The sequence below is a fragment of the Mauremys reevesii genome, linkage group 4, assembly GCF_016161935.1.
Source record: "Mauremys reevesii isolate NIE-2019 linkage group 4, ASM1616193v1, whole genome shotgun sequence".
NCBI classification, from domain to species: Eukaryota; Metazoa; Chordata; order Testudines; family Geoemydidae; genus Mauremys; species Mauremys reevesii.
In genome coordinates this window covers 18685809-18829987 of record NC_052626.1, presented here as the reverse complement: position 1 = coordinate 18829987, position 144179 = coordinate 18685809, and the positions used below count along the sequence as shown (strand labels likewise).

Sequence of the window (144179 nt, the reverse complement as noted above, 5' to 3'; positions counted from 1 at the left end):
GTCCAGCTAAAAGACATATGGTTAAAGCACAGGAACCACAGTCAAGAGATCTGTGTCCTTTTGCATGCTCTGCATGCTAACACTCATTCTGTGCCTCAGCTTTTCCATGAGCTGTAAAATGCAGATCATGATATTGTAACATGTCTGTCGCTGCCTTGGGCCTTACAGTGGTCTCTGTGTTGCACACTATGGACACTTTAGACTTCACTGCAACAAGATTAGAACCAGAACCAGATCCTCCAAAAGCACATGTCCTTATCAGTGTACCTCTAAAGGAGAATCTCCTTTAGCTGTTAGTTGTATAATGCTGTCCGTACTGGGACTCCTCCTACCTGCTTTTGGGCAAGAATACCATCTTCTGGGCAGCAGGCTTCAGGCTTCATTCAAAATTTTCCATTCTTTGACCAAACTCTGATATTTTTCATTTTTCAGGTTTCACTTTTTCATTTTTCCCTTGACCCCCTGTTCTTCCTCTTTCTTCCTCCTTTCCTACATATTGAGTAGCCAAATGGAAAAGAGGGTGGAAGAGGGAACGAAAGAGTGAAAAAACCTAACCACTGAAAAACTGATTTATTTTCTTTAAAATGTTCACCAAAAAAATTAAATCAATAAAAATATCATTCCCTTTCCAAACCTGAAGAAGGAAAATGATTTCTAATTTCTTGATTTTTTTTTTTATGGAAAACATTTACCATTTTTTCCACCAGCTCTGGTCCCTTGTACCATTTAAACATTCCCTGGTATTTCCCATACAAAGCTCATGCAGCTGGATGCTTCTGTGTACCCATAACCTCAATGTCCCTGTACATTAATGAAAGCATCACTCCCTCTTTGTTGCACTAGGATGTGCTTACAAAGGGGAATAAATAAATAAAATACTATAGAGTTGCTCATTCTGCAGCACCAGCCCCATGTATCAATTTGCACTGATAAGTTAATTTCCATAATTGTTATTCAGGAATAACATAATTTGAGAGGAAAGAGGTCACCATGGTCAGGATGCCCTGAGAGGATTCTGCTTTGCTGAAGTCAACACATTAAAACTCTCTAAAGGATTCTAGAGAATAATGCCCATAACCCAATCATTCGGTTAATGTTATTACTTATTTATTTGCTCTCAATTAGAGACATACGGTGACCTCCAAAATAAGACTTTGCCTTTGATACAAAGCTGCATGACAATCTTCTCACAGCCTGATCTTGCTGCTTTAGCAGTCAATGGCAAAACTTCCAGTGACTTCTATGGGCCCTCAGAAGCATTCTCTATACTATGCTCCTGCTTCTGTACTATGTAAATAAGTTGGATCACAAGAATGGAGAGGAAGTGTTCTGTAAGATGAACTGGGATCCTTTCAGCTCACTTTTGTCTCTCCTGGTGAGATTCTTTCAGCCTAGTTAATTTTGGTTAAGTTAAAGGACTGTCAGAGTACGTCAACACAGCAAGCCCCGCCCCCCGCAGCAGTGAATCTCAGAACCAGGGTCAACTGACTTGATCTCATGGGGCTCAAATTATGGGTCTAAAAATAGCAATTTAGACATTCCCGTTCAGCCTGGAGCCTAGAGTCTGAGAGCCACCCGCATCACTGGGTTTCAGAGCCTGGGCTCCAGCCAGACTCTGGTGTCTACATGGCTATTTTTAGCCCCGCAGTTTGGGCTCCATCTCAGATGCAGCACTGCTAGGACTATACGCTTTTCTTGAGCCAAAGTAGGCAACACAGACATTTTTACAAAAAAGATGGATCTCATGTGGGATTGCAAGTGAAACTTCCATACATCAGACCGTTTGTCATATGCTACATTTTATTTTGTCACTTAAAATTAAATTCATTTTTAATATGTACAGTAGTAAAATCAAATCAGGATTTAATCCATTTTAGAAACATGTTCTATTGCAAGGAGAAATGTGCAGCTTAGACTCCGAACGGATTAGTGCATTTGCAGTAAATATTAATGACATTCCACGTTGGTTTTATTCCCCCCCCTACACACACAGTATTTTATATGAGACATTGACCTTTCTAAAGATGCTGCTCTGATAATCTGATCCTTAGCACAACAGTGAAATATTATTGTAATTATTTGTTTTTATAACTATGATAGACACTGCTGAGACTGTCTTGACTATAACTGGGCCAAGCAGATGTAGCATTGATTGGGTAACTCTGTTATGCCCTATACCAATATTTCTCAACCATTTCAGATTGACAACACCTTCTTAGAAGTCAAAACTTTCCCTGATACCCTTACATTTACTATAAAAGTAAAAAATGTACCAATAATAAACCTATCTAATATATTTGTGGGTTTCAGGAGGATATGACCTTGCAGTGTAAACATATGGGGGAGTGAGATTTTCTTTGCTTTAGTTTATAATGAATTTTTCAGTGCCTCGTGCCCCCTGGATTGCCTTTTGTGAAGCCCCTGGGGCTCCGAACTGTGCTGGTGACAATATAATTTCATGAGAACACCACATCCCATGGTATTTTGGTCAAACAAAAGAAAGTGTAGTGTAATATCTTGATTTTCTCATGCACCAATGGGCCCAAAAGTTTGTGACGTTTAGGTCTGCATCCAGATTCAGGGTTTTTGCTCTGGAGCCGTCTCTAGTTACAAATGAAGCACCATCCAAGCTAAGAAAAAAACATGTTACTAGAACTGGTTTTCACCATGATTAACATTTGTATGAAAAGCATGTTAAAATACAGTCCATGTATCATAGATTATTAGGGATGGAAGGGACCTCAGGAGATGATCTAGTCCAACCCCCTGCTCAAAGGGGGACCAATCCCCAAATGGCCCCCTCAGGAATTGAACTTACAATATTCAGCTTAGCAGACCAATGCTCAGACCACTGAGCTATCCCTCAGTGTGGCTGTAACCTACTATAGATGGGTCCTAAAGGATGTAAGGATAACTCACTATCTGAACACCCAAGTTCCTTGCAGTAAATATAGAGTGTTATAAAATAAAAGGCAAATCAAATGAAAGATTTTCAGTGGAGGTGGAGAAACATGAGTGCACATAATCTTCTCATACAGTGGTATTAATATTTCTTTTCTTTCTTTCTTTCGCTTCATTTTCTGTTCTACTTGTGACATTCCCATTGCTCCTGGGGGTAGTGGTATTTTATAGCAGGGGTGCGGAAAGCCATTGAACAAAACTGTAAACCCTGTATATGATGGAAACCACTTCAAGTCAGAGGGTGTTGCCACGCCCCCAGGACCCATAATTTCAGCACCCCTGCCTGGGGGTAGATCCTCCACTAGTGTGAATTGTTATAGCTTCAGTGACGCCTTAGAAACTGAGGCAATGGAGCTATGACAACATACATGAGTGGAGGATCTGTCCCCAGATGTTTAAAAAGGGGTTCTCCCATCAGTCCAGGGTGATTTTTCAGGAGACTCTCCATTTCATATCCCAGCAAAGACATCTTGGTGTGCAGTAGAGATAGATGAGCTAATTCAGAAAAGAACTGACTCAACTTCACGCTAAACCTGAATCAAACCCAAATCTTTAAAGTGATTAACTCCCACTACTTTCCACCCCCACATTCTCTGTCATACCACTACAGTCCCATCTTGGCTTCAATGGGATTTCACTACTATAACTGAAGGCAGAATTCGGCCTTTTGCATGTAAATTAGATCAGTCCTTTAATTGTTTATGGCAGTAAATATATTTCATATAAAAATATCAGAAAAGAATATTGAGGTGCTGACATTTAAAGGGGTCTTGACCAAGCCTCTCCTCTTTTGTAGGTGCACTTTTCAGCTCACTAAAAGTGATTTAATTTACTAAAAGCACAGTGCAGCTTTAGCTCAAGGTCTTTGTTGCTGGTATTTCTTGCTTATCACAAGTAGTTCACAAGTTCTTGCTCTCCTCAGACAGTATTTAGACAGCCAAACCATACACAGAAGGAGAAATACTGAGGTAAAAGCATTCAACTTGCTATTCAGGGTCTTTTCTGTTGTTGCTACATATGTGTAATTCCCATTAGTAGTTACAGAAGATGTGCACATGTGCATTGATGGTAGAATAGACTCGATTTTTAAAAAAAGAGAATATGAAATTCTTCCTGTTAGAAATCTCTTATCATTAAATATTGCTTTGCTTTCATCTACAATAAGCATAACGAGATAATTCTATTTACCATTCCTCACCAAGAAAAGTAATTAGAATGCAAGGTAATTTCCATAAAATGCATTATGACTTTAATATCAGTAAACTCCACTTAAATATTAAACACAGAGAAAAAATATTAGCTAAATTATCATAGAATAATATGATCAGGTTACTCTAGGAGAAAAAATGATAAATGTGTTTTAATAAACTGTGCAAAATTATATGTATCATATTCTTGCTTCCTGTCAATTTTATTTAGAGTTAAATGCTATTGTGATAATTAGTTGGGTTTTAGAGTGCTCATTAAAAGCTTTTCTAATGATCACATAGAGGAATAAGTAAAATTAATTTCTTTCTTTATACTCAAAGAAATCCATCAAATGAATAAACAAAAAAGCACACTCTGCTGCGCATGCACACACAAACACAAAATATCGTGTGATTTCTTCCCAGCAGATAAGCATTCAGCAAAAGCCCAATATTGTTCCTATGCAAGTCAATTAAATGGAAGCAGGACTGAGTCCTATGTTGGTACTCTTGGCTCACTATTAATTAAAGAGATACTGAGTCAAATCCTCCAGTTCTTATCCAGGCCAAACTTCCATCAAAGACAACTCCATGAAGTCAATGGAACTACACCAATGTAAGTGGGAAGAGAAGCCTTTGTAAGGATCATGAGTCAGAAGGTCTGACTCTTGGAGCTTTGATCAGCCCCACTGTTTGAAGTTAATCACTGGTTAATCGCTCCTGGTGCTGAGGGGTAGTGCTGAGTTTAGCTAAGCAGGGAGACATATGAAAAGTCACTGGTTAGGCAAACTTGAGAGCTACTAACAGAAGAGTTTTGGAGGGAGTTTGGAGAGGGAGTTCCTTCCAGGGTCACTTCTATGTGCGATTTCAAGATGGCCAGTGATGGAACAGTGGTCATGACCTGCAACAGATGTGCCATGTTTTCTTTCCTGCATGAAGCCAGAGGGATATCCAGTGCATGAAGTGCAAGTTGAGGGCTGTGCTGGAGGGAAAGATTCTTGGATTAGAGAGACAAGTAGAGATGCTACTGAGAATCAAAAAAGCTGAGGAGTTCCTCAGTGGGGTTTGGCAAAACACCAATACCCCAGGTTCACGGAAGAAAGGAGCTGGCCATCCAGGAGTCAGAGAGACAGGAAGTCTGAGAGGAAACTTGGCAGTCCATATCCACCAGAGGCAATACATGACATTGGCATTCTTCATGGCTGGAGACAGATGAGAAGAGGACTAGGAGGAAATCCACACAGCTAAAAGTTTCCAATCAATACTGTAGATGATACCTCTCAAGATCCACCTGGTCCAAGGAAAGGGAGAGAGGTATGGGACACACCTTTGGATGGCAGCTCAGCCACCTGTAAGAAAAGTTTGCTTTCCCACTGAGTTCTGCAACTATCTAGGGAAGACAGACAATCCTTGTTGGGGATTCAATACTCAGAAAATCATAAGAACATTCTGCAAGGGACAAGCGGACAGCAGGATGGTGTGCTATCTTCCCAGAGCTAAGACATGAGACATCACACAAGATTACATAGGCTTCTGAAGTCAATGGGCCAGGATCCTTTGGGGATGGTTCATATTGGCAGTAATGACACTGGATCATGGGATATCTCACAGATAATAGATGACTTCAGGGAACTAGGAAGTGTGCAGATGACGTTGAAGTGATGAAGTGAAGGCAGCTATAATATATATAACAAATGGTAGAAAGGGGAAATTGACAGTGATGAATATAAATCAGAAGCTAGGAATTGTGGGAAATTGATAATGGAAGCAAAGGAACACAAGAAGAAATCTATGTCCAGCAGAGTTAAGGGGAATAAGAAGGAGTTTTTTAAAGTATGTTAGGAACAAAAATAATCATAACAATAGTACTGGAAATGGTAGATTTATCAATAATAATGCAGAAAAGGCAGAAGTGTTCAATAATATTTCTGTTCTGTACTTGGGAAAAACTGATTATGTAGTCTCATCATATGATGATGATGATGATGATGCTCTTTCTATTCAATAAGTATCTCAGGATCATGTTATACAGCAGCTACTAAAGTTAGATATTTTAAAATCATCAATACTTCCTTCCAAGAGTTTTAAAAGATCTGGCTGAGGAACTCACTGTACCCTTAATGCTGATTTTCAATAAGTCTTGGTACACTGGGAAACTTCCACAAGACAGGAAAAAAGCTAATTTTGTGCCAGTGTTTAATAAAGGTAAATGGGATGGATAATTACAGGCTTGCCAGTCTAACAATGATCCCAGGCAAGTAATGGAGCAGCTGATACAGGATTTGATTAAGAAATAATTATATAGAGGTAATATAATTAATACCACTCAACATGGGTTTGTGTAACATAGATCCTCTCAAACTAACTTGATATCTTTTTTGATGAGATTACAATCTTGGTTGACAAAGGTAATAGCGTTAATGTAATGTATAATAGCCTTATACTTCTGTAAGGCATTTGACTTGCTACCACATGACATTTTGATTAAAAAACTAACAAGGTAGAAAATTAACATGACACACATTAAGTAAATTAAAAGATGGCTAACTGATAGGTCTCAAAATGTAATTGTAAACAGGGAATCGTCATCAAGTAGGTGTATTTCTATATGGGGTGACGCAGGGATTTATTCTTGGCCCCCATCATATTTACGTGTTTCATCACTAACCTGGAAGAAAACATAAAATCATCACTGAATAAGTTTGCAGATGACACAAAAATTTGGAGAGTGGTAAATAATGATGAGGACAGCTCACTGATATAGAGAGATGTGGATCACTTGGTAAACTGGGTTCAGCCAACCAATATTGGTTTTAATTAAGTACCTATTTAGCTTGTGATATTGTGGAATTTGCACACTCCAAAATATTAGGCTCCACTGCAATTTTGCCAGAGTCCTCGTAACCCCAACAGGGCTGGGCCCAGGCTTCCTGGGGTGCTTGACCCCCAATCTTGCCGTGGTCACTAGGGTGTCCCCACTCTGAGGTGCTCTCTGCACTGGCCGCTTCCCTGACCCACTGATCATTACATACAGTTCAAAGCAAATACAATTTATTAGAGAGCTCTGTACAATGGGGACATCACAACCAGCGTCTCTGGAATGTAAGGACAGTTCACAGTCTGATCCTCACAAGTCACAGGCCTCCTTCCCAGGCCTTGGCTGTGCTGCCGGGATGCTGTGGGTCAGACACTTGCTCTGGTGATGGCCCCGTGCCTTGAGGCTCTAGGTGGCAGGACTCTTCTTTCCAGCATCACCCCTGCCCCATTGGGGTTATGATCCCCCCATTCAAGTTTGTCCTGCAGGAGGTACAACTAGATGATCACCGAGGTCCCTTCTGACCTTGGAATCTATGAATAAGAATTTGGCCTAATATTTTAACATCATATTCATTTTTCTGTATATATTAGACAAAATCCTTCAAAAATATGAGGGCCTAGGTTTTCAGTTACACCAAGGCCCCTTTATATGACTCTGACACCGTAAGAACCCTATACATGGTTCCTCAGTGTAAAAATGGGAATCATATCTTCAGTGTTAACAAATTCCAAGTGATCTTCATACCTTACTGATGTTAAAAATATTTATAAGTTCCAATACTTTTAGTACTTTTAGCCGCAATCAATTTCTATGAGCGAAGCCCACACATGCAAAGCAATTCAAAAACAGAAGCATCAGGCTAAAATCCCATACAGTAGGGTCAGACAACATAGGCAAAATGCATTAGCTATCACACATTACCACACATTTCCTTGCAAACTCTGGGTGCTCTCCTGCAACCCCTTAGTAATGCTAATAGTTGTTTTGAAGTTCAGTAGTCCAACGGACTATTCACATGAGTAAGGACACTAACTTAAGTGAGGGTCTACAGAACTGGGCCTGATCCAATGTCCATCGAAGCCAATGGTACTCTCCCACTGTTTTCAGTGGGTGCTGAATATGTTAAACTCTTTTGGAAACAATGGTAATGACACAGTAATTAAAATATGATCAATAGCAGTTTTACCTGAATAAGAACTGAATAACTAGGCCCTTAAACAACAGGGAGTCAGTCCAGTGGCACCTTAAAGACTAACAGATTTATTTGGGCATAAGCTTTCGTGGGTAAAAAACCTCACTTCTTCAGATGCAAGACTCCATGCATCTGAAGAAATGAGGTGTTTTACCCACAAAAGCTTATGCCCAAATAAATCTGTTAGTCTTTAAGGTGCCATCGGACGCCTTGTTGTTTTTGTGGATACAGACTAACACGGCTATCCGCTGATACTAGGCCCTTAGACCTTATTTCATTAAACTTTTTCCATTTATAATATTGTCACAGTTCATGGAGATTATTGCATATCTAACGTATCCTGTAACCATAATGTTGTTTAGTCTTTGTTATGAACCTTTACATTATTTCTCATTAGAACCCCAGAGAATAGACTCAGTTACAACATTCTCATGATGAATTTCCCTTTAGTTGATATCAAAGTTGTGAAACAGGTAGGATCAGAACTGAAACTAATAACAGTGAAGTTAATCATGTCGCCATAAGTGAAATGCAGTAATAAAAAGTAATTGAGTTTAATACATAATTTAGATCATTACTTGTTAATGCATTCTGCTTAGGTGTTGAAAGAAAATTATTTATCTCATATACAGTTAAGATTTCATTTGTTTTTATAATGGAATGCTTTCCAATTGACTTTAATAAGAACAGTTTGTTAAATCAGATTTTGAATTGGTGCATAGGTTTGAAGTTCATATGGTAATTTTTGACATGATATATGTAGCACATGTATTCTCCTGTTAAAGTGGTTGGATTTATTCTCTCATGAGATTTAATATTCATTGTTGTCTTATATTACAAAAATTAAATTGGTTTTCTCTGATGTCTTGATGGGAGGCAATTTGGCTTATGATTATTTTATTTTATTTTTAAAGCAATTAATAGCTTTACTGGCTTTTTGAGGCACTCTGTTCCTTTGCCTATCCATCATGGGCCTTGTGACAAGATTCTCTGTGAAAAACTTTATATTAAAGATTCTGTCAATGAACGCAGACACCCTTAATTATTTTTGATTTATTTACATTTTCTCTTAATGATTCTCCTGACACAGTGCACTTCAGTAGCAACTGTAGTGACCTGAACAAAGGATTCTTTATGGTGACATTATGCCATGCCATATTGCCAACAGAACAATATGGTCAAATTCCTATTAGTGCATCCATTAAAAATCCCTCTCTATCTCCTTATTTCTTTCTGGGATTCAGTTGAGAACTGCAGAACTCAGCTCAGAAGGGATTTTTTTCTAAAAATGAAAATAGTTTAATTGTCAAAATGAGTATGTTACTTATTGGAGTATGTTTTATGTTGTTTAGGGATTAGGCCATCAATTCAAGAAATCACTTCTGCATTTGCTTAACTTTAAGCACATGGATAAGCCCCATTGCTTTAAGCACCTCATATAAGTTAAGCACATGCTTAAGCAGCCTTCCTGAATGGTGATGGTTTATTGAATTGGCACCTAGAGCACGAATTGAAATTCAGGACTCTTGAGTTCTGTTCCCAGTTTCTGACATTGACATCCACTATGGGCTTGGGTAAATGCCTCTTTATGCCTCAGTTTCTCCACCTGTAAAATGGGTATAATGATACTTACCTATCACACAGGGGCATTATGAGGCATATAGCCAATGTCTGAGAAGAAGTTTGAGATCTTTGGCAGAAGCCTGACAATATAAATGCAAGTCGATATTATCATTACTGTGCATGCATGTCCTTTTCACTATAATGTTTCAAAATGTGATCCACAGGGTGCATTTAAATGCATTTTTATCCATTGCTTTTATTTATGATGACTCTTTTCACACCTGGTAAATTTAAAACAATGAGAGGCTGAATTATCTGCCTTGTGAGCTTCAGTGTTATCAGGTGGAGGGCTTCTATAATTCCTGACAAAGGCTTGACCTGTAAAGGTGTGAACCACAAAATGTCAGCTGCAGCTTGTAACTTTCACTGTGTAAGATTATAACTATTGGACCAACTCTTTATCTTGCCAAAGTCAGTCACAACATTCTTATTAGCTACAATGGGAACCAGATTTTGGACAATTATAAACAAAAATCAGAGTGCTTTGTATGGTCATTATTAATTGTCAGTGACACCAGAGACCACTGCTGGTTTTTCTGATAGCAGGTGATTGAATGCAATCCCAGCAGAAATCTTGAATGAGTGCACATGTACGTTTCTTTTACATTATTCTTTTAGCATCTCTCCATGAGCACTAATTTTGCTATCAGACAATTCTACTAGCCTATTCCACTTTCATTCCTGACTAATTTTTTCAAGTTACTCAAAGCTGACTTCTTCCCTGTCAGTTAGCAGCCATCACTGATTTTGTTGATCTGTTTGCGGTGTCTTTTTGTCTCATTCTGTTGAGATAGCATGTTCAAGAGACTCTCTCATTTTTTTTAAATTAATATGATAAAATCATAGAAATAAGAGCTGGAAAAGAAGTACTAGGTCAATTAAGCCATTGTCCAGTACTGTGTCCAATGTCATATTATATGATTCAAGTAATGGGGTTCCTAAAATAATAACATTGGTCTCACTAATATTCCAGGAAGATATTGACCTATTAATCCAATAGTTTGGTACAGAGCACCTGTGAGGTGCACCAGAACCATTACTGCAGCCCATTGTCTGTAGTAGAAGCAAAACCACCTCTGCACCGCTTCAAGGGGATTTCGGCCCTATGGATTCATGTAGCAATACTAGATACCACAACAATTAGCTGCTTATAAATCCGTTGATCGATAGAGGTGCATCCAGAGGCCACTATCTGGCCCTTCCCTTGATCTGCTGCCTTTCCACAATCCCCAGTTTATCTCTGTATTACCATGGGGAAAGTCACCATGGAGCAAAGCACAGTGGCATGCAGAGAATGCAGTCTCCCTGTCTGTTGTGCCCCTGCTGCTTGCATCCTGTGCATAGAAACCTCAATGGTTCTGCTTTCTTTAGAGACTCCAGCACCTTCCAAGGTTGGGGTTTGTGGGTAGTAGCATTTGTCCTTGGATAAGGAGCTCAGGATTAGGCACGTACTTATTTTTTGTCATTTTAGTCTCCTTAAATGTGCATGTAAAGGATTAAAAAATATTACTAATATCAGTGGATATTAAATATTTATATTCTCATTCAAAAATCTCCTTAAAGGTGGAGTTGGGGATTAATAAACAGATCAGGCCCCTATATCACTGCAAAGGTATTATGCAGCCAGTATAATACAAATAAAACAGAAATGTATCACTTTTCCCTTTTTTTCTATGTGCATTCATTTTAAATTTAAAGTCTTGCAGCATAAAGTCTATAAATACTGAGCTGGATTTCAAAAAAAGAATATCCTTAGAAGTAAGTAATTGATTATCAGCTTATAGTGCACCCCTATTTTTGAAAAGGAAAAAAAGAAAGTTATTTCAGTCTGAAAATAACTTACCTGCAGGTGTGAGGTGATGCTATGCTTTCAAGTTTCCTGGTGACACATTCTGGTGCAGTGTGTGTCACATTGTGTTACCATGTCACATTCCTTCTGATGCGAAGTGACAGATGAAAAACTCAGGATGGGTTCTCCCCATATCCCACTGAGTCTGTGTGGGTGTATGTGCTTGCATAAGAAAGGTTCAGAATGGGTGCTGGCTACCGCCTATATAGGTGAGGGAAAGCTAGATATTTCCTTTAAATCTGTGGGCAGAAGGAAGGATCATTAGACTGTGTCAAGTTTCTAGTTCGAGTGATACTGCACATGTAATCTCATTATCTCTACTGGGGAATTGCAGGAGTACGTGTGTAAAACACGGTTTTATGGATGTAGCTCAGCCAGTAAGTACTAATGGATGGATAATGGCTTTGTTCATTTGTTGTTTTCCTGAGTTGGGGTCAGATCTTCTTCTGGTGTAAACTGGAATAGCTCCACTGAAACACGCCGAGTTACGCCAGCTGAAGATCTGATTTGATCAGTATTTAGACCAATTTTTCATTCACTGGGTAACTTATTACTGTGTTGTCTGAAAGTGTATATGTGCACATGCTAGGAATGTCACAGGAATGCAGAATGTTTGTTTGTGTTCCTCAGAGAAATAGATGGACTGGTTCAAAAAAGTAAGAACCCAGCTCAGAGCTGTTACCCAGTCTCTAGCACAGAACCCTTTTAAAGGTGTTTAGATTCTCAGTTCCCTCCCCACCGCCTTCCATTATTTATCATCCAAATATACGTCACCTTCTGAATTCTGGTCTGGACTAAAGATGCAATTACTCAAGTGTCATGAAAGAGACTGACCATGTGACATTTTCAGCCTGACTGAAAATAGGAAATGCCAGATACAGTAAAAGCTGTTTTATCTGGCATGTTGTGGGGATGGGGGCTGCCAGTTAACTAAGTGGGAGGGAGTTTGGGTGGAGGAGGGGGTGCAGGGCTGGGCGTTGGGGCACAGGAGGGGGTGCAGGGCATGGGCTCTGGGAGGGAGTTTGGGTGCGGGAAAGGGGCTCAGGGCAGGGGGTTGGGGCATGGGAGGGTGCTTGGAGTGCCGGATCTGGGGACCGCTCACCTCAGGTGGCTCCCCACAAGTGGCAACCTGTCCTGGGTGCTCCTAGGCAGAGGCACAGCAGGTGGCTCTGTGCACTGCCCCCACCCCGCCCTGAGCGCTGGTTCCGCAGCGCCCATTGGCTGGGAACCTTAGTCATCTTTTTTCCAAGCTGAAAAGTCCCAGTCTTATTCATCTCTTCTCATATGGAAGCTGTTTCATGGGCGGCAGGTATAAAAGGCCAAGGCAGGCTAAGACTCTGCTGACCTAGGCCATGGCCCTACCGATGTTTCGCCCAGAGGCCCTGCCCTGCCTCCCCCTCTGCCCTGAAGCTGGTGGGGACTCGGCTCCAGCCAGCTGCATGGGGCTGTGTTGGGGCCAGCGGCTCGGCTGGTGCTGGGGGGCCAGCATGGCTGGGATGGACGGGCTGGGGCTCCTCTGGACATGGGGGGCGGTCAACTTGGGGTGCCTCTGGCCGTGGGGGGGAGGGTGTTGTATTCAAGATGTGGGCATACCATGGATTTATATAGAGACATTATGATATTTTCTGTCTTATCTATCCCTTTCCTAATGGTTCCTAACATTCTGTTTGCTTTTTTGACTGCTGCTGCACATTGAATCATAGAATCACAGAAAATTAGAGTTGGAAGGGACCTCAGGAGGTCATCTAGTCCAACCCCCTGCTCAAAGCAGGACCAATCCCAACTAAATCGTCCCAGCCAGGGCTTTGTCAAGCCAAGCCTCAAAAAGCTCTCAGGATGGAGATTCTACCACTTCCCTAGGTAACCAATTCCAGTGCTTCACCACTGTCCTAGTGAAATAGTTTTTCCTAATATCCAACCTAAACTTCCCCCACTGCAACTTGAGACCATTGCTCCTTGTTCTGTCATCTGCCACCACTGAGAACAGCCGAGCTCCATCCTCTTTGGAACCCCCTTTCAGGTAGTTGAAGGCTGCTATCAAATCCCTCCTCACTCTTCTATTCTGCAGACTAAATAATTCCAGTTCCCTCAGCCTCTCCTCATAAGTCATGTGCCCCAGCCTCCTAATCATTTTCGTTGCCCTCCATTGGACTCTCTCCAATTTGTCCACATCCTTTCTGTAGTGTGGGGCCCAAAACTGGACGCAACACTCCAGATGTGGCCTCACCAGTGCAGAATAGAAGGGAATAATCACTTCCCTCAATCTGTTGGCAATGCTCCTACTAATGCAGCCCAATATGCCGTTAGCCTTCTTGGCAACAAGGGCACACTGCTGACTCATGTCCAGCTTCTCGTCCACTGTTATTCCCAGGTTCTTTTCTGCAAAACTGCCGCTTAGCCAGTCGGTCCCCAGCCTGTAGCAGTACATGGGATTCTTCCATCCTAAGTGCAGGACTCTACACTTCTTCTTGTTGAACCTCATCAGATTTCTTTTGGCCCAATCCTCCAATTTGTCAATCCTCCAGTGTATCTACCTCTCCCCTCAGCTTAGTATCATCCGCAAACTTGCTGAGAGTGCAATCCATCCCATCATCCAGATCATTAATAAAGATGTTAAACAAAACTGGCCCCAGGACTGATCCCTGTAGCACTCCCCTTGATACCAGCTGCCAACTATACATCATGCCGTTGATCACTACCAGCTGAGCTCGACAATCTAGCCAGCTTTCTATCCACCTTATAGTCTATACTTTTTTAACTTGCTGGCAAGAATACTGTGGGAGACCATATCAAAAGCTTTGCTAAAGTCAAGATATATCACGTCCACTACTTTCCCCATATCCACAGAGCTAGTTATCTCATCATAGAAGACAATCAGGTTGGTCAGGTATCACTTGTCCTTAGTGAATCCATGTTGACTGTTCCTGATCACCTTCCTCTCCTCCAAGTGCTTCAAAATGGATTCCTTGAGGACCTGCTCCATTATATTTCCAGGGACGAGGTGAGGCTGACTGGTCTGCAGTTCCTGGGATTCTCCTTTTCCCCTTTTTTAAAGATGGGCACTATATTTGCCTTTTTTCCAATTGTCCTGAACCTCCCGAATCATTACAAGTTTTCAAAGATAATGGCCAATGCTCTGCAATCACATCAGCAAACTCCCTCAGCACCCTCAGATGCATTAGATCTGGCCCCATGGACTTGTGCATGTCCTGGTTTTCTAAATACTCCTTAACCTGTTCTTTCACCACTGAGGGCTGCTCACTTCCTTTTCATACTGTGCTGCCCAGTACAGCAGTCTGGGAGCTGACCTTGTCTGTGAAGACCAAGGAAAAAAAAGCATTGAGTACTTCTGCTTTTTCTACATCATCAGTCACTAGGTTCCCTCCCCCATTCAGTAAGGGTCCCATACTTTCCCTGACCTTGTTCTTGTTGCTAACATACCTGTAGAAACCCCTCTTGTTACCCTTCACGTCCCTTGCTCGCTGCAACTCCAGTTGTGCTTTGCCCTTCCTGATTACATCTCCGCATGCTTGAGCAATATTTTTATATTCCTCCCTAGTCATCTGTCCAAGTTTCCACTTCTTGTAAGCTTCCTTTTTGTGTTTAAGCTCACCTAAGATTTCTCGGTTAAGCCAAACTGGTTGCAAATTTGCTATTCTTTCTGCACATTGTGATGGTTTAAAATATAGGCAGTTCTCCTGGATGCCTTTCACCCTAATATTAGCCTCCCAGGAGATCCTGCCCTTCAGTTCCCTGAGGGAGTCAAAGTCTGCTTTTCTGAAGTCCAGGGTCCATATTCTGCTGCTCTCCTTTCTTCCTTTTGTCAGGATCCTGAACTCAACCATCTCATGGTCACTGCTGCCCAGGTTGCTACCGACTTCTACTTCCCCTACCAATTCTTCCGTTTGTGAGCAGCAGATCAAGAGGAGCACAGCCCCTAGTCGGTTCCTCCTGCACTTGCACCAGGAAGTTGTCCCCAACACCCTCCAAAAAACTTCTTGCCTTTGGTCCACACTAGTATTGCACAGTCTGGGAATTCAGAGGAGGACAAGTTTTGCTCAGCCCTTGCATGGAGGTGAAAAGCCGAGATATTTCTCAAGCCAGATTAATGAAAGCATTGGTGCAGTTGCCAGCACAGGTGACCGGGTAAGTGGGAATATGGGTTCCACCTCCCCAATTCAAGGGCTGAAGGGAGCTGATTCAGGCCTGGCACAATCTGTCTCAACCTTGTGCCCCATTACAATCGTCCCTAAAGGCTGCCGAAAGTGCATGGAATCACTGAGATCTAGCAACACCTGGGCTACGTTTCAAGACATCCTCCCCCCATATCACACCCCAAATCTGCTCCCAGCCTGCTCTGGATCACCCCGTGCAATGGGGAAGGGGCTGCAGGATAGTGTAGAGCTGTAGGAATCACCAGAGCAATCTCTGTGCCAGTGGGAATCCCCAAGGGAGGGATCTTATACCTGCCCTATGGCTTGTTTGCAGCTGCATATCTGGTATAAGGGGACCACAGGCCCAGGCCAGTGTTGAATCAGGCCGATAATGATCTCAGTCCAGCTGACTACATGTTACTCAAAATAACTTCTTCTAAGGGTGGATGGTGGGAAAGAGCTGAACCATCTGGGGAATGAGATGCCCACAGACATGTTATGGTTTTTAGCAGAGAGAGTCACATCACAGGCCAAACATACCATCAAGCTGTGGTGTTGCTGCGGGTGGTGCTGTTGTTTCCTTTTCGTGCTTTCACTCGTGTGCCTGTTCTATTGGTTTATCACGTTACCTGATATAACGTGATGCCTTCACATTTCTTAAAAAATCCTCGTCCTTTGGATCAATAACAACGGTAGTAGCCAACTGATGGTCTTCGCAGCAGAGCAAATAAGCAAGTGCCAGCAGTTGAAATGTGTCAGTAACAGTGTGGTTCCTGCCAGAGGCAGAAGCTCCTTAGCTAGCTACAAGAGGGGTGGGCATTAATTTTACAAATGGCTCGTAAATCCAAAAGGATTCAAAACAGATACACAAAGCCGGGGCTGTACTTTGGGAATGGGAACATTATGATCGTGCTTCTGGCCCTTCAGAATATTTCTTTTTCAGACATGGGGACTGACTCACTGTCAGCGGTGCAGGGAGATGGAAATGACACGTCCCCTGTGCCAATGATCCTCCTGAATTCACCCTGAGGTAAGGCAAATGGCCTTTGCACTAACACCTTCCCTCAGTGCGTCTGCTACAGAAGGCTTTCATTTGCAGGAGGAGTTTCAAAGGAGTGCGGGTTGCACTGCTTCCACATAGGCCTCTTTGGCCATCTCCTCTTGAGGCTGCACTGACCCGAGACACTCCCAACCCCATCGGAGTGGGAGGGAGGCTGTGATCCCTTCCAGATGCTGCAGTCTCATCCTTTGGTGGACTTTCCATTCCCAGGGCCTTGCAAAGGTGTTTATGCTGACACAATCCAGCCTGGATTTGGCAACAAAGTTAGGCTGCAATTTCATGGTCTGAAGCCTCATTTCTTATCAGTTCAGGTATTTTGTATACCCCCCCCCCTCAAATCATAGCAAGACTGTCTGAAAAAGGGATGGGTGGGATTATGTTTACATGTATTTCAATGCAAGTGTATGAATGGGCTACATTAAAGATGGATCAGTTCACAATATGTCTATTTTGGTACATTTTCACATAACCTTTGGTTTTCAAGCCACCCTCTTTTTTGATTCTTTACACACTATGATCCCTTGCTTGATTACTGTGTTGGTGATGGAGGGAACACAGTCACTTCTATTGTTAACAAGCTCTGTGGTATGAAACTGGATTTGTCTCTGGGGATGTGTGTCAGCTGCACTGCAGCGTATCTATGATGTTACCTGATGTGGCTGACTGGGGGGGCGGGGGTGTGTGGAAATCCTGTTTGAAATAATCCTTGCAGATCTAATACACAGCTGGGAATGTTTCTGATCCAAAAGAAGCCAAATCTTAAATGTCTTGGAAGAAATCCTTAAAAATCAGATCAGTGGAGAGGAAGAGCTTGATGAGAGACAACCTGCTGTGCCGCTCGGAAGGCATTCTAGAACCAAGTCAATCAAATATCTTCTGCTCATCTACATATACCATGTGACTAACTGAACACCAGCCGAGGTGATGGTTCTAAGAGGATGAATACTGCATTCCTGGGAGGAGTGATTATCTCGGAGGGGTGACAGGTTACATACTGGAAGAAAAACAATTAGCACAGCAGTGAGGAAGCCGATGGAAGACAGATGGAAATGGCAATGTTAGAGTCTTTTAAACTCAGTGTGATGCATCAGAGATTAAACCCTTTATACAACAGGCCTGAAGGAAGCTGACTGAAATATTTTCATAAATGATAGATATTGTTAGTGATTATACTATTTGTCATATAATGGATTCAGACACTCGGTGATGGCATCTTGACTTGTGATGCTGTAAATTCATAGCTTACCTGCTTTGATTATTTTAGTGGTGCTTTTCTTGTTATCATAGCAAAGTGTCTTCTATTAAGAGCATAAAACAGCATATTAAATATAAAAATTCTGAGGTTAACAATTCAGCAGTAAAAATTCTCTCTGACTCAGCTGGGCTAGGCTGCAGTTCAGAAACATTTGCTTCACAAATGCAGTTTGAAATGTATTGTTTTTTAATTAAATATCAGTTTGAAGTTCTAAGAAAAAATTAATAAGCAAAAGTTGTATTTACACAACTGAAATAATGACTTACATTATAATACAACGTAAATATTTCACATTGCTAGGTTGCCCCAACTTGACATGACTCCATTTACCGATTACACACAGAAAACTACATCAAAAGGACTTTATTAAGGTTGCAAATAAAGCACTCAAAAGGTTAAGAAATAGATTTAAGGTGACCCGTGTGACCTGAATTCAGCCATCTTGTGCATATGCATCATGATAGAGTCTTTAGTTACATGACCGCATATTTTTAAAACATAAATTAGTTTCTATGATGTGCATGTCTTTACCTTTCTCAGTATGTAGCCATTTGCTAGTCCAAGATTTTGGACATGCTAGAATAATAGTCATAATGGCCTAAGTTTTCAAAACTGACCAGTGATTTGGGGTGCTTCTGTTTCGTTTCTGAATGCCAATTCAAGACTCTTGATTTTTTAGCTTTTTTTCTTTTTTAAAAAAGCCTTGAAGAATCTGGGAACCCCAACATTCAGTCACCTAAACCCAATAGTCACTTTTGAAAATGTACACCCTGTCGGCTAAGTATATGTCACAGCCGTAAGGAGGTGTCACCTGCTGTGACTGTACCCCTTCACAGGCTCCTATAGCTGACACCTTTAACTATCTTAATGGCGTAAACATTTTAGCAGCCAACAAGGTGCATTTTCTAAAACATCAGCTTTTCAAAATTATGGAAATGAAATCCACAAAATGTTCATGGAATGTTACTAATCGCTTTAATGCACTTTAGCATAGTAACTATTCTCCATTGTAACAATAAGAAAAGAAATTGTTTACAAATTGTACATTGAAATTTAAGTTACTAGTAGTAGCAACAGGTTTATAGTGACAAGTCACTTTAGATTGGAGTTTAATTTATGAAGATTGTTTTACCTGAGGCTATGGTAATCTATGCCTTTGGAGTAATTCACACTCTGCCTCATTTCTAATGCAGTCAAAGACTGTCGTATTTCACTATGACAATGTAATCACAGATCCACATTAAAAAGTCATTATTGTTTAGAATCCAGCTTGGTTTGAAAAACACTTACTATAAAATTCAACAGCCTTTGTAAATTACCCAAAGGTTTACTCAAGAATACAAGGTGCAGTGATTTAAATCTGGAATTTACTACTTTATTGATTATATAGGATTTTTAGGTCACTGCATTTACGGGAAATGATTAGTGAGTAATCAAAGTAATAAACTCCCTGATGCTGGTTCATAAATAATTATGAATTGAATTTTCTTTATCAACTATTAGATGTAAACTGCTTTAACTGTAAGAAATCTTTATTAAACTTTTTTTGTCATTTTTTGTAGTGTGGTCTGAAAATCAATAGTGATAATAAAAGAAAGAACCCAAAGCATTATTTCTGATTTTGGGGGGATGGGCATAAAGGACTCCATTAGACACTCCAACTGCACTTTTTGGTTGCCAGCTGACTAGCTAAAAGTTTTGGACTGAATTTTAAACTATGCTGGGCTTTCTTGCAAATTAGACAGCTATTTTGCCAGCACTATTAGAGCATGTAGCCAATAAATAGATAAATTCTGCCTACTTAGCGGTGTTTTAAAACCCAGATTTATATTCTAACAAGCAACTAACCTTTTATACATTACTGTCCATGCAGCAATTATTGAATTCCTACTTATCTTTAAATTGTTAAGAACCTTTTCTTTCCTTTTTCCTCCCTGTGAACTGGAGGTATTTTAACTATGACTATTGAACAAGGATTCAAAAGCACAATAAAAACAAATGATGCAATGAACCAATTAAAACCACTGTATATATTTTTCTTTAATTAGGCATTTATGAGCTGTGAATTGGATCAGATATTCCCAAAGCACATGACATGTGGACATGTAATAGCAGCTTTTGGGATGTTATGTTAGCTTTTTATGCTTGCAAATAGAGTTTTGTAAATTAACTTTAGGAGTAATTTAATTCAGTTTTGTCGGAGTACAGGTAGAAGCAGGAGATGCTCCTTTCAAATTAGGTTTTTTAATATAGTACATTTAGTGACAATCATGATCCGAGGTCAACAGTTTCACATTTTTAAGAAGTGGCTCATGAATATTTTCGGGTCTAGTAAAAGTTAAAGTTAATAGTAAAGAGCTGGTTTACACAGAGATGGGCTCATACTTCCCAAATTAATGCCAGGATCCTTTCCTCTTTTTATTAAAAGTTTTCTCTGCTATACACAGACGCGATGCTTGTGAGTGGGGAAAATTAAACCATGTTGGTGACTGAATACGTGCAAGAACAAATTCTTGCCAGTAAATGAGACCATACAGACAAGTGTTTTTCTTCCTGCCTGAAGCAAATAGCACCATTTAAAAATGATTTTAGACAGCTGACTTTTTTTTAATGCTGTGGCTAAATTGGGCAAAGGAAAATTCTCTATTTAGGATCTTGTTGTTTTCAAGTTGATATATTTCTATCCCAACCATAATGAGAATATCTATAACTGGAGCTGTGATCCAGGCAGCTCTGAATGCTCCCCTGCTCCTACCACCACCTTCAAATGAGCAATCATCAGTACTTTAGAAAGCTGCACTGGGAATTTCACCATGAAAAATAACAGGAATTTTTCCTGAGGGTTCAGCTTTTAGGCACCCAAAGACCTATGGCTCTGCCCTCATGGCTATCACTGTATGACTAGAGCCATTAGCCTGCTCTCAACGAGGCAATGTGTCCTAGTGGATAGGGTAGTAGACTATGGGTATGTCTCTAAGTGAGCTGAGAGGTGTGATTCCCAGCTCGCATAAAGGTACCTGTGCGAGCTGTGCTCAAGCTAGCACATATAAATAGCAGTGTGGCCCCAGGGACACAGGTGGAGGATTAGGCTAGCTGCCCAAGTGTGTACCCTGAGGATCAGGTGGGATTGTACTCTGGGTAACTAGCTCAAGCAGCTGCCCATACCATCGCAGACACACTGCTATTTTTAGGCACTCAAGCAGGGCGAGTGCTGGTACATGTACTCAAACTGGGAACCACACCCCCTCAGCTCAAATACAGACTACCTATGACTTAGGACAGTGTTTCTCAACCTTTTGATACCAGGGATTGGCTTGCTGTCTTCCTAAACTGTGTCAGGGAAATCTCAGGGTAGGTCTACACTATCCGCCGGACCGGCGGGCAGCGATCTAGTCTAGATGTGATAAATTGATCCCCGAGCACTCTCACATCTACTCCTGTACTCCATCTCCACGAGAGGCGCAGGCAGAGTCGACGAGGAAGCAGCAGCAGTCGACTCACCGCAGTGAAGACACCGCAGTGAGTAGGTCTAAGTATGTTGACTTCAACTACGCTATTCACGTAGCTGAAGTTATGTAACTTAAACCAATCTCCCCCTCCCCCCACAAGTATAGACCAGGCCTCAGGGACCAGCACTGGTCCATGGATCTGTCATTAAGAAACACTGACTTAGGAGACCTGGGTTCTAGCCATGTGCCTGCAGTGTGACTTTGGGCAACTCATTTGACCTTCGTTTCCCCTGCAGTGCCTGTCTGATATTTTTTAGAGTGTAAGCTCTTTAAGGCAGAGGATCTCTCTTACTATATATTTGTATGGTGCCTACCTCAGTGAAGCACCACTGTAATATCAATAATAATCATTTGTGAATTAGATTAAATGCATTCAATACGTTAAAGAATATCCTGCATTGAGTTGGTTACAAGTTACTGGAAATTATAGCAATTTAAATTGAATATTGAATAAGTTCTATGTGGATTTGTTCACTGAGGATTATACATAATGTTGTCCAGGCAACACGAGCTGCAACAGAGTCATTGTAGTAGAGATTTCAGTTCACACCAATCACATAGATAGTCTCTGGGGTATTAACATTTACTCTTGGAAAACCAGACAGCTCCTAGACCCTCAAAGCTGAAGTAAATACACTGGCTTTCACCAGCTGGGGATCTGGCCCAGTGTCTTTAAGATGGCTGGTCAATAGCTATGCCTTACATGAGCCAGAAGATGACCTCAACATGTAAGGGTGCTGAGCTTGTTTGGGAACCTGGACCCAGTTTGGATGCTGAGCATTTGAAAATCCAGCTCTGAGCTGTTTTGGCGATCTCCCGTAACTGACAGATCTTAGCCCCCATAACCATACTCTGAAGCTGGAAAATTAAAAAGAAATGGGCAAACATCTGACGCGACCATTCTTACCAGGCAGTAGTAATATTAATAAGGAAAGGCTTTGTTAGGTTTCTTAGACAACGTTGTTTCCTAAGCCCTGATGTGTCTGTACACAGCTTCATTTGAGCATACGCCCATTCTAATCACAATTTATAGGAAAGTTCCATTTATAAAGGGCTAATAAATGAGTAACAGACATTTTAATAAATGGTTCATTGATTGGTGCAGATTGTTCATAGAATCCAACAAGTCAACAGATTGTTTATAATACTGGCTAAAAACTACCTATAACACCTTCTGTAGATGGGCTTATAGATACCATCAGTAGCTACAGGGCTGTTACGTACTTATAACAGCTATAAATCATTTATTAGCCCTTTATAAAATATTTGTAAATGCAACCTTAAGATGAAGGGTGGCCATTGAGTATTAAGTAATGCTTTGAAGTAAATGGATTTATGTTGAATCAGGGACAGGCCTTTGGAAAAGCAATTTTCCTGACTTGAACTTTTAAAGTAATTCTAGTTTGTTGTTCTCTTTTAGGACATGATCCTGCAACTCCCTGGACACTTGAATATTTCTTATAAGAATTCAGAGTGCAGATTTTGAATGTGGGTGAACAGTGCATTAAAAATGTGTACTCCCTTGGGTTAGGTTTCAAGAAGGTAAATAAGCCCCTTGAAGATGTTTGCAATAAAGTAAGGTACCATTTAGTGACACGTTTTCCAACCAGCAGCTCACATAGATGGTGGCTTATTTCCTTATTAGCATAATTAACCAATAGTGCTTTCTTCATGGGTCTCAATTTCTAATTGAGGTACAGCTGTGAAACAAAGTTCTGTCTCCATTAAAGCATGCTGTCTGATTACAAGGGCTTTTATTCCCACAATAATTGCATCTAGGGTAAACACTTAATTGGCAGGAATAATTAACCAAAAAGGGTGACGATTTCTGTATAAATCTATTCATTATTGAGATACTGCTGTGATGGCAATATCTATTCTTAACTAAAACGAACATCTAGAAAATAGGGTGATGGAGCCAGACAGATAATAGCTAGAAGTCCAATATAGATTTTAAATAATACTACAGTTAATAGTAATACTTAGTATTTACATAGTGCTGTGTGTCTTCAAAGTACAGTACAAGTTCATGGACTGCTAACATTTCTCATGTTCTCATCTTAGCAGACATAGAAGTATTAGAAGACTCTCTACCTTATGTTATTCTGTAATTCTTCAGTTAGTGCAAAGATACTGGTTATATGCCTTCCTACCAATGCAAACTCTTAATGAATCCTGAGGTGACTCAGAAGCCCTAAGTTTGCAATTTGCTGCGGGGATGATGGGTGCGGAATAAATAAAAAAAAACCCACAATAATCTATTCTGATGTAAAGACATTGGAAATCAGATTCAAGACCTGGATGGATGGATCACCTCCTGCAATGGTTTGGGATGAGAAGACCAGCTACAGGTTGAAAGGTATTAAACAGCTGGATGGGAATTGAACCTGGTACTTTTGTAGCTAAATGAACCAGTCTTAACTGTTTTATATAAAACAGTGGTTTTTAATCTGTGGTCCGCAGACCCCTACGAGTCCACAAACTATGTCTAACTTTCCAAAGATGTCTGCACCTCCACTTGAAATTTTGTAGAGGTCTGCAAATTTAAAAAAAACTTGAAAACCACTGATCTAAACAACCCCAGTGACTTTGGTGAGAGAGGGATCAGGCCAATTAACCTAGAGGGAGTACAGACACCCCCCGCGTTATGCAAACCCGACTTATGCAAATCCACATTTACGGAAAAAGTTCCATAAGCTACAAATAGGTTGGGGTATTTTTTGCGAAATGGTCGGCTATATGTTTCTGACTTACACAAAATTCGAGTTATGCAAGGCATGCCAGAATGGAACGCTTGTGTAAGTTGGGGAGCATCGGTAATATTTATACACACCTATACATAACCTAGCCACTGGAGGGCGACAATGAGCCACACTGAGGTCTAGTTCTCAGGTCTCCCTTATTTTCTTTTATTCATGCTTTTTTAGCCTTCCCATGCCTTTTATACCCATTTTATAATTTAATTTCCATACTCTTTTTACTGACAAAGGTCTGTATTATGTATTTTACATAACCTGCAGTACATTTAACTGTTTTATAATTGAATTTGTTCGTATTTCATGTAGATTTCCTTCCTTTAAAAACTGCTAATGATAAAAAAAATTAAAATACCTTTGCATATGCTTTTCATTATGTTTTATGGATGCCTGCCTAAGCATAAGGTTACATGCAATGGGTAGGATTAGTTCCAGTGTTCACTCATCCAAATCTCAGGAATTCATAGATGATAGCTTAAATAGTTAGATCAACAGTTTGAGTGTGTATTTTGGAATTAGTCAATGCTCATTTGTATCTTATCTAAAAAAAGCCAGGTGCTCAGTGCAAATTGCCATAGGATTGTTTAATCCCATTGATTTAAATATCCTCTTTTCCTTTCTTCTTCATAAGAGTGGAGGATGAATGAATGCAAACTTGTAGGGATGATGGACACTTACTCAGGACGGAAAGGGTACTTCTATATTGTAGAGTGAGGCATGTTATCACATCTATATCTAAGCACTCTTTTCTAGCCACTGTGATCACTGTTGATCAAACTGCCCCAGCCCATACACTTACCAGTTTCTATCATTATTTTTCTGAAAAATTGAACTAAGGAAAAATCCTTATTTCTGTCCCACTCAAGCAGCCTGACAGGAATCACAACAGCATAAATGAGAGACAGAAAGGACTAGTTAGGTCTTCTCACCCTTTTCTCTCCTAATGCAGGATTGCTTCCAGTGGAATAATCTACGGTTTTTTTTAGCTGAGTTTTAAGTGACCCAAGATGGAGCTGCCCCTTCTTCCTGTAGGAGAGAGAACTTTCTGCAACCATTACCAAAATGCAGCTGCTTCTGGGGTGGAAAATAACAGGCCAGCAGCCATTGAAATGGTCACAGCAACAATACAATGCACTTTAGAGACAAGAAGCAAAGAAGATCATCTCAGTGAATGAAATCAGCAGGCAGAATATAACTATCATTGTTTGGGAACCAGGGGATGCACCCCTCCTCTCGCAGCAAATGCCCTGGGATCTTAAAGACCATAAATGATCAGGCTCCAGGTATTATGTCTCATCCCAAAGACAGTACTACTAGCAGCTGGGGCCACTTAGTAACAAGCTGAGGTGCTCATTCAGTAAAGTTTCAGAGGAGCAAGGTGAGCAATCTGGAATTGGGAATCAGGAGGTCCTGATTTCTAATTCTGCTTCTGACACTGACTGAGTCACTCTGGAAATTTTAGCAAGTCACTTGAGCTCGCTGCTTCAGCTTTCTCATCTGTAAAATGAGGATAATCTACCTACCTCATAGGAGTGTGAAGATTAATTAATGTTCGTAAAGCATTTTGCACATGTAAAATGCTCCATAAATTTTAAGTATTACTGTTACCAAGAAGGACACCTACTTAATTACCAAACCAAAGCCATACATTCTCCTGGATAGTTCCGCACTAAGGCCCGGATCTTGCAAATACTTTGGTACTCGTTGGAAATCTCCATGGTAGTAAGTTACACATATGCAAAAGCACCTAAGTATTGACTAAGGTAGTGAGATCTAATGAGACTGTGGGTCATAGAGCTATAGCTATGATTAGGCATATCACACTACAAAATACTACATATTTTGTCCAGCTTCTAATACCTTTTGATAACAGCTCACTGAAAAACTGGTGGGGGGGAAGGAGGAGGGATTACAACATTTTGTTCTCTGTTTGGTTTATTTTTAATCAATATTTGAAATTTCAAAATTTTGTGAAAATGCCAAAATTTGGAGAAAAAAACCCTGACCAATAATATAGTTGGCCAGAAAAAAGAGAGGAACCCACCCACCTCTTAATGTTTTGTGTGCCTCCACCCCTTCCCCTTAAGAAAATAACTTTGAGGAAACTTTGAAAAACAGTGCATGCATTCCACCACATCCATTTACAAGCAGAATATGGAGTCTGTAGAATATGCTCTACATTTTCACTCCCCATGCTTTCCAGAGTTTAGCTAGTTGTCAAGACAACTAATTACACAAGACCTAATGAAAGATTGTCAGACACATTCAATGCATGTTAGTAAATATAAGATTCTGTGGAGCATTATTATGGCAAACCTTTCTGAGAGGGGCATACACACTGTACCATTTATAAATGGCTGAGAATTCTTTATGCCTATTTTTACTTTTGCTGTCCATTCCAACTATCAGTTAAGCAGTAATGATGTAGGGTGGGGATTAATGGTGAACTGACAGGCATTTGTGCCTGGAGGTACAGCCGAGGGGGCCATTAGTCCCAGCTGGTCATTAATCCCCAAGAATGCCCTGTGCTGAGGTCACTACTGCTATTATAAGATGAAAATGAGAGAAAACATAGGCATATGGATTTTTTTTTAATGGCTGACGTGGTTCAATTGGTATGTACAGAGGGGGCTTCTAGGAATTAATGACCTGCACATTAGCTAGTTGGATTGCTCGAATCATCTGTACATTCCACTGAGAAGGTTACAGCCATGAAAAATACCTATAAACTTTTTCATATTTATCATGAAAAAACCCTATATTCCAACATTGATTTTCAAAATAAGAAACTTCAAGCAGGCAGCCTATAAACTGGCCTTTAATTCATTACCTGAAAAACAGCAACGACCAGGAAAGCAAGATTTGTTTTGGGATTAAGACCTGGGCTCAGGAGAGGTGACTTCAATTTCTCACTCTGCCACTGACTCGCTATGTGACCCTGGGAACTTTGCTTAGTCTCTTTGTGCCACAATCTGTAAAATGGGAACAGTAATGCTCCCTTTCTCCCACCTTTTTGTCACTCTTGTAAGCTGTTGAGGGCAAGGACTTAGACGTATTATGTATTTGTAATCATGAGGCTCCGAACTTGGTTGGGAACCTATATGCTACTACAATACTGGTAATAAAATGCGTGGAATACAAGCCTAACCTCAGAGTCCATTTGAGAATTATTTTCTCTTCAGGGCAGTGATAGGGTTTTTTTTTTTTTCCATCTGTACAGTGCCCCTTGCCACTTGTGTATGCTACCCTACCAAATATTTATTACTATCCTTGCCTACTATCTCATATTTCTATTGCACTCACCAGCTCTGTCCTCATATTCCCTTTTTCTCTCACCTACTGTCACAATAATTTATAGATATTAAAGCCAGAAGGGACCATTAGGATCATCTAATCTGACCTCCTGCCTAACACAAGTGCTAGAATTGTGCTACTCTGGGCCAGGTTCTGATTTCCTCTACAGCAGCGTATATCAGGAGTAATCCTACTGAGTATGCTAGGGTTAGTCTAAGCGCACACAGATCTGAATCTGGCCCTGTCTTTGACCTGTGTATTTATAGTCTCTACATTTTAGCATGTAACGTTGGGCTTTTGTGTAAATGCAAATAAAAGTGCATGACAATCCATCATTATTTTGATGGCAGTCTTTTGGATGTCTGGAGTCAAAGACCCTGATTCAGCAAAGCACATAAGCGTGTGCCTAAGTCCATCCCTTTTCTGCAAAGTACTTAAAATTCAACACGTTCTTTTCCCCACTGAAGTCAATGCAATTTACTATGCTGTACGAAGTAGAGAAAGACTTAAGTGCTTTGCAGAATCAGGACCAGAGGGAACCCCAAGTGCACGAGTGTTGGTTCAGCTCAAGGTCACTGCATGGATTTGCACCAAAAACATATCCAATCATTCAATAACAGTTACTTGTACCATAAAGGACCATCATACATATCTATCCACTTTTCTTTGGAATCAGCTATATCCACAGCTATTCTGACCTGCAAACTAATCACATTTCCATGTGCATGCTTGTTATAGCTCTGTTTTGTTTTTTAAACTTTTGTGTCTGTATTTTATTCTTTTGAGACAAGGCCCCTCAAGGAATCTGACTCAAATATCTTCTTGAGCTGCCATCTGCAGACTAAATAAAAAGAACTGGATCGCTCCTATCTAGTTAGCACCTGAATACTAAGAATAATGAAGTTGTATGTGTTGAAAGGTCCTTCATTTACATGGCAAGCGCTGCTTTGTATGTGTCAGGGAAAACAGACTAGGAAATTGCTTTTGTCAGGTTTGCAGTGGCCTTGATTTTTGACATGAAGTAGTGTAACATTGAACAGTATAGCTGGCTTCCCATTGGGTAAGCAAAAAGGCTGACTTCAAGATAAACATTGTGGGTTACTAGAAGTGGAGCTGTCAATTGTACAGGTAATTCTGAACATGAAATGTGTGTGTGGAGGGGCATATTTTTCACTTAGGTTGCCCTCTTCAAAAGGGTAAGGGCATTCCCATTCAATAACTTATTATATTTAGATGTCCATAAATCACGCTCTTTGCAAGGCAGTCATACCTCCTGGTAACTCAGGGAATTCCATTAGAGAATAGCAGGCTGATGGATATTTTCCCCGTATCCACAGGTAGATGGAGTTACTGGATCATTTAAAATGTTCGTCTAATCAGAAGTGCCACACTATGAGAATATCTAATTTTCTTCCTTTTAAAGAAAAATTAAGATCTCTACTAAAAGCAGCAAAGAGTCCTGTGGCACCTTATAGACTTACAGACGTATTGGAGCATGAGCTTTCGTGGGCGAATACCCACTTCGTTGGATGCATCCAACGAAGTGGGTATTCACCCACGAAAGCTCGTGCTCCAATACGTCTGTTAGTCTATAAGGTGCCACAGGACTCTTTGCTGCTTTTACATATCCAGATTAACATGGCTACCCCTCTGATACTTGATCTCTACTAAATATCCAGTTAGGTAGAAGGACTTGTTACCAGCTCAACCTTTGCAATTTGTATGGGTAGATGGATTTGCAGATGCTCTAGCAATCTCCACTCAAGCATTCATCATAACATCCTATTTCCAATGATCCACATCCTCTGCAATACAGTTCTGTATTTTGATATTGCATCTCTTGTTTCATTAACTATTGTTATTACTACATTAATGCCTACAGGTCCTAACTGAGATTGGGGCCCCGTTGTGTAAAGCACTGTACAAAGGCACCGTATGAGACAATCCCTGCCCTAAAGGGTTTATAATCCAAGGTCAGGAATATACTACAGAATTCTGCAGGCTCAGCTACATTGGTCATTGGTATGAGGAGGTGATCCCTGATCAACATAGAATCATAGACTATCAGGGTTGGAAGGGACCTCAAGAGGTCATCTAGTCCAACCCTGCTCAAAGCAGGACCAATCCCCAGCTAAATCATCCCAGCCGGGGCTTTGTCAAGCCTGACCTTAAAAACCTCTAAGGAAGGAGATTCCACCACCTCCCTAGGTAACCCATTCCAGTGCTTCACCACCCTCCTAGTGAAAAAGTTTTTCCTAATATCCAACCTAAACCTCCCCCACTGCAACTTGTCAACATATCTGTGCCAGGAGAAGTCCTTGGTGTAGACGTAGCTATATCAGTAAAGCTGCACTTTCATCAGTGTAGAGACCTGCCCCAGGTTACACAGCCAATCTTTGGCAGAGCAGGGAATTCAACCAGGACTCCCGACTCCCACTCTTGTGCACACAAGACAAAGTGGAGATTCATCACATGACTATCACATGATCAAAAACATATATTTTCCTTCCATTCACTGTATATTTACTACCGTGGATCTATATTTTCTGGGTCAGTTGTTTTCAACCACCAATTAAAAAAAACGGTTTTTAATACAAACACTTCTTTCTTTGAAACGTTATGAACATCTGGTGCACTGGGGATTGTTACAGTTATAACAACATCTTTCCTGCTCATCCTCAAATAAACAACATGCTTTTTAATCTGGGGCACTCATTCAATGACCCTCTGTCACTGACCAAATGAATCGTGGGAACTGAGCTGTTGAGCAAGGGTTGGCACATACAGAAACAAGGATTTGATCAGAAATTCAGATTTTTTTAGCCAGTGGCAAGAGAAAATAGCAGAAAACCTACCAGGATGCTCCTCATTTCTGGCCTAATTCACAAAGATTACTTGCCATAAGGTACCACTTGAGAAATGTACAAGAAAAGCACACTGCTATGATGGGAAATGTAAAGCAGCTGACTCCTTTATGTGGCAGTAAACTGAGGTAATCTATCCCTGTCCACTAATGTTTATAAACATATTGTAAACAAGCATAAATGAACAGCTCATCTCTCTAAGGAGAACAGATGCATCCTTAATACTGATTAAGTGTTTTGTTCTGCCTGAATGTCTGGCAGAGGTTTATGCTCCTAACCAGGGCGGGGGGAGACAGTGGAATGACAGTCTCAGATTCTCCTGGCTCTTTAACTGCTTTGGGGGACTCAGTAGGCAGGATAGCATGTATAATTCCACTGATGATCGCTCTCCACACTACAACATGACCTGGGATTCATGGCAAATGGCAGGTTTTTAAACCTGCTACCCAAGTTTCCTTGTTGCCCTGAAAGTCAGAGCGAAAGTTTAAACGCGAGTCAGTCAGCTCTGCCGGTTGCTCAGAGAATGCAGTCTAGTACTGATACCATGCAAACTTCATCACAGCTAGAGTATCTGAATGCTGACTCGCTGCAGCAGTAAGAATCACAAATACAGCACATTCACACATGCTTTGCTTGTCAAAAAGTTGCATATCATTTCCCTGCGCTCGGAATTCTAAGTATCAGGGGGGTAACTGTGTTAGTCTGTATCCACAAAAACAACGAGGAGTCCAATGGCACCGTAAGAACAACAGATTTATTTGGCCATAAGCTTTCATGGGTAAAAAACCCACTTCTTCAGATGCCTGGAGTGAAAATTACAGATACAGGCATAAATATATATTGGCAGATGAAGAGAAGGGAGTTACCTAACTAGTGGAGAACCAATGTTGAAGGTCAATTTAGTCAGGGTGGATGTAGGGTGGATGTAGTCCACTCTCAATAATTGATGAGGAGGTGTCATTACCCAGAGAGGAAAAATTGCTTTTGTAGTGAGGCAGCCACTCCCAGTCCCTATTCAAGCCCAAATTGATGGTGTTAAGTTTGCAAATGAATTGTAGTTCAGCAGTTTCTCTTTAAAGTCTGTTTTGAAGTTTTTTGGTTGAAGTATGGCTACTTTTAAATCTGTTATTGAGTGTCCAGGGAGATTAAAGTGTTCTCTTACTGGCTTTTGTATGTTGACATTCCTGATGTCTGATTTGTGTCCATTTATCTTTTTATGAAGAGACTGTCCAGTTTGGCCAACATACATGGCAGAGGGGCATTGCTGGCACATGATGGCATATAACACATTAGTATATGTGCAAGTGAATGAATCTCTGATGGTGTGGCTGATGTAGTTGGGTCCTATGATGGTGTCGCTAGAGTAGATATGGGGACAGAGTAGGCAATAGGGTTTGTTACAGGGATTGGTTCCTGGGTTAGAGTTTCTGTGATGTGGTGTGTAGTTGCTGATGAGTATTTGCTTCAGGTTTGGGGGCTGTCTGTAAGTGAGGATTGGCCTGCCTTCCAAGGCGTGTGAGAGTGGGGGATCGTTTTCCAGGATAGGGTGTAGATTGTTGATGATGTGCTGGAGAGGTTTTAGCTGGGGACGGTACGTGATGGCCAGTGGTGTTCTCTTATTTTCCTAGTTGGGCCTGCCTGTAGTAGGTGATTGCCACTAGTAAGGTAACTCTCTTCTCTTCATGTGCCAATATATATTTATGCCTGTATCTATAATTTTCACTCCGTGTATCTGAAGAACTGGTTTTTTTTACCCATGAAAGCTTATGCCCAAATAAATCTGTTAGTCTTTAAGGTGCCATTGGACTCCTCATTGTTTTTAGGAATTCTAAAAATTCCTAGATGTATCATCTACTTGATTTTTTAAAAATGACTCCAGTTTTGTAGGCAGCATTTTGCACCCCCTAATTACTTACAGCCACAAATGAAAGGACACAGACATCTAAGAAACTGATCTGCATGCTTGGTCAGGTGGTTAGATGTCTAAATGCTACCAGTTGGCTATGTGATTGCGCAGAGGTAGAAAATTATGGGCATTGTTATATGCAGGGGCAAAATTGGTGGCTGCTTCTGAACATCAAGTCACTTCTGCTATTGATACAGTGTCTAAAGCGCATGACTCTTGTCATGAAGGTAAAATGATTTTTGCAGTTGCTGCTGTTTACTTGTGTTACTCATTTTAACCTATGCTTAGACTATCTCACAATTCACCAGCAACAACTGACCATTATCCACCAGGCTGAATAATACTCACTGATACACGTATAATAGAGCTAAAGACATGTATAATTTCTACCGAGGCTTTGTGCTTTTGTCATTATATTTACCATCATTGATTATGCTAGTGCTGGCTTCCTTTGCGAAGAGATACCTTTCAGCCGTAATGTGTTGTACGTTTGCTGTTGACTGGATAAATACAAACATATCTGAACAAAAGCCTGTGAAACCCATTCATTCATTCAACTGTTGTTCACCTGAGTGTGATTAGCTTCATCTTCATTGCATCCCCAGTACAGTAGCTGTGCTGAACTGCAAGAGAGAGGGAAACTTATTTAAAACAGGAGCCAGACTGCGTATTTTCTCTTTGTGCATATAAACCAATCAAAGCTAGACAACATGAAGATATTTATTACAGGGTGATAGCATGTAGAGCCACTTTTTCAGTGTTTACAGAGTCCTACAAAATAACCGTGCAATGATTTCTATGGTTAACATACTGCCACCTATACTGTGATATATATTATGCCACTCTGTGGGAGAGAGATGCCCCAAGATAGACACATTTCTATCCTGAGCAAAAAAGTTATCTCATTGTAATTCTTAAATTTTCTGCCCTGTTTCAGTAACTCCTACTCAATGTCTTATGACTAAAATCAGGGGCAAATGTTGGATATTTTTTATATTTTATTTACCCTACTCCACAAACAAGTCCATTGAGGTCACAGGGACTCTTGTCACAGAGTCACGGGACTTGTCATGAGTCAGGGTATAGGAACCTGACTCTTAGACAGTGAAATCTTTGGAGCAGGAACCACATTTTTCTAAATAACCCAGCACACAATCGGGTGCTGTGAAGAAGATATTCCTAATATGATAAAATCCTGTATTGCTAGGATTCTTTTAAGTTTAATATAAAGGAAATGAGAAAAATGCGTAGTACAAAACAATCTGTTTAGAAAAATCAATTAAGGATATACTAAAAAAGTTCAGTAAAGTTGACATTTAGGAAAGATTTCTCTCATTAACACAGAGGTTTTAGTGCACTCCTTATAGACATCTCAATATGTTGCCCATGTCATACACTCTATTGCCTGTGAAGACTAACAGCCAATATTAATTAACTTGTTCACCCCACCTCTAATTACTAACACTGAGTAAAATCTGCAGTGTGTTGAGTGTTTTCTAATTCAGCAATTAAATCAATAGATATATTTCCTTTCCCTGGATCCTTCCCAGTCTTTAAAAAAATTATTATTGATGATTCACATTTTCATTTGAAGAAAGGAATGATGGAAAGTGACACCTGGTCCCTCAAGGAGAGGTGAGGTGGATACATAGCCCAGGAAAAGCATTAGTGAGATATTTGTGTGCCTGATTTGCAGTCAGCATGTTACTCCATTTGTGACTTCATAGCCAAGACTTTCTTCCCTCAGGCCAGCATTATTTGGAAATGAAAAGGGAGAACTCCTACAGACAAAGATAATCTATATCTGAAGAATCCCTGCACGCCAGTATTGACAGAACAAATAGGCACATGCTGAATGAGGTACAGGCAGGTCATGTGTGAGTTGATCTATGGAACTGCCTTACCGTATCAAAACAGCTGGTGTGCAGCAGGTGATATTGACTTGTCTTTAGGTCTGGCACAGTATTGTTCATGGACCAGCACTGCATATATCAGTTATCATTTGCATTCCTCTCTATGTTTACATTGCAAGAGGAGAACTATTTTTAGCTCTTTTCTAACTGAACATGGACCCATATCCAAGGCAAAACGTGACCAAATTATTGTTAAAGGGGATATGAAACCAGGAGTGATTTTAAGGCTAAGATCTGAAAAGGCAGCTGGGACTTAGGCACACAGCTTCTGTTAAATTTAAATGGGAGTTGGGCATCTAACTGCCCTAAGCTTTAATGTTAATCCCAGCCTAACCCAGGCTTTCCTGTGTGGCCAGCAGGTCCAGCTACGGGCTGTGGGAGCATGTCATTGGGCATATATACCCCATGCTGGCCCAAAACAAAGGGGTTAATGCAGGTACAGCTGGCCAATTCTGATTGGCAGCCTCACAGCAGCTGGGGGAATGAAAGAGAAGGGAAGCAGAAGCGTGGGGCAGCTGCCAGAGGAGCAAGCAGGCTGGAGAAGGGAGCTCCTGCCAGCAAGCTGCTGAAAAGCCCCACAGAGACATCCTGAAAAGAGACGACTGGACCAACAGGCTGAAAGGCCTACAGAAACCAGGGGAGGTAGGAACTTATAGGGCCCTTGACTGACAGTTTGCCCTTGGAAGCAGCAAAGAATCCTGTGGCACCTTATAGACTAACAGATGTTTTGCAGCATGAGCTTTCGTGGGTGAATACCCACTTCTTCGGATGCAAGCAGTGCTTGCATCCGAAGAAGTGGGTATTCACCCACGAAAGCTCATGCTGCAAAACATCTGTTAGTCTATAAGGTGCCACAGGATTCTTTGCTGCTTCTACAGAACCAGACTAAAACGGCTACCCCTCTGATAGTTTGCCCTTGGCTATCTAACAGTGAAGGCAGCCATATTTGACCAGCTGCAGTTAAGCAAAGAGACCTACCGTTGCCACTTCAGAGAGGAACGATTTAACTCGTCCATCTGGTACCAGAACCTGGCAGAGAGGCTCAAGGATGTCAGCTGGAAGTGGATGAGGCATGAAGCCATGACAAGCAGGCAAATAACTGGCATGGTTGTTCTCGAGCAAATCCTCTGGACCTGCCCTGCTGCCATGCAGGAATTGATACTGAGACACTGACCAGAGGCTCTGGAAGAAGCAGTGAGGCTAGCCAAAAAATATTTTGAGGCTGAAGCCCCACTCAGATGGTCTGGGAAGACAGAGCTTGCCTCTTCTATGTTGATAAGGGCTGACTGAAAAGGGAATGGCCATTCTGAGGCCACAAGATGGGGACCAGTCTCACTCCTGACAAATAAGATTTCACGCCAAAGGTTGGCCCCAGCTTACTCCCCATCCCATTCTCCAAAGGCCAGAACTTTGTACACCATTCCAGGCCAAAGCCCCGAGTATCCTGCCATTACAAGGTTCACCAGGGAGGGTGGTCTGTTTGTAGTGTGGACAGGAGGGACATATTAAAAAAGATTGCCTGACCATGGAACATAATTATGGGGACAGCTCAAACCTCCCCAGCTTCGACCAAATGCCAGGGAGCCCAAAATTCACCACCATGGTGTTCCTCAATGACCTAGAGGTGCAAGCCCTGGTGGATTCAAGTTGCAAACAGTCCATAGTGAGACAAGACCTGCTGAGGGAGGCTGAGGTCCACTTGGAAGTCATTGTGTCCCTAACATGCCTCCATGGGGAAGTGAGGGACTATCCCTGTACTAAGGTCCATCTAATGGCAGGAGGCCAAACAGGTGACCTCACAGTAGGTCTAGCGTGTAAACTGCTATCCCCAGTTTTGTTGGGATGGGACGGGACAGGCTCCACTTTAAGACACGGCTAAAACCCCATTGAGAAATTGAATGGAGATGACTAGACAAGCCAAATAGAACCCAGGCAACCTCTTTCCCTGTGAGGATGAAGACTTCTTTCTCCCCCAGATGAAAGCCCAGTGGATCAGGTGCGAGAAATGTGCTGCCAGATGTGAGGGGCAGGACTTACATAAAAGAGGTTGTGGCTGTTGTCCTAGAGCTCTGAACCCCAAACAAGACATGTGTGGAGGCTATTGGGCTCATCTAACTTGTGGGTTGAACAACAAAGGGAGCCTGTCCCGTCCCATCCCAACATGACTTACAAGGAGAGGCTGAGGGAACTGAGATTGTTTAGCCTGCAGAAGAGAAGAATGAGGGGGGATTTGATAGCTGCTTTCAACTACCTGAAAGGGGGTTACAAAGAGGATGGATCTAGACTGTTCTCAGTGGTAGAAGATGACAGAACAAGGAGTAATGGTCTCAAGTTGCAGAGAGGGAGGTTTAGGTTGGACATTAGGAAAAACTTTTTCACTAGTAGGGTGGTGAAACACTGGAATGGGTTACCTAGGGAGGTGGTGGAATCTCCTTCCTTAGAGGTTTTTAAGGTCAGGCTTGACAAAGCCCTGGCTGGGATGATTTAGTTGGGTTTGGTCCTGCTTTGAGCAGGGGGTTGGACTAGATGACCTCCTGAGGTCCCTTCCAACCCTGAGATTCTATGATTCCTTATAGAGCATCTATTAAGAAGGCATAGCTCTCATAGATGAGGAAGTGGTCAGGCCTGAACTTGCCACCTGTCTGCCTTGTTCTAGTGTTGAGACACCTACTCTATCATCTGGCACAAGGTACCTTGGAGGGGGAACAATATATACAACTCCTTGTACTGCATGTATTCAGACAGGAAATACTCAAGCTAGCTCATGAGGTACCAATGGTAGGCCACCTGGGATGAAGAAAACCCTCACCCATCTGTTACCTTGCTTCTTTTGGCTAGGAATTCACAAAGAAATAAAAGATTATTGTGCTGCCTGCCCTGACTGCCAATTGGTATCCCTAAATGGTATGACCAGCTCCATTGGTTCCCCTTCCACTCACAGAAATCCCATTTGAGTGGATAGGAGTAGACCTCGTAGGACCCACAGACAAGAGTTCTGCCGGCTACCAGTACATACTGGTTGTCATTGACTACGCCACCTGCTACTCTGAAGCAGTTCCCCTATGAACCACCATGGCCCTGGTAATAGCAACAGAATAGCCAAGAATATGATGGCAAGGAGCAGCAGATATTATATTTAAGCTATAAATTACTCCCCCGAGAGAAAACATACGCAATAATTGAAAAGGAGTGCCTTGTGGTGAAATGGTCTATCGAGACACTTAGATATTATCTACTAGACAACCACTTTACATTGGTGACTGACCACGCCCCAAAAAAACAGCTGAACCACAAGAAAGAAACAAATGCATGAGTAACGAGGTGGTAATGCCGCCTATAACCATACTCCTTCTCAGTAGAACACCACCCTGGCTGCCAAAATAAGAATTTGGATTTCTTCTCCAGAGAAGGAAGGAGCACTGCTTCTGCAGAGAACACTCTTGTTTCTGTCCAAAGGGGTGGGGGTCTGTCATGGGGTGTATATACCCCATGCTAGCCCAGCAACCAATGACTTAATGCAGATACTGCCAGCCAATGCTGATTGGCAGCCTCATAGCTGCTGGGAGAATAAAAGAGCTGGGAAGCGGAGGGTTAGGGTGGCTGCCAGAGGAGCAAGCAGGCTGGAGAAGGAAGTTAATGCCAGCAAGCTGCCAAGAAGTCATTCAGAGACAGCACCCTGAGAAGGGATGACTGAACCAACAGGCTGAAAGGCCATACAGAAACCAGGGGAGGCAGAAAGGAGCTCAGGGCACAGCCAGGGTCATTGAGTCCTGATTCCGCCTGCCTAGCTTAAAGGCCCTGAGCTGGAACCCAGGGAAGTGGGTGGGCCTGGGTTCCTCTACCAACCCCCTGACAGACTTAAGAATAGAGGGGGTTTTTAGACCCCCGCCCCTCACCGGGCACCATGAACTGACTGACAGCTCTGCCAGACAGAGCGAATTTAGGTGCAATGATCCTCCTGGCTAGAGGGGGTGCTGTTGCACCAACGCACCCACACACAGGGCAGAATAATTCAGGGAGAATACAAAGCATAGAAGAGGAGCAATGGTGGCTGTGAAACTGGTAAACCCTTGCGCTCTTACAGCTGTGATTAAAGAGATCAGTGGCTCCTTGAAAGCCACCTGCTTTCCTTCCTGCTCCTCCAGTGGCCCCTAATATAGCTCCCATCTAAGGACAACACAGCAGGCTCTGGTAGTGACCTAACAGCCATGGGCTCTGCTTCCATAACACTCAGCTTGCCACAAGCACATGTGTGATCTGACCCCATGGTGCTAGCTATGGGCAAACTGCATTCCAAACAGCATGTATCTTTCTCGTGGGTGGGGGAACAGTGAGGGTGGGCCTGGAGGGGAATGGGAGCAAAAGGAACGACCTAGAAATATTAAGCCTGATTGCAGGAGATGGGTAGTGGCAAATATCCTGCTGCTTCAGGGCTTGATGCAGCTCCTACTGAAATCAACAAGTCTCTCCATTGACTTCAGCTGGAGCAAGATTTGGCCTTAAGGAGGGATGGGAGGGGAAATCATGGGATTGTATCAGGGAGCATGTAAGAGTTCCTGTGAGTGTTCTACACAGGACCCACAGTGTCTCAATTAATTAGCATCAGACAGTTTAAGACCAGGAGTGACCACCAGATTGTCTAGTCTGACTTCCTGTCTATTACAGGCCACTAAACACCCCCAATCACCCCACACCAGGCCCAACAACCAGTTTGATGAAAGCATTAAGAGTCCTCAGGACACAACATTATTGTGTGCCACAAACAGGGAACAGGAGGGACCAAGGTGCGCACCAATGTCTGAGGCAGGGAATTGATTAAATGAGATATACCCATCCCAGACGATCCTGGCAAACCACTCGCATCCAATGCTCATCAGGAAAGTGAAATAATTAAATAAAAACTGATTTGTAGTTATTATTTTGTGGATTACTCAGGCATTACCAAGCAGAATTTGGGTCTCTGGGTTAGTCATTATCATTATTAACTACTACTATGTGCACTGCACAGTCATTATTGAAAACAAAATTTGGCCCTATATGTTTCAACTGGGGAAGTTAATCCATCTGAGCTGATTCCAAATGCTTCTGACTTACATGCAGGAGGGATAAGTGGCCCCTGGAAGTTTGGTTCAGGTTCCATGGGGGGATGCCTAAGATGCCAGTGGGATCAGTTCCTCTGCTGCCACAATGCATCTCTGTGGAAACTCACCCTCCTTTTTCCTGCTCATGATTCTTTTTCATTTAAAGCCAGAGACATTTGGGTCCGTGTAGAGCAATTGTCCAAAATAGGACTTCCCCTCCCCCTGGACTGGACCAAATCGGACATCTAATTTCATGTGTCCACTCAGCCTTGACATGCAGGTGAGGCTGTCAGTTATAATCAAGGGGAAAGGCATTTCACAATGAATACTAAAAGCATGTGAAATGGTGCCTCAAATTTCTTGCAGCCTTTTTATTGTGTCTAAACTGAGATCTTTTGTGAAGTCCAAGGCATGTGCTTATAACACATCTTTGTGCTAGAGAAAGCACTGCCTGTTGCAGAGCACTAAAGGAATGTGTCATATTGTCATGCTGCAAGGGTCATTTTCCCATTGTGCCTGTAATCTGCAGAGTCTGAGTAAGAGGACAAGAGAGACCCTGAAATTGCACAAAAATGTCTCCAGATTTCTATGATATACACATCTGGAATCAATTGCTACATTAATTAGTATATTGATTTTTTTCCCCTCTGGCTACTCTCCCACTTAACTATTTGTTCAGCTTGATTTGTGTTATCTATTGCCAGGGAGAGGTTTGGCTTTAAGCTGCTACTAGACTATTAAGAAAATGAGAAATAGACAGGAGGCTTTCTGCCATCACTTACCAGATTATTACACACTCACAATAAACATATCTCCCTGGAGGCTGGACACAACATTTGTTCCTATGTAAAAGAAACAAAAATGCATGTTGTTTGTCTTAGATTGAATGCTCAGTTGGCCTGAAGAAGTGTTGCCCACAGAACACTTGTAGTGAGAGGAAAAAGAGGCAATGGAGGGATTATCGCTACAGTACTTTATTCAGATTTGCTGTCAATAAAAATGCTGTTAGCTTTAGCCACCTCTTGTTGCACATGCATTGCACACAGTCTTTCTGGGCCAGGTCCTTAGCCTCCTTGGCCACTCACTTTCATGGAGCTCCGTCGATTTACACTAGGTGAGATCTGCCCCTCAGACTACATCCTGTGACCTTGGAGTGTTTGAGCACGTCCTGTCTGTGGCCATGTTTGCTGTTTCTCAATCTTGTTTTTTCCTGTCAGTTCTCTTGACGACTTCTAAAAATGCAGCCCATGTCCGCCGGCCATGTTTTTCCTTCAAAAAATTGTATATACCCCCTGCCATTTCTTTTTGATCAGTTCTTATTTAGTCCCTGCTGTGGAGTCTATGTGTAAGAGACAATTACTATAAAAGATCTCACCATGCAAGTTTCTATTCACCGTACAATACCCTATGTATGACAGGTTGTGGGGCATCTCACTCATGTTAAACTGTGGATTACCCACTACTGTTACTTAATGCATATGTAATGAAGGAAAAAAATCAGGAATGAATAATGGTTATAGCTGATTTGACCTTACTTTATACAATGTGAGGCCGTTTCTGGCAATAGTGATCTCACTGCAGCTTTAATGACCTCATCTAATTATTGCTAACTCAAAGACCTTTAGTGCTTTAATGCGAGTCAGAGAATGCACACCAGCAGACTAATGAACTCATCACATTGTGCTAGTCTTCAACCAGAAACAGAGATTCATTTGGAAAATTGGAAAAAAAATACATTATGGAGAGGAAGCCTGAGATTATTTAACATTTATTTCCCTGAGTTGAAAGAGGAAACGATAATGCCATTGCTAGAGAAAAAATGAGATGAAAGTAATATTATTGATTGCCATAAACTGTTCTCTTGAGTGAAAGGAATGGAAAAGGAAGGAGCTGTTTCTCTTGAGTGAAACACAGAGAGGCACATTGACTTTTATTTATTTTTGACAGATATAGCTCATCTAGATTAGCCCATGATCATTCGAAAATACATAATATAAGAATCATCAAACTCAGCATCTACTATGGTATTCGTCAAAATATTAAGGATGGGGAAGGATCTATTGATTTCTCAACAAAAGTTATGCAGAATGTTAGCGTGTCTAGCAAATACTTTTATTCTGCTGTTTGCTCTCATTAGTACTTGATCTGTTAATGAACCTGCCTTTGTCCAATTTGTTTAAAAATTAGAAATCTATATTTCCCAGACGCAAAGGGACAAGGTTGTTATATTCTGTTAAACTCCAAATCAATATCTCACCCAAAAATATAAATGCAGAACGTGATAGCATAACACTGTAAACTTTAACAGCAGGGCATCTGTTGCATATTAATTAGTCTTCAAAGTGTGCCTGGAAATGTCATGACCACAAGATTCCTCGTGAACTGTCTCTTACTTCCTGCTTCTGATCAAGCCAGGAATATTAGGAGAATGGCCTTCTGTATAATATAATAGCACTTCTGCTCCCAGTTCTAGGTGGTGACCTGGAAGAACAGAGCTGTGTGCAAATGAAAAATACAGGAAAGGGGACACGGGGGGAATGTTTTCCAAACTTTTACAAACCTTCTGCTCAATTTTGATGTGTGCTTTAGGTAAAGGCTATCTTTAGAGCTGATTGGAAATTCTCAGACTAAATGTTTTTCTGTTGGAGAATGCCAATTGATCAAAATCAAATGTGCTGCTGAGATTGCTTGATTACTATGAAGCTGCGATGGAAGACAAGCAGGGTTTTGATGAAAATGGGTGACAGGGGATGGACCACTTGATGATCACCTGTTCTGTTCATTCCCTCTGGGGCCCCTGGCATTGGCCACTATCAGAAGATAGGATACTGGGCTAGATGGACCTTTGGTCTGACCCAGTATGGCTGCTCTTATGTAACTTGGACAGGTTTCCTGTCAGTTTACTTGCCCAGCTTCTCAACAGACTTAACTGCCAGACTCCTGGTTCTTTCAGCAGTCTGCCTGGCAGGCTGGTGTGGGGACAAGAGGAGGGAACTAAGAACCTGGAAGACCTGGCTTCCAAACTGTGAGGTTCCTGGGTCAGCCGAGGCTTCCAGGCTCCCAAATTCTCTTCAGCCCATGCAGCAGGACAATGGGGAGCCTGGAAGGCCTGGGAATCATGGCTCCTCAGCTCATGGCTCCTAAGTAGTGCAGGTTCCCAGGGCTTCCCAGGTCTGTAGCTCCAGGACAGCCTACCAGGAGGACTGTGTCAGAGTCCTTTCATGGAGAATTCTATTCCCTTTCATGGAGAATTTTAACAATTTTTTTTCCATTCAGAACAAAACAAAATGTCTAAATATTGAAATCTTCCATGAAATGGAATTACCTTTCTCCATACAGCTAAAGTTATTTTCCCTCAATCCTTTACACTGATGCAATTCTGTGGAATTAAGTTAAATTCATAGAGTTCTAGGTCTTCCAGTTACTAGAGAGGACCAGGAGTATTGTATGGAGGATATAATAAAGTGAGTGTCTTGTGGTAAGAGATCATGCTCTAGTTCTCTTCATAAGCTGGTGCTGCTTGTGTCTTTTCTGCTACTGCAACTTATTTGACTGGTATTATGCTTCTCAAGGCCATATCCCACTTGCCTTACCACCAACTCCAGGAATTCTTTATGTGAGTAAGACAAACAGGAATTGGCCCATTCCTGCCATTACACCATTGTGCATTCAAGTAAATTATGAAAAAGCAGATGCTTTTAGGGAGCTGCATTTGATAGCTCCATTGCAAGAGACAACACAAACAATAGGGAATTCGTTTTCTTCTATTTTGCTGTCTTCCTGTTTCTCTCTCACATCCCGACTTTTCTTCATATTTGTGTTCATGTCTCCTTTATTTTCTCTCTGGCAATAATGACTTGCTAGTACTTATGATCAAAGGACGATTCTGTTCGTCAGCTGGGTCTGGTTGTACTATAAAAATTATTATGCTGGTCCTCTTGGTTTTATTTCTTTAAAGAAGGAAATTAGGTTCCGAGTTCAACAGTTTTATAAGGATCATTTTCATTCTGGCCGACTCAGTTCAGAACTGGAACTAAGTTTATGAGATATGGTGCATCATGAGGTTACAATAAGGAAAAGGTTGAGAAACACTGTGTGAGACCTACTCTACATATACTAGGCATAAATGTGAAGATTGCCATATGTAGTAGGTCATAAAACCAGGTGCTATGCTTGTGCACACTCAATGACAGCCTGGGTCAGAGCCAAACCAGAGTCTCAGCTGTTCCTTTAATTCACACCTGGTTTACACTGGCAGCAATGTGTACGGTACATGTAGCTACAAGAGGCAGTGAAGGCTCTGGTAGTAGGTGAGGCAATGGGGAAAAGCTCTGGCAGCTGCTTGCAGCAAGGAAAGGCTCCCAGCAACAGGGAGGCAGTGGGACAATACACTGCTAAAAATATCTCGGCTGTGTAGACAGCCATGTTGGGTATATATGCTAAGGTCCTTGTGAGCCTTTACTCTGCTCACCTAAGCAGTGCCTGACTGTCTACACTACTATTTGTATCCAGGCTGGGGAGGCAAGTAGTGTATAAACTGTACACACTGCCATAAGAATAGAGATGGTCTAAGGCACAGCCAAGCTTTGGGAATGATGCAGGACCATGCCAGGCATTTTCAAACTCTTAGGCTAGAGCTATACTACAGAGTTCGGCTGACATAAAGCAGCTTATATTGACCTACATCTGTAAGTGTCTATACTACAGCATTGCTCCTGCCAATGTAAGTCCCCCACTACACCAACCTAATAATTCCACCTCCATGAGAAGCGTAGTGCTTAGGTCGATGTAGTTAGGGTGACGCAATGTCTGTGCAAACGCTGCATTACTTACTTTGTCTGTCAGCACCATGCGCAGCTCCCATCGGGGAGCCTGGCTGCCTGGTGCTGAGAGCCAGGGGCGGCTCTAGGCATTTTGCCGCCCCAAGCACGGCAGGCAGGCTGCCTTCGGCGGCTTGCCTGTGCAGGGTCCGCTGGTCCCGCGCCTGCGGGAGGTCCGCTGAAGCCGCGGGACCAGCGGACCCTCCACAGGCAAGCCGCCGAAGGCAGCCTTCCTGCCGCCCTCGCAGCAACCGGCAGAGCGCCCCCAGTGGCTTGCCACCCCAAGCATGCACTTGGCGTGCTGGTGCCTGGAGCCGCCCTTGCTGAGAGCCCAGGCTGTCAGTTTGGTGTGGAGCTGACAGCCGCAAGGAGCTGAGAGCTCAGGATCTTAGCCTCCAACACCCCCACACTTAAGTCGGTGCAAGAGCTCCTGGTGAGGACGCGCACCACTGGCAGAAGGAAGGTAGTGTGGACATGAAAAAATGCAGTAATTATTGAGGTGGCAGTAAGTCAACCTAACATAAGTTGATTTAATTGTGTAGTGTAGACAAGGGCTTAGTGTGTTTTATACCAAGGGTTCTCAACCTTTTTCTTTCTGCGGCTGCTGCCCAACCAACATACTATAAAAACTCCACGGCCCACCTGTGCCACAATAACTGGTTTTCAGCATATAAAAGCTAGGGCCAGCATTGGGGGTAGCAAGCAAGGCACTTGCATGGGGCCCCATGCCACAGGGTCTCCCATAAAGCTACATTGCTCAGGTTTTGACTTCAACCCCGGGAGGCGGGGCTCAGGGCCCTGGGCTTCGGCCCCATGAAGTGGGGCTTTGGCTTTCTGCCTGTTTAATACTGGCCCTGTTTGGCAGCCCCCCTGAAACCTGCCCGAGGTCCCCCTAGGAGGCCTGGTCCCCTGGTTGAGAACCACTGTTTTATACAACTTTACAGGTGAGATGTTCAAAAGCACTCAGTGTTGGCTTAACCCTGGTCTCACTGAAGTCAATGTTAAAGCTCTCATTGATATTAATAGGAGCAGAGGAGGCCAGCTCTGTCTGGAAGTTAGAAGCCTAAATACCTTTGAGGATCTGGGCCTGAGTGGTTTGGAAAATCCCACTCTGCATGTGCAAAGCACTTTGCACACATTACTTAAGTCTTGCAAGCCCCGGGTTTACAAAGAAGCTGTGCAGATTAACATTGCTTTTCATTATAAAAATAATTACCAAATGAACTGTAAAAGGTAGCTCTCAGTTTGTACAATAGCTCAGCCTTGAATTGGTTCTGCCTAGTCCATGGAACACAATTGGAATGTGGTCAGCATGACAGTTCTTGTATTGCATCACCAGCTATTGTCAGCTAAATTACCTCTTCGTTGCCAGGCTCCAACTGCCAATGCAGTGCTTCAAGGAATGCCACATCAGTTCCGAATACTTGAAGATTTGGAGCAAGGCAATGAATACACGCTTGTAAAGCAGAAACACTGGAAATGCATTAGGTAGGGAACATCTAACTTAACTGGATTCCTAACCAGTCCCTTCCTTTAGTCTTAACATCAGAGATCGGGATCATCATTTTGTGCAGGACAGTAACTGCTCACGCAGCCAGGTAGTTAAATGTGCAATTATTCATTTTTTTCATGAAAATCTAAATCTTGAATAAGTGATCTTCGTGTCATTCATGTGTGACTTTTGCTGAGATGAGATGGTTAAACCAATGGCAATCTCAACTTCTTATAGTTACAGAAGCAAGACAAATATGGGTACTGCTATCGAAGACATTTACCTTCAGATGCTTGTTTTCCATAAATGTGTGATATGGGGCAATAAAGAGCCTAATCTGTAGCTGGTCTAAGTTGCTATAGCTCCACTGAAGACATGAGCACTGTGCTGGTTTACATCACCTGACCGTCTGGCCCTTAAAATCAATTACAGAAAGATATTTGGCTTGGATGGATAGGGGAAGGAGGCAATTATCCACATTTCTCAGCAATTCTAAGAAAGAGTTTTTTCTTCTCTTTTTCAAAACTTAGAGATTTACATGAACTAATTAAAGGTAATCATTGGCACTGCTTACAGTTTAGACAGACAATTAAACAGCAAATTAATCAGATTTGGAATATAATCCCCAAACAATCTGCACTGTTAATTGTTCTTAAAACACTGGCCAAAATCAAAAGGTGAACCTCGGGAATATACAAAATTCCTTCTTTCCTCCACCCAAAGCAAAAATTAACAAAATGAGGACAAGACCTAAAATAGCTTTTTAGTTGAATGATTTGGGACAAAATTTGAGTTACAAACTAAAATTTCTTTTGGGAGAGGGTCACCAATTCCACACACACACACATACACCCCCCCCACACACCCCATGTTCACATATCCAGACATTTCTTATGGGATTATTAAGGATAAGGGAAGAAAAAGGACAATAAGATTGAATTTGAATCACCAAACTATTGCCATTTATATCCTCTCTTTTGCCATTCCAGAAGCAAAACTGGATCGGATCAATGCAATCCATCAGACAAGTCAAACGCACCTCGGTGATTCATTTTGGGCCCCTAAAATGACTTGGTATGGACTGGAAAGTCCTCTCTTGAAGTCAATGGAAAGATCATTGTCTTCAGTGGGCTTTTGATAAGGTCCACAATCTTCCTAGCTAGAGAAGCTTAGACTGCACCAGGTCCAGTGGTTAGGATGCTAGCCTAGGACTCAGAAGGCCAAGTTTGATTCCCTGCTCCACCACAGACGACCTGTGTGACCTTTGGTAAGGCATTTAGTCTCTGTGCCTCAGTTCTTCATCTGTATAATGGGGATAATAGCACTTCCCTACCTCGCGGGGTTGAGGATAAATATATTGAAAATTGTAGTCTGTGGGACATCATGACAATGGGGAGTCATATAAATGCTTAAATTATATCATTATTTTATCGAGTCATTTACCTTTTCTCTTTGTCAAAAATGGCTACATTGACCAATTTGTTACCCTTCCCTTACTACTTGTTGTACTGCATAAAAGGCAACAGCTTAGGAAAGAATTAAGTGAACCATCAGCCCCTTCCAAAACTTCCGGTCCTCAACTGAAATCCACCTTCAAACTCTTCCTGAGGAAGGACACCTTTAACGATAGCCTGGAGCTTTCTCCAGCAGACTCCCTGTCTCCTTCTACAGCAACCTACTTAAAGTGGCATTTTGATATAATGAGGAACACCTTAAATAGCTACAGCAATTAATTCAATTTCCCAAACATACTAATACGAACACTAAGTGACAGCATAAGAGCTCTTTAGTGTTTGGTTTCTTTTTAGGAAAAGTCTTTGGCGCGAGAGATCTCTCTGTGTCTTAGAAAAAAAGGAGCAGAAGGAGGTAGTACACTTCAAACATCCTGTGTCGTGATCAAAGGGAGTAAAACTCAACACTCTTCTCCACCTTTAAACGTAGTTCTCAAGGATATAGGTGTTAGCTGCCCTATTCCATCTGCCAGCTGTGACTCTGAGCAGAGTAAGAAAAGCACTTCAGATCTGCAGGTTCAATAACCACTTTCCGTTTTTTAATGAACCACTGGAGATGAACTGTGATCAGTTATTGCATAGCATGATTTGGGTTTCTCTACAAAGTACTAATTTTTATAGCTCAGCTACTCTACACCGCTACAATTACACAGCTTAAGATACTATTCACAAATGTTGCACAGTGTATACAGGAGGTGATTACTAAATAAATAGATTGAGATTATATTTTCTACCAGTCAATAATTCAAATGGAAAGTGATCATAGGAATTTGTATGTTTTGTATAAACTCAGTTATCTAAAAACCCGCACATGGGGAAAGAGTGTTTAGCTTCACTCTTAAATATTCTGATACTCTGGTTCCCGCTAACCATTTCCACAGCTGTAGGGCAGGTGCATTATCTGTGGTCAGACACAAAATAGTAATAGGTGGGATTTTAAAAAATGCCTACGTGATTTAGGTGCACAATACCCATTGAAAGTCAAGTATTATGATTATTAATGGTATGATTACACACATTTATGAGGTGACTATCACCAGGGCATCTGGGCATAGTTTCCCTGATTTGAATTAAGAGCAAATTATATGTGTATAGTGGGGCAAATTCTTTGCTGGTGTAAATTGGCACCACATTGATGTCAATGGCGTTTCACCACTTTATGCCATCAGAGAGTTTGGCCCATATAGCCTAAAATCCTTTACTCTCCTAAGTCATGCCATTGCCTTCAGGGACCATAATATAAACCCAAAGTAACATGGATTGCAGGTTAATTCCAGCCATGCTGAAATGTATCATACACTAGAAGGGTCAAGGATGTCTCCTCAGTAGAAATGCTGCTCACACCACTTGTTGCAGTGCAATAGTTGATGCTGCTGTTATCTCATCTTTCAGGTATGCAACTTTTTAGGGCAATGTGGAAAAAGTCTTGCTCTCCCTCATATTTTGTGTTGACCACAGCATATCAAAGTCAGGCTTCTTATTCCCATTTAAGTGACTATAGGGGTCTCCAGGGCAGGGTGAAACAAAGGATGAACAGCTTTATATAGAATATCAAAGTCTAAAGAACAATGGGAAATGTTAAAACAAAACTAAACAGGAACACTAGTTACCTAAAAAAACCTAAAGGAAAAGACATGAAAACAAATAGTAAATATATGCAAAATTGTCCTTACAAAATAAGGGAGGAAATGAGCTTAGCATCTGTTTCAGGCCAATCTAGTTCTTCAGACTCTTATACTAATCATGGCTCTTCCATCCTGATCATGTATTTTGGAAAACACCATCTTCACTGGGCTTTTGTATTACTGATGAACAGGGCCCTGACGGTTTTCACACTCATATTAGATCTCACACTGGCTTTACACTCTAGAGAAACTCCATTGACTTTAATGGAGTTTCTCCTGATTTACCCTGGTATGAGTGAGAACAGAGTAAAATCCTAGAACTCCATTCTTCCTTCCAAGATGCTTCCAGGTTCCTATATACAACCCCAGCATGAAGAAACTTGCACAAATACAGACGGATATCATCTTCCTTTCCAAATGTAAACGGATGGACATCATACCTAATGGACTAAAGGTAAAAAATCCACTGCTATCTACATACTACACAGACCACAGTGAGAGATTATGCCATACTCTATCTAAGAAACTGAGGAACCACCTGATCAGCATACTATACAGCAAACAGGAAAACATCAAAAAAGAGCTCTCCAACCTAGAGACTCTCATCAATAACCAAACTTCCATACAAACGGACTTCACTAAAATAAGACAGGAGATCTACATTACCCACTTCACCTCTCTAAAAAGGAAAAAGGACTGTAAGCTGTCTAAACTCCTACCTGCCACATGGGGCCACAACCGTGATACCCCTAACCCACCCAGCAATATCGTCAATCTATCCAGCCACACACTCAGCCCAGAAGAACAGTCTGTCCTATCTCGGGGACTCTCTTTCTGCCCTGCCACCCCCACCAACATGATACAGTTCTGCGGCGATCTGGAAGCCTACTTTCGCCGGCTCCGACTCAAAGAATACTTCCAGGACAACACTGAACAGCGCACTGATACACAGTTACCCTCCCACCAACAGCACAAGAAGAAGAACTCCACATGGACTCCTCCTGAGGGTCGAAATGACAGTTTGGACCTATACATTGAATGCTTCCGCCGACGTGCACAGGCAGAAATTGTGGAAAAACAACATCGCTTGCCTCACAACCTAAGTCGTGCAGAACGCAATGCCATCCACAGCCTCAGAAACCATCCTGACATTATAATCAAAGAGGCTGATAAAGGAGGTGCTGTTGTCATCATGAACAGGTCTGACTACCAAAAGGAGGCCATCAGACAACTCTCCAATACCAAATTTTACAAGCTACTTCCCTCAGATCCCACTGAGGAATACACTAAGAAACTGCACCATCTACTCAGGACACTCCCTACACTAACACCGAACAAATCAACATACCCTTAGAACCTCGACCAGGGTTATTCTATCTACTACCTAAGATCCACAAACCTGGTAATCCTGGACGCCCATCATCTCTGGCATTGGAACTCTCACTGAAGGACTGTCTGGATATGTGGACTCCCTACTCAGACCCTATGTTACCAGCACTCCCAGCTATCTCCGTGACACCACTGATTTCCTGAGGAAACTACAATGCATTGGTGACCTTCCAGAGAACACCATCCTAGCCACCATGGATGTAGAGGCTCTCTACACAAACATCCCACACCCTGATGGAATACAAGCTGTCAGGAACAGTATCCCTGATGATGCCACAGCACAACTGGTTGCTGAGCTCTGTGCCTTTATCCTCACACACAACTATTTCAAATTTAATGACAATATATATCTCCAGATCAGTGGCACCGCTATGGGCACCCGCATGGCCCCACAATATGCCAATATTTTTATGGCTGACCTGGAACAACGCTTCCTCAGCTCCTGTCCACTCACGCCCCTTCTCTACCTACGCTACATTGATGACATCTTCATCATCTGGACCCATGGGAAGGAGACTCTAGAAAAATTCCACCATGATTTCAACAGCTTCCACCCCTCCATCAACCTCAGCCTGGACCTATCTACACGGGAGGTCCACTTCCTAGACACCACGGTGCAAATAAGTGGTGGTCACATTAACACCACCCTATACCGAAAACCTACCGACCGCTATGCCTACCTTCATGCCTCCAGCTTCCATCCCGGGCACACCACAAGATCCATTGTCTACAGCCAAGCACTGAGGTACAACCGTATCTGCTCTAACCCGCAGACAGAGACCAACACTTAGAAAATCTCCACCAAGCATTCTCAAGACTACAGTACCCACATGAGGAAATAAGGAAACAGATCAACAGAGCCAGATGTGTACCCAGAAGCCTCCTACTGCAAGACAAGCCCAAGAAAGAAACCAACAGGACTCCACTGGCCATCACATACAGTCCCCAGCTCAAACCCCTCCACCGCATCATCAGGGATCTACAACCCATCCTGGACAATGATCCCACACTTTCACAGGCCTTGGGTGGCAGGCCAGTCCTCGCCCACAGACAACCTGCCAACCTGAAGCATATTCTCACCAGCAACTGCACACCGCACCATAGTAACTCTAGCTCAGGAACCAACCCATGCAACAAACCTCGATGCCAACTCTGCCCACATATCTACACCAGCAACACCATCACAGGACCTAACCAGATCAGCCACACCATCACCGGTTCATTCACCTGCACGTCCACCAATGTAATATATGCCATCATATGCCAGCAATGCCCCTCTGCTATGTACATCGGCCAAACTGGACAGTCTCTAAGGAAAAGGATAAATGGACACAAATCAGACATTAGGAATGGCAATATACAAAAACCTGTAGGAGAACACTTCAACCTCCCTGGCCACACAATAGCAGATTTTAAGGTGGCCATCCTCCAGCAAAAAAACTTTAGGACCAGACTCCAGAGAGAAACTGCTGAGCTCCAATTCATTTGCAAATTTAACACCATCAGTTTAGGACTAAACAAAGACTGTGAATGGCTTGCCAATTACAGAACCAGTTTCTCCTCCCTTGGTTTTCACACCTCAGCTGCTGGAACAGGGCCCCATCCTCCCTGATTGATCTAACCTCGTTATCTCTAGCCTGCTTCTTGCTTGCTTATATATACACACCTGCCCCTGGAAATTTCCACTGCTTGCATCCGAAGAAGTGGGTATTCACCCACGAAAGCTCATGCTGCAAAACATCTGTTAGTCTATAAGGTGCCACAGGATTCTTTGCTGCTTCACCACAATAGTGTCTTGTCTTGAACTGGCTTTTTAAATAGATTCACCATAGATAGAGTCATGTCTTCTCTCTATCAGTTTAAATCCCAAGAGAATTTGGGTCTAAAAGTCAAACCCGTGTCTTGGTGGGTTACTTACCCAGACAATCTATCAAAGTTATCTTTTGGAATGTCCCAGGTCATTCGTCTTCCATCACGTATTCAGAATGATAAGGCTGATTCTGGGGTAACGTGACCATATATTAAAATAGAGCATATATTAAAACTGTATAATCATTAAGTCATTTCTAAAGAATAATAAAATATCAGATCATTACAAAGTCGTAAAAATGTAATAAAAGTATGTTCTTAGGAAGATTTAAAAGGTAATTGTGGTCTTTAATGTTGTAATAATTACACAATGAAAATTACAAAATCACATGAGTAATTAAAGCAAAGGATCTCCAACCACGACAATCTTTTAGGTTTTCAAAGCTCTAGATTCCCCAATTAAACGTACAGTATATCCATATACGGCTAGCATTCATAGGTCAATTTACTATTCACTGGTCAGGCCAGGCTTCGTTTTGATCTCGGTAAGTATCAGTGCAAATCAGATTGTGAAGTCTCACAAGTTTAATTGTAAGGGATACTTTCTGAGTTGCCAACTTTGTTTGGAGCCCCCAGAAACTCGATCAACTGCTTGTACTAAAGGCTGGCCTTCTCTTCACATTTCAATGTCCTGCTGATCATAGGCACCAACTTTTCCCTGTGCTGGTGGGTGCTCAACCCTCCCACCTCCTGCCCCGCCCCAACTCCACCCCTGCCCCACCTCCTCCCACCCCTGCCCCGCCTCCATTCCAACCCTTTCCCCAAAGTCCTCGCCCCAACTCTGCCCCCTCCCTGCCCCATTGGACTCCTTACCCAAATCCCCACCCTGCCCCGCCTCTTCCTCAAGTGTGCCGTGTTCCCCACCTCCCCTGTCTCTCCCAGCACTTGCCGCCATGAAACAGCTGTCACCACTGAGAACAGCCTAGCTCCATCCTCTATGGAACCCCCTTCAGGTAGTTGAAGGCTGCTATCAAATCCCTCCTCACCCTTCTCTTCTGCAGACTAAATAAGCCCAGTTCCCTCAGCCTCTTCTCGTAAGTCATGTGCCCCAGCCTCCTAATCATTTTCGTTGCCCTCCACTGGACTCTCTCCAATTTGTCCACATCCTTTCTGTAATGGGGGGCCCAAAACTGGATGCAATTCTCCAGATACGGCCTCACCAGTGCCGAATAGAGGGGAATAATCACTTCCCTCGATCTGCTGGCAACACTCCTACTAATGCAGCCCAATATGCATTAGCCTTCTTGAAAACAAAGGCACCCTGTTGACTCATATCCAGATTCTCTTCCACTGTAAGTCCCAGGTTCCTTTCTGCAGAACTGCCGCTTAGCCAGTCGGTCCCCAGCCTGTAGCAGTGCATGGGATTCTTCCTTCCTAAGTGCAGGATTCTGCACATGTCCTTGTTGAACCTCATCAGATTTTTTTTGGCCCAATCCTCCAATTTGTCTAAGTCACTCTGGATCCTATCCCTATCCTCCGGCATATCTACCTCTCCCCTCAGTTTAGTGTCATCTGCAAATCCATCCCATCATCCAGATCATTAATGAAGATGTTGAACAAAACCGGCCTCAGGACCGACCCTTGGGGCAATCCACTTGATACCAGCTGACAACTAGACATTGAGCTGTTGATCACTACCCATTAAGCCCGATGATCTAGCCAGTTTTCTATCCACCGTATAGTCCATTCATCCAATCCATACTTTTTTAACTTGCTGGCAAGAATACTGTGAGAGACCATATCAAAAGCTTAGCTAAAGTCAAGATATATCACATCCACCACTTTCCTCATATCAGCAGAGCCAGTTATCTCATAGAAGGCAATCAGGTCGGTCAGGCATGTCTTGGTCTTGGTGAAGCCATGTTGACTGTTCCTGATCACCCTCCTTTCCTCCAAGTGCTTCAAAATGGATTCCAAAACGGACCCGCTCCATGATTCTTCCAGGGACTGAGATGAGGCTGAACTGTCTGTAGTTCCCTGGATCTTCCTTCTTCCCTTTTTTAAAGATGGGCACTACATTAGCCTTTTTCCAATCATCCGGGATCTCCCCCGATTGCTGCGAGTTTTAATGGCACTGCCCTACCTGCCAGGGGCATTGTGAAGAGAAATACTTTAGAGATTATAAGGTTCTCAGAAACTCTGGTGATGTGGGACAGATATAGATAGTTTTCATTTGTAGGAATGAATCCTGTCGCTTTTATAGTGCATTTTGGATGCTTTTGGGTATCCACTAAGAAGGGAATTCAAACACGGAAGACGAAGGGATAAAAATGTACTACAGGTCCTTCTCCCCAGCTTCAGTGACCCACATCAATAGACTGGAGTTTATTTTGAAGCTGAAGGGAGGATGTGAAGACACTTCCTGACCAGTTTGACCTAAGTTTGCAATATTGTATGTATCAAACAATACAATTATTGTGAGCTGTCTGGCCCGCTCCACAGAGATTTTCATTAACCAGTTTTCTTTTTACTCCAAGTAATACTTTTGAGGGAAAGAGCCTCTGTTTTATCCCTTGTAGTGCCAAGATGAAGAGTATTATATTTTTTCAGTATTCCAAGAGCCACTGTATGCCATCTATCTGAATGGCTTTCTGATTGTAGGTGAGGAAAAGAACAAGAATGAACAAAGGTAAGACCCCCTCCCCACCCCAAGAGAGCTCACTATGCATGTCTCCTCTGTGCAGGCTGCTGAATACTGCAGTTAACTTTAAAAACTAAAGGTGTGGTACACAGAAAGTATAGGCAGCACAGATTCAGAGATACAAATACTACCGATAGTGAGCATCATTCTGCTTAGCCCAATTTCTAATAAACTCTGGGGTGGATTATATAGCTCACTAGACAGGAGTTGCATTATTACATCTACCTCCACTGTCACCACTGCTTTCATTCACTAAGACTGGACCGCTTGCTGTGCCTATCTTCCTCATCCTGAAGAACAATATTGGCATTATCTGTTATTAAAAGGTGAGAGAGATGTGGAACTGTCAGTTCAAAGAATGGAAGGAGTCTGAATTTCTGAAATAGAATGGAGCTGAGTATATAAAATCCATCTTCCCTTGTAGGCGTGCCATTGCTACTTCCTCTCCACTTCTGTGTGTGAGGCAACTCCATTGTCTTCCCCACACAAACTTTCCAGTAGCCGATCACAGGCCAGGCCCACAGTAAAACCAATCCTCACCACCAGCCACTAGGGGTATAGCCACACTACCCACCTGATTGGTGGGTAGCGATCAATGTATCGGGGATCGATTTATCATGTCTCGTCTAGATGCGATAAATCGATCCCCGAACATGCTCCCGTCGACTCCGGAACTCCACCAGGGTGAGAGGCGGAAGCGGAGTCGACAGGGGAGCTGCGGCCGTTGATCCTGCACCGTGAGGATGGGAGATAAGTCGAAATAAGATACGCCGACTTCAGCTACTCTATTCCCATAGCTGAAGTTGCGTATCTTACATCAACCTCCCCCAACCCCCCCCAGTGTAGACCAGGCCTAGGAGAAATTTCACACAGTGCAAAGTAGATCCCCAAACCCTGCCTTCTGAGTACAAGCCCTAATATGCAGTTAAATTAAATTTTAACCTGAGATTTGGTATGATAACAACACAGATGACCCACATCACTCCTGAATATTATAGGCACCAGCTCCAGACTTTCTAGCATTTATTTAGGCAAAAAATTGTTATTCAAAATATGAGCTGCAGAAATATATATCATGCTTTAAAAAAAATAATCGGAGACACTTGACAGCACACATCCCTAGCTACAGAAATCCAGCATGATGCAGAATGTAGAGGGGAAGTGGGACTTTTAAATTTAAATTGACCAATTTTGTCAATGAATCAATATCTCCAGAATGAGGACAGAGTGCAGATGAAAGCAGTTTTAAGACTTATTTAAGGCTGTAAGAGCCTATTTGTTTGCACCTATTTCACATGGCTTCCCTTTAATATTTCATCTATATTCATTTTTATAGCTTTCCAAATTGTAAGTGTCACCTATTACAGGAAAAAGAAAAAAAAACATTAAAGGAACAGTGAGGACATGAGTTAAATCCACAAAAGCCAAGAACTTCCAAGATCAGGGTGAAACCATGTGTCAATATTCTTCTCTATAATGATTCAGGGGACTTAAGAGATACCAGGCTAAACTCAATGATAAAACATCCATTGACTTCAGAGAGGCAGGATCAGGTACATAAGGTGTACCCTTTCACAGGAGCTTTAATTATTTATTTGGCAGGCCAAACTACAACGTTCTTATCAATGATGTTCAAGGCAAGAAGACCTCCAGGAAGTTGAGTCATTTTGCAATCCTCAACAATGTGTGTCATGATTTGTGGCTGCCCATACTGACATAATGGATTGTCTTTAAGACCTTGTCTACACTACCGGGAAAAGTCGATCTAAGCTATGCAATTTGAATTACATAACTCAAGTTGAAGTAGCTTAGATCTATTTACTGCAGTGTCCAGACTATGCGATGTTGATGGGAGACGCTCTCCCATTGACTCCCCTTACTCTTCTTGATTCGGGTAGAGTACAGGAGTCAACGGGAGAGTGATCTGCGGTCGATTTAGCAGGTCTTCACTAAACCCACTAAATCGACCACTGATGCATCAATTGCCACGCATCCATCCCCGGTAAGTGTAGACAAGCCCTAAAATGCCACTGAAATTCTGCTGCAGCACAAATTCCATGTCCTGTATGAAACCAGTTTACAAAGCTTCATTGCCTTCATGGTAAATCAAACCCACGTTGAGCCTGAGTGGAGTCCAAGACAAGATAATTATTTATCACTTCCTCTGTTGACCATGAAGCCCACTGCATGTCCTCTACCATAAATCCCTCACCCAGTAAACTTAGCCACATTGAGCGACGTGAGGGCAGATGACCATGTGGTGGATTAAACAAGTCTTTAATTAATGGTAGAGGTGGCATATCACATAATTTCATCACGAGCTTTGCTGCGCTTTCCTCTCTGCAAACACTGGTTGGAGCAATATTGCAAAGAACCAATAACCATAATAGAGGAGTACATTTAAGTGTGCCTGAAATAATATGCATGGTGGAATTAAGTTGTACATTGAACATCTTTGTGTGAATGCCAATCCATTGTCCCCCAGGGAGCTTCAATGCCTAGGCACAATGATTTGGAGATGAGGATGGGTGGGAAGGCAACATAGCTTTTTGCAATACTGTCTCTTTGATCAAGAGTATTAGAAAAAAAGGCAAAGGAAATATCTCATGAGCTGTTCCTTACTAACTGATAGATTCATAAGACCTAGACACCCTGTGTTTTTGAGTTTGCTGTTTTGGAGAAGCAACCATGCAGGCAGGTGGGAGGCAGGGGAGGATCAGCAATGAGAGTAGCTAGCAGGTGTCAGGAGGACCCTGAGGACTGCTTGGTTAACTGACTCCCACTTAGCAGGTGCAGCTGAACTAGCCAGCCTCTGAGAGGAGCTGCGTGCCAGCTGTGCACAGTGAAGGAGAAGCATGCTGTCTGGTGGGGAGTGAAGCCCGTGGGGAAGAGCTAACGAGCCAGCCAAGGCGAAGTGGCTGTGTGAAGACAAAGGATTACTGTGTTGTGAGAGTGCTGTAAGCTTTTGGTCTCCAACTGCTCCTAACATGCCACTTTAGTGCTGTATCTGAACTAACAGGATAAAGATATTAGGTGTGAGGAGGTGGGTGAAACATTTCAGGGCCTATGTGCACTTGGTGGGTTGATCGGGCCCTACTCATGGAGGCCTATAAAAGATGTCAAAGAATCATAGAAATGTAGGGGTGTCAAGAAGTCATCTAGTCCAGCCCCCTGCACTGAGGCAGGACCAAGTAAACCTAGACCATACCTGACAGTTGTTTGACTAACCTGTTCTTTAAAATCTCTAATGCAGGGATTCCACACCCTCCCTTGGAAGCCTGTTCCAGTGCTTAACTATTCTTATAGTTAGAAAGATTTTCCTAATATCTAATCTAAATCTCCCTTGCTGCAGATTAACCCAATTACTTCTTGTTTTGTCAGTGGAAATTAGGGTTGCCAACTTTCTATTCACACAAAACCGAACATACTTGCCCTACCCCTGCCCTGCCCCGCCTCTCCTCTGATGCCCCGCCCAGGCCCCGCCCCATCTCCGAGGCCCTACCTCTGCTCACTCCATTCTCCTCTCCCCCCGTAGCTCACTCTCCCCACCCTCACTCACTTGCTCATTTTCACTGGGCTGGCTCAGGGGAGGGGTGAGGGCTCCGGCTGGAGGTGTGGGTTCTGGGGTGGGGCCAGAAATGAGATGTTCAGGGTGCAGGAGAGGGCTCTGGGATGGGGCAGGGGGTTGAGGTGCAGGGGAGATGAGGGCTCTGGCTGGGAGTGCAGACTCTGAAGTGGGGCTGGGGTTGAGGGGTATCCTATAGTGTGGCATGCAGCATTGGATACAGTACTGCATCTGAGGCCTCACCAGTTCTGAGAATAGTAGGTCAATTACCCACCATGTTTTATATATGATATTCCTATTAATACACCCCAGAATGATGTTAGCCTTTTTCTCGATTGCATCACATTACTGACTCATGTTCAGTTTGTGATCCACCCTAACCCCCAGATCCTTTTCAGCAGTATTACCATCTAGCCAGTTATTCCCTATTTTGTATTTGTGCATGTGATTTTTTTCCTTCTTAAGTGTAATATTTTTCACTCATCTTTATTGAATTTCTTCTTGATGATTTCAAACCAATTCTCTAATTTGTCAAGGTCATTTGAAGGATAGGATTAGAATTCAAAGTGCTTGCAATCCCTCCCAGCTTGGTGTCATGTGCAAATTTTGTAAGCATACTCTCCACTCCATTTTCCAAGTTATTAATGAAGATATTGGATAGTAACAAGATCCAGGACTGCCCTGTGCAGGACTCCACTAGATATGCTCTCCCAGTTTGACCGTTAGCCACTGATAACTATTCTTAGAGTACAGTCTTTCAATCAGTTGTGCACCCACCTTATGCTAAATTCATCTAGATTACATTTCCCTAGTTTCTTTATGAGAATGTCATGTGGGACTGCGTCAAAAACTTTACCACAATCAAGATATATCATATCTGCTGTTTCTCCCTCTATCCACTAGGCCAGTAACTCAGTCAAAGAAGGAAATTAAGTTGGTCAGAATGACTTATTCTTGATAAATCCATGTTAGCTACTACTTGTTATCTTATTATCAGCTAGGTGCTTGCAAATTGATTGTTTAGTAATTTGTTCCAGTACCTTTCCATGTATTGAAATTAGGCTGTTTGAGCTGTAGTTCCCTGGGTTCCTCTTTGTCCCCTTTTAAAGATAGGTCCTAGGTTTGCCCTTCTCTAGTCTTCTACGACTTCACCTGGCTTCTATGAGATCTAAGATTGCTTCAGCTACTTCCTTAAGTACCCTGGAGTGCATTTCATCAAGCCCTCCTGACTTGAATAGATCTAAGTTATCTGAATATTCTTTAACATGTTCTTTCTTTATTTTGGCTTGTGTTCCTTCCTTCTTGTTATTAATATTTACCTTGTTAGTGAAAACTGAAGAAAAATAGGAATTAAACACCTCAGCATTCTTGATATTGTACTATTCTCTTGTACTCATCCTTGGCAATTTGTCTATATTTCCACTTTCTGTAGGATTCCTTTTTCATTTTCAGATTATTAAAGAGCTTGTGATGAAGAACTTCTGATTCTTCCTGTCTGTCCTTTGCATCAGGATCATTTGCTGTTGTGCCTTTAATATTGTCTTTCTGAGAAACTGCCAGCTATCCTGAACTCCTTTTTCCTCTTAGATTTGCCCTACCAGTTCGAGTTTGTTAACGTTTGCTCTTTTTAAGTCAATTGTCCCAATTCTGTTGTTCTCCCCCATTTTTAACCTTAGAATCATGAAATCTCTCATTTCATGATCCCTTTCACCCAAATTACCTTCAATCTTCAGATTCATTACCAGTTCCTCTCCACTGATCAGAATCAACTCTAAAATGGCTGCCCCCCTGGTTACTTCTTTCAACTGAAACAAAAAGTTGTGCCCAATACATTTGAAGATCTTATTGGAAATTTTGTGTTAACCCTCTCGCTGCTCTGATGACCCTATTATAATTTTGTAACATAGTTACCTGCAAGCTTTTGTCACCTGCCCCCTTTGAATCTAGTTTAAAGTCCTCACTAGGTTGGTGAGTCAGTGTGCAAAGATTCATGATTCAAAGATTCCCAGGCCAGAAGGGAGCATTGTGGTCATTTAGTCTGTCCTCCCGAATAACAGAGGCCATAGAACTTCCCTGAAATACTTCCTAGATGCTCTTTTCCTTCTTGGTCAGGTGGATCCCATTTCAACCCAGTAATCCTCCTTCCCAGAAGCCAAGGAAGCCAAAACCCACCAATTGACACCATCTGCAAAGCCACGCATTCATCTCCAGGATGTACATGTCCCTGTCTTGGCCATTACCCTCAACCAAGAGGATGGACAAGAACACACCCGATGGCCCCAGATCCTTTACCCTCACTCCCAGAGCCCTGTAGTCACTGCTGATTTGTTTGGAGTAATAATCAAGCCTAATGGTACTTTCAGTTCAGAGCCAGAACAAGATGGGATTTCTTTGACTCAATGTGAAGCAATACAACTGTACTACAAAGTCCCCATTACTCTACCACAATCTGGAGACTAAGGCTACATTTTCAAAAGTGGCCACTGATTTTGGGAGCCCAACATGAGATATCTTGGGCCTGATTTTCAGACATTTTGGGCATCCACAGCTCTAGTTGAAGTAAAAGGATGATGCAAGTGCTCTGTATCCCTGAAAATCAAGTCCAAAAATTATCAAATTGGGCATCCAAGATCATTGGCCACTTTTGAAAATATAGGCCTTAATCCTTAGGAAACTGGATGTCGGCCAATTCTGAGGTGGGTGTCTCCTGGAGACTGGTTATTGCAAAGGTTTTGGTGAAGCTCTTTCTTTCAGAGGAGATTCTGGCTTAGGGATATCCGTTTGCCATGAGTACTGAGTGGCCTTATCTCCCCACCTCTGGGAAACAGCCCCTTTTTCATCATCTGGACACTTCAATGAGAGTCAGCTTTCCCAGTTGCCAGGTCCCACCCCATTCCACACCTCAAGAGTCAGTATGGAAATATTACATATGTTTACAGCAGAGGTGGGGTGAACAGGTGTAGCCCAAACTAGCTTTAGCTGAGGAGCCAGGCAACTGGTTATTACATGCAGGTAGGGAGAATGAAGCTTTCTGCCTGTCTGGAGTAAGGGGTTCTATTTCAGCAGAGCATAGCAGGGTTAGAAAGATGCGAGAAAGCTGAGGAAGGATTGATTTTGTAGAGGGAAGGGGAAAAAAGGACACCGTGCTACAGTGAAGCTGTGGGCCACGTGCTGAGCGTAAGCAAGTGGAAATATTCAGGATTCATCTTTTGTACTTTGGTCCAATTTGCTGAGGGCTGAGCATTCTCATCCTAAGAGTTAAGGGATTAGTTCCTGCAGAAATGGGATATGGAGCCTCACCCCAACAGGTCTAACTCAAATGCGGCCTAAGTGTCTAGTACTCCAAAGCTACCACTCCATGTCCAACTGGGGCCTATGTGAAATGAGTGAGAGATCCAAATCCGCCTCTCAGAGGACAAGTGTTTCCCAACAGACATGGGAAGGGCAGCATGGGACATTTTACATTGCTTGGTACCAAGGCATGGTACACACTCAGAGAGGGTGGAGAGGTGATTTCCACCAGAAAATCAGCTGTATGTCTTGTGTCTCTTGTGTCAGAGTGTAATTGGAATGAGGTGTGAAAGCAGACATAAGGGGTCAAATTAAAAAAAAAACGGTTGTGATTTCAGATAATTTAAAAGATATTCTTTATTTCATGGTCACTTCTTCTTACTTTTGTTCATCTCTCCATATTCGTGAGTTGAAAGGCAAGGAAAATAATTCCCTCAGAAATGGTATCAGACTGAATACTTTTTGGACTGCTTTGTGTCCTTTCATCTAATCAGACTGCTTTACTTCACAAAATACTTGGGCTACAAAAGATGCAGCTTCTTACGATTATAGAATCCTTCTCTAATCTCCCAATCAGACTTTCATTACCTTGCATTAAAAACTATCAGAAATCCCACAACAGGAAAGAAATCCAGCTGTTGTTCTGCCTGACGCATTTGCTCTCCTGTCAAACAGTGTGAGGGGGGGAGGGGGAAATGTAGATTCAATCTGAAGATATGTAAACCATTGAACTTTATCCCTTATTATACTTAAAATGAGGATCCTATTGATTTTGTAACTGTATCAAATGGAACTTTAATAGAACTTGTCTAGACAGCATGGTCTAGTGGATGGGGCACTGGAAGAGGAATCAGGACATAATAATAGGAGATATACCAATCTCCTAGAACTGGAAGGGACTTTGAAAGGTCATCAAGCCCAGCCCCCTGCCTTCACTAGCAGGACCCAGTACTGATTTTTGCCCCAGATCCCTAAATGTTCCTCTCAAGGATTGAATTCACAACCCTGGATTTAGCAGGCCAATGCTCAAACCACTGAGCTATCCCTCTGGATTCTACTCCTAGCTGAGCCACTGAACTGCTCTATGACCTTGCATAAGCCCTCCACCTCTGTTTCCCCTCCCATCCTTTATCTGTCCTGTCTATGATTCTCTAAGTTCTATGGAGCAGGACTATATCTTGTCATGTGCTTAGCACATCAGCCCCACATCTCAGCTGGGGTTTCTAAGTGCTACTGTAATACATAGATTCATCATCATAAATAATGTTAAGTGGTAACATTTCAGAATCCCAGTTCATTTTTTCAACATAGAAATATTTTAGATGCTTATCATTATGAGTACTGCATCCTCTAGTTCCAGGGTGAAAGCATATATTGTCAACAGCTCAAACAGTATTTGCCATAAGTTGGATCAAATGTATGACATTTTTGGCACAGTGAAAACCATGTGGCAAAGATGTATCTATTTTTTTTAAATGATTGAAGGTGTTAATCCTCCTAATGCATGTAAAGACATGATTGATCAAAACCAGAGCCAAGCTAGTCTCTGCTCCTTGTACCATATATGTCAGTCACCAGAGGGAACCAGACTCAGCAATGAGGGAAATAAGGCAAGGAGAGGGACCAAATTATTTTATGTTCCTCCTACTTTGTCACCATCTCTCACGCTTGCACCCAGCTGTCTCAGAACTGTCTGACACTTCTGGACACCTGCCTACTATTTTATTCTCTCAAACAATTCAAAGGGAAAATAAAAGAAACTCGTAATGTCCCTGGGGGGGTTATTGTAGTAAAATGTATACCTCTAGACGGGGGGGCAGGGGAAGATAGTTGCCTCACTCCAACATAGCCATCATCCCAGAACTGGATTTTCTTTCCCCTTTGGGCCAACATTTTCCTGTGGTCGTCCCCAAAGAGATTTATTCTTCGTAGTGTGTTTATAAAAGTGTAAATAGGGAAGAACATGCATCTTGTGCTCGGCCATTAAGGTGCACGTGTCTCTCTATGTTGCAGGCTACATGGTTATACAGGTGTAACTGAGGGCATTATTCAAAGGCAACAGGTCTGTCTGGGCAATTCAGTTCACAGAACCCCTCTCACCGGTGAGAAGAAGAGCCCAACTTGATTGTCAGTGGCTGAGTTGTGGTGGAAGGGCTGGCTCTTTTAGATAAACTATCTGTTCAGCTGTAAAGGACTTAGTCATGAGTAGCCTTGGGGGTAAAGATGCAGGACGTGTCCCCTTACTCCCATGGCTACCCAGATCCCAGGCCATGCACAGGGGAGAGCAGTTGACACTAAGCTGCCACTCCCCCTTCCCACACTGGACAGTGGGGAGTAGATGGAGCCTTGGCTCCACTCCCGCATCACACCAGCTAAAACACTTGAGCCAGTGCAGAGTGGGAAGTTAGCTGCATCAAGAAAATGGTGTGTGCAGTTTACTCTCTCTGTGTAGGAAAGGGAGAGTCTGACTCTCAAATCAGCCCCAGTTTTGCTCCTGAACCAGTGCAGCTACATGCTGCCAATTACTCAGGCAAAGTGTCAATTCAACTCAAATTGATCAACTCATCTACCATGAATCTAAGCTGTGAATCAGGGGAATTTTCTGCGGAGCACGTGAGATGGTGGTGGGTGCAGACACACCTACTAGTCCAAAAAGAAAAAAAGTCAGGATATGTTTCCATTTGTCCAGAATCTACCTGTCTGCTGTCAGAGATACTGATAAGAGGCCAATTTCAGAATGAGAAAGCAGCTGATTTCCACCTGTCCTAGATCAGATTTAGTTCCATAGGGAAATAAACTAGATTAATGTTGCTATAGAGGAGGAAATCAAAGGTTTATGTTGTATAAGACCTTTCAGTAACACCGTTACATTCATACCTCATGTCATCCTTTTATAACCCCCTCTTAGCTATGAATGGCAGCAACAATGTTCAACGAAAATTGGATAGGGCTCTCTATTGACCCAGAAGAAAAATAAAATACACCAAATGTTCATTTCTGATAACTTAGCATTGCTTTAGTCAATGCCTTACTGACAATCTAATAACCATGAACACATACATAAGCAGTATTTCCAGTCCCAACCCATGAAATTAAGTAATAATTCCAAGCATAAAAAGTTGTTTCATGTTCCCCACCCACTTGGAATACTAAAGTTAAATTCATATATATATATAGATATAGATATAGATATAGATATATACACACACACACACACACACACTTACTTACTCCATAATTGAGATTAATCTTAGCCTTTCATCTATATGTGTGTATGTGTGCGTGTGTGTGTGTGTGTTAGATTATGCCAGCCCACCCCCATGGCTGCAATTTTATATAGGGTGGGGGAGTTTATTTTAATTTGTAATATTTAATGCACAGTGTGAGTTTAGAAGAGAATACTCCAGGCGTCAAAGAGACGTATGGTACAAAACAAAAGAAAATGTTTCTATGACTGTTTTAAATCTCTTTGAGAAACGATGAATTGAAAGGTACCGTATACCTAGTGCTGATATAGATTACCAACAAAGAGCTGACTCCATTAGGTCACCAATTACATCAAGGCAACAGAAATGGCTATTTAAGCTTCAGTTACAACTTCACAGCTTGAGCCATCTCAACATCATTTATTTACTATAATACAGTTCTCAATCAAATACCTTTTACTGGTTATATAGCTCTGCATATGACTCCCCTGCATACCATTCTGTTGAATGGTCTGGAAAGACCTAACAAATAGCTAAGGGTCAGTCATGTGCTTCTGCCCTGGGAGACAGTGATTTAAAAGCTCAATATAGCAGTTTGGTTCCTCTACTTGGACTGTAATTTTAACACTAGATGACATAACAATGCAGGGAATGAGTTTTTAAAATGGAATGAAAAATCATTTCTCAACACTTTTTAATTCACCTTTCTTAATGCGCGCACTTAGGAATTTCGGTTTGCTGGCAAAATGCTAAGGACCAGACCCTCAGCCTCATTTAAATCAGCATATCTGTTTTGAAGCTGATGAACTATATCAATTTACACAGGGCTGCTGGAACAATTTGTATAGTGGGGGTGCTGACAGCCACTGAACCAAACTGAAAACCCTGGATATCATTGGAGACCACTTCAAGCCAGGGGGTGCGGTAGCATCCCCAGCACTCCTAGTTCCAGCTCCTATGAATTTACCCCAGCTGAAGATCTGGCCTTAGCATTTTGCCATAAAACATGTTTCGATTAAAAGTCCCTCTTCATTTTCTTCCCTCAAATGTCTCAAATGTCCCTGATGTAAGAATGTCCGGGATTTCAGAAGCTTGAATTTTACATTTTTTTATTCCTGAACTGATACAAGTAGTGCCCTGCTAGGGAATATTTTTGATTCTCCACTTGCACATTGGTTTTTGGTTAAGCTCTATCCTCAGTACTGCATCATTTCTAGCCCAGGAAATGAAAGAAATTAATATAACTGGATTTATGTGGCACTGTATGTCCCCACTAGATTGGTTAATACTGAAAGGGCAAAAGCATCCTCCAGAGTCAATTCTGAGCTGGGGCCCTAAGCCCACAGGAAAATACGATCATACAGACATGCCTAGGTCAAAGGTCCAGTCGAGCACCCTCTTTTGGTCAGTCATCAGATTGCTCTGATCCCATGTGTTTTAAACCAGTGGAGTCTGAGCAGAGCCCATGCATAGTCCCAGTCTTGGGGTCCATCGGCAAACTCTCAGGGTGCAGATCTTCTGTCTACCACCTACTCCTGAGATCTGCAACCACCTAGCCCCCAGCGCAGCCCCTAGAACTAGTGCTGATTCCTCAGACCATAGCTTATAAACACACCATCTCTCAGAACTCCCACCATGGTGTGTTCTGGGGTTAGTTTACTTCTTCAGCGGTCACATGGTAGGTATAATGCTTAACACTCACAGACAGACCTTGCGCAAGATTCTAAGCCACCATTGTAATGCACTTAACAGGTAAAGCACAGAGAAAACAACAAACATCCTGAATACAATGCTCCTCAGTCCAGCTGTCTCCTCTCTTGGGAGACGTTGGAGGACCATATGAGCTCAGGTAAGCAGGGTTCCCTCCTGCCTTAACAGGCTGCTGCAGCAGCTTCTTTCTACTTGCCCTGGAGAAAATGTCCAAAAACCCAAAATAGATCAATTTCTGCCCTTTTATAACCTTCCTTTCCCTTTGTCGGGGAACTCCTGAGTCAGTCACTTCAGGTGATCCCAGACTCCCGCCAGGTGACTTTATTTCCAGATGACCTCTCCGCTGACAAACCAATAGTTCTGGGTGGGAGTGAATCTATTGCTTACGGGGGTTTGTATTTGAATAGGGGACTATCCCAAGTTAATAATCCCCTATTGGTAGCCCTGCATCACAATACCTTGGAATTTCAGTCCAAAATGGAAGCAAAGAGACAGCAGAGACTTGTGATGGGTCTGCAAAGCAGGAGACTACAACTCCTATTGCACTTCCCTTTTCCCTACCCAGATAAGTGGAAAGGTCCTGAACTAGGTGGTGGCCGGTCTCTGTTTGGGGAGTGGGAACCACATGGCAGCTGGGAGCTGGAGAGAAGCCCAAGCAACTGTGGACAGAGCCTTATGTGGCTCAAGCTGAGAGTGCTGGACATTACAGCTGTATTCAGATCTGTGTTGGACTTATGGGAGAGCAGCAGCAGCTGGGCAGGGAACCAGTGCAGAGTGGCCCAGTGAGAGACACTATCTGAGCCTGGCTTGGAAACCCACAAATGCTTATGTGCTTGAATGCAGACTGGACTGCAGAGGGCACTAGGCCTGAAGAACCCTGATTCTCAGTTGGACTGCCTAGAGACACACAGAAAAACCAGCTCACTTTGAACAGTAACTGTTTACACCTCTGTACTTAAAACCTTTCCCTTAGCCATGTGTCTGAGTGGTTACTGGGACCCATCAGGGCTAGCACCTACAAGGCCTAGCTGCTGAAGCACCTGCACCTTGGCAGGGGGTTAGACTAGATGACCCATGTGGTCTCTTCTAACCTTATGATTCTATGATTCTACAGTGATTGTCTCCAAGATGCAGTTCACCTGGCACACGACTGGCCTCCTAGGGGTTTGGGTTACAGAGTAACCCCACTAATTACAGAAGACAACTAGCTCCCACATTCAAAATAGAGTTTGCGGTCTGATCAGTCTCACAGAATTCATATATTATATGGAGAGATTCCCCAAATCATCACAGCTAGTTCTTTCCTGCAGAAGCTGTTTAACTGACAAGTCCCACAGCGAAAAGCTGTCTAGGATTATTTACTGAAGAAGTGGGGTTTAGTCGTCTTTACTATGCCCAGGGACTTAAAAGTTGCATTTTGTAGGCTTTATTTATTATAGTATTCATGAGCCTGCAGACTGACAGCCGACCACCAATTAAACCAGAAACATCAGCGCCTCCCACATGCCAAAGCATGTTACATCATGCGAGTGCCAAAAGGTGAACAGGCAAATAAATACAGACCTGGATGTGTCTGTTCCAAAAGACAGAATCTGTGAAAAAGACGGTGAGGCAGTTTCAAGAGAATTCTATCTAGGTCAGGAAGGTTGTAATAAGGATTTTTAAATATTTGCTGTAAAAAGGTATCTCTACAGAAAAGTTATGTTAGCTGGGGACTAGGATTATACCTGGTACCGCTTACAGAACTGACTGAAACTATCCCTTTATGGGTCCCCATTTTTGTTCTGTTTTTTGGCTAAACCCAAGATTTACTAGGAATTTTCCTTATTTGGCTCATGTCAACCTCTTATAATTTAATCCAGCAAAAATGATGATGTTTTGTTCTCTCCCTATGTGAATGGAGAAACTATAGTCAGGATGGGCAGGGTTGGTGTCCCTAACCTCTGTTTGCCAGAAGATGGGAGTGGGCAACAGGGAATGGATCACTTGATGATTATCTGTTCTGTTCATTCCCTCTGGGGCACCTGGCACTGGCCACTATCGGAAGACAGGATACTGGGCTAGATGGACCTTTGTTCTGACCCAGGTATGGCCGTTCTTATGTTCTTACATAATCAACTGAAAAAATCCTTTAACCATTAAATTCATTGGCACCACTTCCATTGACTGGAATGGTACAGAATCGGGCCCGGGATATTTCTCTGAATTGACCAAATGTTTCCAACCATCTCTACTTAAGGGCATCCATAGCCATTCCATAGGTCTCAAGTCCACTTGTGGACATGCCAAACAATGAAGACGGTTGTTTTAATACCACTCCTACAGCTGCAGTCTCCATGAGCCTGAGAAGAGAGCATCACAGGCAAAGCTGGCCAGAAAATGTCAACACCTCCCACTCCCCCTGATTTAAATGCTAAATGGAAATATACATTTTTAACATTTTGTCTCAAATTTCATTTTTGTCTGCTTTGTAGTCAGTTCTAGGTTTGAGGAAAAGTCATGCAGTGAAATGACAAAGACACTTGTTTATTTCAGAGTTCACTGAGGGCAGAGATTCTGAAGGGACCCATTTCTCTGTACAGAGGTGCTCCCTACCAGCCTGACCTAATTATGGTCAGGCCTATGCAGTACTGGGCTTGAAGGTGTAGGTGCCCCAGAGCTAATCCATATTTTGAAGTGAGGAGCCCCGTATGAGATCATTGTTTCCGCCAGTGGTCCTGTGCAGATCCGAGTCATTCTGTGTCTTTTGCTAAGTACATTGCAGTCCTGTAGCTGCAGGCCTGCAGTGATTAGAGAGTGGAGAGGCTACAGAGGAAAGCAGAGGTGCTTGTGGAGGCTCAGTCAGTTCCCCTCAAACGTTAGCTAGTAGAGGATGGAGAAGCCACAGGGGTCTCTTCTAAACCTCACTTCTGCCTGTGATTATCTTGGGAAAGGAAAGTGATATCTGCTGGCCCAGTGGCGCCCATTCCCAGCTGAGAGCTTGGTTTTGTATAGGGCTGGATGGAAATTTTCCATGTAAACAGTTTTCAGTGGAAAAAATGGTTTTCCAAAGTGTCTGCTTTCTGTAGAAAATTTCAGCTCTCTCTCAGAAATCCCAAAACCTGAAAAAAATGATGCCTTTCCAACCCAAAAAAGTGGGGCTTTTTTTGCTGAAAATGTTCTGGTTTGGGTTTTTCTGTGCAGTCAAACATTCTCTGCAGGATATTTCTATAATTTTTTTTTATTTGTGTCCAAATTTTCCATAGAAAACCCGCCTCAAATATTTTCTGACCAGCTTTGGTTTTGTAGCCATCAGCTGGCTCTGGTTCCCCAGGCTGAGGAGATCTTGGTGAGATCTGCGCCTAGAGATGTTGGGGAAGGCACTACATCTCCTCTCTATCACTCTCTCACAACCATACAGGGGCTGAGGAGAGAGGAGAGAGAGTCTAGGAGTTCAGCTTTTGGGTACAGGTTGTGTGGCCACAAAGTAACTCTGCAGCTTCTATATCCCTCCTCAGGATTCAGTTAGTCCTCTGTGGCTATGGTCATGGTCATGGTCCATGCCTGCTGCTGAGCACCTGGTACAGGAAATGATCTGGAAATGCCTGGTGCTGCTACCTTCTACAACCCTACTGCATTCTCTATTATATTCAGTGACTACAGGACTGTTCCAAAGACCACTGAAGTCCTTTTCATTAAGTTTTGGGTTAGCCCCTGAGCTGGCTTTTTAGGAACTGTGACAATATAGTGGCAATGTCTTAAATCTGTTGTTGTTGTTGTTGTTTTACACAGTCTTCCATGTCAATTGCGCCCGTATGGCCCTATCACCTATTCTCTTCCATGTGCTTCCCAATGTTCTCACTTCCATGTAGAGCTTCCCCAGGCTCTGGAACAACCTGGCTGCCATACCAGCATGCATATTCCCAGTAATCCTAAATGGTTCGTTCCACAGACACACTGCCTTGTACATGCAGGATTTGTGGTCATATCTCCTAATACCCATAGAAACTTTAAATCAATGTATGTAAACCTAGTTTGCCCTGATCACCATTGAGGACTACAGATCAACGTAATTGTAACCCTTCTGCCCATCTGAGTTGGCAGTATCAAGGGCCGGGTTCAGTATCTAGGGGTTACGTTTCAAAAACACAATGCAAAACCGGCTCGAGCCCCCACTCAGTGACCTGGGATAATTACATACCACCCCCCGGGTGCCTCTAAGAGGCAACACTTCCCCTCTCGCAAGCACGGAGTCTGAGTGTAGCAAAATCCTTTTAATAAAGGAGGGAAACAATGCGGCATTATGTTGGGGAAACAGCACAAGCAGGATTCATAACACAAACCATGAGCAAAAGACTCACCCCAAGTAAGTTTGACAGTGTCCTTTTCCCCTCAGGGTCTTAAGTCCAGCAACCCAAAAAATCACCCAAATTCCCAAAAGTCCAACACCCCAAAAGTCTCTGTCCCTGCTCAGTGCAGCCCCAGAGTTCAAAAGTTTATCTGCAGAGTTTTACCTCCCAGCCAGGGTGGAAATGGGGGGGGCAAGGGTGTTAAGGGGCACCTTACATGGTCCGAGGCTGAGTGCCCCACCTCTCCGTGGGGTTCTTCTGCATCCTTCACCACGAGCCACTCTGCCAGCCACTTTGCTCCACCAGCCGCCCCATGAGCTGCTCCAGCTGTTTTGCGAACTGCTCTGCCAGCCGCTCCACTCCACCAGCCATCCTGTGGGCCACTTCAGCCATTCCATGAACATGCTCCACTCTGCCAGCTGCTCTGCTCTGCTCCACTCCACTCACCATCCCACAAACTGCTCTGCTTCACCAGCCACTCAGCAATATATCTTCAGCGCTCCCCCACCCAAAAGCACTCAGCACTTTCAGTTCTTAGTAATTTTAGCTCTTTAGTGATTTCAGCTTGTAGTACATAAGAACATAAGAACATAAGAACATAAGGTCCATCTAGCCCAGTATCTGTCTACCGACAGTGGCCAATGCCAGGTGCCCCTGAGGGAGTGAAACTAACAGGCAATGATCAAGTGATCTCTCTCCTGCCATCCATCTCCATCCTCTGACGAACAGAGGCTAGGGACACCATTCTTACCCATCCTGGCTAATAGCCATTTATGGACTTAGCACCATGAATTTATCCAGTCCAAACATTGTTATAGTCCTGCCTATTAATTTCATTTGGTGACCCTAGTTCTTGTATTATGGGAATAAAGTAAACTTTTTTTTATCCACTTTTTCTCAACATCTCATGATTTTATATATACCTATCATGTCCCCCCCTTAGTCTCTTTTTTTCCAAACTGAAGTCTAGCCCCTTTTTATCTTTCCTCATATGGGACCCTCTCTAAACCCCTAATCATTTTAGTTGCTCTTTTCTGAACCTTTTCTAGTGCTAGAATATCTTTTATTTATATAAGGGCAATAATATATTCTCAGTCTTATTCTCTATCCCCTTTTTAATTATTCCTAACATCCTGTTTGCTTTACTCCAAGATCTTTATCATGTTGTATGTATAGTTGGGTTATTTTTTCCAATGTGTGCATTTTTTACATTTATCCACATTAAATTTCATTTGCCATTTTGTTGCCCAATCACTTAGTTTTGTGAGATCTTTTGAAGTTCTTCACAATCTGCTTTAGTCTTAACTATCTTGAGTAGTTTAGTGTCATCTGCAAACTTTGCCACCTCACTGTTTTTTCTCCAGATCATTTATGAATAAATTGAATAGGATTGGTCCTGAGAATTTACCATTAATTCCTACCCTTTGTTCCCTGTCCTTTAACCAGTTCTCAATCCATGAAAGGACCTTCGGACCTTGTCAAGGACAGGTTACAAACCTTGGTTAATAGTTCTCCTCTAGTGACACTTCTCTGTGACAGTTCCTCAGATTTGTCACATCATAAACTCCTCTTTGGCTTTAGTAGGGGAGCCTCAGTGCTGGTACACTATTAGCCCCCAGTGAATTCAGCTCAGCAGCCTCTAACTAGACTCCTAATAGAATCAAAATTAGCTCTGATATTCTACAGTGGGGAGAGGAGGAGGTGCAATTGGTGTTTCAGGCCCTCAAAAGAGGCCAATACCATCATATACACATACCCATCCCCAACCTCTGTCAATCACTGTGTTTTGGAACCCATGTCCCTTGTCTGGCAAGTGCTACTTAGTTGATGGCGAGTCCCTCTGTCATAAAACAGTTCCATTGTCCTTGAGTCACATAATCAGGGTAACAACACTTTATGCTTCCTGCCCCAATAACAGAGATGCTGGGGATCCCACAGCAGCCAAAGTGACCATTTAGGCTGTTGTGGGCTCATGCTAGGTGGGGTGGGTGTGCCTATGCAAATAAGATCAGCCTCTGAAGTTCTTTTCCACAACTCGTCACAATTCACCACCAGATGTCAGGGTAGAGATCATCCTGACTCTGCTTACATCATGTTTACATTATTTATATAAAACCCAATATACAAGACCTCTATGGTGCTTACATATGGTTTCATTCATTTTAATAAAGTGTCTCTCTTATGTGTTTTATTCCATCAGCTTTTGTAAACTTCTTATTCAAAACAATCACTGGCACAAGGATATTGTGTTATCCAAGTCTAGGTCAAGCAAGACTTACTTGATCTCATCCTATTTCCATAATAATCTCTGTCATTTCTAAAAGAATAAGAAGGTAAGGGCACTTTTATTGCTGCAATAAAAACAGCAAAGTGATCTTCTGATGGCACTTAATTAGATTCATTTTATCTTCTTTGACTGAGCATGACATACTGTAACCCTTATTTATGAAGTAAAAATGAATGTCTTATGGTTCCTAACACAATTGGAGAAGAAATTACCATGGTATTCAGCTTAATCTGTGTTTGTATCTGACATAAATGATCTTAAGATAAATTACAGGAAATTATTTTCTACTCCTGGTAACCATAACAACAGATGAGAATTGGTCTAGTTCAACTTACTGACTGTTCCTGGACTCTTTAATATGTAATAGAAGTTATAAGACAAAAGCAATCCACAGGCTTGCCTTTTGTTTATGCAGGAACAATCACTGAGGCACTGAAAGATAATTTTAGGTTAAAGTTAAGCTTCAGTCTTCCAGCTCTTCGTCACACACAGGGCAGAATATATTGCTTTTCCAAACCAAGATGGCTTAAGGAGCACACAATGGATCTACCACAAAAGAGGACACATGGCAGGCATGAAAAACAATGACACCTGCTTGAATTATGGGAAGCAAGAAAAGATTATCTTTTTTTTAGACAATGAAGGAACATGATAGGAGTGTTCTGGGTGAGCAGAGAAGATCAGTTTTGTGGGATTTTAGGAAATATCACAGATCTGAGCAATCCACACAAGCACATTGCTTAAAGCAGAACATTAATATAGGACGATGAACACATCAGCATAGCAATCAGATGCTAAAGGGAGGGTTCTGAAGAACGGGGAGCTTTTACTAAATTGAACAAAGCAAGATAGGGCTCTGGAATAGATGAGCTTGGAAATCTAAGGTGAAAGATGGGGACTTTGACTAGACTTCGGACTTGTTTTTTGTATTGAATAGGTTGTTCGGGATCAAGTACCTGGAAGCTCCCTGGAGGATGAGAATGGAACTTCTCCAGAATATATTGGACAGTTATGTTCATAGGACAACACTGTCAAAGCCTCTGTTGTGAATCACTTTTTGCTTCCAATTGCAGTCCTAAGTGCTGTTAATAAGGAAGGCGAGCTCTGGTCACTGTTCTGAATTGGGTGCAAGTTCACAAACTTGTACCATATAATTTTAACCTGTTTTTCTCTTATCCAAATTTCGCCTTCCAGAATGTTAGAAAAAAAAATTATATATCTGTATTCCTACTGGTCAGATCCTAGGGTCTGGCCAAGCTGTGCTCAGTGCAGGATGTGGAAAAATGTGTCTCTAAGCTACATTTCTGCTCTTCTGATCTTTCAACTGGTCAGGGTTTGGAACCTGGAGCAACTAAGAGTAGCTAAACGCTTCACTGAATTATGTTGGAAGCAATATTCCCCTATGGACCTTTCTGTTAACTGGGACTGCTGGAGCACAAGGCATCATAGCCTATTCCTAACATGCTCCCTGCAACAACTGTAAGCCAGCATATGATTCTCCCACATTCGAGCAGCATAATGTGACCTTAGATAGTCAAGGATCAGACCACAATTCAGCACCACTGGGCTAGCCGAACAGATGCAGCAATCAGAAACATGGACCCAGCAATCAGGCAGGAGCAGAAGTCAGTGGCAATTTTGGGGAGAAGAGGGACTGAAGGCAGCAGCCAACTGGGCAGTGCTGATCAATATGCCCACATGGACATGGCTTGGGTGCAGTAGTTTGGGTGGCAACATAAAATTTGGAAAAGCAGCCATGTAGGCAGACAGGGAAGAGGCAACACCAAGATGACAGAACGGATCCTAAGTCAGAACTAACTGGCTGCCTGGCATGTGTTTAGGAGGTTTAAATATGCTGGCAATCTGGGAAAGGAGCTGCAGCTGCATGCCAGCCAGGGGCGGCTCTATGTATTTTGCCGCCCCAAGCATGGCAGTCAGGCGGCTTTCAGCGGCATGCCTGCGGGAGGTCTGCTGGTAATGCGGATTCGGTGGCATGCTTGCGGGAAGTCCGCCGGTCCCACGCCTTCAAAGGCAGGCGACCGGCAGGCTGCCCCCCGCAGCTTGCTGCCCCAGGCACACGCTTGGTGAGCTGGTGCCTGGAGCCTCCCCTGGTGCCAGCCATGCATAGACATAGTGGAGAAGAGAAAGAATGAAGAAACAGCCCTGTGAGTAATAAGAGTTGGGTCATGGTGGAACCACAAAAACAGTAGAGGAGGGACAGATCTGTTAAAAGCCTTGCAGATGGATTGTTGCAACACTTTGACCTCTCAGCCATTACTAATACCTCACTTGGCACCACCATACAAAAGGATTAAGAATATGGGACAGATTGTGCAAAATTGTAATGCCTATGGACATGTATTGAGTTGACCCAACTGTAGCAACAGTAAATTGATAATAACTAAACCGTCTAATACATCAAGTAGGCAGGAGCAGGACAGCTCATGAGTTGTCACTGCCATAGTGCAAGACAGGACAGACAAACAGCCACAGACCAGGGTTGGCAGGGACTGTACAAAGCCCAATATTTGCTCCAGACTTTAGAATAGAAAATGGGAGCCTAGCTTCTGACACAAGCAACAGAACAGCAAGAATGGATCAAGAATACATCGGCACGGCAAGCAGAGAGCATTTGGATTTAGGATGGCATGACATCATATAATTGGATGGTAGAGGACAAACAGCATTGGGTGTGTAAGTCAAACTTTCTCATGTGTACTACTACTATACTGGAAAAGGCAAAACTCAGTAATCATGGGCCATGCAAATCAGACCAGCCTGTTGAAGTCAATGATTTATACCAGCTGAGGATCTGACTCATGATTATTGAAGTTAATGGAACTAAGTCAATTTACATTCACCAAAGACTGGTGCTTTATGTTTGTTTCTTTTCTTTCCAAAGACCTTACAATAGATAATAATAAAAAGGGATGATTTCACCATAGAGTCATTATTCTCCTCAGGGAAAATTCCATAGTAACCGGCTAACTATAATGGCTCTTCATTTGACTTCGAAAGTACACCTTTCATCTTAAAAGTATATAAAGATAAGTGCATAGAATCTGAGAGCTGTGTAGAGAATGAAAGTTCTGGTTCATGAAGGGTTCTGAGATTTCAAAATTGGGCTTTGGTCCAAACTGGAGCAAAAGCAAAAAAAAAATTGGGAAGAATAAATATATATATAATGTCAGGTTGATTAAAATGTTTCCACATGTGACTTTTTAAAATGTTGTATTATATTACCATATATGTATTCAAAGTTCAAAATGAGATAATACTCAAAATGAAATAGATAATACTTAGTCCTGCCATGAGTGCAGGGGACTGGACTAGATGACCTCTCAACGTCCCTTCCAGTTCTATGAGTCTATGAAATGAAAAAAAAAATCAAAACTTTTTTCCATTTTTCTTCAAAAAAAAAATCCATCAAAATCAAGCCAATTCTGTGAACCATTTCAGTCTCAATAGCACCACATATTCTCAATGGAATACGGTTCTGTCAAAGTTTCTCTGACCAGCTTGACTGAGTAGTTCTAATCCTTGTAGTCCAAACAAACAGAAGAATGCAGTCGGCACATGCAATTATCTCTGAAGCAACAAATGGAAAATCATTGCTATGAGAAAGAAAGCAGCCCTATTTTAAGCTAATTTCAACATAATAGCGACTTCCTTTTCCGTCTTGTGCAGTTCCTCTGCATAATTTCAGAAACCACAAATGTTAAGTGATTTTATCCAATAGACCAGATGTACTCCTTATGCCTGTCAACAGACAGAAGATTTGAGGGGCTTTAGTATTAATGTATGATCCAAATTGCCCCTCCCACCATGGTGTATGGAGGGGGCTGGGGATTTTCCCCCCAGCATGTTCAGAAACAACCAGTCTGAGCCTAGATCTTTCATAAATAAACAAGACCAACAGTAATATCCTACTTAAAAAATTAAGGAAGAAAATTCCTGATGATGGCAATGCCGTTTCATGATTTATAAGAACAGTTGCATTCCGCCCTAATTTCCCAAGTGAATAGCAGCTGCTCTTCGGTAAAAAGCTGTTATCATTTTATCTGTTTTACAATATGTCATGTATATTTTGCCAATCACATTTTGGCTCTCATTGCAGTGTCTGCTGTAATACAACTGTAGGCTTGTTTAATCAGCTCAGCATAATCTTTGTGCTTTTGACACTAAACACACACACACACACACACACACACAATTCAGTTGTCCAGGCTGTTTCCTTTTCCCTCGTAAAATAGAGACATACCATTCCATCCCTTTTTGAAGCAGAACTAGTCACTGAACCCCATTGTTTGGTTTAAAATGGATAGCACAATATGGTCTGTAGTTTTTACCTGGCACATCAACTCTTCATTACAAAAATGGTTTGAATTGGTGTTGCTTCACATTTGTTTTAAAATAGGTTATTAAAAGTCAGACATAGCAAGATGCTTGCAGTTGTTGTGTAATTCAAACCTTCAAATCAAAAAGCTTCTTACAACTTTGTACTTGGCCAAATAAAGACTTTCATCTTCACAGGTTTAGCAATTTATTCCCAAAAAGCTCATCCATCAATCTGTAGATTTATTTCCCTTGAAAATGTCTGCTCTTCGCTCTTTCTGTCATAAGCACCTCTTATTTTCAAGGCTTCTGACACCAATTTACATGAAAATTCCTATTTCCAATATCTATTCACAAAGAGAAACATCCAGACTGAATTGAGTTGACTCTGTTGTACAGCTTTGTTATAGAGAACTGGTGACAGGTTTGTGTCTTTTCGGCATTTCATTTTCTGTTGTTACATTGTTGCCCTTGTCATTTGTTCCTTAGCGAAAATGGCCATGCGGGTACATGATCAACACCTGTGACCTGCACATAACAATTCCGAGCCCGTGTCAAGGAAAGACAATCCTTCACATTTTGGGGGGGGGATGGGGGAAACACCATATGCACAGTGCTTTTCATTAAAACAAATCCAGAAACCAAGACTTACACTAGACACCATCTCATGTTCCATTGTATCAATGTCAACAGTTCTGCCCCAAACCTCTTATTAATGCCACAAAGGGTGACCCTTTCCGGCTACTTCAAGCATGGAGCTAAAGTGAGGAGCCTAACAGTGAACCACATACGAAGGGTTTCTGAACTAATCTTTCAGAGTGATGGAGACTAAAAAAGAAGAAGCCTTTACTGCCAGAGTGAGCCAAGAAGGATGATGCTGTGTAGCCCACTAGTGAGTGAGTGTTATAGGTCCCTCTCTGTAGCCAATCCACAGAGGGCAGGAATTTCTTTAAGCCAAGGCTCTAGAACCTTGGCTATTCAGTTCAAATGATAAACTTCGTACTTTTATCCCCATAAAAAAGTCAGTGAAAATTTTTACAAAAATTTTAAAAAGCTAAAAATGGATCTGTTTCGAATGCTGCAAAATAGAAACAACTTCATATTTTCTTTTTTTGATTACAGCTACAAAATAACAATTAATAATTAGAAGCTTATGACATTTCTCTTTTTGATTGTTCTGTTTATTCAGACTTTTTTTCTGTGAGAAGCCTGCATGATAGTAGTTTAAAAAAGGCTGTCCGCCCAACTCACCAAAGGAGAAAGGAAATGGGGAGGCCAAAAGAAACACTTTAAAGATGCCCTCAAGATAAACATCAAGAGATGTCACACACTGGGAGACAGTAGCCCAGGACAGGGATAACTGGCAAAGACTTGTCAGAGAGAGAACGACCATTTTTGAGGAAAATTGCCTAGCCTGGTCGCAGAAAAACGCCAGAAAAGACAGACGACTGTCATGCAGCAATCATGGCCCAACCCTGCCTTCCAACACAGCCTGCCACATCTGCCAACGAGCCTGTGGCTCAAGGATCGGACTCCTCAGTCATCAAAAGGACCCATAAAAAATAAACAGCTGTGAAAGAGATCATCCTCGACCTTGAGGGATCGCCAACAAATTATTCAGACTTTAAGCCAATAAAGGACCTCACAAGATTCATAGCTATCTACCTTCTAATATTAGGACTCATCCCTATGGTACAGAATGCCTTATACTGTGTGGAGCTTCAGTTATCAATATGGCACATTGGGGAAGAGAATCAGATTGTGTGTGTGTGTCTGTGTGTGTGTGTGCGTGTGAGCAGTTTACAATGGAAAGGCTGTGGACCAAATACTCCACTGGTGTAAAAACGGGTGGACATCCATTGATTTCATTGGAGTTTCATCCATTTACATCAGAAGAGAATTGGCCCGCTATTGGAAAACTTTCCTCTTTTGTCTCATAGACATTTGTTCCAATACCACCAGGAAATGCTTTCATCTTCCAATGCATGATAATTATAGTACATCAAGGGGCCAGGAAGGCACTGAACTACACCTTACTTGTCAATGGCTTTTGATATTTTAATGCAGTGTGTTCTGCTATTGCTTCTATTGGCTTTTTTGATTTTCATCTTTGCACTCCAAGTGTTGTTATCCCCTGTAAAGCACAAGCAAGCCATGCTATTTATATGTATGGCAAAGAACTCTGCCTTACCAATCCCTCTTTTCCTTGCCCTTCAAAAAGAAATCCGAGGGACCATATAGGTCAAACTGACCCTTTCATCTAACTCACACAAGCCTTTGAAGAATGTCAGTGTTTTATGTTTTGTGTTTCCTAACTGTTTCATTTTTAAATCCATCTGCAATACCAAGTTGCTGTCAATAATCAGTAAGTTCTTGGTTGAATTCCTTCTAGTAGCATGAAGTCTGGTAGTTCCATAAATGATTTTCAAAAGAAGAAATCTTAATGATTTACAGTTTAAATGAGATCTTGTTAATATATTCTATTTTTTGTATCACTGATCATTAGCAAATAATTATTCCTTGCCTAAATAATCAAGTCTCTATTATTATCATTAGGTCCCAGTTGCAGTAGGTGCTAGAATGTGTCAGGGTTGCATTGTGCTAGGCCCTGATCATACATACAACAAAAAGATGGTCCCTGACCCAAAGAACTTATCATTTTTGGCCCTGATCCAGCAATGGATAGCACACAGACGAACTGCTGAGCTCTCATGCTTGACTTCAAGTCTCTGTATAAGCACAGCAGTCTGCCCCTCATGCCGTCAGATGATGGATCAGGACCAAAATATATGACAAGAGACAACAGATTTATACAACTAGCAGACAGGGATGCACCAGGTAGCAACGATATGATTATGGTTAGCAAAGGAAGCAGAGTCTTGAGGAGGGTTACGGAGTATCAGCTCTAAACTGTTCTGAGCCACTCCGCCATATCATTTCTTAGCCCAGCTGCAAGAAAATAGCACAAGAGCCAATCTGACTCATCTGCTCATCTTGTCCCAAGAAGACTGCGATTATTTAATTAATGGGCAAAGTAAGGATGTTGCCTGGTGTCTAAGTAAACAATAAAATCAAACAGCTTCCTGGTTTATTGGTCTGTAGGGTTATTATAAGCAGTAGAACAACTAGCCGGGTGGCTTGTACATATTGATTCCCTGCCAGTGTGTAAAAGTGCAGATCTAGACACCAGTGTAATAAATCTAGGTACCAGAGTGACACAAATCTTTGTTCTTGAGCTATGTGGCAGGTAGTGCAGATGGGAGATGAAAAAAGATAAACCAAGATCAATAAATCTTTTTTATCAACGTGTTTGTGGGACACATGATCACTCAAGGGAAAAAAAATTAGCCAACTCTAGGAAAGTCCAATTAAAAGATTTTCTTACCTCCACCGCTGTAATATTTCTCACTGTACAGCAAGGTCGTGCATTTGTTTAGCATCCTAAACAGGTAGGATCCACAGGAAAGTTCCAAGGTGTTTTCATGGAACCAGTGGGGAAAATGCTTAAATCCATCACTTGCTACAAGACCTTCTTCCTAGTAAATCTCATAATTAGAACTATCTGACACACTGGTATGGCCCCATTACCATAGTATCTGAGCATGTCACAATCTTCTATGTATTTATCCTCATAATGAGGTTGGGCAGTGCAATTATTCTCATTGTACAGATGGGAAACTGTGACACAGAAGATTAAGGCTATGTCTATGGTACCCATTGTTCAGTCTACGGGGTGGGAATAAAAATGCGCACCAAAGTGCTGCACTTTAACTCACCCATGTGTATGCCGTGAGTGGGAACTAAAAGGTTCCTCATTAACATAGTCCTGTTTGAAGACGACACTAACATGAACTAGGAATCTTTTAGTTCACACCCACATAGGGGAGTTACAGCCCAGCACTTTGATGAGCACTGGTCCCAGAGGCCAAACTGGGAGGCGTTGTAGACAAGCCCAAGTGACTTGACACAGAGCACATCTGTTTAGAAGAGGGGCTCAAATGCAGGTCTCCCAGGTCCTATACGAGTGCCCCAATTGTTAGACCATCCTTCATCTCTTCCTTGACTTTGAGTGTGAGTGATTATAGGAACAGAGATGATAGGAGCAGGGAGAGGAGAGATCACAGAAGTCTACTGTTGTAGACAGAAAGGTGAGACTTATTTAGAGAGGGGAGTAAATTATAATTTAATTATAATGTTATGTATCTGAATTGATAAATTGTATCGATAAATGATGTCAACCAGGTAATAATGCAAATGGAAGGCATTTTGGCTTCTCAGTCATGGCCAGCATTAAAGGGGGGAGGAGGGGACAAGAAAATCAATTTAAGCTCCAGCTCCGACTGCAAGTAAAAATTTGGATCAGTTAGCAAGCCAGGCAGCTTTGGTTCTCGCATCACTGCTTAGACTGCTAGCTATTTCTGAACCAACTGGAATTGCTGTTGCACCATATTAGCTGCTCAGGATGGATGGAGCCAGCTGGTTTCTAATTATAAAACATCATTTCTTAGAGGAACAGTTAGATGTCTCCCTCTCAACCAACAAAACACCTGTCCAGACCACTGTTGTTTTGTACAATTTTTGTTCAGACTTGTGTGTATGTGTGTGATTGAGTGTATCAGAGGCCAACAATATGTGAGTGGTTGTGTCTCTGTGTGTAACAATATATAATATTCTAGGCCTGAGTCTCCTTTCACTTACACTGATCTTGCACTGGTACAACCCCAAAGATCAGGAAGGCACAGACAGTTGACGCACTGTTGTCATCTCTTTTAGCCATAGTGTGTCCTCAAGGATTGCACTCATACTTGTACCTAAATCTAGCAAGGCTTATATTCCCTCCATCCACTACAGAACCTTCGGGCCAGTTCTGGATGCAGTGTGCTGTTCCAGAGGTGCAAAGCAACTGCATAGCAGGCTTAACTGGCTTTTTCAGGATTACCCCAATGTACAGAAATACTCAGGTGCCCCTTCCCTCAGGCAGAAGTCCTGGCCAGGGGAAATACCATGTTCCTATGTCCAATGATTCTTAGTAACTAGAATGGCTCCATGGAGGTCTTTAGCAGCTGGCATAAGCAACTCTGAAGCTGCTTTGACTTTAATTCTGGACAAGATGGGAATAGGTGGGACACATTAAGGGAGCTCAACGACCCTCTTTGCACTCTCACTGCTTCTAAGCTGAGGGTCGGGATCTCTGTCTTTAAATAACCCTGTCAAGGCTGATTCCCCACTCTGTCACTTTGAGTGCAGAAGGTGGGGGCCCGCAAGAATTCTAAAAATTAATACTGATCACTCCGGGCTTGTATTAAACTCCCAAGGTCACAGCTTCTCTCTGACCTTGGATGGGCAGACACTGCCACCACCCAAGTGCAAGAAAAAAAAACCCTTTTGAGAACCCAGGAAGGAGTACTTGGGAATTTCTTCCTGTGGGGTACCCTCAAGTCCTTTCACCCCTGCTCCGGGGAAGAGCTGAGAAAGAAAACAAAGGAAAACAGCTATTGTCACCAGCTAATTAAACAACATGCACAAACTTCTTAGGATACCAAAAATCCAATTCTGTTCTTAAAAAAGGTAAATTTTATTAAAAACAAAAAGAAAGAAAAAACATCTGGAACTTAGGATTTTGCTAGGTTTAAAAAACCCACTTACAAAAATAAAACATCAAGAATAACTTTCTTGAGGTCCAGCTTAAAGGTTACAAGCAAACCAAAAGCATTTGGGGTTAGCCCAGAAGAGTTGACAAGCCAATAAGAAATAAAAGAAAAAACCCTAATCACATCTTCCTAGACATTTCCTGATCTACTTACATATCTGGGGTTTCAAATGAGGAGTTTTAGGTACGATCTGATGATTTCAATATCTGACAAAAAGCTTTTTACAGCAATGTCTTGACCCTGTCTCTGCTCTGTCCTCTCTCACTCTGGAGAACAACAGACAGACAGACAAAGGGAATTTTTTTCCCCAATTTTAAAAAGTTCTAGCCCTCCCATTGGCTCTCTTGGTCAGGTGCCCACTCACTTCCCTTTACTTATGCAGGGAGACTTTTTAACCCTTTACAGGTAAAGCAAGTAGAGAACAGCTACCAAGAGGGGTTCTATAGCTAACTGGCTAGCTGGGTGTTCACAAAAAGGAATTCCCCCCCCAATTTATTACAAACCCCATAATGTGGCATTCATTAGCCACAGGGTCCCCGCCAGGACTCTGTATTCACTAATAGTAAACAAGGTCCATCTTCCCTGTGTACCTTAAAGAACCTCCAAAGGAACATTATATCCCATCAAGTGCTCTTATTTCTGAGCAAAGTCTCTTCCCTTTGTGTATATTCGGTGCAACACAATGGGCCTTGGCTTGTCCATCTAGTGGAATAGCATCTGGAAAGTCTGAGCTAGGATGATCAACTCTCCATTACAGAGCTGCTGAGTTTGAGCCAATGCAAAATGATCTCTAAGTGGATTTTGTAGTATATTTTCCCCCACTTTGGACAATTTACATCTTCATCCCTGTCTAATTTTCCTTGCAAAATAATCCTTCACTTCCCCCTCAAATTGCATTTCTTGAAAATAGTAATGCATTTGGAATCTGCTTTATGCATATCATGCCTTCCTCATTTCATTCTTCCTCCAACAATCAGCCAATTTAATAGGCTTATAGATTATGTTTGAGCCCTTTCAAAAAAGAGGTTTATGCTCCTAATTTCCTTTAATAGTCAATTTTCATTCAATTTTTCCTGTTTTCTTCACTCTCTGCAGACTGTAATTTAAGAGTTCATTTATATTCAGATTTTCCTTGTAAGATAAGTTTATTTTGGGGGGAAAAAACAAAACTCTTTTAACTTCTTTCCATTAAGAGAACAAGAGCATAAATGATTTTTAAAATGTTCTGTTTCTTGCTGGCGCCGCACTTAAATGGAAAAATGTCACTCTCTTCCATTATGTTCGTGATTTTTAAAAGGGGGGTAAAAAAATTGTACCTGCAAAGAGCAATCAGCCATCTCTTATTGCAAGAGAAAAGGCGTCATTAAAAATAAAAGGGAGAGACAAGTACATATTTAAATGAATGATCTGATGGGAGGATACATGAGAATGATTTGTGTGTCTTGAAGCTCTGCTGTCACTTACGTTACACTTGATGAGCACTTAATGAATGTTCATAGTAAAATTTCTTGTATTTATTTTGCCTGAAGGCTACAGCCACTTTTAGGGGACAGAGTTTAACGGACTTTTTTTGACTCAGTAGATACAGCGATACATATAGATCCTTTCTAAATGCATTACTGTAATTATAGATCCTTTTGCCATTTTTTTTCATGAATGTGTGTTAAGGTAAATATTATTTCCAAGAGGAGATGTGTGTGGTGCACAGATTTTTAAAATTGACATTTAACCATGCTGTACTGTGTTTTAGTTGCTAAATAATCTTATTCTCATTATCTATGATTTAGCATTTGTACAATGCAGAGTACCATGGGTGATTGGTCATTACTTTAAAGCAATTAACTCTTGCATTTAACAATTATCTTATATCTATTCAATATTTGCAGTAAAAAGAAAACAGAGCCTGTGTAAATTGCATCCTACTGCCGTCTTGTCTGCTGCCTGCAATCCCAACCCCCATCTTCCAAAATAGAGACACCACATCCCACGTCCTCTCACAACAGGCTGCTCCACACAGTGGGGAGGCATCCTCAGGTAAGCCTGCAGAGAACCCCAGAGAGGTTCCAGCTAACTCAGTCTCTGTGCATGCCTAATGCAGCTCCACCACAGAGGGAGTAGAGCACTGTGGGGCAAATCTTTGGAACCAGACTGTCCAGGCCCTGCCCCTTCCCACCTTCTGCAAGCTGCCATGCAAGTAGCTTCTGTAGAGTGCAGCACAGCACTGTGCTGGAAAGTGCCCCACCCTGGGTAGGTCTCTGGAAACCAGCCCTTACCATTGGCAAAGCAGAATTACACCACTTCTACTGTCTAGGAGACCCTCTAAAGCCACTGAGGTCATGGCTGCTTGCTGCTTACATGGAGCTCGCCTGATGATGATGTAGCATGTCATAATGGTAGCATGAGTTCGGGATAACTGAAGCTGTCAATCTCATGCTGGTCATCCCAGCGGAGTGCCAATAAAACTTCCATATTACCCCACTGACTTAGTGGGGGGAGAGATAGCTCAGTGGTTTGAGATTTGGCCTGATAAACCTAGGGTTATAAATTCAATCTTTGAGGGGGCCATTTAGGGATCTGGGGCAAAAATCTGTCAGTGATGGTACTTGGTCCTGCTGTGAAGGCAAGGGACTAGACTCAATGACCTTTCAAGGTCCCTTCTAGTTCTATAAGATAGGTATATCTCCATATAATAAAAATAATAACTTTAAGCACATGCCTAAGTCCCATTAAAGATAATCAGGAGTTCTTCCTGATTTTCTCCATTGTAAGTGAAAGGAGAATTAGGCTCATAATGCATCCGACGAAGTGGGTATTCACCCACGAAAGCTCATGCTCCAATACATCTGTTAGTCTATAAGGTGCCACAGGACTCTTTGGTGCTTTTACAGATCCAGACTAACACGGCTACCCCTCTGATACTAGGCTCATAGTGTGCAGTGTCACACAAGTACCTCCCAACATACTCCAGTCACTCCTAATCCTATCATATGTAAGTCTAATATCATGAATACAATAGTCTCTGCTCAGTTAATTTGGGCATTGCACTTCTTATCATCTTTGATCAATTCACCTAGATTTGGGACCCAGTCAAGTTGAAGGATGCGGTCCACTAAATCCCATCCCAACTACAATGTTAATGGAGCCTATGCAAAAATTACTAAAATGGGCGGCTTTTTGGTTAATATAATTAATTTTCAATCATCATCATCTCCTTTTATAGATCACTTCCCACCCATAGATCTCGAACCACTCTACAATGGAAGGTAAGTATCATAATCCCCGTTTTCCAGATAGGAAAACTGGGACATATAATTCAATCACTGGCAAAAGAGGTGAAGTGACTTGCACAGAGCAGTGCACTATCCACTAGACAATATTGCATTCCCAAAATGTCTAATGAGGAGCCTTTGGGACAGGGTAAAGCAGGTCCTTCCTTAGTTATAAAAATTCTAACTCAAAAAACAAATAGAGAAAACAAGTCATTTCCAGGCAACGTGTTCCTGTCAATGACAAGGCTTTTCCAAGCACAGTGTGACCTCATTGATGTGTATTATTTCCTCCAGGATGTAAAAGAAAGCAAATAAATAAAAAATGCCACCAGTCTTCTGAGGGATCACCTTTTCATCTGTCACCTTTTCCCCTTTACATAGCGTCAGGCCACCACAGGCAGAAGCAGCAGCAGAGTTTTGTTTTGGAGAGTTCTTACCAATCAGTTGATAAAACATAGATTTTATTTCAAACACTGAGTGCAGCTTTTAAATACAACTTGTTTCTTCTGATTACAACTTGCACAGTCCCAGATGGTGCCCTGTATATTTTCATATTACTTAAAATGCTAATGTATTCCAGCTTCTTCAGATGTTGGCGCTGGCATGGCGAGCACCTTAAATGAGAGTGTGAATAAAAGAAAAAAATCTTGAGCTGGAATCTGGATATTGTGCCCCATGCTGTCATTAAAACCCCCAGAGTAAGAAAGAAAATGGAAGTTTAACATCACATGGTTCAAGGCCCCTCTCTAGCAAGCTATCATTTAACCTCAGGTTATCTTGATAGTCACATGCTGAAGGGAACACTTAGTGTATGTCACTGTGTGAGAACAGCTAAACAAGAAAAAAAATAGAGAGAAAGGAGCCAAGAAAGAGAGAAAAATATAAACAATTTTCACATCTAGACTTTCACATTTATACTTGAAATTAGATGAAGGTTTCTAACTATCAGAGGAGTGAAGTTCTGGAACAGCCTTCCAAGGGGAGTAGTGGGGGCAAAAGACATATCTGGCTTCAAGACTAAGCTTACCGCGCTGGGTGGTTCGGTGATCGAGATTCGTTCGAGTTCTATCTCTACTCTGCGACGCGCGCGACGAAGGCGAAGCTCCGATTCGAACTCCGCAACTCACTCCTCGCTGGCTGGAGAGGAGTCGACCGGAGAGGAGGAGCGGGTTCGGTTCGCGGCGTCTGGGGACGAGTTCGTAGTTTAAACAGTTCGTTCAGCCACAGCGCTATTCACGTCCTGCTGAATTTGGCATTCTCTAGTTCCCCCATTCTTAGTGTAGACCAGGCCTAAGATAAGTTTATGGAGGGGAGGTATAATGGGATAGCCTAATTTTGGCAATTAATTCATCTTTGACTACTAGCGGTAAATATGCCCAATGGCTTGTGATGCGATGTTAGATGGAGTGGGATCTGAGTTACTACAGAGAATTCTTTCCTGGGTGTCTGGCTGGTGAGTCTTGCTCACACGCTCAGGGTTTAGCTCATCACCATATTTGGGGCCGGAAAGGAATTTTCCTTCAGGGCAGATTGGCAGAAGCCCTGGGGGTTTTTTGCCTTCCTCTGCAGCGTGGGGCACGGGTCACTTGCTGGAAGGTTCTCTGCACCTTGAAGTTTTTAAATCATGATTTGAGGACTTCAATGGCTCAGACATGGGTTTGATACAGGAGTGGGTGGGTGAGATTCTGTGGCCTGCATTGTGCAGGAGGTCAGACTAGATGATCATAATGGTCCCTTCTGACCTTAAAGTCTATAATTCGATGATCTCTATAAAGAAAGGGTGATTTTGTAACAGACTGGCCTGTGTTGATATGTTTGTTCACAAGATTCAGTGTTCAGAGAGGTATTACAAGTGAGACACTAGCTACAGGTAAACCTGCAAATAGCCAGGTACCTCTGATCATGAGAATAGCTGTTTTATCCAAGCATCATGCAAAATACTAATTATCCGCCAGAGGATGTGGGGGCAGAAGGGACCTCCTATCCCTAACCATGCAGGTGCAGAATTGCTGAAAACACTTCCATCATTTGATTTATTTCTCTCTGTTTATCTACCTCATCCCTAGACTTCACTCATTCATATAGCACTGGAATGTCTCAGACAGAAGCTGCATTTCAGCAGTGGTCAGCAAATTAGTATTTTTAGCACTGAAATTTCATTTCTAGAAGCAAACAACGAAGGGTGAGGGAAACTATGGTGGTGAGTGGTTTACAAACTTAGATAGACAGACAGATAGGCAGATAGAGAGTAGATTCAATGCCTATTTATGACTCACCAGGTGAGCTTAGTAGCCTGCGAACTGTTAATGTGACAGTTTGGCAGTTAGTGACCAAATTGAATTCCTGCTATAAGGCCCCTCTTACCTTATGGACAATATATTCAGTACTTGGGTTCACAACAGTGTCATTGAATGAAGAGAAAAGTTGGAGAAGAACATTTAGGGCAACATTTTGGTATCCTTGTGTATGTGGAGCAGAACCTTACTGCACAAGCAGTCCCATGGAAATCAAATCAAACGTATTCTCTTTAACCTGGCCCTTTAAAATCCCCCCTCTACCGCAGGAAAGGAAATGACTTTTTTTAAAACAGGAACTCAGTGCTATGCAGTGGAATTCACCCTGCAGGGCAAGAAAGCCATTGCAGGACCCAGGAGTCATTTTTAAAGGGCCAGAACTGCAAACTGGCTCACCAGCTTTCACAGAGAAAACAAACAATAATGGAGTGGGCTTCTGAAGCTCACTTTATGAAACCCCTCATCCATGAATAATTGGAACTAAAATAAGTCTTTGGGACATTCACTGGGTGGAATGGGGGTTAAAGGATGAGTGTCAAGCTGGTAAAGAACAAATTTCACTTGCAAAATCTGCTTTGTTCCCTTCATACAGCATTTTATTTCTGAGGTTGAATTCAGTGATTTCATTCTGCTCTGCTTAGAATTCTGGGAGAAAATTTACACATGGACACATGGAACCATAATCTTCTAAGGTGCTGTCACATCATGATAGTATCTTCAAACTATGTTTGACAGGATAGAGAAGACAGTGTAATGGACAGGCAGGACATGGTAAATACCTGATCTGTAAAGAACGACAATATTATCAAATCAACTTTAAAAAGGTAATTATTTACTGTGTATTTTATAGTCTTCCAGGAATAACAGCTAGACACTTCGCTTCACACAGTGCTATAATATTTCACCTATCAAGGACAAGATGCTGGGTATTTACAGACTGTAATGAGACTGTCCACTGTTTGATGTTACCATAAATAAACAGGTAAAACTGCTGAGTTTCATGAAATTCAGCCTGATGGCCTAGAAGAAGTTATTTTAGTAGAAAAGAATGACATGTGTAATCATATGTACAAAGGCAGCTCTACCTACACACACATGCACAGGGCCTTGTGCACAGCTCGTTCTTTTCCAAGTTAGTCCTTCCCACAAAGTAGATCAAAAATTCTTTTCCTTGAAGGGATTGTCTAAACGTAGAGATGGATTACGCTATACCTACCCCCATATTCTTTTGCTGTTGCTCCTACTTATTTGTCACATGCAGGCACATTTCAAGACACTATGTTGTGCTCATTAAATGAAAAAAGGAGAGACACAGGGTGGGTGAGGTAATATCTTTTATTGGATCGACTTCTGTTGGTGAGAGAGCCGAGCTTTTGAGCTTACACAGAGCTCTTCTTCGGGTCTTCAGCTCTGTGTCTCTCCACAAACCGAAGTTGGTCCAATAAAAGATATTACCTTGGACACCTTGTCTCTCTAATATCCTGGGGCCAGCACAGCTACAACAACCCTGCAGATATATAAAAAAGCAGCCTTTTTCCCCCCTCAGGGATACGTGGGCACCTGGGTTCAACAGCTGAAGAGCAGATACCTGCATTCCAAATGAAAATGAAATCTCAAACCAAGCCATCTTTAAGGATCACAATGTTAAGGTATCTTTTTCCTTATTTTTTTTCATTTTCTCTTTCTGATCCTGGCTAAGCAGGGAAGTGGAGGAGCTGAAACGCCACAAGAAAAGCCCAGTCTCATAACGTTTCTAGCCTTATATTGCAATCTCCAGAGATTCTGGATAAAACGATGACATTTCCAGATGCTTATCTTCTGGACTTCTTGTGATTCACCTGTCACTACCTATTGCTAGAGATCAGCCAAAATCCCAAGTCTGAAAATCCCCAAGGTTTGAGAAAGACTGAATCCAAATAAAGGATCCAGACCCAAATGCTCAAAACTCTATTCAGTACTTGCATGACCTCTCCACCTAGTAGTGAGAGAAGGGAATCTATCCCCATGTGAAATTCCATCTACCATGGAGATGCACCTGATGTTATTTAAAACATGCCTCTGACCACACTTACACAGTGAAGGTAAATCACTATCTATGCATTGGTTATTTGCCAGATGATCCATTCATAAAAAAGTACAAGTTGCCAACTCCTTTTATTAAACATTGAAGGGAGAGACTTAGTCTCTATCTCTCCATCTTTTCAAAGCTAATATTTTTGCATGTGTCAGTCTAAAAGAAGCTCGCAATCTTGTATTTTTGGAATGTCAACATGACTATTCACTGGAAATAACTATATTTTCCAAACAGAGCCCATACCACCTAGAAAACTGAAAACTACTAGTTGAGACGGGCACACTCAGTGAACACTGAAACAAACTTGAAAAATTAAGGACCCAACAGCCCCTCGTGCGTTACATAATTTATGAACAGCCCCTGACTTTGCAGTGTCAGGAGTGCTGATTGGCTTACATTGTGATGTCATTCTTCCTAACAGTCTCACCTCCTGGAGATTATTTCAGTGTTTCATGGATTGTGAAGATCAGAAACATTTACTGCACAGATATGTTTGTAGAAGATTACAATTTAGAGACACTCTCTCATAAGAGACAGCATTATGAACATAGGAATTTGGAGATGTGCCCTGGAGGAAGGGGTTGAGAGCACCGCATGGTTGTATGCAGCAGTTCACCAGAGACGCTCTCCAGTTTGTTTTATTAAAGTTTTATTCCTTTCTCGTTCACTGGTTTGTTATTTAACGAACCCCAAGATCGTTCCATTTACAGGAACTGGTAGAGACAAACTGGAGATTTTTCAAATCCTGTCCATTTCTAGCCACAATCTTGTGAACCTCCCTTAAGTGATTATAGAAGAATAACCCCACTAAACAAATACATTTACTGTGCAATTCCATCTACTACAGATTTTCAGAGTATGTCTCCCTACCAGCATCCATTAGCTCTAAACAAGGCCATAACATCTTTATGTTCTCTATAAAGCTGTTTACAGTTCCTACAGTTTTCCTCCACAGTCATGCCCTTCCTCCTTGCTACATCAAAGCCTTCTTAAAAGATCTTTTTCTTCCTTTAGTGAAGCCTGCTGTGCACTTGTGGTCTTGTAAATGACACTACTGATCTCGCCACAGAAACTTCTGACAATGTGCTTGAAATATCTGCCTAATGTTATGCACGGGCTTGCATCCAAGCTTAATAGCATTCCAATTTAAAATCCCCATGAACATGTTTACTTATCTCTAGTCTGCAGGGCAACATAATGCACCTTTGGAGAAATCTGTTGATTAAAAAGAGGTTTTCCTTTCTTACTGAGCCTTCTTAACAGGACTTTCCAAGTGTTACCGATCCTGGTGGTGCTTCCATATCATAGTCTCCTAGCTTCTGTGATTTTTCCCTGAGCTCACGGGGAATGAATTTCTAAACCTTGCTGACCTGTGATTGCCATAACTTTCTGCATCACGCCAACATCAAACAAAGAAATGTGCATACTCTACAATATGAACCTCTAGGGACAGACTGCATAAACTCTCATGCAAATCACTGAGCAGAGGTTTGATTTTTTTTTTTTTTTTTGCCAGCTACAGAAACCATCTGCTTGGTTTTTTTTTTTTTACTGTTTTTTTTTAAAGTCTTGTCTAAAAAGATATTGAATAGCTCACGAAAAACTTCAGAAATCACCATTGGCAGAGCAGGTTTCTCGTGCCCATCCTGCTAATTGTCAATACAATTCTCTAGGAAATGAGCCAAAATCAAACCCCAGCATCTCCTAAAAATCTATTCTCCTTCAAATGCCTGGCTTCAGATCTGTGCATTTCTTGCATTCCCCACACTGCTGTGTCCCCTTTTCGCTACCCCAACTGTGTTGTGTTACCCTGAGATTCCCCAGAGTTTGTTGCAATAGTAGCTGCTATATAGTACACCGTGCAGCCTGACATGATTTAGGTTGCCTAAGAACTGCCCTAGCCCCAAAAGGTGAATTTCTCCACAGCACCGAAAGTATCCTGCTAGTGTCATGCCCTGCTCCTAGGAAGGCTGTCAGCCATCAGACCTGGGACCACTGCATCTTAAAGCATGAGCCTCTACTGCCTGAGCTACAAGACACAGCTCTACTACCAGGCTCATCCACCTCATGCATTTGATGAAGTGGGTATTCACCCACGAAAGCTCATGCTCCAATACGTCTGTTAGTCTATAAGGTGCCACAGGACTCTTTGCTGCTTTTACAGATCCAGACTAACACGGTTACCCCTCTGATACTTGCCACCTCTGTATGTGGCCCACGCACCAGCAGAGGAGGGCAGAGCGGGTGTGGGTTGCACTGACCCATTGGCTGGTTAAATGAATTATACGCTGGCACATCTAGCAACGTAGAAGTCCATACAAACCCGTCTTGTCTTCTCTTGATAAATGCAATGTACATCCCTACCAGGAACATGAGACCTGAAATAAATACCAACTCAAGGGCAATGAAGTGAATGTAGCTGAATCTCTGGGAATGACTCACTAAGAGGCCTTTCCCATGAAAATGTGTGCTTTCCTTTAAGTGAGGAATGGGGCTGGCAGTACTAAATGCACCAACTGTGGCCTGGAATTTTTGCAAGCCACACAGCAGGCATCCATCAAACTCATACCAAGAGATGCATCTGGCTCTGAACCTAATGTGCCAAGTTCTGTGTTCCCTGTCAACCGTCCTCGTTTGATGGAAGATGCTGGCAGGTGAACATGTCACTAGTACAACAGTAACAGTAGCATGGGCAAAGTTATATCAACATCCCTGCTTGGTCTCCAACGAGGCTCCTGTCCCACTGTTTTTGCTACCTAGAGGAAGCATTTCTAAATTTGATACAGGGGGGATATATACCACACATCGACCCGGAGTGAAGATTATCAAGCGAAGGCTTAAATCATCATCACCCAGCAGAACCTACTTCTTAAAATTGGCATGCAGTCCAATGTGAATTTTGCCTGAGCAATGACTGAGTGACCACTGCTATCAGAAGAGAGCAGCAGCAGATAAACTCACCTTCTGTTTCAGGAATAGACACCAGATTTAGAGTCAGACTACACATGTAATGTATAAAATTAAAGTAACTATAACCAAAAGGAAAAATGGGGCACACACCACTACCAGGTAACCATTATCAGCTTTGAGATCTGAGGGTGAATGTCCCTGTAAATGGCCAGTGCTAATGCTGATGTGTTTGCCTTTGCTGATGCTGATTCACTTATTAGGATTGAATTATTCCTATGCTTTACTTGATGTTTGCAAAGACCGAATGGAAATTCACACCTTTCCCAGTGCTGCTCAGATGTCGGTAAAGAATGTGGGAGTTCTCATTAGTTAACTATCAGAGAAATGATCTGTCTTAGTGTAACACCAACAGACTCCAGTCATCAGTGGTAGCGATCGATTTTTCAGGGATCGATATATCGCGTCTCATCTAGACGCGATATATCGATCCCCGAACGCGCTTCTATGGATTCCGGAACTCCACCGCCCCGAACGGCGGTGGCGGCGTCGATATGGAGAGCCCCGGACATCGATCCCGCGCCGTGAGGACGGGTAAGTTATCGATATAAGATACTTCGACTTCAGCTACGTTATTCACGTAGCTGAAGTTGTGTATCTTATATCGATTTTTCCCCTTAGTGTAGACCAGCCCAGAGAAATGATCTGTCTTAGTGTAACACCAACAGACTCCAGTCATCAGTGGGTGGGATCAAACCTGGGGCCTCTGGAGCTTAAAGCATGAGCTTCTACTGCGTGAGCTAAAAGCCAACTAGCTTGTGCATCCCATGAAAGGACCAAGGACAATCACAGTCCCTTCCCTCAGTGGCATACAGGGATCCTTCTTCTGAGCATCCCTGGGGTGCAAATTGCTCAATGGGCATGAGGAGAGGCAGCATCAGGGTCCCATCCCCTGTGTACATTGGCCCGTCGAGCAAAATTTCTGCTTATAACTGAAGGCCACTGTGCTGTGCTATAGCAGCTAACCAGGGATAATTAAGAATGTCAGTTGTCTGGCCTTTTGTGGGTAGTGAGCTGGGCATGCTTCACAAATTAGCTCTGTAGATGTGCTAGTAAGTAACTCCATGATGCAATCCACATTTGTGATGCATCCTCATATCCAGGTAGCCTGATGCATTTTCTATTCAACACACCATTTCAATCAACATTCTTCAGTAGAGGCATTGGGCCAACTTACCGCCTGCTACCCTAGCCTCTCTCACTAGGAATCCAAAAAGACCTAACACAGACGAACTGGGGCAGTTTTACTGCCCCAGGAATGATGGGCTGGGAATGGTAGAGCAGCAGACCAGGGATACAACACAACCCCTTCAATGACAGGAACTCCACTCCATGGCATCTCTCTCTGCAATAGTACAATGGGCATTCGGGGCACAACACAAGTGAGCTACAGGATACATAGGAGTGTAGCAAGCTGCTTTGCAGCTGTCTGGATCCACACCTGCATACGCCCCCCAACACAATGTATGAGGCACATTGAGGCGCTAGCTGCTGCTACAGCTAATGAATTGTTATAATGGAACCAAAGTAGTGAGGCAGCCACTCCACACCAACTCACAGAGCTGTGAATGGGGCGGAGATACCTGTGCAAAGCTTATTGACTCAGGCCCTGCCCGGCATGGGCATTTGACCCTCTGACATCCGAGTTCCAGGGTCACCTTCCATGTAACAGCCGGACCAGATGTGTGAACAGTTTGAACGAACACATAAATACCTTCCATCTCTGAGTCCATCCGGCTTTGATAACTGGAAATGGAAATTGCAGAATGAGAAATTGACTTCTTCTGTGCTTTTGCCGCATATAAAGAAAAGACATCACTGAAAACGTTTGTGAAGGGCTCCCTCATCCCACCAAAACCAAAGGAAACAAGCTTTCCCAGGCACTAGGTAACTTTTTTTTTTCATAAATGAAGGGCTAGCTGCAGATAAGTGAAGATTAAAGTTGCCAGACTGATAGAGAACTACACATCACTCACATGGCAAATACAGCATGAAAATCCCCTTCATTCTCTCTCCTTATTAAACACTATCATTTAATTTAGAACTCAAATAAATATATTAATAAGGAATGTATAATTTTAATGCCATCTCTGCAATCACCCATAGATTGATTCTACCTTGAGCTCATTGTATTATTGCTAATGACTGAGAGCTTGCGCCACATTTTATCAACCAAAGTCTGTCTCAGAGAACTTTCTAATTAGTGCTACTAATCACTTATTCCTTCTCAGGGAGACTAATGCATTATTACACAGACTTGTGAAATACGTCTAACAACACATACGTCTTGTTAAAATGACACTCAGGAGATACCATTCCCAACATCCATCAATGACTCTTAATCTATCAAATGGAAATATTGCTTAAATACTGCTACCACAGTCAGATGGGTTCAGGCATCTTCTCCAAGCTCTGCTAGGCACAATGTCACCAAGCTTTGGCATGCAGCCAACTCTCTTACATCATCTAGCAATTAATGTACCCTCACTTGAATAACAAGAAGTTAGAAAGGCAGTGGAAAGTAGCAACAGAGTGGGACAACTGATTAAATTAGCTGCAGGAAATCTATTTTGTAATAAAACTGTTCATAAAAGCAAAATGTCATTTAAAGGCACAATTTCCATGGGGAATAAGTTTTTATGTCTGTGTGCCTCTCTAAGACTTGAAGACTTTTTGTTTTTAATACTTTTTTCATTTAAATGAGTTTATAGAAGTCTAAAATATACAAAGACATACCAAGACCACAGGGAAACTCGTTATATGTTGTGCGTGTCTGGGGGTTTTTGGTTTTTGTTTGTTGGGTTGTTTTTTTTCTCCAAGATGCTGAAGTAATTTCTTTGTGAGAAATATTTAGATCAGAGGAATATAGATAATTAACAATCCACATAAAAGAATTAGCCAATTTTCATGTTAAGTGGAAAAACAAGGATCAAATTTTAAACTGCTAGGGAATGCTGATGGAACCTGATATAAAAAGGAATGTAACTGGTTATTTTCCTTTTTTCTTCCATGTTTGAACACATAACTAGCTATAAATTCTACTTTACTCTCTCTCTCTCTCTCTCTCTCAACCCCCAAGTTAATTAGATACACTTACAAAGTTTTTCCTTCTAAAGTAATTTACAAGGAAATGCAATTCTTATTATATCAAAATCTGATGATAAATGCTTTCATTTTTTACAAAACATGCTTTGAAATCAAAGTGATGTATGAAAGGAAGTGAAGACAACAAATAAACACACTGAAGTGCTTTGGACACACTAGACTGTACTTGAAGAGTTTGAAAGGGAGAATATGCTGTTGTGAAGCAGATGGGTTCAGATCATAAGAGAAAGCTGAAAATACTGGGTTTTTTTAAGGCAAGAATTCCCAGAGATTCCTGCTGGATTGAACTCAGCCTGTGACCTTTTTTTTTTTTTTTTTTTAGTTTAATCATCATACTTGTTCAGTGCTATTTCCTGAACCTTTAAATGCAAAAAAGATTATGCAAATTAGTCAGCTAATCCAGGAAACAAAAACGTTGCTGTAACTTCTGTTCTTTTAACTAATCCGCTGTTCTTTATCACAAATAAGTGTTATACAAATACAAGAGTGAGTGGTGTACATTTGCAGACTACCATTACCAAGAAGCTGCATTGGTCCAACACATCTCCTTGCGATAAGTATAAATAAATACATAGTGGTGCCTACTCACTGTTAATAGCTCTCACGAGCAGGTGTAAGACCCACAAACTAAGGACAATTTTGGTTTCTATGGCCCACAAAAATGAAACGTAGCAACTTCCATCTTACAAAACTCTTCCAGCTGTCTGAATTCATGGATGAGAAACATCTTCTCAGAAAATATAAATGGCTTAAATAGGTTCCTCAGAGCCGTAATGATCCCTTCTGACCTTAAAATCTATGAATCTATGCAAAAAGAAGGGTCATTTGTTTTTAACTAATCTGCTTTTATGTTTTCTAACCACAAACTCCACAGTTTCTGTTTACAGTAGTTATTGCGAAATGTTTTTGGCAAAAAGAAAATGAAGAATAAGCCACAGAAACTCAGAAAACCAATATAAGTTGTGAATATAAAAAATGAGTAAGACAAAGTGATCTCTTTCTCAAAGGACATGCAGACTTACAACTGGGCTAGATCTGCAGCTGACTGTGACCCTCCTGCATTCCAAATGAGAAAATCCATCTAGAGCTGACAGAGAATATGATGCCAGTAGGATGAGAACAGTAACTCACAAGTGTTCCAGTAATTTCCATTATTTCCAAATTTTCATGAAATTGACTCAAATGTTATTGATAAAAATCATATACAAATGCATCATACACAACCATTCTGTGAAATTCTTGTCAGATGGAACTTTGCCAACCTGTAATGTAACTCCTAATCTGAACGCCTCACTCAGATATCTAAAGGAAGTGATAGCAGCTAAAATTCTCATAGATTATGTTAACTAAGAGAACAGTTACACCAATCAGTACTGAGAAATAAAGAAACATTCTCTACATAATCTAATGGGATTTCAAACTTTGGTTTGATTGTCTTGTAAAGCCAACAGGGATCTCTTGCTCATCCATAATAAAGTTGGCCTGATATCCAGTTGATCCATACCCCTCAAAGTGTTTGGCCACGTATGTGCTCGAGTATAGAGCGGAAAGTGTTCATTAGTTACTCCTGTTACAAACACTGTAGATTAGATTAGATAAAATAAAATAAAATTCAGGTCAAAGTTTTCTCTGACGCTCCAGTTGGCTCCTGTAATTTGATGGATGATATCTTCACAGAACATTCTATGGTTTGCATTAGTTTGACCAGATAAACTTCCCCCATGGTCACTGGTTCGGAAATAGTATTTTAAACCCTTATAAACAGTTCCAGATGCAGGGCTAGATCGACAGCAGCAGCCAAGCTCTGTTTGGCACACCTGCGGCGGGAAATGTGGTTCTAAGCCACTTCTTCTGAGGCTGACCAGAAGCCAAACTAGGATTTGGCATAACCTACAATAGTTACTCAAGTCATGCATTTGGGACTGCTTGGCTAGCAGAGATGGTCTGGCTATCCCCCTGCCACTCCCACCATGCCCCCCCCACTTACCCCTTCCTGTCCAACATGCCCCCTACATGGAAGCAAGAAATGGGGGTGGAATAGAACTAGCTATGCTGGCTACATGCCACTTTGACATTCCCCTCCACCAGTGGAATCCAGCACTGTGCCTTCAGGACAGCTTGCGTGTTTCATTGTGGTGCCTGTGGGTATGTCTGTACTGCAGCTGGGAACATGCCTCCTAGAGAGACATGCTAGCTCCACTCCAACTAGGGCACTAAAAACAGCAGTGCAGATATTGCAACACAAGTGGCAGCTCAGGCTAGCCATCCAAGCTCAGAGCCAGGGGGTCAGGCAGGCTTGTACTTGGGCAGCCCAGCCTGCAATGTCCATGCCGCGACTTTTAGCGCAGTAGCTCAAGCAGAGCTAGCAGGTGTCTGTCTACTCAGGCTGGGAAGCATGCTCCCAGGTGCAAGGTAGACACACCCTGAAAGGCTAAATACTTGACCCATTAAATTTATGCAAACAATCAAGGCTACAATTCTATAACGGTGTACGCTGTATATGCATTTAAAAAATAAACCAAGGAAAATGAACATACATGTGTGGGTATAGACAGTCATGCACAGAATTAGACATGCGTGATTGTGCAAGAACGAGTTGTGTCTCCTTACTTAAGGTTGAAGCTAGCTAGACTGATTCAGTTTAAAACAGAGGCATTTCCAGTATGTGCAACTGTTTCAGCACTGTGAAAAGCTGAATGGAGTGTAAATGCAGCTACAGTAAGATTATAATCAAGAAAGAGCCATTTTAAATGGAAATCAGTGTGGGCATGTTCTAACATGGCAAGGTAAATTCAGACAAGCGAAAACATCAGTAAGCCCTTTCTTCTTCTTCTTCATATCAGATATGTGTGTAAAACAAATCACGAGATCCAGGATTCACTTATTTTAACTGCTCTAAGGCTTTGGGTTGGGGCGGTGGGTGGGGAAGAGCATTAGAAGGATCAGAAGGTACCAAACTGGGACCATAGGAACAAATGGTTTCAGAGGAACACAACAGCAAATCCTTCAGGGCCTTAAAAAGGGAAATTGATGAGATGAATGCACAACCACCACAAGACCACGGTGGATAATACAATTACTTTCTGCAAACAAGTGTCAAACGAGTGTAAAGCGAGAAGAGAATCATTCTCCCCCATTCTTGTCTGAGTCATTGAGCTGTGCTGGCAGTGATTCAGTCTGCTCCTCTTCTTCACTTTCGTCACCCTCAGCTGTGGTGAACGGTGACCCTGCTTCTTGCTCTTCTTCTAGTCAAGCAAACAAGCAACAGCTCAGTGATACACAGAAGAATCTGGTTGGTTGCATTTCTTCTCAGAACCAGATACCAGGCTACACTGAGAAGAAACCTGCATTTCATTCCTGAAATATACAATTAACATTGAATTTAAATGTTCATCGATGGGCTTAATTTGGTTTGACTTTCCCATGGGGCCATTCTTGTCTAGGCTGGGCCTTGAAGGGGTCAACCACAAGGCCATCATTTTGATTTCAGATGGCTTCACATCAGGATAGATTTCACTAGCACTTTCGCCGTGGGTGGGCACCCTATTTGTTGGCCTACTCTCTATCTGGAAAGCCATAAATGCTGAGCCCCTGTACACATGACAGAGGAACTTCTCTCCATCCCTCTCCCATGTCCAAGGCTGGCCATCCACTCACTTTGATCTAAACTGGGTTTGTCCTGTGGGGCTGGGCCGTACCATTTACTACAATGCTGCTCCTTTTTGCTCTTTGATTGTGAAATATATGCTGGGGATGAGGGGTTATCAATTAACCCTTGTGCACTCTTCCTGCCAACCGCTGGGAATTACTGGGGACTTGTCCCCTGAAAGCCTCACCTTTTAGCATGAGTTTTGGGCCACAGACATTGTACGTACTCTGATAAAATTTACTGGGGCAGGACCAGGGGATTCCTTTATAACAGTACAGCACAGGAGGCCAGTATAGGCCATGCCCCTTTTCCATATATCTCGTAACGACTACCTAGTTGCCTAAGGGCATTCAATGGATAGTGGTTATGCATTATTAAAGTTGCAGCTAACATAAGGGTTTTGTCTGCCCTTATCTAGCTGTGCTCATACTAAACAGCCACATTCCTTGGCTCAATCTCCCAAAATTAACCATGCTCATTAAAATTGATTTGAATGTATATAAAATATCTGAAAATAGTTCTTTAGAGGAAGCTTTAAAAGGCTGTTGTGAAATATACAAGCATCATCTAAATCACTGACCTTAATACACAAAGGCCCAGATTTTCAGACATATGTGGTGCAAAAAGGCACCACACATAGTTTTCATATGTAATAATTGTAATTGCATGAGCAATCATGGCAATTGAGCACTCATCATTCTGAAAATCTAGGCTCCATTTTATTTATTTAGGATTATTTAATGTACAAAGTAACTCCGTTCAAATCACCAAAACAGTTCAAACCAATATGCAGAGCAGTGTAATATAGCCTAATGCTTTCCAAATAGGGAAGGTTTGACTAAGGTTGGAGAGAATGGATGTCAAAAAATGTTCTCTTGGCTTTTGAAAAGGACAGTGTTAAGCAATAATACAATCAATTGAATAACATCCATAACCTGATATGTCAGTATTTTCCAAACTCACTATATGATTATTAAACACTTTGCAAATTAAACCACCTGAGCAGAGATGCACATGAATTGTCCATCATGTCTATGAATGACTGACATTTTTTCTTGCAATGTTGTAGCCATGTTGGTCCCAGGATATTAGAGACACAAGGTAGGTGAAGTAATATTTTTTACTGGACCAACTTCTAAAGAAGACAAGCTCTGTGTAGCCTGTAAGCTTGTCTCTTTCACCCATAGAAGTTGGTCCAATGAAAGATATCACGTCACTCATCTTGTCTGAAATTTTTGCCCAGATATCTGCTCTTGTGTTTATCGAAGGAAAATACTTAGGATAACATTTTCAAAGGAGGGTGCAACAAGTGAAATGGAGAAATGCATCCAGCAGAGCATTTGTAGATCTCTGTGTAACCTCCCCAAGTCAGCTAGTACCAACATGTGAACAATACCGTGAATGTGGAGGGGTGAACTTGCCTTAGCATAGAGTCTTATTGTATCCCAGTAATTGTCCCTGCACTGTGAGAAATGCAGTTTCAGGCAGCGGACACCTAAAAGTAGTCATTACTTTAGAACGAAATTCTGTTCTTTCTCCTCATGCAGATTTCAATGGGACAGTTCGTGGAGCAACTTTCTGATGCTGCAATTTGGCCCAGGACTGATGACTTCAATGGAATTATACCAATTCTCACCACCAGAGAGTTTAGTCTAATTTGAAGAAGGGTGGCAGAATGTGACCCATAGTGAGAATCTTGACAACAACGCAACTAGTATTGAAATGCAAGAGTTATATTATGTGCTAACCTAAACTCATACAACTCCAACTCTGCTGGGGGCCCAGAGCCAGTTGGGAAAGGGCTGGGCTTCTGGTCACATATACAGACACGTACTTGTGTGTGAAATTATCTCATCTGTGCATTCAAATACCAATCTGAGTGTGCAAATGTGGGGTTTGGTGGTTCATACACTATGTACCACATCCCCATTATATCCTCTGCAAATTTGGCCCTTTGAAAACACCCATTAGTGTGTTTTGCTCAGGAATATGGTGATGCCATATTAGATTAGACAAATTAGATTCCAGTCCACACCTGAAGTTATACTTGGGAATATGCGATCTAGTCAATTTTGTAATACTACCACCATGTGATAAAGGCTTTGCCATATAATTTAACCTAAGTGCTATATATGTCATCAACTATGTGGTAAATATGCCTATTTTTCCTCACGAAAATTCAGAAGAGAGAGGTTGCTGTCTAGTACATTTCATTATTTATTGTGTCAATTCAGTGCAATTCAATATATTGTGTTAATTTCCTTTTCCTATTTTTTAAAGAAGTAATCTGTCACTGAGGTTGTAACAGCTCCAGTTTTAATGGAAGTCTATGAGACAATGTCAATGAAATTGGATCGGTCCAAATGGAATCATTATTGTTCAACCATTGAGATCTTAATAGCTCCATCAATCGAAGTGTATAAGACAGTGCCCAAGGTGTTTTGAGGTTTATCTAAGTGTAAGGAACCCCTGTGCATCTCAGAAGCTCAACAGAATGAATTAAAAGATACAGTTCAAAAATCTCCTAGAGACCCATTATCTGCAGATCATATACACAGTTGGCTCCTTTACTGCTTGTGTGGGTCAATCAAGTCAGTATGCATTTTATGAATCATTGACACAACAGATCACAAGACTTTAGTCACATCAGTGTGTGGTTAGGGATCATTCAGTCCACAGAGCTGTGCATGTGCAGTAACCCAGTGTGCTTAAAATCCTTGGGATGTTTTTAGTAAACAGGTAATTAATGCATGTACCAAATAGCCGCTTTCCTCTGTTAAATATTTCAGCCTTTTAAATATTGCTACAAATACCTGAGGGCATCCGGCCCTCATTTTTCATTTGGAGTGTGGATATTTTCATATTTTTAACTAAAAGGAGTATAGAAAAGAAATTGAACACAGTGCCTTGTTTATGGACATCTAAAACAGAAATGTCCACTTTCCAGGGTACAAGAGTCTACACCACCCCTGGCCCAAACTGGCACTTTGTCACTAGTCCTAGCTGAGAGGTGGAGAAGCTTGTTCTGCCACTACTCTGGTGTTCTTTGGATAAATAGAAGAGTTCAGTTTCCAGAGTTGTCAGGCTGGCACCTCTCATACCAAGTTCAAGAACCTCCTAGCACTGGAGGTGGAAACTGGTTCACAAAGACCTCCTCTTCTGGAAATTTCAAGGGGATCTGATCTGGAGCATGAGGAGGATTTTGAGACTGAGTGGCCTCTATTCTTTACTTTCCTCTATCAACACATTAGGATGGAATTCCACTTGGAGGCATCCACAGAATCTTCTGATTCTGCAGTGGAATTCTCTGGGGTTCTCTGTTCGGTGTCACCCTTCAGTTACACATTTGATTGCACCCTGAGCTCTATAAGTTTTCCTTCTTTTCTTTTTTCTTTCCCTTCATTTTCTAGTAGGAAAAGGGGAGGGAAGGGAGAGAAAAAGGGGACAGTCCATAAAACCAAACACTATCAAAATGTATTTCATTTAATAAAACATTAATCTGTGAAAAATTGTGAATGAAATGAAAAAATTTGGTTCATTTGAAATAGTTCACATAGTTTTTCAACCACCTCTAAGCTTGGCTGTCAGTCCTGATAACAACACACATGAGAGCACACATTTCCATGCCTAATATGCAACAGTGCCTGCATCTTGTATTAACTGCATGCAGATTTTCAATGTGTATATACTTATGACTAGACAGGGATTTGCACAGGTATATATGGCAGTGTTCATGAAGCGTAGGTTTGCAGATACTCTTGGATATAGGTGCTGTGACAGATCCAAACCAGTAGGGTACAGGAGTCTGGTAGAGAGCAGTAAGACAAGAGACAACAGATGAATACAGACAGACCAACAGGAGAGTACAAGGAGACAGTAAAAGGACAAAAGTCTTGACTAAAAAAAAATGATTTTCAGCAGCAGAATTGATAGGGGTCCCAATCTGGAGCCTCTGTAGCTCTGCTGGAGTGATTTATACCAGCTAGGCTAGGGATATTGCTCATAGTCTATATGGGCCTATCTACTAAAACTAAAGGGTTGTGTATTGCAATGCCCAGAGAGAGTTGTGGTTATTTTAGTGTATTTCACTTAATTGATAATTACCTGTGTTGAATCGCATGTCCTGCCTTTTTTGCTGTCAGATACAGTAGGAAATGAACTAAGCTTTACATCAAACTCTACATACCTGTGATTAAAAGGAATATTACTTCTCACTCTAAACCAGTTTTGCCATGTATACATCTTGACTGTCTGCATTATGGAGCATCAGTGATAATGCTTATGTTCTTACGCTGACATCTTCAGAGAGCATATGTAGATTCCCTTGTGTAGTTAGCCCAGAAAAAAAGGTGGAAGGCCTTTTTTCTCCCATGCAGCTGCTGTTGCTGTTGTTTCTGATACTAGTTTCTAGTTATTTGCTTGATGCCATTCTCATGAGTCTTTGGCTGACCAAAAGGAAAAAGACAAGAGACTTCAAAATTAAAATCATTTGAATTCCTACATCTTAGTGTATGGTCTCACACCATGATAACATCTCCAATGCCAGCAGGAGCGGCGCCAGGGTTTCTGGCGCCCTAGGCAGAATTCGGGGGGGGCAGCATTTTGTGCGCTCCCCACGGGGCGCGCGGGATCTTCCGGTTCCACTCCCATCGCGCCGCCGAAGAAGGACCCTCCGCCGAAATGCCGCAGGCGAGAGTGGCAGTCACTGAGCTGCTAAATTGCCTGCCGCTGTTTTCCGTGGCACATTGTCAGAAGGTCCTTCTTCGGCAGCACAACAGGAGCAGAACCAGAAGCTCCCATGGGGAGTGCACGAAATGCTGCCCTCCGAATCCTGGCGCCCTAGGCAACTGCCTAGGGTCACCTAATGGAAGCACTGGCCCTGAATGCCAGACATCTATGAAAGTCAATGTAATTGTTGGAAAGACTTCAGGGGAAAAAAGCAAACAGGAAAGAGATTGTATTATCATTTAAACTCACAAATGCAAAAGAAAGTCCATAATTTCTATCAATCTATGTATTAAAGAGTAGTATTGTATTGCTGTGTGTGTGAGAGAGAGAGAGAGAGAGAGAGAGAGAGGGAGAGCTGGTCAGAAAACCTGGGGAAGAGGGGATTCCACAGAAAATTTTGACTCTTCAAAGAAAATAATAAACTTGAATATTTTGACTGAAAACCAAAATATTTCAATATGGAAATACTGCTGCAATGCTTCATGGGAATTTTAGGTTGGGTGCCTATTGCTGTCTTTCTCCTCCATAGACCTTGCTCCTGGTCTGACCCAGGATGCACCACAGTCTTCCATCTTGGTGAAAGGGGGTAATGCATCATAGGAGAGAGAGTCTACCTGGGGAGCGTGGGCCAAAGAGAAGAAACAATTTGCATGAGGTAGTGCAGCAGCCTATCCAAATTGAAGTATTTCTGCTGAAAACTAAAATATTTGGTGAAAACTGAAATACTTCAAGTTCTGGGTGTTTGGTATTTTAAAAAAAAATCAAAATTTTTCATGGAAAGGGTTTGGTTTGAATGCACCTGTAGACATAGGCAAATGGCAAGTATGAAGGTAGGGGTCCCCACATTTTCTAAATCACTATTATCAATCCCTACTTTGAAACTGACCCTGTTACTTCCCAGCTCTGGCACATGAGCGGGAGGAACTACAGATTTGTTTCTCTTAACAAAATGGAGTGGGAGTTAAAAGTAAAGATCAAGCCATTTGAGCTATCTCCAGGCATTTTTGAAGGACTATCAACATTCTTCACTGTTAGAGTTTGAGGGATGGGGAACAGATGGCTTGTGATGCTAGATTCTGCCACCTTCAGATAAACATATCAATTTACTGTAGAAACAAAGTGGGTTTTTTATGTCATTCATAAAATGGAGTTGATGACATGAAATATTTGTTTAGTGATGATCTTGTGATTTCTTCAGTAAATGCTGCTTTCCGAGTGTCTCGTATTGCTACTTTCACTAGAGCTGCAATGTAGCTACAGATTCGGTTCCCTGGTAATCAAACTGCTACCTTAGTAACACTGTATATAAAGTCAAAATATTAATCAGTAAGCCTTTCTTTATTTCAATATGTTCGCCTTCAGAAGTAATCCAACTGAAGCCTTTTCAACCGCACTGTAATTTACGAGCCAGCTGGAGCACAATACATTTTTAATAAAAATTAGGTACAAGCAGATACAGGGGATTAATAGTTGTATTATAATTTTATAGTTTTCAATATCTACTGCTATAGAAAAGACAATCAAATATGGGGACCATCTCAAGGATATAAAATGGGGTATTTATTTTTAATGGAAAGAGAATTTCAGGAATTACTGAGCCATGAAGAGTTGATGAATGCAGTCACTGGGCAAAACAAAGGGCACCTAGAAAGAATAGACATGCAAAACAATAGAATTACTATTGTTTATTTGGACTGTGGACACCTCTGAAAGTGCTTTTGAATCACAGCTATGAATTGCAGCTCTGACATTTACTCAGATTTAGATACAGTGTCAAAAATGGCTTCCTTTTTATCTATGCCACAGTTTTTTACCATACTTTTTGACATACATTAATTAACCGTTAATTATACATTGGACAAAAATGGGAGTCAAAGTGGTGTTCATAAATTGATTGAACCATTAGAAGACGTATATCTTTCTGTGGTCAGCTTTAAGCCATATAGATAGAACCTAGAGTTGGAAATAAAGCAGCTATAAATTTTGCTATCTTTGCGAACTTGTTAACCTGCATTGCATAATTTAGTATATTTTATTTCTTCTCCTTTGACAGACACTTAGGAAGTTGCTTGTGTTATTTTCTCTTTACTTCTATAAGTGTTAGTCTTCCCAAGTGGCAAACATCGCCCATTGATTAATAATACTTGTGAAATTAAAATGTTGTAGTTCTGGTACTGTAACATGCTTCTGTCTTTAAAGTCTTTTAAACCTATAAAGTACAGTAACTCCTCACATAACATTGTAGTTCTGTTCCTGAAAAATGCGACTTTAAGTGAAACGATGCTAAGCTAATCCAATTTCCCCATAAGAATGAATGTAAATGAGGGGGTTAGGTTCCAGGGACATTTTTTTTGCCATGCAGTACAGTACAATAGTTGGGAGGTGCCCCCGCCTTACCCCACACAGGCACAGCCCACTGGCACTGGAGACAATGAGGCAGGCAAGGAGGCTGAAGGTGCTGTAGGCTAGGAGAAGCACATTGTGCAGCAGCAGCGGCAGCTTCCCCTAGTCTGCAAGCATGAGGGGTGGGGGGGCTCAACCCTCGCCCCCCCCAAGCCCCACCCTTAACCTGCCCCTTCTTCCCCCTCTCCCTTTACTCCACACGCCACGTCCTCGCTCCTCCTCCCTCCGTCCCCTGCCTCCTGAACACCACAAGCCAGCTGATTGCCGCGAGCAGGAGGCAGGGGAGGAGAGGGAGGGGAGAGGTGAGCCACATCATCACTCCTCCCCCCTCCCTGCTGCCCGCGGCAATCAACTGGCTTGCGACGTTCAGGGGGCAGGAGGGAGGGGGAAGGAGTGAGGACTTGGTGTGCAGGCTTCTTCCTCCTTCCCCCCCGCGCCTCCTGCCCGTGGCAATCAGCTGGTTTGCGGTGTTCAGGAGGCAGGGAAGGGAGGGGGAGCCTGCACGCTGAGTCCTCGCTCCTCCTCCCTCCCTCCTGAATGCTGCAAGCCAGCTGATTGCCACGGGCAGGGGGAGGGGGAAGGCGCTGATCTGTGGGGTCTGCCGGTGGGTGGGAGGCACTGGGGGGCATAGGGGAACTAATGGGGGGCTGCCAGCTGTGGACAAAGCAGGCAGCCAAATGACGTTATAGCAAAGCATTGCACAACTTTAAATGGAGCATATTCTGTAACTGAGCAGGGATGTAAAATCAAAACAACGTTAAGCGAGAGGACGTTAAGTGGGGAGTTACTGTATGTGGAAAAGTGCTTCTTTGATTCAAGTGCCTCCCAGGTCCCTCATGAACTGGTTTGCAGAAGAACTGATCACTGTGCAGCATTTAATCTGCAACCCACTCTGAAAGCAAGGCTATGGCAAATCAAAACAACTCTCAGTAACGAAAGGTTCTTCCAGAAATTAGCAGCTTTTTCAGCCACAATACTAATTACAATTGGGAAAATCTCTCATAGAATCCCCCTTTAATGAGCTTATATTTGGGAAATGGATGCACAGCTCTCTTTATAAGGAGGTTGTCAGGAGGGGTGGCATAAATGACTTTGAAGCTGGACCCCAGCGATATGAACATTTATGAAAGTGAACCCATCAGTGACTTGGAAATTTTCAAATGAGAAATGTCAACAATGAAAATCTTTGAAGGGGGACATGCTAGCAGTGTAAAATTCTCCAGTGGGAACAAGCCTTCATCAATTTGAAAGTGAGTCTGCTCAACATGAAAGCTTTGAAGAACCCCCCCGCCTGAAGTCTTTGAAGTTATGCTTGTCTTAATCATTTTAAAAAGGTAAACTGTGGAAGAGAGGTGGAATAGATCTCTTCAGATCTGTACTTTTATTGTCCCTTAACAGTTTGCCAACCAATAACATGCAAAAATTTCAGCATAATACAGATAGTAACATATGCTTGATGCTCAGCTTTTTGCAACCCACCGGTTGAAATGTAGCGTAGATTTTTGCTTGGATACTGGAAGCTGAGCCAATAGCTTCTTTCCTAGATTAGAAGAAAATTACTAAAGAAAGAGCTATAAGTTGCATACTAGGACACCACTCAGAACTATGGTCCAAATATATTGCAATAGGTTACGGACTAGCAGTAACATCTCAGGACTGTTTTGCATTCATATCACAAGCACACCTTCTTACGCACAGAGGGGTAAATCCTGCCAGTCCTGTAAATGAACAAGGCCCTCACTCAATGGAATCTGTGTGGTTCTTCTGCTGGGAAACAGGCTTTGTGGTCCTATGCTAGAGGTCCAGGCTACCTGTGTTCTGCCAGCTCAGCTTTGCAGGGAATTAAACATTGGAACAAACTACCAAGGGAAGTGGTGTATTGTCCATCTTTTGATGTCTTCAGATTAATCATGGATTCCCTTCTGGAAGATATGCTTTAGCCAAACACAAGTTAGTGGACTCAATCCAGATGTAACTGTGTGAAATGTAATGGCCTGGGTTAAACAGATCAGACTTGATGTTCAAATGGTCCCTACTAGTCTTAGACTCAATGAATCGCTGGCCTCCAGCATGCAAGGGGAGGAATGGCTGATGTGAAGGGTAACTTGGGCCAATTAACTATTATTTATTGTTAATTAAATTATAAGTTCTTTGAGACTGTGACTTCTGATTTGCTTGGCCAGAACATGTTATTTATTATTACTTTAGAGGCAAATGTGCTCGGTGCTGTACAAAAATGTAGATAGCTTAGAATATGGAAGACAGACCTAGAAAGGTAAAACACACTGGGAAATCCAGAGGGGAGGGTCAACTGATAGATTTTTATCATGTAATGTATTAGTTTTTATTTTCACCATGCCTGGGGCCCACTGAAGAAATGAATCTTAGGAGGAAATTGAATGAGAAGCTGGATAGGGTCTGAAGGTCCTGCCACTCACAAAGCATCATAGACAAAAGGCACACAAAGCAGTGGTACACCATTGAGGCTGCAATAGCAGTTGTCAAGTTAATCGTTCCATTGCTACTCTGTGGCCTCCCCATACTCATGATGGAGAGCTCCAGTTGTCCAGCACGCTACTCAAAGGATTTGTTCCAGAGACTAGAATGGAGGAGAAAAAAGTAGCTATGGGAGGTAATCTAGATTTCCAGGCTTGGAACCATATATTCCATGTCCTCCTTATGGTCTTGTGTTAATATAATGTAAGAACGTGGGGACATAGTTTGTACCAATACTAAAGGAGAAACTGCTGAATAATAATAATAATAATAATAATGAATTTAACTAATTTCTATGGAAGGCAGGTCTCTGGCTCTTAGTAATGTAGCCAAGATCCAGCGATCTATGTTCACAGTGGTTCCTACGGGTGATGGATCTGAACCTTTTGAGAAATCTCCATCTAGACTCTAGAGCTAAACCTTGTGGCTGGCCTGTCTACTTATAATGAGTCAAACTAAGCCCCCAGAGCTGAACTGTGGATCTGAACTGAGATTCACATTTTGGGCCAGACAATGGACAACCGCTGGGTGCAGACACAAGGTGACAAAGGGCAAAATACTGTCTTTTCAGTCGTTCACCACCATATGACTACAAAGTGTAGTCCCTGCTCCCTCCTAGCCCTCCTCTCCCCCAAATCATAGGCACTATTTGCCTGAAAGGGAGTGGGATGAGAGGGGACACATGACTCCATCTCCTCTGGGCTGGCTAAGAGAACTCGCTTGAAGTGTGCTGTAAACCATTGCAAGACTGGTGGAACGGCTGGGCCAGGGTGTGCATCTCTCGTGACGAATTCTGGCTGATTCAGCAAGAATTCCTGTTGTGGAATCTGACTGTAGCCTGCCCCGGAGAGCCCCATTTAGCACACCTGAGACTGCCAAGGACACAATCCAGCCCATTGGTGGTAGGACTGATTTCTAGTTCTCACAAAGAAACAGAGGAGAGCAGGACAGCTTCGGTCTCTCTATTTGTACATACAGTCAATAGTATGTAACACAGAACTATAGGCACGTGTGCCTTAGGAAGCTAGAAACTGTTGTCAAGTAAGGCAGCCCGGTGGCCTCACTAACAGCGCTATCATTATTCCGAGATTCTGCTCCCTGGGCTAGCAGAGGAACATTGCCAGTTTTGAGAAGGAAGTGCATGCTGTATTACACTGCTCTTGATTATCCCCTAAAGGCCAGTTTGTGGGGTCTTATTTACAGTCTTGCTAGTCACTGTCTTGCTCCGGCACCAGAATTTATGAGTACAAATAGTTGCCTGAGGCAAGAAGCTGGGAATTATACACAGGCTGGCTAGAAGGGAAAGCCCTGAGTCTCCCTTCTAGACAACATAACATTCCGGTTTGTTTTTCATGAGGTGAGTTCTGCATCTTGGACTGGAAAAGCAGGTAACAAAACTAAGGCAGGTCTTGTGTTTAATGCAATATACTGGAATTCAGATGATCTAGGGTCAATCTCTGTTCTGCTGCAGGCTTCCTTTCTGACATTGGACAAATCACTTAATCTCTCTGTACTCCACTTCTCCATCTGTAAAATGGGATTAATAATGTTTTCCTTTCTTCCACCCATTTAGATAAAAAGCTGATCAGGGCAGGGACTGATTCTTATTATGTGTACGAACAACACTTAGCATCATAGAGCTCTGGTTAAGACTTTTATTAATAATAAAGAGGAAGTCTATGCCATAGAACTGGAAACCTCTAATGAAATGAAAAATAAATACATTACAGGATTAAATGAATGGAAATACAATTGTTAAACAGAAAAATGTGTCACTATTAAGAGGTTAGACTTACACAGCCAGATACTCAGCTGGTAAAAATTAACATAGTTCCAATGAAGTCAATGTTTTTCCATCTTGGTTTACATCAGCTGAGCATCTGTCTCAAAGTACTGTCTTTACTAGAAAAAATACACTGACACACTAGGCATACCTAGAATCAACTTTCTTAAACCTGTAAATTATGCTAAATTATGTAAATATCTCAGCTGAATGCTCAATGATCTGATAGTTCCCAGAACAGTGGCCATTTAATCTTCAATCTGACATTAAATTAAAGAATATCTGTGGTCAAACTTCAGTTTATATTTTTGCACTTCTGAAAAGCATGATTCACAATGGATTCACAATGGATTGTCACTCACCTTTTTTGTTTTTGTTTTTTTGAGAATATTTTCATAGACTTTTAGCATCCAGGCAGAAAATGTTTTCAAATAGCTTTTTGGATGTAATTAAAAACTTACAGTATATTGTATCTTGTACCTGACACCACTAATTTTGATATCACTTGTTTCAGTAATTAATAGATCGTTCCTATTACAGAGACAAGGCAGATGAGATAATACCTTTTATTGGACCAACTTCTGTTGGTGAGAGAGACAAGAATTTGAGCTACACAGAGCTCTTCTTCAGGTCTGGGAAAGGTACCTAGTGTCACAGCTAAATAAAAGGGGGAACAGATTGCTTAGCATAAGTAGTTAACTCATATTCTCAGGGACATTTCAAGGTGAAGTGATCATTCCTATTACAGGCAACCCTTTCCCATTGAGTTATCTAAAGAAATACATGGTTAATAATGAGTTCCTTCCTGAATATGAAAATACTCTAAGAGGGAAGAGAGACAGACACCTGGCAGTAATATATTTTTCCATTACGAAGGACTGTAAACACACCTAGGAAGCGGATGCAGCACTTTCTAAGATGCCAGAGCCATATCTATCAAATGCCACTCCAGGCCTTTTCACTTCTCCTACTGAGAGGAGAGCATGGAATGCACGTGGTATACACTTTTAAAAATCATTCACATTCATTTTACAGTGTGAACACTCCTGCTGTTAGGCTGCAAGTTTCAAAACAGTATAACAAATTACAAAATCCCTTTGAAGAAGACAAATTGTTCTGAATTATCAGCTCTGATGCACTGTTTAATTATGCATGCTTTTTTGCTAAGCATCTTTAAATATTAACAAGATATGTTTTTGCACTTGTGACCTAAACCACATCCAAACTCAGATGTCTAGTGATTATTACCCAGTGCCATCTTACAGTACAATAGTGTTTCACTTAGTCTCTTTAGGTCAGGCTCTTTTTGGGTTTCTTTGCTTTTGTTCATCCCCAGAGATAGTCACACTCATCTGGGCACTGAAAAGGGACCAGAAAAGCCATAAACCTAACTTTACTGTTAAAAAGCAAGAGTCCTGTGGCACCTTATAGACTAACAGAAGTTTTTGGAGCATGAACTTTCGTGGGTGAATACCCACTTCATCAGACACAAACATGCATCTGACGAAGTGGGTATTCACCCATGAAAGCTCATGCTCCAATACTTCTGTTAGTCTATAAGGTGCCACAGGACTCTTTGTTGCTTTTTACAGCTCCAGACTAACACAGCTACCCCTCTGATACTTATTACCATTAAGTTAACCTTTCCTATATTCATGACTCTGGGAGTGCATCCATGATCTAGCTCTGAGTGAGATCCTCTTTGCTGAAAAAGAAGTCTAAAATGAGGCATGAGTTTAGAGTGTGGTCACCCGAAAGAACGAATAAGCAGGACAGAGAAAATGCCTGCTATATAACATTGCTCTTGATGATCAAGATGGACACCTTGCGACCATCAAAAATAGATATAGTGACTCATTATTTCACTCAGTTCAAGAGATGCTTATTGCCATCATTCAAATGATCTGGGCTGCAGTATGGAATTCTGGATATTTGTTCTCTTAGGGTCTGATCCATAGCCCCTAGAAGTCAACCCAAGAAACCCATTAACTTCAATGGGCTTTGGATAGGCCCCTCGTCACCTCATGTTCAGATTAATGTTACCATCATTCTAATGCTGTTTGGTATACTGGTTATTTCTAGTCTGGGCTGTTTATGTGAGCATTACTCCCCAGGATGATGAGCACAGAATAAATAGATGGTCCAGATCCTCAAAGTCAGTGGAGTGATCCCAGTGTAGATCTGCTGAGGATTTTGCCCCTGTGTACTAGAACAACGTATCCATAGTTATCAGTCAATACTGGGATCAGCAGAAGGTGAATTACATAATATACAAATCATTGGTGAGAAAACGCACAATGCCCTTATTTTGCACAGAGACTAGTTTCCACAGCCCACTAATCTTGGTAACGTGACTCTGCTCTTGCTGCCACCAGCTGGGAGAGATCTCCCACCTGCAGCAGTGATACTGAAGATATGAATCTCAATGCAACCAAAGAGCAACCAGCTTGAATAGACTTCTATGGAGCGCCACGGGGCAAGAACCGTTTCTTACTGTGTGTATCTAGCACAAGGAGGCCCTGATCTTGGCTGAGTCCTGTAGGCACTGCTGGAATTCTACTACTAATAATAATAACAAGAAAAAAGAGAAGAGAGCATGTCTGTTTGCTAGCTAGCTGCGTGACAGCACTTTGACAAGGGTAGGTATAACCCACACACCTCCTGAGTATGGTGTTCTGGCCCATCTAGTGGCACTGAGCCCACTTAGGGAGAGATTATGAGTCTGCACTACAGCCTTAGTTAAGAGCCACGTGGCTTTTAGCTCATGCCATAGAGGCTCATGCACTAAGCTCCAGAGGCCCCAGGTTCGATCCCAACAACCAGGGTTTGTTGGTATTACATAGGCTTCCTGGAAGAAGTGCGGGTAATGAGCTTGTATATTGGCTTAATACATCAGGAAACTGCATTAGTATATACAAGGCAGCTTCAAACTACTGAGAGTGGTTTGTTAACCAGCAAAGATGGTATCTACTGCTGAACAAAGCAGCTGTTTTCAATGTGTGAGGCATGCCTTGCTGTCAGGTTTTGTCAGAGTATGAATGCCGTATCTTGTCTGCGATCTGGTAGAGCCAAATACAATAGAGGACATGGCAGTATATAAGGCAAGGGATGTTAGTACTCTCAGGAGCCAGGCACTAGGCCTCACAAGTAGAGCAGAAATGGGAATTGGTTGTTTTGTGCCCAGCGCCTTGTTTTCTCTCTGTAGTAAAGTTTCACAAACGAGCAATGGCTGCGAGCGACAGACAAAGTGTAGGAGAGAGAGATCGTGATTGCCCCCATTTTATAGAGGGGGAACTGAGGTGCAGAGAGAATAAAAGTGACTTGCACAAGTTCACATAGAAAGTGTGGGGCAGTGGTGGGAATTGAACCCAGATTGCCTGAATCCCAGGTTAGTGCCTGGGACTGATACCTGCCTTTTGCTCTACAACAGAGAATCATCATGCAGCTCCAGCTGCATTGCTTTATCTGTATATTTCAGTGCAAGCTGGGATAGGCGCCTGGCCTGCCTCTGTGTTTCTGTAGTCCTTGGAGCACTGTAGCTGCTTAACAAACAATAATAGTAACAATGCACTTCAGGGACCAGTATGACAGAAAGAAAATGAACCAGCCTCTGAGGCGATGCTTGCTCATCCTTGTATGCATGCTCTATTCCTATGAACTTATGGCCCATTAATCAAAAAATCACTTACCTAAATGACCCTTTGGGGGGTCATTACAAGCCAATACAAGTTACAGCAGCCATTAAGCTTCCCTAACTTGTGCTGAGAGCTGGCTCAGCTGCCTGCCCCAAGACTAGGGGTGAGGAAAGCTGATTTGCTGCTCCACTGTGCCAAGATCTGCTCAAACCCAGCTGATGATTTAGCCCACTGTTTCCAGAATCCCCTTAAGCTCACAGGTTCTTGTCTTTTAATGGCCACAGAGCCATTGCAGCATCTGATAGAGTTGCAGGAAGCCACAAACTAATTGTGTCACCCACGGGTCTTGACATGGCATCTCTCTGTTGAAATGATGAGCGATGATTCAGCTTAATCTTTAAGGCTACTTCATGTGGTTCTTCAGCCCTGAGGACTTTTCCTTTCGGTGCAGAGGAACCCTTCTTGTCTCTGCTACACTGGGCCTCATTTAGCTACAAAAGTTTGTCTTCGTCACTTTCACCAGGTGGCATCTTAGGGCAGGTCTACACTAAGGGCGGGGGTCGAACTAGGGTATGCAAGATGAGCTACGTGAATAGCGTAGCTGAACTCGAAGTACCCTAGTTTGAACTACTTACCCGTCTAGACGCCGCGGGATCGAAGCCCGCAGCTCCAAGGTCGACTCCGCCACCGCTGTTTGCAGTGGTGGAGTACCGGAGTCGACCGGAGCGCGCGGGGAGTTCGAACTATCGAGTCTAGATTAGACGCGATAGTTCGAACTCCGAGAAGTCGAACTCACCGCCTTGACCCGGCAGGTAAGTGTAGACTAGCCCTTAGACTGAAAATATTGTGATGTTACAGAAGTTATGCACATTGGCAAATTATATTTTGCCCAGTAGCATGCACCCTGAAATCACTAGTCATTAGGTACTACTCAGTCTGAGTACTGGATGCAACTTCAGGGCCCTAATAATCAATTGTCTTGCTGTAAATGTGTCCGGTTTTGCACTCTGTTGCATGCAATGCTCTTTTGCTACTCAATTAGGTTCATAGTTGATAATGATTACTCATTACTTGTATTCTGGTAGCACTGACGTGTATCTTTTTACAGTTTTCATGAAAGGAAACACACATGGAATTCCAATATCAGCTATTATAACCAAAGATGGTGGAAAATTTTCCAACAGAATGTTTTTCCATTTCATCAATATTGAAACTTGACAAAATTTCATTTTGAAAAAATCAGTCGACAGAATCAAAATGGAACATTGCAATGTTTTGAAATGACTTTTTATTTCAAGATTTTATATTATATTATATATGATAATGTACCTTTTTATAAAGTCAACAGCAGAAGGAAGCATTTAAATTTTATCAAAACTGATTGTTTCAAATGACCCAAACCATTTTGTTTTCAAAAATTGTATTTCATGGGAAATTTCAAAATGTTGAAATTTCTCACAGAAGGGACATTCCAAGTTTCCATGAGCTCTAATTGCAATAGAGTAAAAAGCATGCACAATACAAAAGAGGTTTTCTATCTGGAAAAAAATATTAGTACAAGTAAATTATACAATGAATATATGGTGGAAAGAGAATAAGAAAATCAGAAAGAAGAACAAAAAACCAGCAGCATAAGAATATGAGTTTAAAGTTATGCTTCATTTCTTAACTTGAGAAGAGGAGGGATTAGGAGAGTTGGCTTCATTTACACGCACTGGCTCAGAAAGGTGTAGGTTTCACCTCACTGAGGTTCTGAGAGGAGCAGCTGTCCTCTAGAGAGAACCATCCCCTGGGAGAGGGGGCAGTGCCCTCACCCCTTCGTTTGTGCTGCTTACATCCCTTAGAGATTGCCCTAGGGAAAGACAGATTTACACTGTAGTCAGGAGCCATAGCAACCATATTGTCTGCTGATTCCTTATATTCCCCAGCTGCTGTGGTCAGATGTGTCAGTGTCCGGGACGTGGGGGGTGGTCTGAGCAGGTGTCAGGCCTAGTGGTCTGAGCAGGAGTCAGTAGCCAGGAATTGGAACCCAGGTCAGAGCTAGACTCTGAAGCCGGGTGCCAGAGACAGGAGTCAGGAGCCCAGGGTCAGACCCAGGTGAGAGGCCAGAGGCCACAGCCAAGGGTCAGAGCCAAAAACAGAATTCAGGCATTGAAGCCAAGATTTACCTGGAGTGGGACAAGGCAGGGGGCAAGGGTGGAACAAGGCAGCAGCAGCAGCAGCAGAACTGGAATGGGGCAGGAGCAAGGCTGAGAACAAGCAGGCATAGGAGCAATCACAGCTGGGGAGCAGCCACTGAACTGCTGCTGCTGCAGTGGTTTAAGAGCCGGCCTGCTGGCTCTTGCGACCAATCAGGAAGTGTCGCTATGGAGGCTGCCTACTTCAGGCGAGCTATGCTGCTTAGGTTGCCTGAAGGCTGGCTTTGCTGCAGGCCCTGATGCTTGCCAAGGGGCTTTCCACAACTAGCACCGCTCACAGTGGGCCACCTTCAGAGCTCCGTTCTGGGTGGACATTTTGCCCCCAGAGGCCTGTAGGCTGGTTTGAATCTAGTCCAGTATCTCCTTTTGTGCTTTCTTCATGGGTTCAAAAAGACTCTCAAAAATAAGAATGTGGGGAATCTCAGCACAGAGGAAGTGCTGCCGTCCTCCAAATGTAAGGGATTCAAAAGCCAAGCAGTTTGGCAGTGTGAACAGAGGTCACACAAATGTAGCCAGTGTCAGGATATTGCAAGAAGTGGAAAATGGTACGAAAACTTACATGAAGATGAGTCAAAGCAGATTACCAACCAATATCATCAGCAGCTATTCCCAGCTATGCTCAATATTAGGTCATGAGGACAAATGGATAGAGAGGTCATTTTAAATGAGAGGAAGCAGCAGTGTTTCTAGACAAGTTTCTGGTTACTGTCTAATGCTATAACATGGTTCCTGGGAAGTAGATAGGAACTTGAACCAAAACTCCAGATCCAAATTTTGGAAAAGTTCAGATTGAAATTCTGTGATTCAGGCCCATCTCAACAGGTTGTGCGTTTGTAAAGAGAGACACCCCCCCACACACACACACACACAGGCTTGGCACCCAGTAGTTTCATGATAACTACAATTCCCCACCCACCTACCAGTCTCCACACACCTCATGCTTGGAAATATCTGGCTGTGGACTTCTTGGCCCTTGCCTAAGCTTAATTCATTCTCATAAAGGTGCTGTAATAAGGAAGGGCACATACCATAATGAGAGTTATGTGCAAGAATTTTTAGTGATGAACTGAAAGGTATTTCTCAATAACATCCTTTTCTGAGTCAAAGCTTTTCTTGTTAATTAGGTGGGAAAATTACCACTTCGCTGCTGTATAATTAAATCTCACAATTAGCATAAGCACCTATGCCATCTTTTTGTGAGCGAGACTTATACAATGGAAGTTACCCGTATGGAAGGCGATCTATAGACATCTTGTGCTAATGATCTAGAATGTGCCACTGGATTTAATGATAGGTGCTATTGGCAGCACTCTGCTGGCTTGATATAGGAAGAGAAGGGGTTTATGCTTATGAACGCTATTACTGTATATCAATAGAGGACAGGGGACAGGAGGGAGACAAAAAGCAGAGAGATAAATACATTACGTTTCAGTTAGAGCAGCGATGCGGGAGAAAGCTGGAGTTAATACATTTTCGGAGAAGGCATTTCTTTGAGGAAGAAGTTGTTCTCTAAAGGCTGATGTGACGGGGTGATGATGGGAGAAAGGGGGAAGTGCTTTTAATTTGATTGGAACTCCTCTTCGCCATGAAAATGCACGGCTGTTGGGAAGTAGCATGTCATTGCACTGTACCTGTCAGTCTGTGTCAGTCCACTCCACATATCTACAGCAGAAGCTGAGCAAGGGACTAAAAGGAAGCACCAATGCAGCCTTTCAAAGGGAAGCCAATTGACAGCGCTGTCCATGTACCTGCTGGTATATGTGTGGGTGTATTTAGTGAGTTTGTGTGTGTGAAAATGAGTCTCGGCGCACTGACTCAAGCTAGCCACCATGGTTTCGGTTTTGCTAGGGCATAACACATGGGGCCAGATCCTCAGTTGCTGTGAACTGGCATAGCCCCACTGAAGGCAATTAAACTACACTAGTTTACGACAGCTGAAGATCTGGCCCCTTATTCCCTGCTGTCCTAGCCTGGCCTTTCTCTGAGCACATGTTGATTGTCACACAGGCTACGTCTTCACTACCCGCCGTATCGGCAGGTAGCAATCGATTTCTCGGGGATCGCTATATCGCATCTCATCTAGACGCAATATAGCGATCCCCGAATGAGCTCCTGTTGACTCCGGAACTCCACCAACCTGAACGGCGGTAGCGGAGTTGACATGGGGAGCCGCGGACATCGATCCCGCACCGTGAGGACGGTAGGTAATTCGATCTAAGATACTTCAACTTCAGCTACATTATTCATGTAGCTGAAGTTGAAGTATCTTAGATCGATCCACCCCCCACCCAGTGTAGACCAGCCCACAGTGTTGCCCACTGTTTAATGTGGACAAAGAGCCTTCTCCCACATGAGGGCTAAGACTGGTTAGGGATTTTCTGTTGATTTTTTTTCTCAACAAGCAAATAAGGTTTTGACGAGAGGTGTCTGCTTTTCATCAGAGAACCAAAAACCTGAAAACGTTCATCAGAAAAAACTCCCCCTCACCACCAAATGTTCATGAGAACCTTAAATAAGGTTCATTGTGACCTATAGCATGATATCTGAAGACACAGATTTCCACAGGTAAAAAGCTACGGGTCTGATTCTGCTCTTGCTTCAGTGTTATAAATCAGGAGTTAGCTTGTAGTTAAGACACTGGAGGGATTCAGAAGATGTGGTTTCAAGTCCCCTCTCTGCCATTGACTCCCTGTATGATTTTGCAAGTCACTTAATCTCTCTGTCTCAGGTTCCCACCTGTAAAATGGGGATAATAATATTTTCTTTCTTCCACCCTTGGTTGGTCTGATCCATTTAGCTTGTAAACTCTTCAGGGCAGGGGTTGTTTCCTGCTGTGTATTTGCATAACACTTCGCATAATAGGGCTTTTATCTTGGTAGGGATCTCTGTGTGCTACCATAAACTGTTGAACAGTAACAAGAAAGGGGGAAATCTACGGAAGTGACTGGTATTGCAAATTGGAGCAGATGAACCCAAAGAACTGCCCATCAACCCCTTGTCCTTGCCACTATTTATGATTATGTTGGGAAAAGGGTGATTATCTTTACAACAAAAAATCATCTACAATAACCTGTTTAGTTACATTAACTGAATCTTTTACTGCCTTTGTAGCTTTTCTTCTTCCGAATAATTCTGTGCTAACTGCATGAGGATAACACAGTAGCATGAAATGGTGGCATAAGCCGCACAGAAAACAAAATTTTATTTATTTCCTTTTTATTTTTCTCACCTATTAGAATACCATCCAGCATTCAGGCATAAAATCCTAAATTACAAAGCGATTTAGGCTCTTCAGCTAAGCCACAGAAGTATGCACTTAGCAAATTCTAAGGACAGGTATGAGAGAGGTACAGTGCACCGTGTGTTGCCTTTTCAGGAAACCCACTGAAGCATGCAAAAATACACATATGCGGAGGTGGATGCAACGTGCTATTTGTTCAAAGCAACGCGGCAATGACCTGGAGCAGTGGAAATATTTGCAGGTTTAAACCCAGAGGACTCTGCTGCATATCAATTGCAATACGAACAGCAAAAATAGAAATGTATTATTTATAGGCCTACTTATAAAACCTAAATACCTCACTGGTGGACTTCTCTGGAATGAATTGGTTTTGGGAGCAGTGGGGTCACGTTACACAGCAAGATAGCAGGAGAATGCTCCATTACAAAGAATATGTATGGAGATATAATTAGTCTCCAAGCCTGATTCAGATCCCGTTTATATACTGGTGTAACACCAGAGATTTCAGTGGAATAGCCCTGGTTTACACTGGCATGAGAACAAAACTCTATATTTAAAATAGTACCACCATAATGAGCTGACCCTATACTGGTTTGAAGTCAATGGGAGTTTTCCCATAACTTCAGTGGCAGCAGGATCAGGTGCTGAATGCTGGTATTTGGATTTTTCTGGTGTGATGATGCCTTTGGGTTCAATGGACACACTGAAACACACAGGGATTGGTTCTGGTACTGCACTGCTTTTACACCGATAAACTGCACTGAAGGCAGTGGAGCGCCATCTCGATTTACACCACTTTAAGAGAGATCAGCATCATGCCCACCCCTTCCTTGAGGTGTATGGATCAGAGACTTCACCTTACAGTAAACCTTATACAAACCTTTACAAGTAATGAATAACACTCTAGGCTGTGCATTGAACCAGCCAAAGCAGCCCCGTGCTCTCACTGACATCCTCCTCTTTCCTCCCGTGCTCTCAAAGGTGTGTTACCATCTCTCAGCATATTGTGTCTTAACTCCGGCCCAACTCTGTAAACCCATACCGCAAGCATACTGCACGAGCCACAGTCTCAGAACTCCTACACACTTATCTTAGATATGCCATTGGTCTCTTTCTCTCCTTCCCCTTGAGCATTCCACCTTTTCCACATGCATGTCTTTCCTGTGTCATTTCTAAAGGCTGGCATTTTCAAAGGAGACCTAAAGGATTTAGCTGCCCAACTCCCATTAAATTGCAATGGGATTTTGGGACCTAACTCCCTTAGGCACATCTATACCGAGAGTTTGTGCACTGCAAGCTGGGGTGTAGATCTATAGATCTGTAGCTTGCTGCTCACTCACTGTCCATGCTGGACCCTGCTGCTCCACACTAAATTTCCCTCAGGCACTTTTTCTTTCTCTTTATTTACACCTTTGCTTGCCACACACTAACTCTCCATACAGACAAGCCCTCGGATTCTTATTGAAAATCTCAGCCTAAAATAAACGTGAATTTAAGGAAATAAAAATTAATCAAAGCAATAGCTGTCCTTATATTTCTTATTCTGAAGCTCCTCAGTCCCCTGACCATTCTCTGTCATCCAATATACCGTATATACTCGTTCATAAGCCGAATTTTTTTTTTAGCAAGAAAAGGGAAACACCAGAGAAGGGGGTTGGCTTATGAACAGGTATAGAGAGGGAGTGGTGGGACACAGCCCCTCCCCCCAACAGAGGGGGCAAGGAGAATTGATCATCTCTGACCTCCCTGCAAGATGCAGGCCACAGATGCCCACCACCACCTGCACCCAAGCCCCTGCTGCCCCATGGAAGGGAGGAAGAAGAAACCAGGCCACCGCCACTCTACCCTGGAGGAAAAATTCCTTCCCTTCCCAACCATGGGAATATCAGCTGAACCCCGCCCGAGCGGCCAGCCTCTCCTCCCATACCTGGAAAAAAAAAACACTATCCTATCATTGACATTACCATTATGTTAATTACCAGTGTGGCAGTGAATTGACCTATAAGCCAAGCCCGTTATCCTATCATACTATCTCCATAAACTATCTAGCTTAATCTTAAAAGTCATGGGTCCTCCTTCCCCCCACTGTTTCCTTGGCTTCTTTTTCCAGAATTGCACTCCTCTGATGGTTAGAAACCTCTAATTTTTCAAGCTAAAATTCCTGACTGACAATTTATATCCGTTTGTCCTCATGTCCACATTATGGATTCCTCTCTCCTTCCTTTTATTTATATTTATATATAAAGAGTGCAATCATATCTCCTCTCTCTTATCTTTTTAAAAAAAAGAAAACAAAGCTCCTCTCTCTTTCTCCTTTTCGGCTTTCTTTTCATTCTTCCATTCTTCTAGCCCTTCTTTCTTTCTTGTACCAGTTTGAATTCATCCTTCTCAACATGGACCAAAGACCAAAACACACAATACTCAAATGAGGTTTCACCAACGCCTTATATAACGGGACTAGCACCTCCTTATCTCTACTAGAAATACCTCGCCTAATGCATCCCAAGGAGAGGCAGCACAGCCAGCAGAGACAGAAGGGAAGAGGCAGGGCCAGAGTCTCTCTGCTTCTGGCCAAGCTGCTCTCCCCCCAGCCTCCAAAGCAGCTGGCAGGCTGCGGCAGCACCACTCGGCCCCACTCCCCAGAGCAGGCTGTGGCCGTGCTGCCCCGTCCCGCCTGGCCCGCCAGAGCAGGCTGCGGCCGCACTGCCCCATCTGGCGGAGCCGCTCCAGCCAGGCCAGAGACATTCTCCCCTGGCCGTCCCCAGATAAGTTGGGAAGGGGAGTTTGTGGGGGTCCCGGGCTACGGGTGGGGTCATGTGGGGGGGTGGTCACAGGGGTTACTCCTCTGACCCCCAGCTTCTCCCCTGCAAAAAATTTCCCCACCAGTTGCTGTCAGGGTAAGCAGAGTAAGCAGCTGGCATGCAGGGACACTTTGTTTACTCTGTGCCTGTGGACACTCAAGGTAAACAAACCATCTCGGCCCGCCAGCAGCTTATCCTGATGGCCCAGGAGCCAAAGTTTGCTGACCCCTGAATTATAGGGTCAGCTTATGAATGGGTGATAAAAATTCTCCATTTTTAATTATCCATTTGGGGGGGGGCAGCTTATAAACAAAGCGGCTTATGATCAAGTACATCCTTTACTCCCCCACCTACCCATCCACCTTGAAAGCCTCTCAATAGGGCTGACTGTCTTTTGTCGGAGAAGCTGCTTCCTTCTGAGCATGCTGGTACTGCCCTGGGCAGGGGCAGCTCTAGCTTTTTTGCCGCTCCAAGCACAGCAGGCAGGCCGCCTTCGGTGGCATGCCTGCGGGAGGTCCCCAGTCCTGCGGATTCGGCGGCATGCCTGCAGGAGTTCCCCGGTCCTGCGGATTCAGCGGCATGCCTGTGGGGGTCCACCGGTCCGGCGGCTTTGGCATACCTGCCACTGAATTGCCGCTGAATCCACGGGACCGGCAGACCTCCCGCAGGCGTGCCGCCGAAGGCTGCCTGACTGCCCACCTCGCAGGGACCGGCAGGGCACCCCCTGCAGCTTGCCGCCCCAGGCACACGCTTGGAGCGCTGGTGCCTGGAGCCGCCGCTGGCCCTGAGTTGCCCAAAGAAGTCGCCGCAGAGTGATGAGATTGGCTCCCTCCTACTGTACCCATTGGTGAGAGAATCTGGACCGTACCAATGGAAACATTAAAAAGTATGAGACATAGTAGAATCATTTCATGAATCATAAGGCCAGTGGGCTAAATTCAGAGGTGATGTAAACAGTGATGTAAATGGGTCAGAAAAATATTTGCCTGGATAAACTGAGTGTAACTTATCCTGGGGGACACACAAGAAAACAGGCTCTAAACAGGAAAATTACTAACACAACAGTGTAAGACAGAGAAACTTCTGCTGAAACTTACTCCTTCCTTAATGTTCATTTAATTCTACATCGCATTCTTCAGCTCTCCTCTGCATTACACTAGTATGACATCAAAAGGCCTCCATAGTCACACCCAGGGCCGGCGCTTCCATTAGGCAACCCTAGGCGGTCGCCTAGGGCGCCAGGATTCGGGGGGCGGCATTTTGTGCGCTCCCCACAGGGCGCATAGGAACTTCCGGTTCTGCTCCTGTTGCACCACTGAAGAAGGACCTTCTGCCGACATGCCGCAGAAAACAGTGGCAGGCAATTTAGCAACTCAATGACTGCCGCTGTCGCCTGCGGCATTTTGGCGGAGGTTCCTACTTTGGCGGCACGATGGGAGTGGAACCGGAAGCTCCCGCGCGCCCCGTGGGGAGCGCACAAAATGCCGCCCCCCGAATTCTGCCTAGGGCGCCAGAAACCCTGGCGCCACTCCTGGTCACACCAGCATAACTGTGGTAACACACCATGGAGAATCAGGCCCTTGGTGTTCGAGTTGCTCTCATCTTGCTTACCCATGGAATACAAAACCCATACAATTTGTATTCCTTTAGTAGTGACATCCATTTTCTAACCCTCTCATGCCTCCTAAGTAACTTGCACCATTATTTATTGCTTCTATGACTTTGATCCAGAGACCTCAATTTGAGTTTCACTTGGTTTCACAAGCTCTGTATTTGGCTTGATGTTGCCAGGTCTTTGGTTAAGCTGCTAATTCCGTTTTATTTCCTTCTCCAGTCAGCTAGTTCACTATCAGCTAATACAAACTGATGGCCTCTGTTACGCCAGTTATGTAAATTCTGTTGACTCCATTACACATTTCACCATATACTGGGGCTTGCTGTAACTTCCATTGGTATAAATTTGAAAGAATTCCACTGGAGCCATGGAGTTACACCCATGTAAATCTGGCGTAATGAGAGCAGAGTCAAGCCAATAGTTTCAGTGGTGCTCAGGGCCTAATTTTCAAGTATCAGCACCCACTATGGAGGCCCAATTTTCAAAAGAGCTCAACATCCAACGCGTTGATTCTTTTAAAAATCTGTCACTTACGCTGGTGCCGAACTGGGAACTCTCTTGAAAATCTGTCCCTGATTGTCAGTACTGAGCAATTTTGAAAATCTGGTCCATAGAGTCTCTAGTTCAGGGGTCAGCAGCTTTTTCAGAAGCGGTGTGCCGAGTCTTCATTTATTCACTCGAATTTAAGGTTTCGCGCGCCGGTCATACATTTTAATGTTTTTAGGAGGTCTCTTTCTATAAGTCTATAATATTTAACTAAACTATTATTGTATGTAAAGTAAATAAGGTTTTTAAAATGTTTAAGAAGGTTTATTTAAAATTAAATTAAAATGCAGAGCCTCCCTCTCCAGACGGGTGACCAGGACCTGGGCAGTGTGAGTGTATAGCAAGGCGACAACTCCCCAGTCCGAAGCCTCCTGCTGGTCGTCCTGGAAATTAGCTCTTCCAGCCTGGAGCGCCCTCTGCAGGCCAGTGTCTCACCTGCCTTTGGCCCCCGTGTCCCTCCACATCAGGGTTCTGCCCCCAGCAGTAACCCACAATCTGGGTCTCCCCACCCAGGGGAACCCCCAACCCTCTATTCTCACCTTGCCTCAGTGGCTACTGCCAGTCATCATCTAGCCCCTGCTCACTGGGGTAGACTCCAGTCTGTAATCCACTCATCACTGGCAACGGGGGTTTAGACCTGCTGCCTTTCCTAACCCTGGGCTGCACCTCTGCAACCCCAATACCTGCTTTGGGCCTTTACCAAGGCTTGCAGCCTGGAGAGTTGCCAGGCTGGAGCTCCCCCACTCCTTTGCCCTTCCCCAGCCCTGGTCAGCCTCAGGTACCCGGCTCAGCTCCCAGGCAGCCCAGTCCTCTCTCCACTGCTAGAGAGAGACTGACCCAGCTCCTCCCTGAGCCGTTATAACAGGGCCAGGTGTGGCCTGATTGGGGCATGGCCCCAGCTGTGGCTGCTTCCCCAATCAGCCCAACCTTTTTTCTAGGAGCGGGGTGCCCCGCTACAGAGTGCCACTGAAAATCAGCTCATGTGCCGCCTTTGGCACGCGTGCCATAGGTTGCCTACCCCTGCTCTAGTTGTTCTTTGGCAGAAAATACAAGTTACTTCTGAGCCTTCACAATACAGAAAACCAGAGAGAGAAAACAAATAAATAAAAGTGAAATGCACATAGTTGGCCAGAGAACCCTGCCAGATGTTTCATGTATTTTCCCTGATGGAGTTGTATCTTTCTACCTAAGGACTTTCACCCAGTTCTCCCACAGACACCAAAGAGGTCAATTTTTCTTAATGGGGAAAAAGATCAGGTTCCAATGCCTGTCATAAATTTTATGCCTAATTAAGTTCACATTAACAGGATTGAAAAGGACATCTTTGCTGCCAACTCACAGTTTTGTTTCCTTTTTTAAAAATTCATTTGGCCCTCGGTAGACCTCTACAGTGTTTCCTTCTCTCTAGTCCACTTGTCTGGTGGAAATACTGTTGTGAAGCAGCATGGCATTGCCTGGTATCATTTGGCTTTATGTCCATTCAAATTTGTTAGCTTTTATCTCTGCAGTTATAGAATTACAAAAACATCCTGCCATATTAGATTAAAAGGGGGGGGGGCGGTATTCTGCAGTTACCAGAACAGTTGACAACAGTGCCATCTTGTGTTCCTCTGTGCCAGGATATTAAAAAGTAGCCCAGAGAATAAAAATTGAACTTAACCTAAGAAAGGAGACAGATAAATTAAATGTCTGTCAACGATACCGACATTCTTTAGCTCATGTGATACATGAGCATTAGCTGGACGGGTTTATTGTTTTTTTATTTTATTTAATTTTATTTTTGATCCTTTCCTTTAACTTTCTGTCTGCCACAGGATTTATAGTTGCCTCTCCACCGATCAGACTTCCAGGCAACATAAAGATAATCATTTAAACACTGAACCTTTTTGGAACACTTAGTTTGGGTGGAAATGGCTTGATAGAGCTGCAAATCAATATTACTTTGTAAATGTTTAATGTTCACACAATGTGAAAATGCTGTAAATAAAGCCAGCAAGCCACAAAAGGCTATTCTTTGTAGTTCATTTAAAAAAATGTCAGTTCAGCACTATGGCTAACTATCTGCTGTAGATATGGCTTTAAAACTGTCTAGGCTAATAAATCAAGTCCAGAATTTGAATAACCTCTGGTGGCAGGTAATTTTTCAGAACTCCCAAATACTACGATAAATAGCACTAGAATTTTTTTTTAAAGTTATGTACTAATGTGGACAGACCTGAAAGTAAATAAAATGAGAGCTGGATCAAGTCCTTGGTATGTCTATTAATACGAGATCCAGAAAAGTCACTGTAATTATCTTAGATGGGTTCAGACTGAGGAATTCAGACCTGGATTTTAACCATCTCCTCACAATAAAGTCTTCAGTGTTTGGAATGGAATACAGGCGAGTCTCATCTTACACTGGGGTTACATTCCGCTGTCAGCGCATAAGGCGAAAAACGCATATAGTCAAAATTACATTGAGTGTAATGGTGGGAGGAATCGCCCGCACCAGAGGAACAGTATTTAAATTGTTATTTTTCTCTTTTTTTTGTTTTTGCCAACCGCGCAAAGCTGAATTCGCGCATGTTAAATGCGCTTAAGAGGAGACTCGCCTGTACTTTAATTCAGGCCATTACAGAGATATATAGACACCATGAATTGTCTGTCTGGATCCAGACTGAGTATCAACATCCATCCCACACCAAAGCACTAGTTGTTTGGTTTCAGCCTATCACTAGTCATTATCGATCCCATATAAATGAGAGAAAGCGATGCACAGTAAAGGGCAAATATATCCACAATGTGTTTAGCTAAAAGCCCTGTTTGCAAAATGTCAAACAGCATTTACACTATAAGGAAAACACCATTTGTAACTTTGCATCATGCCTGTGTCTTTCCCAAAAGTGTCTTTGCCAGAGATCTCATTATAGAGATATATTGATGACTCTTCAACCAGTAGTAGGTCAGTGACTGATTTGATGGTCTAGTCATAGATGCTCCCACATGGAGGATATCACTTAATCTTGGTCTGCTAGCAGGGGTTGGGCGGGTTGCAGAGACAATGTGGTAAGCCCCAGAGAACACAGCATTTTATCCCATCACTCTGTAGCAACCCCTCCAAATAATTCAGAAGAGATGACTTAGCTGGAATGATGATCAGCCCAACATGGGATTCAGACCAAAAAAAAAAAAAGTTGAGAAAAACACTCAGAGGTTTCTAGTGTTTCCCTGCCTGTGTTTGGGCTGATGTTTGTAAGGAGCAAAAACAAAGACAATTTAGTTATATGCATAAATTGGATAGCATCCTGCTTGCCTTGTTCAAGCAGTAACCCTGTTGAATGGTTGCCAGGTAACTGCTGGTGCCTGCTGTCTCTTCAGGTAGGATTGCCACATTTCCCAGTCCTAGAAGGGGTTTTCTGGGGGATAGATAATAGGCCCATATCGGTGCTAGTCACTTGTATTTAGGTAGGGATAGCTAGTTTCCCCTAGTCTTTTGCACAACTCCACTGACATAATTCCACCCTTAATCTCTTTTCACTACTTTCTGCCCATGTTCCTAACCCCTCTGGCTCCCTATTGCATTAGTTCTCTTTCCTCCATGGTGCTTGCAACAACTCCCAATTAGTATTATCTGTGAATGTAATTAACGTGCTCTTTACGCTTTCTTATAGATCATTAATAAAGCTGTTTAAGACACCCAGGCCTCCTCATATGTATCCCTGCAGCATCCCACTGGACTCATGCCAACTTGACAATGTGCCAGTTATTAATTTTTGTGTATGGTCCTTAAGCAAGTTACCAGCTCAGGTGAAAGGCGCATACCCAAATACATTTGAAATGCATTATCAAATATCACCTTCTAAAACACCCAGAAGAAAGATTTCCTAGTGGTTAGGGTGCTAGCATGGGACTCAAGAGACCTGGATTCAATTCTCTGCTTTGCCACAGATTTCCTGTGTGATCCTGGGAAAGTCACATGGCTGCTGCGTGCCTCAGTTTCCCCTCTGTAAAATAGGGATAATAGAGCTGCCCTACCTCATAGGAGTGCTATGAGGATAAATATTTTGGAGTGCTCAGATAGCATTATAAAAGGGTCTAGGTAAGTACCTAAGACAGACACTAAATGTCTTCCTAAAGCCCAGACATGTAATATCTAATATATGACTTTGACTGTTAGAATTCCATCTGCATTTACAAGCCTTTATCATTGTCTCCACAACAGAAAACATTCTGATGAGGGGGGTCAACGGTCTAGCCTGTAAACACTGATACTTGTGTTATGTTACATTGACCTGGGAGAGGAATCACCATAACGTTGCCACAGGTATAAACAGCACCACAAGAATAATTATTGGTGCTGTAGACTGTAGCCAGTTTTTTGAAAAGTTAATAATTCATTTGCTCTTAGTTTTATAGCAACACTGAGAATGTAGAGTAGGACCGGGCAGGAAATGGTTTTCTGGTCTGCTAGAATTTTAGAGATTTTGAATTTTTTACCTGCCATGAATGGGACAAAAAGACCTTGATACATTGGAGAATTGGTCTGAAATCAACTAGATAAAATTCAATAATGACAAGAGCAAAGTACTACACTTAGGAAGGAAAAAATCAAATATACCACTAAAAACAGAGAGTAACAGTAGTACTTGAGAAAAGGATCTGGGAGCTATAGTGGATCGCAAATTGAATATGAATTAACACTGTGATGCAATTGCAAAAAAGGCTAATATCATTCTGGGATATGTTAACAGGAGTGTTGTATGTATCGTAATTGTCCTGCTGTACTCAGCACTGATGAGGCCTCAGCTGGAGCACTGTGTCCAGTTCTGGTTGCCACACTTAAGAAAGATGTGGACAAATTGGAGAGAGTCCAGAACAGAGCAACAAAGGTTAATAATTCAAGGGTTAGAAAACCTGACCTGAAAGGAAAGGTTAAAAAGCCTGGGCATGTTTACCATTAAGAAAAGAAGACTGAGGTGGACCTGGTGACAGTCCTCACATATGTTGAGGGCTGTTATAAAGAGGATGGTGATCGGTAATCAATTGTTCTCCATGTCCTCTGAAAGTGGGAGATGTAGTAATGGGTAATCTGCAGCAAAGGAGATTTAGGTTAGATAGTCGGAAATAACTTTCTAACTACTGCAGACCCTCGCTAGAACGCACGTCTTTATAGCGCGAATTCGGTTATAGCGCGGGACCGCGCATGGATCCCAAATTTAATTGCCTACATTGGAATCCATGGTAATGCAGTCACTGCTATAATGTGTTAACGCGGGACTGCGCCTGGATCCAAAACCCTGCGTTCTAGCGGGGGTCTGGTGTATAAGGATAGTTAAGAGCTGAAATAGGCTTCCAAGGAGGTTGTGGAATCCCCATGATTGGAGGTTTTCAAGAACAGATTAGACAACCACCTGTCAGGGAGGGTTCAGGTTTATTTGATCCTGTCTCAGTGCAGCGGGGCTGGACTAGCTGAGCTCTCGAGATCCCTTCCAGCCCTTCATTGCTATTATTCTAAAAAGCCAAGACAAAAGTGAGACAATATTGGTCAGCATGATGGGCAGTGATCTCGGCATTTCCCCAGTATAACCGCAGGTTGTTTTGAAGGCGTCACAGAAAAGGAGAGTTAGAAGAAAGGTTTTGAAGGAGGGTTATGAGGTAGTTTTGTGCATGTCATTGCGGAGCTCCTCCCAAGCATGAAGGGCAGCACTGGAGAAAGCACGAAGATGCTTGTTTGAAAATTTAACAGGTGGACAATAGAGGCAGGAATCATGGGCTGATCAGAGGTGGGGGCTGAAATCACAATTGTGAATGAGAATTGGCAGATAGGGTGGGGAGGATAAGATCTGAATGGCCAGGAAAATGAAGACAAACAGCTTATGTTTGATGCAATAGAAAACGGGGAGCCAGAGGGTTACAAAGACAGGAGTGACATGGTCAGAGCAACAAGCTAGGAAAATGCCCATTGCAGCAGTATTCTGAAGGGATATGAGTGCGGCAAGATTCCTTTGTCAGGGCCAGAGAGAAGGAGGTTGCAGTAATCAAGGAGTGAGATGAAGAGATGGGGTGTCGGGTGTAGTTTAGGGGGCAGGGTGCCCCCCCAAACTGTAAGTGTGGAGTGGCGCTAGTAGGGGCTGCACGTCGTGGCTGAGAAGCTGATAAGGTGATCAGCTCCCCCATCTCTTCCCAGTGGGTGGGCTGAGGTGGGCCTTAGGCCCTCCTTTGCCACGAGGCCCAGTCCCTGTCAGTGCCCCTGCTCCTCCACTTTCCTCCAAGGTCCCACCCCTGTCCAGGTTAGAAGCCAGAACCGGGACATGGTAAGAGCTGCCCAGGGAGCCTGGGCCACTGTGGGGAGCCCCAGACCTTAGGCCTGTCCTGGGCAGGGCACCCCGCAGGGTGGGGACACATACCGGGGGCTACTCTCAGGCACCCCAGCCCCCTGCCCCTGCAACTTGGAGGGTCAGCAAATTTGGCCACTCCTCTTATAGGGTATGTCTATACTACCCGCTGTATAGGCAGACAGCGATCGATCCAGTGGGGGTCGATTTATCGCATCTAATCTAGACGCAATAAATCGACCCCCGAATGCTCTCCCGTCAATTCCTATACTCCACCACCGCAAGAGGCGCAGGCAGAGTTGACGGGGAAGCGGCAGCGTTTGACTCACTGCAGTGAAGACACAGCAGTGAGTAGATCTAAGTATGTCGACTTCAACTATGCTATTCATGTAGCTGAAGTTGCGTAACTTAGATCAATCTCTCCGCCCCCCCAGTGTAGACCAGGCCATAGACACACAGCTGTCATAGGTATATAATGGCTCTGGTTATGCCCCAGACAATGGCTCATCTACCCTTCCTTTCCAGGGGACCATTAACACCTTAGTCTGACAAAAGTGGAGGGTGTGCCAGGCAGTGGGGACACAGAGGTAAGTCTGTGGGGGAGACAACTCTGCATTTCCCACACTGGCCAGCGTTTAGCAGTTTATTAATTTATGTTTCATTGTAATGCAAATTTTGAATTTCCTGGCTTTCAGACCAATACAATGTTGCACAAAGATCCAAAATGAGGGCTGGAAGAAAACCATTGTGCAACCAACTTATAACGTAAGGATTTTTTCTTAGTTTTCAATATCTTAGTTTCACCATTCATCTTTGTTCCTGATGAAAAGCATTTTAGAAGAATGGAAGGCTTCCATCCCTGATGGGCTAAAAACGACCCATGCTTCATGCTTATTATCCATGTATTATTTGCAAGGCAATTTTTTGCTATGCCTAATACTTTTTAATAGAGTTTCCAAAAGGTCCTGCTATCCCTTTAGAGAGCGGCTCTGTTGGCTTAGCATTCAGGCCTGTGTAGTGATTTGTTAATGTATAGATCTGTCACAACTAATAAATCTTGACAGTGTTATGGATGACATTATTACTTTTGATCAAGATTACAGCACCAGCTAGATGATGTGGTTGATATGGATGTTTATGAGCTATCAGCTGCCACTGGAATATTAGACAGAAAAAACCCAATGTGATTCAGAGCATACTTCCATTTAAATATTAATGGCACGATGATATTGATGGTAACAGTATCCCTGCCGAGGCTGAGTGCAGCGTCCTCCATACATGCATTCATACCATTAGATGCCAGAAAGAGCACTCACTAAGGAGCTGCTGATGATTGTAATGCATAAACATTCATGCACAGCTGCTTGGGGTTTGTGTGTGTGTGCAAATTGAGTTTATTATTGCAGAAGTCAAAAATCCCCAACATGCTATCTGTACCATGCTCTGGTGTCAGACAAGGCTTAAAAAACAACAACGACTTAAGCACAGGTCCAAATAATGTATAACATAAATAGCATATGTGCCAAATGAATTCAATAATAAAACAGATGTGGCAAATTACATTTAATAATGTTTGACAATTCCCCATGCAGCTAATGGTTTGTTAGAAATTAGTCCCTAATGTTTTAGGGACTGCTGGCATTTTCAGGCATTTTCTTTGTCTTAATTTACATGTTTGTTCACTGTACACCATTTTCCCTGCTCGTCGCTAGTTTATGATCCTTTTTAACTTGCAAAGATTTCAGATGCTCTTTCAATTCACTGCCTAGTCCAGTAAAATAATGTACCTGGGAAGATTCTGTCTTAGTGGATCATTTACTTCTCCCATTCTATAATGCAAAAAACAACCACCCACATTCCACTCTGATATCTGCAGAAGCAGGGATCTACTCATTGCTGCACATGAGACTCCAGGCAAGAAGCACTGTGACATGAGCAGAGAAAGAACAAGTGATTAAAAAACCATTGTGCCAGAGATGAAAAAGAAAGCAAGTTGCAAGGAGTATTCTGTTCTAGAAGAGATTGTCTTAAGTGACTTAATGAATCTATTGCATTTATATAGCACCTTTCATCTGAGGATTTAAAATGCTTTACAAACATGAATTCATCTTTGCAACACCCATGCAAAATAGGTGAATAGGATTATACCCATTTTCCAGAAGGATGGATGTGGATACATGAGTCCTCCAATGCTTTCCCATAGTTCCCCTGGGAACTAACAATGCACTTAAAGGGAAATCATAGTGCACTTCATCTTACTGGAGCAATAACAACAATGAAATGTGACCCCACAAGTCTGAGGGCCTCACACAAGTGAGGACAGCACCAATATGGACACAACAACTTGTATAAGCAACAAAGAATCCTGTGGCACCTTATAGACTAACAGACGTTTTGCAGCATGAGCTTTCGTGGGTGAATACCGTTATTTTGCAGCATGGCCACCCTCACTCAGGCTAGGCTAACTTGAGAGAAGTAACATGAGTGTAGAGAACTTCTGCAGCGAAGACAAGCCCTTAGAGATGAGTAGGTCCAGAGAAAAGATACCATTGCGAATGGCCCCAGTCATGAGATATACATGATGAAAATATTGTATGACAGTGTTAGTCATACTACAAAGACATGTGAGTAATTGGCTTTATTTTTTTCCTAGTTTTTTGCATTGATCTCACTAGAAAGATGGCAGAACTCCAGTTGCCTGCAAGAAAGAAAGAAAGAAAGAAAGAAAGACCTCCCTCTTTCACAATTGGTACAAGGTGACTGAGCTTGAAATATTTCAAGCGTGAGAGGCAGACAAGTGAGATGTACACATTAAAATTTCAGAGGAGGCATGTTCCCAGGATGTAAGTCAGAGCAACTGCTGTCTCATGCACTGTTTGCATCCACCTTCATGTAAATTTTAAAAAGTGCAAGCACTTCATTCCGATGTTGCAATAAAATCTCTTTAAGCTCAATAACACAGTGAAAGCTGGGAAAGAATGTCACCTGGAGAGCCAGCTCTCTCCCTTTCTTTCAAAAAACACACTCCAAGCTGCCGAGCCCAAGAAGAGGTTCACTAAAGATAGAGCGGCCACTATTGCTTGAAAAGATGCCAGTCTTTCCTCTGGTGTAATTTCCAGCTCAGAGTCTCCCGCCACATTCCCCTGAGGGCTCTCCTTTGTCCTATGAGATATCGGTGTCAGCATAACTAACAATGGCAAATGCAAAGAGCCTGGATATTCTCCAAGTTAAATATTTGGGTGGGTACCTACTGTATTAACTATTCCTGGGCTGTAGCGTTCAACGGCCAGATCTGATTTAATAACACATTGCTCTCCTCATTCAGTTCCCCATACAAAGAAGTACTGTAGGTTAGCATAGTGTTCCAACACACTACAGGCTATAATAATGTTTTGTGCCACTGATATTGTTTTTTTAGGAGGAGCAAGGGCCTGGCATTCCTGCAGTATAGGAAGAGCAATCAAGGTACCATTTTGGGGGGGAGGGGTAGCTCAGTGGTTTGAGCCTGCTAAATCCAGGGGTGTGAGTTCAAACCTTGAGGGGGCCATCTGGGGCAAAAATCAGTACTTGGTCCAGCTAGTGAAGGCAGGGGGCTGGACTCAATGACCTTTCAAGGTCCCTTCTGGTTCTAGGAGATAGGTATATCTCCAATTATCATTATTTATTTATTTAAAATAATGAGCCTAGTGCAAGCCAAACTGGTGAACAGAGAGGGATGCCCATATTCTCTCCACACCCATACAAAGGGCTTGTTTGCCAGAGTTAAAATCCCTGATGAGCATCTCGCTCTCTTTCAATCTCTCAATTGCTACCACTCCTACTTGAAGTGCTAAACATTTATTCTGTTGAACTGCTCTGCTAAAAGATGAGAGCAAAATCCAATGTCATCAGGGCACCACAATTATCAAGAGCGTGCGTTGACTCACACAAAGAAAGCCCAGCTGCTCTCTGAAGGAGACCATTGGTGTTTAGTTTTCAATTCCCAGGGTCTATCATACCATCTTGGTGCTCGAAGACCTTAATTCGTCTTGCTGTCAAATCTAGCCATCACCTGTGAGGCACTTTTTGAATGAGGTTCATCCTGCCTGCTAGCATAACACAGTCATCATCTGCCCTGTCATCTGAAAAATATAAATGTTTCACGTGCCACTAATAAATCTGCTGCAATATTTGTTGTTGCTTTTGCAGTCCAGAGCCCCATTCCACGGAATATTTAGAAATTGCTTGCCTGATGATAAAGATCATTGCTAATCATGTGCCTCTGTGGTTTCTCCCCAATGTGTGGGACAGCAGAAATGCTCCACTGTGGACATGCAGGGTTGGACATTCTCTTTGTATTTCCTTTTAATGCCAGCCACGCCAGGAAGAAAATTCCCTTGAGCACAATTGAGTAGGGGCTAGAGGGGTGGAAAAAAAACAGATGAGTCACAGAAGAGGCATGGTAAAGGCTTTTGCATGATCCCATTTAATAGGAGGAGCTACAGGATAGCGTTTGCACAGGGAGAATGGTTATGCTCTGCTCACCGTTAAAAGTTACAGTTGATCACAATCCTCTTTCTTTGCTTGTTGATGTCCATTACTGGCCCTAAAGTACCAGCTGTGTAGCACCATATATTTCCCTTTTCAGTGAATGAAGTACTGAACCTGTTGTCATAATCAGCTCTTGTCTGTTCTTCCCCAGCTTCTCTGCTTTTAAACTGCTCAGAAAGCATTGCCCAAGTATCACAGTGCAAGCTAGTTACTTGGGTGGAGCCTTTAAGTTACCCCTGAATATGGGACATGGTGTCAGGTTGTACCATCCCAGGGGGCACAAAGGGAAGGAATTGTCTCTCCCAATAACAGTTCTTCCCCAGCTCCATGGCAAGAGTAAGTGACTGCAGCCCCGAGAAAGGTGTCGCTCGCTTCCTTCCTTCCTCACACCTAGCTAGTTTGCTCTGAGAGGTAAATCCTTCTCTCCACCAACCCTGCACAATTCCATTGGCGCCAGTGAAGTTGTGCAAGGGCTAAATGAGATACAAATTTGCCAGGGAGAGTTTTGGGTTCAAATGAGTCCAAATACTCCATGTGTGACGAAGTGGGAATGTTCTTAATGTTTTCTCTGAATAACGTGTGGGTGCCTCAGTTTCCCCTCTGCATTTCTTAAGTATCTAGGTGGTGGGATAAGCGTGTGTGATTGTTGCAGAGCCCTAAATGGCCAGTGTGATGCTGTCTGCACAGAGAATGGCCGACACCCTGTATCCTGGCAACTGATGGCCTGGTCCCCTCTCCTGCAAGGTGCCAGCTGAAGGTGTTGAAGAACAGAGAGACCAGGTGGCCTCCTGGCCAGGGAAAGAGACAAAGACCAGAGGAGGGGCTAGAGCGTTCCAGCTGGGAGCTGGCTGTGGAGACAGGGGAAGGCTCAGAACCTGGGTCTGGGCTTCCTACCTCCCCAAGATGGACCTGACTGAGAGGTCCTGTTTTCTGTACCTACAAGCTCTATTTTAGACTGTGTTCCTGTCATCTAATAAGCCTTCTGTTTTACTGGGTGGCTGAGAGTCATGGTGAATCGCAGGAAGTCGGGGGGGGGGGAGGAGTGCAGGGCTCTGAAACCCCAACACTCCATGACACCATGTACATCTTGATCCAAAATGTATACATTTGTCAGATTTTCACTGAGACCATAAGATACCACAGGTTTCAGTGGTTTGAGCATTGGCCTGCTAAACCCAGGGTTGTGAGTTCAATCCTTGAGGGGGCCACTTAGGGATCTGGGGCAAAAATTGGTCCTGCTAGTGAAGGCAGGGGGCTGGACTTGATGACCTTTCAAGGTCCCTTCCAGTTCTAGGAGATTGGTATATCTCCAATTATTACCTATTAAAGGCCTAAATCAGCTCAGTTTCTCTCAAAACTGGGTCCAGATTTAATCAAGACATTTGCAAACCTGGACCAAGGACTGGTTTTGTAACAAAACCTCAAACCAGCTGGATTTCATGCCAGCACTTACCCAGCTCCAGCTGGGCTCTTTTCAGCAGCCAAAACCTTTCTGCCTCAACCCACCTAAAGTCAAGTTGTCCAGTGTTAGCCTGCCCATCAGTTAACAGCAGAGGCCTATGAACATTGGTGGGCCTGGGCAGGTGTAAGTTTGCACAACCCTAGGCTGCACGTTTACTTCTCTCCACCCATAAGAACCTCTGCACCCCCACAGTCTTTTGAAATATCATTGCCCGTTATAAACATCAGCCCTAATGGCAAATCCCAGAATACTGGGTTCTGCCCTTCTTTTGATAGAACAAGGGTTTTATGAATTCCAACACCATATATGTCATCCCTACTGATTTGATTCCAAAGTTGGACTTCATGGCAAAGAAGTCTCCAAAGATGACTGAAGAACCGATTATTAACTGACCTCCTTTACTTTGGTAGCAGAAGATGCCCTGATACATGAGTGATGGACACGGAATAAGATCTTAATTAGACAGGTAGGTTAATTAGATAAAACTGCAATGAATGGTTTTATTATAATGTGTATTACTGCACCTGTCAAGACGGAGGCCTCATCGTGTTAAGCACTATACATAATAAGAGACAATCCCTGCCCCCAAAAATCTTATAGTTTAAATAGACAGGACAGACAATGGGTGGGTGAAAGGAAGGATTATTACATATATGGAATGAAGATACAGAGGGATGAAGTCAAATGTCCAAGTCTGGGGCAGAGCTGGGAACTGGACCCAGGTATCTCAAGTTTAAAACTAGTACCTTAACTACAAGAGCATCCTTCCTCTAATGTAGTCATTCTGCCCTTCCAGGCATTTTTTTAACATATTTTATATAAACACCTGCATATTTTGTGCATCAGTTTCGTACTCCTGCTGCAAAAGCTAAACGAGCATAATTTGGAGAAACTGTTAATAGTCTGTGCACTAGCTCAGAATGCTTCTGATTGCCAGTCCCATCCCCATTCTTACAGATGAAGACAGTTGCTGAACAATATTATCATGTCTCAAAAGAGCTGTTATCAGCCTTACAACAAACTGAGATAAAAAAAATTAATCAACATTGGTCTTAAACCTCCAAATCTTCCTATTAAAATCTGCTTCCATCTCCTCATTAGTCATTGTTTCAGACAATGAATGTTTACGAGGTATTTTATTGGTTTCTCCTTCATTTTGAGTTCCTTTGTTGTTCATTTGGATAATGAAAGATCATGAGTGCTGTTTCCTAAAGTTATTTATTAATACTCACCAAAAAAAAAAAAAGAATGATGAGAAAGTAAGCAGGCCAGATTTTCTTCAGGCCTGGACAGTGACAGAATCTCCTTTTCCCCACCAGCAGACAATGCATTGCCAGAATTCACACAGACACAAGGAAAGATCGGGCCTGAAAGTGACAAAAGACTACGGACTCCATCATTATTTTTCCACTTCACCTAGCTAACTCGAAAATCACTGACTGTTCACTTCAAAGCAAACACAGCTGCAAAATGACGCAAATGCCATTACTGAGAAGATGATTTTTTTAAAAAAAGATCATCATATTACACAATCAGGCTGCAGGTGCAACTTGTTAATTTTGCAGATCATGAACCCGGGCCTGGGAGAAGACGATACAGCGGCACTTTGCAGTGAATCAGTGCTTTGTTAGGCCACTATTAAACATGACAGTCCAGGCCTCAGTTAAATAGAAATTCAGTGCCAGAGCTTTTGGGGAGAGAAGGGGTTGGAGGGAACACATGAGAAAGTAGTCAGGATAGAAAAGATTTGACATCAATTATTGAAACCAACTCAGTATTATTTGGACGCAGTGGAGAAAGTAGCAGTCAATAGGATCATGTTCAAGTTATTTTCAGATTTGCCCTTCGTGCTGAGAGTGAAAATATATGTCAGAAGGAGAAAAATTGTATAAAAGGCTGCATTTTCTGCAGAAATGTTATTATTAATCAAATAATGCTCCCTTGGTCAGTAGTAGTCTTTGTTTCAACATGCCCAGGGAAATCTTTATGGAGCTATGGTAATGGAGCAAGTCTGTTTGTGTCTTTACAATTATGCATTCTGTGTTAGTCCTGGCATTGTAAAATGTATGCTGTGACCTCAGGGGAGAGGGAATACTGTAAATCCCGCCCCCCTCCTTTCACCAGCAGCTAAATGCAGACATAAATGGGCCAGATCCTCAACTGGCATAAATTGGTGTCACTCCATTGTCTTCAATATAGCTACATTAATTTATACCACTTTTAAAGTTACAGTTGTGACAACTTGGTTTAGCAGCGGGGGGCTCTTAGATCAGTTCTCTATGGGCTAACGGTCTGATTCATGGACTTGCAAGCCAGGATATGTTGTAAAAATGATCATCAACTTTATTTCCACTAGACTCAAGCCTGGAATAATTGAAAAGTGATTTCATGAAGCAATGTCATATTATTATGTATTTTATGAATCTACATTTGATGCATCATTACCGTGAATTTGCTCAAGGTAAAATAACACAACCAAACCCACAGCTCTTTCATTTCTCAACCTTTAACTCCATGGACACCTTTTCTGCTCTGTTATTTCCCCTACTTCAACCCAGAGAAACCTTCCCTGCTAGGCAGCTCAAAAAATACACAGGCGCCTCATTTAAATCCAATGAAGTGGCTTCAAATTATCAAGTCACAACGTTCCTCAACAGCCTTCTCTTGAATTGAAAGAAAGTGGAGTTTGGAATTCAGCAAGAGAACTGGAAGGAACTCCATATGTTCTACTCTACTATCAATAGGGATTATTTAATGCTTGGTACATTTCTGTGACTTTACTGTTTGATATTTTTATTCCAGTAAATCTTCAGTAATATAACTGCCACTCAGTGCTCTGTGCAGTGTCTCCTGACTAGAAGGCGACTGCTGGAGTAACTGAAGGTTTCGGAATAGTCACTTCCCACCAATAATGCTCCCAGCTATTAATAGGCTAGATTTTTGGGAAACCAACTCACTACAGGTCGAAGCCTCTTCAAGCCTCTCTCCAAAATAAATTGCTCACTTCATCTGAATAACCTTACTGTAGGCAGAGAATCATATGGAGTTAAGGTTCCAGCAAAATGAATTGTGGCAGTTGCTAAACAATTAGCACTAAACAATATGGAGAAAACTTAAAACCCCAACAGAATACAAGGCTATCTGTAAACATTGATATGGTGTGTTTCATCAACAGATACCAAACTATCTGTACATATACCCATGCCACAGCTGAGAGACATATGGCCAGCTCTGCGATACAAGGCAGCAATCGGCTAGCAAACAACACAAAACTGGAGCAAAGGAGAAAGCACTATGGTGTAAACTCTTTCTTGGAATCTTTTCCTGTACTTGCAGAACAGAATGGATCGTGATTTTTAAGTTCTCCTCCCTGGTTTTCTAAGGCGAACTTCTAATTTGTGACCACAAATAACAGCAGGTGCACTTAATAACATTTCCACCATACCAGGCAAAGTCAGGCAATCAGAGTTCCTAAGTGTTACATCTCAGCGCTGCAAAACTGCACACACAATTATTTGCCAATGCAAAAATGAGGGCACCAAATCAGATGCCAATCTGAAGCCTTGTCAGAGACTAAAGAGTCTCCTCTGAGAGACCTCCATGCTGCAAATTGTATGTTACTCAATTTATCTCCCTTGGCTGGATATATAAATCCATCAGTGCTCTTCTGGTCTTAGTAAACATGTGAGTAGGCAGTAAGCAATTTGAGGCAAGGACCGTCTTTACATTATTCATGTGCGTTTCCTGTGCCTAGCACAATGAGGCCCAGATCCCTGATTGGGGCCTTGAAACATGACCATAATAAATAAACAATAAATCAGAGGGGAAATGAATAACTATGTACAAGATTATTTGAGAGATGCACTCTGAAGAGACACTGCAAAAGCTAGGCAGCTTTTGAATGTTATGGAAATGAGGCAGTGTGTGTGCAATCATCTTAAAATGCATTTCCAAACTTTCCCAACAAAGCATTTGCAATGAATGGGGTGTTCAGATACCATGGTGATGTACATAGTTTAAAACCATAGACAGAGAGAAAGACAGAGAAATACATCCATACAGAGGGAGAGAGATTTTTTTACCCAGAAACAGAAACATGGCTACAACAGAGGGGAAACTCCATGCTCTCAATGAATTATACACCCTATCTGTAAAATGCAGTTCCGAAACACAAAAATATTTGAATATTCTCTTGGTCCAAATGATGCACAATACCGTATTCTGCTGAAGCTCATGGTTCAGATCTAGAACTCTGGTGAAAGAAATTGTCCCAGGAAAGCACAGCTCTCCTCCTTGGCATTAGGAAAGCAGCTTCAGAGATGATGTGTTGCCTGACTTTTATCCAATAACTCTACTGAATTTGTTGTCTGACCTTTTCTTTCCTGTGGATGGCATCATCCATGGAGCAGTATATCATCATCATCATCCTCACTCACATGATGCATTTCGCTAATAGATCATTAGAAAGAAAGCTCACTCTGAAGATATATTAGTGCCATACATCACCTCAGAAAAGGATGTGCTGCTGATGTACTACATAAAAGATGACAGAATCCAGAGAGGAGCCAGTCTAGAGCAAATAAGTTTAATTGTGGTATGATGAATATGACACAATTAAAACCCATTACTACTATGATCACCTTACATTATTAAAAGCTGTCATGTTTGTTTATATTGCCCTGCTTCATTTAGCATGAACAACTAAAAAAGCCAAGTCAATTTCACTCTTCTTTCTAGTCAAGTTCACATTCTGGTTCTCATAGGCTAGCACAGGCTGCAATGTTCAGATTGCAAACTCTCCAGGGGAATGTTTCAATAGTTAAAACTTCACATAAATATTCAGTTTTCTTGGAAAACCTGTTTGTTCTACAAAGGTCTAAATTTCATATCTAAATTACCTGAGTGCGTCCCTAATTAATGATGCCACTTGGCTTCATTCCAGACTATAATTCGTACCCAGAAGCTGTGATATGATGCAATACAACCACTGAGGAAAATATACTTGCAAAACAGCTGCATATTTCCTCTGAAAAACTAATAGGTAACACTGGATTTATCAGCTTATTTCTGCATGACACAGTAATTTCAACCCAAAGGACTTTGTGGTACTAGGCCTTAAAAGCCTTCACACTCAATATGTCATTCTCTCCCTTTCCATTAGCTGGTTGCCTTCTTAATTATGTACTCTATGCTGAAGAGGGACACCTGTGGTGTTATTTAAGGACTGTGCTTATATGGTGAGGTCCCTCCCACCCCAGTGATGTTATTAGTAATTTTATTCTGTATTGTCAACAAGCATACCAGAAAAGTAAAACACAATTAAGCTGCTATTTGGCACTGTGGTTAATTGCACAGCTATGATGAGGTCAAAATTACTGGGCAATCAGCTAGGCTTTCGCAGATGCATTATATAATCCCGGAGATTAAGTCCTTGGTAGGTAGCCAGTAAATTGCTCTTCATTAACAGAAACAAAGTGGTTCTATTAACAGAACTCATATTCAAAGTATAATTTTGCTGGTTCTCAAAATAACAGAATTCCTCCTTTAAAGAACAATATATATTTGTATTAGGAAACACTGCAACTAATGGATAGCCCCAAATAAATCTAACACCAGATGTGTCATTTAAAGAAAAAAAAAGTAATAAATATTTTTCTTAACTTCCAACAGTTTATATTTTAGAAGGTGAAAAGGTGACATGTAGCGAGTTAGACTGTTATTCCATCAATGGATACAAAAGGCCAGATTCTGCAGCTTTATTCTATAATAAGTTCCATAAAAAGCAGTGGGGCTACTCAGACAGTAAGGTACTACTCAACATGAGTAAGATGGCAGGATCAAGCCCAAAGGGTCAAATGCATTTTTCTTTAACTCCAAACTCATTTTTCAGATGATTTACTGCCTTGTTCTTTAGGACGTGGAAG

General features: G+C 42.5%; 2 long non-coding RNA genes across 7 annotated transcripts; one reads left to right on the top strand and one right to left on the bottom strand.

The window, feature by feature from the left end:
* Positions 1-32868: 32868 nt before the first annotated feature.
* LOC120404918 lies at positions 32869-45527 on the bottom strand. Its single transcript, XR_005598258.1, has 3 exons — positions 45459-45527; positions 40205-40264; positions 32869-33051 (listed from the first exon to the last, which is right to left on the bottom strand). It is a non-coding gene; the product is annotated as an uncharacterized LOC120404918 (long non-coding RNA).
* An 87-nt stretch (positions 45528-45614) lies between these two features.
* LOC120404917 lies at positions 45615-102850 on the top strand. 6 transcript variants are annotated; one of them, XR_005598253.1, is made up of 6 exons: positions 45615-45730; positions 85029-85176; positions 89298-89476; positions 89556-89687; positions 90252-90354; positions 102048-102850. It is a non-coding gene; the product is annotated as an uncharacterized LOC120404917 (long non-coding RNA). The 6 variants fall into 6 exon arrangements; XR_005598252.1 differs by lacking the exon at positions 102048-102850 and adding an exon at positions 91201-91400; XR_005598254.1 differs by lacking the exon at positions 102048-102850 and adding an exon at positions 91201-91400 and having other exon boundaries at positions 90235-90354.
* Positions 102851-144179: the final 41329 nt, after the last annotated feature.